At 38.4% G+C, this 144,179-nt stretch overlaps 2 protein-coding genes, 2 non-coding genes and 2 pseudogenes across 4 annotated transcripts; 4 read left to right on the top strand and 2 right to left on the bottom strand.

Moving 5' to 3' along the window:
• Positions 1–29,256: 29,256 nt before the first annotated feature.
• LOC129551834 (U6 spliceosomal RNA) lies at positions 29,257–29,363 on the bottom strand. Its single transcript, XR_008685148.2, has one exon. It is a non-coding gene; the product is annotated as a U6 spliceosomal RNA (small nuclear RNA).
• A 15,940-nt stretch (positions 29,364–45,303) lies between these two features.
• Positions 45,304–141,894, bottom strand: CDC73 (cell division cycle 73). Its single transcript, XM_055419929.2, has 17 exons — positions 141,701–141,894; positions 139,089–139,194; positions 135,457–135,526; positions 133,452–133,514; positions 133,320–133,372; positions 130,073–130,161; positions 125,894–126,110; positions 121,787–121,885; positions 119,875–119,953; positions 118,241–118,305; positions 70,918–70,975; positions 64,966–65,001; positions 64,579–64,666; positions 56,591–56,752; positions 53,922–54,022; positions 48,838–48,979; positions 45,304–47,947 (listed from the first exon to the last, which is right to left on the bottom strand). The coding sequence occupies exons 1-17, from the start codon at positions 141,829–141,831 to the stop codon at positions 47,911–47,913; spliced, it is 1,596 nt and encodes a 531-aa protein (XP_055275904.1). The 5' UTR covers positions 141,832–141,894; the 3' UTR covers positions 45,304–47,910.
• On the top strand, positions 58,919–60,465 carry LOC148775199 (calponin-2 pseudogene; annotated as a pseudogene).
• Positions 62,838–64,010, top strand: LOC129551710 (nucleosome assembly protein 1-like 1 pseudogene; annotated as a pseudogene).
• Positions 70,360–70,432, top strand: TRNAK-CUU (transfer RNA lysine (anticodon CUU)). The gene has a single exon. It is a non-coding gene; the product is annotated as a tRNA-Lys (tRNA).
• B3GALT2 (beta-1,3-galactosyltransferase 2) lies at positions 83,932–91,516 on the top strand. Its single transcript, XM_055419930.2, has 2 exons — positions 83,932–84,516; positions 88,934–91,516. Exon 2 carries the CDS (start codon positions 89,058–89,060, stop codon positions 90,324–90,326), a length of 1,269 nt encoding a protein of 422 aa, XP_055275905.1. The 5' UTR covers positions 83,932–84,516; positions 88,934–89,057; the 3' UTR covers positions 90,327–91,516.
• Positions 141,895–144,179: the final 2,285 nt, after the last annotated feature.

Below are 144,179 nucleotides of genomic sequence, written 5' to 3'. Positions count from 1 at the left end.
AAGCTTCTGTATATAGCCCAGGGAACTCAGTTCAGTGCTCTGTGGTGTCCTAGATGTGTGGCATGCGGGGTGGGGTGGGTGTGGATCACAAGAGGGAATCCAGGAGGGAGTAGATATGTATATTCTTATACCTGAGTCACTAGTTCTGCAGCAGAAACTAACACAAAATTGTAAAGCAATTATACTCCAATCAAAAAAAAAAGAAAAATGTGGCTGACCATTGCCAGGTCTCCTGGTTCATGGTGGGGAGTTTGTGCTTTGTTCTGTGGAAAAGAAAAGATGTCATAGGAATTAAAAAGAAGAGTGATGAGATTTGGTTTATATATTTAAAATTCCATCACTTCGCTGTGACGAATGACTTAGCTGGGCGAGAATGGAAGCAAACAGACTCGTTAGAAAGTCGCTGTAACCATCCTCAGTGAGGATCTCCCTCATAACTGCCCCTGCCCTGATAGTGAGAGTTCGTATCATCTTCTGCTCATATAATTCTGAAATATACATGTTAAATACAAAAAGGGAAAATTTTTGAAACGCATTTTTTGGTTTCTACCAATAAATCGCCAAATTCTATCATCTCAGGGTACAGGTGGACTCACTGAGAATGGTTGCGGGGCCAGAGCTGAGAGCTGGAGAAAGGCTGTTGTTCTCACACTGCTGAAGTGGCCAAGGGCAGTCCAGTGGAGGAAAAAGAAGTGACTTTCTGGTGTCTGCTCAGCCCGTCTGACTAATACTCTTGAGAATGGCTGCAAAAATCCCAGTCCCCTTTTCTCTAATCTGAACATTCTGTGCCTCTGATCTCTTTCTTCCCTCCTACCGGGACATGGATTCTGCGCAGTGACATGAGGGTTGATGGGAAAAGTTCCTTCCTTCATTCAGTCCAAAGTAAAAAGGATTCCACATCACAGTGACAAGACTGGTCTCAATCAGGTGCAGGAAAGGAGGAGTGTTTGCTGTTCAAATATTTTATACTAATATTGTGTTGATTACACAGTGGCTAATGTTCAACTTAAGATTTATAAATCAGGGGTAGATGCTTAACATCTGCCTAGGAATTCTATGAAAAGCTTGGATCTCAGAACTTAAAACACTAACTATAAAAAATAAACATTTAGTAAAAGGCAGTATGTAAGTTATGTAACTGCATACTTATTTTTCTTTATTCTTGGATTAACCTCTAACATGAAATGAATCCTTTTGGTTAACTTTAGCTGTATTCAGAGTATATACAGTTATAGTTACCCTTCTATCTATTTGAAAACAAGGAAAATCACACTTGAGACACATTAACATTCTCAGTAGCTCAGCTGTGTCTGACTCTTTGCAGCCTCATGGACTGTAGCCCAAAAGATTCTTCTGTCCATTGAATATCCCAGGCAAGAATACTGCAGTAGGTTGCCATGCCCTTTTCCAGGGGATCTTCCAGACTCAGGGATCGAACCCATGTCTCTTGCATCTCCTTCATTCTTTACCACTAGCACCACCAGGGAAGCCCAAGACACGTTAAGATACATTTTAAATCTGTATTTTGGTTTACATTTGATTAATAGTAGATAAGGTTCAGTCAAATATTTGTAATTATTAATGTAATAAAACTAATAAATATAATTAAGATATTTTCATTTAATTATACCAATGTCTAACTAAATATGAAGCAAATCTCTTTTTCTTTTTTTTGTATATTAAATCTTTTTTTTTGGTAATTAATTTATTTCTTATTGGAGGCAAATTATTTTACAATATTATATTGGTTGGTTTTGCCATACATTGACATCAAGTAGAATGTTCCTGAAGGGATAGTATCATGTCTACTCAATATTTGTGAAATATCACCTAACATTTAAATTTGTAGTCGAAAGAACCTTTGCATTTTTTATCTAATCCTAAAAGCTATTATTATCATTCACCTGTGTAAGATAAAGTGAAGAAGAACTAAAGAGCCTCTTGATGAAAGTTAAAGAGGAGAGTGAAAAAGTTGGCTTAACGCTCAACATTCAGAAAACTAAGATCATGGCATCCAGTCCCATCACTTCATGGCAAATAGATGGGAAAACAGTGGCTGACTTTATTTTTGAGGGCTCCAAAATCACTGCAGATGGTGATTGCAGCCATGAAATTAAAAGATGCTTGCTCCTTGGAAGAAAAGTTATGACCAAGCTAGACAGCATATTAAAAAACAGAGACATTACTTGGCCAACAAAGGTCTGTCTCGTCAAGGCTATGGTTTTTCCAGTAGTCATGTATGGATATGAGAGTTGGACTGTAAAGAAAGCTGAGCACCAAAGAATTGATGCTTTTGAACTATGGTGCTGGAGAAGACTCTTGAGAGTCCCTTGGACCGCAAGGAGATCCAACCTGTCAAACCTAAAGGAAATCAGTCCTGAATATTCATTGGAAGGACTGATGCTGAAGCTAAAGCTCCAATACTTTGGCCACCTGATGTGAAGAACTGACTCATTGGAAAAGACCCTGATGTTGGGAAAGATTGAGGGCAAGAGGAGAAGGGTATGAGAGAGAATGAGATGGTTGGATGGCATCACCGATTCAATGGACATGAGTTTGGGTAAACTCCAGGAGTTGGTGATGGACAAGGAGGTTTGGCATGCTGCGGTCCATGGGTTTGCAAAGAGTCAGACACGACTGAGCTACTGAACTGAACTGTGTAAGATAAAAGCTCAGTGAGGTTATGCGAATTGCCTACATTTACCCATTTAGCAAGTACAGATCCTGGGCTTATATCAAAGATCTCCCAATTCCAACTTCAGGGCTCCAAATACTCAACACCCTGCTGAGCATCTGGAAAAAGCCAACATCTACCGTCCTTAGATAATATTTTGTAATTAAAGTAGGGAAGTACCATGCAGTCACCAACTGTATTTTCCATTTGTTAAAATCTTCTTAAATTATGTAATAAGGAATTTTAAACTATTCATATAACAAAGAAAGTGTTTGGGATTAGCGGATGTAAACTATTATATATAGGGTGGATGGACAAGGTCCTACTGTATAGCAGAGGGAACTATATTCAATACCCTGTGATAAACCATCATGGAAAAGACTATCAAAAAAAAAAAAAAAAGGATGTCTCTATGTGTATACCTGAGTTACTTTGCTGGACAGCAGAGGTTAGCACAATACTGTAGATCAACTACACATCAATAAAAAAATAAAATTAAAAAAAAAAGAAAGTGTATCCTTTAACCCCAATCTTTATTTCTTCCCACTTTGGCACTCAAGGCTATTCTGCCACCATAAGAAATCCTAAGAAACATGAAATGTAGACAACTCCCCTCCTTCTTCCCATCTCTCTGCTTTGCTTCTCCCGCTGAACTCCCACGCTGTCCTCACTCAGTCATTAAACCCTCAGCCCTTCTGGTTCTGCCAAACCCATAGCCCCAGCCTGGCGCCCAGTTCTCTTCTACCCCGGGCCCCACAGCCAGCAGCCTTTATGGTGTGTAGTTCACTCACTGCCATGCTAGTTGCTCCACCCCCAGTATTTCTCACTGTGCTGAGTCCCACAGTTCATGTTCTACTGGGCTGCTCTTAACCCGTTCTGAAGAAAATGCTATTTCATCATCTAATCTTTCACCCCACTTGTCTCCAATTCTCACTTACCACAAAGTCAGTTTATGGCAGAGCCTGCCATCAAGGGATTTTGCATGGAAGGGGGAAAAGACGGAGAGGATAAATGACCCAGAACTTGAAACCAACAAGGTTTAATCAGACTGCACTAAATAACACCGTTTGCACAAAACATCTTGGCTTTCAGGAAAAGAAACAATCTTGTAGTCACTGAGCTAATCTTGCAAGCAGATTACAGAATATACATTTTGTAGAATTACTTGCAAATTGCAGCTCTGACTACAAATTGAGCATCGCTGCATGAGAGGTTTTTCCAAAGCATAATGACAGATGATTGATTGCCAGCTGAGCACCTGTGTCCAACAACGGAGAGGGTTGGTCCACTCTAAGGAAAATCCACCCAGAAAATATCATGCTTATAAATATTCTTAATTAATGCGTAGTCAGACTACCTATAGCAAAAATTCATGAAAAGAGTATCTCAGGGAATAAGCCTGTTACTATAGAAATCTATGTAAGCAGAAAGATGCAGAAAAGGAGGAAATCAGATATTGCCACTCCTGAAAAACTTAAGATCCCAAATGTCAAGGTAAAGGCTGACTTGCGTAGGAAGAATTAGCAGTTGTTGAAATCCCCAGAGATGCAGTTCCTTTTTCCTCTGTTTTGAAGTTAGTATGATCATCAGAATGAGAAAATGTTCATACGCAAATTGTTCCAGAAAGGGAACTATTAGACAGGATAACCTGCTGGCAAGAAGTGTGTCCTGTAAGCCAACAGACATCCAAATTCGTTGCAGAGGTAAGACAAAGGGATATTTATGAATGCTTAGGCAAAACGAAGCAATTTTACTCAACTCATTCTGTTTAAGGGGATGTGGCTTGAAATAGCAAGATCTTTGCAAATGAATAATGTATGAAAGCTCTAGTACCCTTTGAATAACATAATTTAAATTGAAGTCATTCCTGAATAAAAGGAAGAGGAAGAACTCACTTCAAATTCTTCTAATTTCAGCATGAATTATCACATAGTTTTGACTTAAGGTAATCTAATAACTATTTTAGTTCTTTGTACAAACTTCAAATAAATCCCTGCTTATGCAGTCAAAGCACTGCAGAGAAGTTAAAGTTCAAAGGAGCTTAGCTTGAGCAAATGAGTCTAAGCCAGGTCTTGGTTTAAGTCCACTTATAAAATGAGTTTTATCATGCATTGGTGCATTTCTTTTCTAAAATACATTCTTATTCTAGATCAAAAGAGAAGACTTCAGTACCAACAAGAATTAAAGCTGACAAACCATGCAAAAAAACAACAACAACGGAATATCATGTTTATTTATTGTGTCAAAAAGAACCTCTTTTATGTCACTGACATTCTCATTTAGAAGCTTGTACTCTAATTAACAAAGTGGAGCTACATAATTACAACATCATCACTGATTTCAAATTTTGTCCAAAAGGCCTGTGTCTAAGAAATGAACAGAACAGAAGTAGACAACGTTAGACTTTCTACCCTCTAATAAAGAAAGAAAATCAAGCCAAAAATAATAGAGCAATCAATCAGCTAATGGTCTTCTTTCTAAATGCGTTGAAAGATCTCACACACCTCACATAAGTTTAAGTGTTTTTTTAATCAAGGTTAGCTCAACCCCTTGAACATTCTATTATTAATATTATACTTAAGATAATGCATAAAGTTGAGTTTGTTTACATGTACATTTACCTACCTAGATAATGTAAATACCTTGAGGGTATTTATTCATCTCTACTCCCAGTACATAGCAAATAGTACACTGAAGGTCATTTGTGAATGGACAAGCAACTCCTATATTTTTAGGAAGATGAGGAAGTGGTGGTGAAAGAAATGAGCCCTGGAATAGAATTCCCAAAAATGGTTGAGACAGTCAAGATGCATTTAAGTTGTGAACAACAAAAATCATTTCTAGACCATCTACGAGTTACCTGTTAGCAGGCTGTTGTGTTTTATTTATTTTTTATTATTTTTATTATTTTTTATTGTGTTCCACCCACACTAAGGTTGTTAGTGTTAGGTTTCTTCTTTTCCTAATTGTTTTTCAGCTGTACTGAAGTATGTGCGTGCATGTGAAGTCATGTCTGTCGTGTCCAACTCTTTGCAACCCCATGGACTGTAGCCCTTCAGGCTCCTCTGTCCATAAGAGTCTCCAGACAAGAATACCATGAATGGCAGAGTGAGTTGCCATTTCCTTCTCCAGGGGATCTTCCTCACCCAGGGATCAAACCCTGTTCTCTTCCATCTCCTGCATTGGCAGGTGGGTTCTTTACCACTAGCACCATCTGGAAAGCCAAGTATTGAGGTATAACTGACAAACAAAAGTTGTATATATTTAAGGTGTGCAACTTGATGTCTTGATATGTGTATATATCAGGGTTCCCTGATGGCTCAGCAGGTAAAGAAGCCACCTGCAACGCAAGAGACAAAGGTTCAATCCCTGGGTTGGGAAGATCCCCTGGAGGAGGAAGTGGCAACCCACTCTAGTATTCTTGCCTGAAAAATCCCATGGGCAAAGGGGCCTGGGGATCTATAGTCCATGGGGTCCCAAAGAGTCAGACAGGACTGATCAACTAAGCACACGCACACTCATGTATATCATGAAATGATCACCACACTCAAGCTATTTAACAGATCTATCACATCAGGTAGTTAGCACTTTTTTTGGTGGAAATTCTTAAGACCTACCCTCTCAGCAAATTTTAAGTACATAATGCAATATTGTTAACTATTGTCACCACGGTGTCCATCAGCTGTCCAGAATTTATTCATCCTGCATAATTAAAACTTTGTTCCCTTTGACCAGCATCTCCTTATTTCTCCCAACCCCCACCCTCTGGCAACCATTATATTCTGTGTTTCATGTGTATGAATACTTTAGATTCCACATAGAAATGAGATCATGCAGTATGTGTCTTTCTGTGTCTGGGTTATTTCTCTTAGCATAATGGCCTCCGGGTTCAGCCATTTTGACAGAAATGGCAGTTTTCTTTTTTAAGGCTGGATAATATGCCACTACATATACTACTTTTTCTTTATTCATCCATATCTGTTGACGGACGTTTAGGTTGTTTCCACACATTGTCTATTGTGAATAATGCTGCAATGAATGTGACAGTGCAGATATCTCTTTGAGATTCTGATTTAATTCCCTTTAGATATATACTCAGAAGGGGGATAAGATAAAATAGACAGAACACTGGAACAGAAAAGCAAGTGCAGAAATAACTTCACCCAGTTATGGACAACTGATCTTTGATAAGTGTGTCAAGAACAGCAATGGGGAAAGGATGGTCTCTTTAATAAGTGGTATTGGGAAAACGGGATAGTCAAATGCAGAAGGGTGAAATTAAACCCTCACCTCACACTATAAACCAGTCAACTCTATTTAGATTTAAATGTAAGAGCCCAAGCCATAAAAATCTAGGATATAGAGGGAAAACTTCTTGACTTTAGTCTTAGCAATAACTTTTTGGATATGATACCAAAAGTGTGGGCAACAAAAGCAAAAAAATAGACAAGTGGTGTTGCATCAAACGGAAACATTTCTGCTCTTCAAAGAGCACAATCAACAGAATGAAAAAGCAATCCATTGAATGGGAGAAAATATTTGTAAAACATATGTCTGATAAGGAGTTGATACCCAAAATATGTAAGGAACTCAACAGCAGCAGCAACTCAATAGCAAAATAACAATATTAATAATAATGATAATCTGATTTAGCAATGGGAAAAGGATTTGGGACTCCAAGAAGATCCAACCAGTCAATCCTAAAGGAAATAGACCCTAAATATTCATTGGAAGGACTGATGCTGAAGCTGAAGCTACAATACTTCAGCCACCTGATTCGAAGAACCGACTCATTGGAAAAGACTCTGCTTCTGGGAAAGATTGAGGGCAAGAGGAGAAGGGATGACAGAGAATTAGATGGTTGGATGGCATCACTGACTCAATGGACATGAGTTTGAGCAAACTCAGAGAGATAGTGAAGGACAGGGAAGCCTGATCTGCTGTAGTTCATGGGGTCACAAAGAGTTGGACATGACTTAGTGACTAAAAAACAACAACAAAAGAATTTGCATGGACATTTCTCATAATAAGACATACAAATGACCCACAGATACATGAAAAGATGTTCAATATCACTAATTATCTGAAAAATGCAAATCAAAGCCACAATGAGATAGATATCACCTCGCACCTGCTCAAGTAGCTTTTATCAAAAAGAGAAAAGATAACAAGCGTTGGCAAGAATAGGGAGAAAAGAGAATCCTTATACACTGTTGGTGAGGATGTGAATTGGTCAGGCTATTATGGAAAACAGTATGGAGGTTCCTCAAAAAATTAAAAATAGAACTACCATATGTTAGAGCTAGGTTTTTTAAGACTAGAGACCAATTTATCCCTCAGAACTTCTAAACTCACTTTCAGTCTCTCCACCACTACTGGGAACACAGCCAAGCTCTGCCCTAGTCCCATCCCAGCTGATTGGACCACTGCCCTGTACAAAGCTACGTGTCAATGCTAATTTGCAATGAACAATTCATAACTTGTAACCAAGTTATTTTAGCAGATGTTCCCCCTGGAGATTCCCCCAAAATAACTGCAAACAGTCCCTCCTATGACCTTCCATGAGATTATCTTCTCTGCATTATTCTTTTTTTTTTTTTAGTAGAAAGCCAACCCAAGAAAAAAGAAAGTAAATCATGGAAAAGGAGAAAGAAGCCTGTTTTCAAGCTAGGCTCCTTGTCCAGGCCTTTGCTACAAATCTCTGTGCAGACCTCTTGCAAACTTGGGCTCTCCCCTTTTTCAGCTATAGGTAAAGAACTATCAATACAAAGATGAAGCCCTTATAATGGAGGAAAGAGAAGATGGAGACAGGCTGTTCCACTAGAATTCAGACATAGAGCTCTTAAGTGAAACAATCTGGAAATTAAAACCTTGGCTGATTGTACATCCTAAGAATGTAATCTCACCAACCCACACTGCCTCTCTTAAGGGCTCAATTTAGTTGGCTTTCCACTTCCACACCTTCTAATTGTGGAATTTCCTTTCATTTTAATTCTCCTCGGGGCCAAACTATGATTAAACCAATACATATGGTTTCTAGGATTTTGAAACTGAGTTCTTCTGGCACGAAGCTACTCAGAGTAAACCAGTCAACCCTCTCCAGTTTTTCCTGCCCGAAATAGATAAGGACCGACCCGGAAGGCAATTAATTGACCCAGACTCCCCTGCATTTTCTCTTCTGCAGGAAGACAAGACAAAAACCCTTCTCTGGCAACCACAGGCTTGGGTATCAATTTTCCAGGAGCTCAGCACATTCCAAGTCACTGTACTCAGCTTTGGAGAGTCACACGATGTTAACATATTATTTACATCTCAGAGATAACCTTACTTTCTAAAACTTAATTGAAACGTCCACTTTTTAAAAAGAAAAAGAAAAGGTACTGATGGCTGCTTAAATAGGATTTACAAAGAGTACTTTTTTCAAGTTGACATTCTCATGTCTCAGAGAAGCAGCAGCTGGCATGAAGGCACAATGATACAGAGACACTCACGTTCATACTGATAACAAAACCACTTGCACGAGCGCTCAACTTCTTTTCAGTCACTTGAGCACACAGACTTTTCTCTGCCGCTGCCTTCCTCCCAATAAGCCTAGAGCTCAGAACAGTGATCTGTCTTTTGCTTCTCACATGTCAACTGATCCTTTTAGCAAGTCTGAAACTATTCTACATCTGGGAAATGAGAGGTAAGGGTATTTTGTTGTTGTTTAGTTGCCAAGTCCTGTCCAACTCTTTACGACTCCCTGAACTGTAATCCGTCAGGTTCCTCTGTCCATGGGATTTCCCAGGTGAGAAGCCTAGAGTGAGTTGCCATCTCCTTCTCCAGGGGATCTTCTCAACTCAGGGACTGAACCTGTGTCTCTTGCATTGGCAGGCAGATTCTTTACCACTGAACCACCAGGGAAGCCCCTGAGAACATTTTAGCTATTTTTTTAATTTTCCAACTTAAAAATAGACTTTTTCTTCCAGTTTAACTGAGCTATAACTGGTATATAACATTGTTTTATTTTAAAGTATATAAAATAATAATTCTATATGTATTTTAAGCACATTATAACTATAGGAAGTTTAGTTAATACCATCAGCTCACATAGTTACATGTTTTTTTTCCTTGTGATGATAATTTTTTAAGATTCACTCTTTTGACAACTTTCAACTACACAACACAGTATTGTTCTCTATAGTCATTAGCTACCTTTTCAACTTTCATGAACACGTGTCTCTACACGTTCATCTGTATATCCATGCTTCCCATTGTATTTTATCAAGCACCTGTTTATGCCAGGCAGTGTTGTAGGGCCCTGGGGATATAATAAGCAATAAGAGAAACAAAGCTCATATTCTCAGCTCTCACAGATTTTTGTTACAGAAAAAATTCATATAATCATTTTATATTGTTTAGGTTTTATAAAGAAAATAAATTAGGGAATGTGACGGAACATGACTCCATGGGGCTGTTTTTGTGGGTCAGAGCCTATAGCTGAATGACCAGATGAACTAGCAATGATGAGACTGGAAGCTGAATTTTCTAGAGAGAGGGCATGCAAGGTTCAACAGGTCCTGGGTTCAGGAGTGTCTGTGACCTGGTTGATGAACAGGAGGAAGGTCATTGTGGCTGGAGATTAGTGAGAAAAGCAGGAGGAGATCAGGTGAAAGGGGAGGCAGAAATCAAAACATCGAAGCCCTTGAAGCCATGGAAAAGAGTTTGGGTTTTATTCTAATGGCAGAGGGAGGCATTCTGAAGTGGTTTATGATTTAAATATCACTTTTGCTTCTGTGTGGAAAATCGATGATGAAAGGCAAGAAAGGAAACAGAGAAGCCGCTGAGAAGTTGTTGCAGATTCCACAGGAAAGACCCTGAGGGGCTTGGCCAAGTGGGAAATGGAAAGATGAAGACTGGTAGGTGTATTTGAGAATTTCTTTTGGAAGTAGGGCTGCCTGAAGTTGCTGGTGAATAACATATAAAGAAGGAAGGAAAATAAGGAATCAGCAATCATTGACTTGAGATGACAAGACATGAATTTGACAAAGAATTAATTTAGTTTAGGGGCTTCCCAGGTGGCTCTGTGGTATAGAATCCACCCATCAATACAGAAAATGAAAGAGACACAGGTTCAATCCTTGGGTTGGGTTTAGTTTGAGAAATTGTTGTTGTCTGGTTGCTCAGTCGTTTCCAACTCTTTTGCGACCCAAGTGGACTGTAGCCTGCCAGGCTCCTCTGTCCATGGGATTTCCCAGGCAAGAATACTGGAATGGGTTTCCATTTCCTCTTCCAGGGGATTTCCCAACCCAGGAATGGAACTCGCATCTCTTTGGTCTCCTGCATTGCCTTGCAGGTTCTTGGGAATCCAACTTTGTGTGTGTGTGTGTGTGTGTGTGTGTGTGTTAGTCACTTAGTCATGTCCAACTCTTTGCAATCCCATTAACTGCAGCCCTACAGGCTCCTCTGTCCATGGACTTCTCCAGGCAAGAATACTGGAGTGAGTTGCAATTCCCTTCTCCAGGGGATCTTACTGACCCAGGGATCAAACCCAGGTCTCCTGCATTGCAGCAGATTCTTTACCATCTGAGCTACCAGGGAAGCCCCTAAGTATATATTAATGTGTCTCAATTTTTATTAAAGGAAGCACTATATTTTTTATTTGTCTGCCATTAATTTATTTGATTAATCTATTGAAAGGTATTTAGATTATTTCACTTTTTTCTTTAGAAGTGAGTTGTAATGGATGCATTTTCTTGTTAATATTATCTGACTAAACTTTACACAATGAATACTTATTGAGATAGTTAAATTGTATGCAGATCAGCAAAATTGAATGCCTATTATATGGCTAGAACTATATTAGGCAATGTGTGTAATCCTATTGAGAGTTCTTAAAGATTTAATGTTTAAAAGCATTAAAGCATACATTGAAAAAATAGGAACACACAGTCACATTCAGCTATTCCAGGGTCCTAGAGAATTAGGTATTCTGGATAAATGATATTTCTGGACATCTGAAAGGTAAAAGTTGAGCTAAAAAATTATTTGCTTTCTACTGAATTATGTTGAAATCCTGAAAATTGTATTATACACTTTCTAGATTTAGCTTGAAGAAAAATGATTCGAAATCATCCTCATAAATAAGAACATTTATATTCTGATGTATAAGACGTGGGACATTGACGTGAATCAGTGCAGGTTCCAAGTTTCCTCAGCTTATAGAGGTAGAATGGCCATGCATTTTAGTGGACACCTTGGTAGGACTCTTCTTTGAGGTACTTGGGCTTCCCAGGTGGCACTAGTGTTAAAGAACCCATCTGCCAATGCAGAAGACATAAGAGACTCAAGTTTGATCATGGGGTCAGGAAAATCCCCTGGAGGAGAGCATGGCAACCCACTCTCTTCCCTGGAGAATCCCCATGGACAGAGGAGCCTGGCAGGCTACAGTCCATGGGGTCACAGAGTCGAACACTACTGAGCTAAGCACACAGCATATCAATTTTACTGGACTTTTACTTCCTGGAGGGCAGGGACACATGGTTATTCATGTTTTCAGGTCCCCTCCACCCCTGCCCCCAGCAATGCCTGGGTCAGTATTGGGTACAGTTAATTAAATCGTAGACAAAGGATTTAGGAGAGTAAGAAATCTCAAACTCTCTTTGGATGAAGTGAGTTATGAGTAAATACAGAACTTTAAGCAACAATATTAAAAAGGCTAACAGACCGATATTACAAGACAGATAGCCTAATCTTCCTCTATGATTTATCTCTGTACATATGGAGAGTTTAGTAATGTGTGTGGGCCAGCAGGAACACTGACGATGAGTGAAATGGAAGAGGAGTCTCACCAGAAGTTTAAGGGTGAAGAAGTTTTACCTTTTGCTTCTCAGAAGGAAAAGAAATAGTTTAGGGTGCAGTGTCTCGTGTCCTCTCTCCCATCCGATGTATTGTCATGAAGACAATAAGAGGTTACCCCTTAGGAATCTAAAGTGCTGCTGCTAAGTCACTTCAGTCGTGTCCGACTCTGTGTGACCCCATAGACGGAAGCCCACCAGGCTCTCCCGACCCTGGGATTCTCCAGGCAAGGACACTGGAGTGGGTTGCCATTTCCTTCTCCATAGGAATCTAAAGTACTAATCAGTAAATTGAACAAATGTGTACACTGAGCGGTAATTATTCAAACAGCACTTTGCTAGTGAAATCCAGGATCCACTTTTCAGGGTTTACTAATTAGTTATAGTCTTATTTCCTCTGAAACGGAATTTTTCTTTGGGGTCAGGAAGATAAATCCCAAAAAGGATGAATGAAAATTTAAGTATAAGTCTCTTCTCAAAGATTTTCCATTCCATCACACTATCAATAATTCTTGCTTTTCCCATACAAAAAGTGAATGTGGAAAAAGGATAGTAAGCCCCTATTTGAGACAGAGAGAACCTTTAGGAAGATTTAGGTAGTCCTTGACAGAATTACTATATGCATTTTTAACTTTATTCATAATTTATGGTTGCTACCCCGGCTCATTTTCCAAGCAAGGTTTAAACTAAAGGGGAAATATTTTTTTTCCTATTTTTCTCATTGTATGTGAATCAAAACAATTGTATTATTAAATTAAAAAGTACAGAGTGTAGCTAGGTCTTTATTTTCTATGGGGACTGCTTATACATCCCAGGGAGTGTCATAAAGTGGGTTATAAGAAAGATGTACTGCAGAAGAAAAACCATATTGAAAAACATTTCCAAAGTTTTGACCATAGAGTTTGGAGAAAAACGATCTTAGAAAAATAATGATGCATACTGAAATCAATACTGCTTTTTTAATATGGCAACTTCTAAATGCAAGATTTTATTTTAGAATAAATCCTTCTCTGACAAATTTTCCTTCCTGATACATTTTGGTATGTGGTTAATTTTATACATTGCTTAAAATATAACATCTTTCTATTTTGGAAATTCATTGAATCAATTTCATAACAATTGAATCAAGGCCTTGAATAAAAGGATAATGAAGACAGGGTAAATTAAGAATAAGTACCTCAATCAATGGAAATGGGTTGTGTCAACATGTTCTTTTCCTGCCACAACACACTCACATGGGCATATCCGGATACTGACCCTCTAAAAGAGTTATGGAGAAATAAAGGAGCAAGTACTGTACACAGTTATACCACAGTAGCTTTGACCACGATCTCCCCATTTCCTCCTCCAGCCCCCTGCCACTGCAATCACCCTCTACTCTCTGCTTTTATGAGTTTGATTTTTTAGATTCTTCATGAGAATTTGTCTTCCTTGTCTGGCTTATTCTACTTAGCATAACATCCTCAGGGTTCATCCATGTTGTTGTATATGGCAGGATTTCCTTCTTTCTACAGGCTTTTTTCATTGTATATAAATATATCACATTATATATATTATACTGTATATATATGTATCGCATTGCATGTGTATATATATGTCACATTGTGTATATGTATCTATATACATCACATTTTCTTTATTCATTCCTCTGTTGATGAGCATAAAAATGCTTTCAGTATTCGGCTACTTTGAGTAATGCTGCCATAAACATGGGCGTACAGATATCTCTTTAAAAGGCATTATTACTTTTACTATTTGACTCTGCCATACAGCATGGGGTATCTTAATTCCCTGACCAGGGATCAAACCCATGCCCCCTACAACAGAAGGGTAGAGTCTTAATCACTAGACTGGACCACCAAGAAAGTCTCAAGAAGATGCTACTGTTATGCAGATCTTCTGCCAATTAAAAGTATTTATAGATTTTTAACTCATCACATGAAGAGCATCATGGCTAATATCAGCAGATTTTTATTAGTCTTCATTTGATTGATTTGGCCTGTCAGTCAATGTCAGTGGTATCCCTGTGGCTCATGTATCAGGTCTCTGGTGATCAGTGGTTTCCAGATGATGGGCAGTGGAATCTCAGGGTTCTGTGGATGTGCCTCAGATGTCACCAAAGGCGAGCAGGTAGAGGCTGAGTGGGCAGCCTGGTCTCCTGCCTACATTTGAATCAAAACAATTTCGTATTTATTTGCTTTATATATTGGGGTTCTACAAATGTCTCCCTTTGAAAAATCTTTTATTTTTCTTTTACAGAGAAGATATTTGAAAATCCATGATCTAGATGTACTGCTATGCTCTTTATCTCTCCTTTCTTAGTAAAAATTCATCTATGGGTAAAACTAAAATGAAAATGGAAGCAAATACAAAATCAACACCAAAAGCACTGTAATGATTCATAATTGCTCTAGTTATTAATGGCATATCACTAATGATGGCTCACTAAGAGACATGGAAGAGCAGAAATAAATTGCAGGTTATGTCATATTCTTTCTGCCTGTAGCTTCAACTACTTCTTCCAATTTTAGAAAGCAGATAGGAAAGCTAGTGAGTGAGAGTGGTGGGGCTTCCCAGATGGTGTTAGCAGTAAAGAATGTGCCTGCCAATGAAAGAGACATAAGAGATGCTGGTTTGATCCCTGAGTTGGGAAGATTCCCCTGGAGGAGGGCATGGTTACCCACTCCAGGATTCTTGCCTGCAGAATCCCACGGACAGAGGAGCCTAGCAGGCTATAATCCATGGGATTGCAAGAGTCAGACATGACTGAAGTGATTTAGCATGCATGCAAAGAGAGTGATATTGTTCAGGTGATATTCTTGAATCTATTCTAATTTGTAGGAGAAAGTAAATCATTTGTGTGCTTGACATTCTAATTACTACTATTAAAATTATTCCAATACCCCTCATTACTAATGACATCACACCGCTTGAGGATTTTCCAGGGTATGGAGCTGAGAGCTGGAAGGCACTGATATGATTTGATTTTTTTCAATGATTTTAAAAGATGAAATTTTTGGATTGCAAGGGATACAGTCTGTTGAAGACACCTAGATTTTTGAGGTGTAATAGAATGGCTCAGAGGGTAAAGAATCCACTTGCAATGCTGGAGACACAGAAGACACAGGTTCAATCTCTGGGTTGGGAAGATCCCTTGGTGAAGGAAACTGCAACCCGATATTCTTGCTTGGGAAATCCCACGGACCAAGGCGGGCTATAGTCCATGGGGCCTCAAAGAGTCAGACACAGCTAAGCACATAAGCATAGCAGAGCTCTCTCTTTTTTTTTTTTTTAATTCTAATCCCAATGGAAGAGAGTTTAAATAGCAAGAGAAAATATCCTTAGTGGATGTGTCTACTGATTCTGACTCACAGGCTTGGAGTGGGAATCCCATGAGATTCCCATGACTGCTGCCCAAGAGGAACTGCAGTGAAAGGGAGGTTTAGCTCAGAGAACAATTCTGGCCAGGAAGAGCGAGGGAGCAAGGCCTGTTAACAAACTTAGCGAGATGAAACCAAACAGCCTGATTGTAGCACCCTAATCCTCTAAGTAGGAACGTCCCTGGTGAGCCAGTGGATAAGAATCTTCCTGCCAATGCAGGGGACATGGTTTGGATCCCTGTTCTGGGAAAATTCCACATCCCACTGGCAACTAAGCCCATGAGCCATGACTACTGGGCCCGTGTGCTGCAAGCACTGAAGCCCATGCACCGTGGAGCTGTTGCTCTGCAACAAGAAGCCACCACAGTGAGAAGCCCGCACACCGCAGCTGAAGAGTGACCCTTGCTCACCACAACTAAGGAAAGCCTGCATGCATCAGTGAAGACCCGGAACAGCCAAAAACAATTAGTTAATTAAAATCGAAATGGCAACCCACTCCAGTGTTCTTGCCTGGAGAGTCCCAGGGACGGGGGAGCCTGGTAGGCTTCCATCTATGGGGTCGCACAGAGTTGGACACGACTGAAGTGACTTAGCAGCAGCAGCAGCAGCAGCCCATAAAAAAAAAAACCCTCCAAGTAGAGCTTTGTGGGAGATTTAGGTCTGCAGAAAAGCAGGGTGTAAGATGGAAATATAACCAAGAAGACAAGAGCCTGTACTACTGCTGGAACTCGGTACCCAAGGTTGTGCATCTTCACTTCGGGAATAATCCATGGAGTCACGAGTGACTTGACGAAACCTGTCACAGACTAACTATCCCAGGGAGCTGGGCCAGCCCTGAGTGTGGGCCAGGCCCCAGGTATAACACAGAGGAATGACAGCAAGTACAGGGCTCCTTCACTAACCGGACCCACCTACCTCCCTTTATCTTCATAGGATTGGGGTTGAGGGACCCCTAGAGTCACCAATTGAAAAATGAAAGTGAAGTCGCGCAGTTGTATCAGACTCTTTGTGACCTCATGGACTGTAGCCTACCAGGCTCCTCCATGCATGGAATTTTCCAGGCAAGAGTATTGGAATGGGTTGCCTTCTCCAGGGGATCTTCCCAACCCAGGGATTGAACCTGGGTCTCCCACATTTCAGGCAGACTCTTTACATCTGAGCCACCAGGGAAGCCCAGTTAAGAGGTGAAAATGTTCAAGAGAGAGAATCCTTTCTTCACACCCAGGATTTTTGAAAACTTTTGGTCACTACTTTTTAATGACACACGCAAAAATCCAGATAACCACTCTAGTAAAATTAGACACCATGCTCAAAATTCTCCAAGCCAGGCTTCAGCAGTATATAAACCGTGAACTCCCAGATGTTCAAGCAGGTTTTAGAAAAGGCAGAGGCACCAGAGATCAAATTGCCAACATCCGCTGGATCATGGAGAAAGCAAGAGAGTTTCAGAAAAACATCTATTTCTGCTTTATTGACTATGCCAAAGCCTTTGACTGTGTCGATCACAATAAACTGTGGAACATTCTGAAAGAGATGGGAATCCCAGACCACCTGACCTGCCTCTTGAGAAACCTGTATGCAGGTCAGGAAGCAACTGTTAGAACTGGACATGGAACAACAGACTGGTTCCAAATAGGAAAAGGTGTACGTCAAGGTTGTATATTGTCACCTTGCTTATTCAACTTATATGCAGAGTACATCATGAGGAACGCTGGGCTGGAAGAAGCACAAGCTGGAATCAAGATTGCCGGGAGAAATATCAATAACCTCAGATATGCAGATGACACTACCCTTATGGCAGAAAGTGAAGAGGAACTCAAAAGCCTCTTGATGAAAGTGAAAGAGGAGAGTGAAAAGGTTGGCTTGAAGCTCCACATTCGGAAAACAAAGATCATGGCATCTGGTCCCATCACTTCATGGGAAATAGATGGAAAAACAGTGGAAACAGTGTCAGACTTCGTTTTTTTGGGCTCCAAAATCACTGCAGATGCTGATTGCAGCCATGAAATTAAAAGACGCTTGCTCCTTGGAAGGAAAGTTATGACCAACCTTGATAGTATATTAAAAAGCAGAGACATTACTTTGCCAACCAAGGCCCGTCTAGTCAAGGCAATGGTTTTTCCCGTGGTCATGTATGGATGTGAGAGTTGGACTGTGAAGAAGGCTGATCGCCGAAGAATCGATGCTTTTGAACTGTGGTGTTGGAGAAGACTCTTAAGAGTCCCTTATACTGCAAGGAGATCCAACCAGTCCATTCTAGAGGAGATCAATCCTGGATGTTCATTGGAGGGACTGATGCTAAAGCTGAAACTGCAATACTTTGGCCACCTCATGCGACGAGTTGACTCACTGGAAAAGACTCTGATGCTGGGAAAGGTTGGGGGCGGGAGGAGAAGGGGACGACGGAGAATGAGATGGCTGGATGGCATCACCGACTCGATGGACATGAGTTTGAGTGAACTCCGGGAGTTGGTGATGGACAGGGAGGCCTGGCGTGCTGTGATTCATGGGGTCGCGGAGAGTCGGACACGACTGAGCGACTGAACTGAACTGAACACTCTGATCTGTATCTTCATACATCAATACTTGTTCTAGAGGAATGATTAAGTCTTAAGAAACTGCCTGTCATAATGTTACTAACCGGGGCCATGAGATGCTTGCAGGAATTTTACTTCAAAGTCTGAGGAGAATTGCTTTTACACAGTTCACCAAGTGCAAGGAGTGACTTGAAGGGCAGAAAATAGCTGACAACAGAACTTTGAAGCCTTCACACTCCACGCCAAAGGGGTGAGGGGAGAAGGGATCTACAACTTTTGGATCAAGGGAGAAAAAACCTCCAGCTAGATACAGCAGTGCTTCCTCCTTTAGGAAACCCACGTCTCTGCATCGGTCTCTGCAGCCACAGCGCCCGCCCTGGGGCTGAATTCCTGACGCGTCAGTTGCCTGGTGACCTTGTAGAAGTGATTTAACCTCGCCAAGTCTCACCTTTCTTATTTTCAAAATGGCATCATGGTGATACTTTTCTCATAAGATGGGATTAAATAAACATAGGCTTGCGAATGGGCTGGTGACTCTTCTCATCATTTTGAATAATGGCCAAAATGAAAAGCAGAATCAAACAAAGCTATTGAAATGGGAGAAGTCACAAAACATGAGTGTGACCTAACAGTGTTGCATGTAAGAGATCAGAGACAAGAGGCGGGCCTTCTCTTTTTCTTTTTTTCTCAAGACTTACCTATCTGTGGCTGTGCTTGCTCTCGGTTGATGCGGGCTTTCTCTGGCTGTGCTGCGCGGGGCTGCTCTCTGCTTATGATGCGCAGCCTTTTCATTGCAGGGGCTTCTCTTGTTCTCACGTGGGTGATGTGAGGTCGAGGTCTGGGTTTATTTGTTTATTGCATGTGAATATCCAGCTGTCCCAGCATCATTTGTTGAAAAGACTCTCTTCTCTCCCACTGAATGCCCTGATACCTCTGTCGGAAATCAATTGACCATCAACATGAGGGTTTATTTGTTTCCTATTCTGTTTCATTGATCTTTATCACACTGTCTTGATGACTGTGGCTTTATAGTAAGTATTGAAATCAGGTAGTACAAGTCATCCAATATTCTTCTTTTTCAAAATGTTTTGACTATTGTAGGTCCTTTGCGTTTCCAAGTGCATTTTAGAGGCAGTGTGGCTGCTTTGTCTTTGACCTCCATTCAGCCGAGGCACTGAGATCACAGTCTGTGCTCAGTCCCTCCGTCGTGTCGGACTCTTTTACAACCTCATGGACGGTGGCCTGCCAGGCTCCCCTGTCCATGAAATTCTCCAGGCAAGAATACTGGAGTGGGTTCCCATTTCCTCCTCCAGGGGATCTTCCTGACCCAGGAACTGAACCTGTGTCCCCTGCATCTCCTGCGTTGGCAGGCAATTTCTTTACCATGGCACCACCTGGGAAGCTCCAACTCACTTCAGCAGATACTACATTTAAGTGAAATATTTCTGCAATAAAATTCACCCACAGGATCTTGGAAAGCTATTTGTTTTCTCTTCTTAATTCTAAATTCTATACTAGCCACTTTAACTTCTCTAGAGAATCATTTCTCTTCTTTCTCTGAAATGTTCTTTTCTGGTTTTGTCCTTTAAAGTAAAGTCTTTCTTCAAAGTCATATAAGCAGTCACATCTGTTACAGTGTATCTTCAAGTGCTTCATTGAGAGGAGCCGGAAAACACTACTACTATTCCTTTACCTAAGAAGGATTAATCATTTCTGTAATCTGAAAACTACTATAAATGTTGAGTGCAGTAATATACATATATTACTTTTGCAAAAGAAAGTGATGGTAAAAATTATCCTCTGTATAAACATAGATGGTGTTCAGAGTAAAATGGTTCCTTTTATAAAGAAAAAAATATATATGCACAATACAATCAATTATGAATGGCAGGAGAAAAAGTGATGCTATGACTGGATAACAAATCACTAGCCAGCTAATCTCTAAGGCAAGTGGAAAAATAATGCCTTTTTGAGTTTTCTTATTAGAAGACTCAGTAATCTACAAGTGGTTAGATTTTGTTTTTCTTATAGTGCTGGTATTTAAAAAAATCAACACGTTAACTTATTAGTATTACGGTTTTCAACGAAGTTTATAACTTTTAAAAATTTGAATCATATTTTAGCATTAGTAGAGCACCCTAAAAGTAGTAAGCATTCAATTAACATTTACAGCTAATGATTAAGCATTTATCCTATTTTTAATATTACATTATATATGTGTATATGTTATATTGTATTGATATGCATTTTGTTCCAGAAGAAGTAAATGAAAACCCTCATACATCCTACCAGAATGCATCTATGAATTGATAGGAGGACAAGAACAACATCAGGGTTAAAAAAAAATTCTGGGAATTTAAAAATAATTTCCTTTAGCAGAAATAAAACAACCTACTCTCCAGGAATACTGTGTTTTTCTTCTCAAAGAAGCAAATTCACAATATGTATAAACCAGCCCAGTTGAGTACAAAGTAGGCAGTCACTTTATTGTTAGTCGTTCAGTTGCGAAGTCATGTCCGACTCTGCAAGTCACCTCTGACTGCAGCCTGCCAGGCTTCCCTGTCCTTCCCCATGTCCCGGAGTTAGCTCAAACTCATGCCCACTGAGTCAGTGATGTTATCTAACCCTCTCATCCTCTGCTGTACTTTATACTTAACTATAATTTTTTGGACACTTTTTTACTTAGTGGGTCTCAGTGCTGATTGAAGAGGAATGACAGAAACTATAGGCTTTGAAAATGTTGAGTAATTTTCATCTAATTGCACTATAAATACGTAAATAATGCTAATAGCCATCAAGTAACAGGGGTTTCCTGAGTACGTGTAGATATCTATACATCAGTTTGTATGTAATATGCTTAGTTGCTCAGTTATGGCCAACTCTCTACAACATAATGGACTATAGCCTGCCAGGCTCCTCTGTCCATGGAATTTTCCAGGTAAGAATACTGGAGTGGGTTGCCATTTCCTTCACCAGGGGATCTTCCCCACCCAGGGGTCGAACTCATGTCTCTTCAATTGGCATGCAGATTCTTTATCACTCTGCCACCTGGGAAGCCCAATATATATATTAAGTAGTTAAGTGATTCAGAACACAGTTTGACTCATTGTGAGGACTCAATATTAGTTTGTTATTATTTTATGGACATATTGGTATTTTATTTATATATTATTTGTGTATACTTATTAAATAAGTAGAGAAATTCCAGCTCTATTAGTTACACATGGAAGTAGTTGGTTATCAGTCTGAACTTTTAACTCTGTGATACTGCACATTTCAGCAATGTGTGTGTGAATGACAACCATCCATCAAACACTGAAAAATCACCCATTCTTTCAGCTCTGAATGTTAATTTTGACATTATCTTGCCAGGGAAAGGAAGAAATGTGACATAAATGATTGAGGTAAAAGAAAAAAAAATGTTATGTGGCAGCCTGGATGGAAGCAGAGTTTGGGGGGAAATGGATACATGTACATGTATAGCAGAGTCTCTGCTGTTCACCTGAAACTATCACAACATTGTTTGCTAATCAGCTACACCCCAATGCAAAATGAAAAGCTTATAAAAAACAACTATACTTTAATAAAATTTTTAAAAAGAAATTAATAAAAATAATACTGGGGAAAAAAAGGACAATTCTATGACAGTGATATCTATTTCATGTTACCAGATGTTAACTTGCTCAGTTTTCGGTCGTGTTCAACTCTTTGCGACCCCATGGATCGTAGCCAATAAGGCTCCTCCATCCGTGGGATTTTTCTGGTAAGAATACTGGAGTGAGTTGCCATTTTATCATCCAGGGGATCCTCCCTACCCAGGGATTGAATCTGCATCTCCTGCATCTCCTGTATTGCAGGCAGATTCTTCACTGCTCAGCCACCAGGGAAGCCCAGCTGCTAACTTTCTCCTTTAACATGAGTTTGGACTGTTTGATGATTACATCTGTTGGACTCACTGTTGGGACTATCTAGCAAGGGACCATGATTTAATATGTGTTAATTACAGGGATAGAAAATATTAGCTGGCCTATTCATTTTCATAACCAAGGTGTGGGTGAACGTGGTAGACAGCTTCTGAGGTGACCCCAGTGAGCCCTACCTCCCAGGAGTCACACGCCTGTGCAAGCCCCGCCCCTCGAGTCCAAGTCACTTCTGTTTGTGTTGCTAGCACTCTCTTCCTAGCACTCTCTCCTGCTGACTGCCACGCGGCGAGATGCTCTGTGGTGAGGTCCTTGTGTCAAGGAACTGAGGCCCGGGTCCAGCAGCCTGCTGAGATCTGAGTCCCGCCAACAAACACAGAAGTGTAGCTGGAAGTGAATCCTTTCCAGGGGACCATGAGCTGACTGAAGCCTCAAAAGATGCTCAGAGCTGGGTACTCAGTTCAGCAGTGCCCGGGGTCCTGATTCAGAGAAACCATGAGATAATAAATGCTGTAAATCAACATTTCAGAGTAATCTGTTACACAGAAATAGGTCACTAGAACAATGGATAAATTGAAGAGCCAAATATTTGCTTGATAAATTTCGGTTGCTGGGACATACAATTAGTTTAATTTGACTCTTGTTATCTGAGAGATTATGTAGGATGTCTCTGAGTTGCAAAATTAGACAATATTTTGGACACATTTTTTTCTATTAATAATAATTCTCCCTCCCCCAACCCCATGCCCAGCCTGAGCTTCAGGATCTCCTTATTTTGCACACAGCGGTAAAACTATGATATTAGAATTTTTTATATTTTCATTTATTTATTTTATTTCTGTTTGTGCAGGGTCTTCGTGGTTGCGCACAGGCTTTCTCTGGTTGCAGAAAGCAGGGGCTGCTCTCTGCAGCTGAAGTACACCAGCTTCTTGCTGTGGTGGCTTCTCTTGTTTCAGAGCAAAGGCTCTGGGGCACACAGGCTCGGCAGTTGTGGCTTATGGGCTCAGTTTGCTCCATAGCATGTGGGATATCCCAGGACCATGTCCCCTGCATTGGCAGGTAGACTCCCATCAACTGAACCACCAGGAAAGTCCAGAATTTTTCTTTATATGTATTACTCACTAGCCAAAAGACAAAAAATAAAATAATATGACAAAAATGATTTGCATGTCACAGCTCTGGGCTACATCATGTCATGGAACATGAAGTTAGTATTTATTTATAACACTTTCACTGCCCGTGGAAGAAAGGTGCTTCCCATGGGGCGTTCTCCTTTGAGATGATTTGCCTGGATTACGCCAGTCACAGTGCATTACATCACACGAGAGAATGCTGTTGCCACTGTCAAATGCAACGTGCCAGATGGAGACTGCCAAAGAAAACTGTCTTTGAGCTTGCATGCTATAGATGTCTCACTGCTTCCCCTCATCGTAAGTAATTTGTAATTCAAAACGCATATCATGGACAGGTAGAATTCTGGAGAATGTGATTAAAGATGTAGTGTTGGTTACACGTGTGTGATTAAGACTTTGCCATATTTTCCTTCTACGACTTTGAGCTCGTGTAGCCAAGTGAGAAACTATGTAAGCAAAGTAAGGCTGAAGTTTACTGAATTAACTCACTTTGCCAGAGAAAGGAAATGAAATTTAGTGGGATTTCTGGCCTCACTTTATTCCCAGTCTATCAACGGTCTTGTGCAAGTTGGATGGTTCTGGTTTGAAGTTATCCTGTTAAAGTGCTGTGGTTTTCATCTTCTGATGAATATAGCAGGTTCTAAATAATTTAGATGTTAGCTTAAGGGCAGGTTTTGTATGGTACAGCCTCTCTTCTTCTGTTTCTGCACTTAGGGCACACTAATTAAGCATTTCAACCAGCTGTCGGAGGTAAGAGCAGATTATTGGGTTTGGCTTATTGGCTGCTCTGATAAAGAGGGTGATCCATATTGGTTTGGGTCCTATTAACAAAGGAATCAAAAGGAAATTGGTTTTAAATTTCAGCTCCTGCTGGATCAATGCAATGGATCAAGATATAATAGTGAAAAGATACTAATTTATGAGGGCCAGAATTGGCCCTAATAATATCTGGTTTGTATTTCTATAGTTTAATGTTATAAATACTTTTAACCTTATTGCTATGGACAATTGGATAAATACAGCCTACTAAACCACGAGTCAAATTTATTTAGTTTCTGGTCTGTTTAGAGAACAATTGATCCTGATTATCTGTTTTTTGCTCAGATTCCTTATAATCAGTCAGGTGTAGCAAGTTTTTCTCCATCCAGACATATGTAATCCTGACAAAGTCTGCTTTCTTCACTAACACTGCTCCTGGTTGTTGCTTTCAGGTGCCTTCAAGAAATCATTCTTTCCCACATCACATAAAAGATGAAACACATGTTCTAAGTAATTAATGGTGGTGGAAGAAAATGGTCAATTATTTTGTATTGTATTTAAATCAGACTTATTACTCTATTATAAAATCACCTAGATAAAAATATTTATTTAAGAATAAAAATTACAACTCTAACATGCTTTCTTGTTTGGTAAATGCACTTGAAAAATAAAGCCCTAAGAAAAAAGTGTGAACCGAATACTGCTTTGTCTTTCAATTTACCAAAGAGAAAGATAAAATATGTGAGTCAGAAAGACTGTCCTGAGATAACTGCATAGTCTGTTACAGATAGGCTTCCTCAGTGGCTCAGAGGTAAAGAATCTGCCTTCGCTGCAGGAGACTCAGGTTCAATACCTGGATCAGGAAGATACCCTGGAGAAGGAAATGGCAACCCGCTCCAGTAAACCCATGGACAGCAGGGCCTGGCGGGCTACAGTCCATGGGGACACAAGAGTCAAACACGACTTAGCAACTAAACAGTGAACGTTATAGATAAAACTGGCTAGACAAGGAAAAAAATGTTAATAACTTCTGTGTGAAATTGGCTGTAATCTCATGGATCAATATCCCTTTATGTAAATTTGTAGGAAAATACATTCATTATTACAAAGCAAGGCTTATTTATTCTAGAATAAAGTAGAAAATTAATTCATTTAAGAAATCTATAATTTCACCACCCTAAGCTTAACCTCTAATCCTTTGATTACTTATTATATACTTTCCACAATTTTTTAGCCTGGATAGTATCAAGAGTTATGCAATTTTACCCTGATTTTAACTTGTTTTCTAATTCAACAGTGTTCTGCTCACACATTTCTTTTCACAATGTGGCATCAATATTATTCTTGATGGCTGCATTAGTATTTCACTCTATGGGTATACCATACTTTGTGTAAACGTTAGGCATTGCTGGCCATTATCATCTGTTGTTAAGCAGTCCTAAAATAAACTTTCCTATTTGTAACATTTTTTGAGTCCTTGTCAAATTCTTCCTTTAGGATACATTCCTAAAATTAAAATTTCAGGATTAATGGTATACATTTTAAGTGTTTGGATACCCTCAATTTATTTTATTAAGTGAGAATTTCTTTCATTTCTTAAAGGATATTTTCAGGATCCTTCTTGTTATTTGATCATTTTATACTTTGCAATATAAACAACTCTATTTCTCATGCCAATGTGTGTCTTGGCTGACCACTGGAGGTCATCTAGGAAGTTAAATATCCCACCTGTGACTCAAATTTTTCAGTCAGAGATTGACCTTTATGTAAATCAAAGAGAAAAATAGTCTTGAGTTAATGTTTGCTAATTCGAATAACATTAAATATTAAAGTCAAATCTCTTTCCTTCTGCCACACCACCACCTGCTTTTAAAAAATGACTTTGTGTTTATGAAAGACTCAGCAGCATTGGATTGTGTTTTCTTTGTGGTTGAGAGGTAAGTTATGCGCTTATGCTGAGCACATGTTTCTCTTTCACAATCTTCCCTGTTCCTTTCATGTATTTTGCTCTATTCTTTCATTCGAATTAGCTTATGTCAAATAGTGAATCTAAGAAATCTTGGAATCAAAATGCCTGGTGGAGGTTTGCTCCTGCTTTATTAAGGTGGCAGATGTGTTTGCTACTGTATTCTTCCTACCCCTCTGCCATGACATAGATTAGGTATGGATGTGCCAGGGCTTGGTTAGCAGTTAATGTTTTGTTGATATACTTTCATCTTGATGGGTATATCATCATAATTTTCATTCTTGAAGGCTTGGTAATTATACTTTTTAAACCATTTAGCATACATAATATTAAAAATTTTTAATTCATTCTAATAATCTATGATTACTTTGAAGGTATACTAGATGAACAACTCCACTTAAATATATGTATTACATATAGAGGTATTAGTTTATATTCTGAACATTTAGGTAGGTACTTATGTATCAAGAAAGTTGTCATACTGATCAAGTGAATGCCTTAATTTTCCTTCTTTTTCAGACTTAACTTTTGATTTATTTATATACTATCTATCTCAGAGTATGTAACGTATCCTGATATAATATAAATTACATAAAGATTTCACTGTGGTTACATTTACATTATAACTTACACATACAGTTTTTTAAAGTTTAGGGCTGTCACAATTTGTGGTAAGCTAGGTGCTTCATCCTCTTTCACTTAGTCTGCTGAAGCTATTTTGACAATCTTTTACAATATGGACTCATTAAAACACATGCAATAAAATGTGATAAAAGCATTCAGCTTCTCACATTCTAATTCATACTTCACTCTCTTCCAACACAACTTATAAAAACAAATCGTACTGCATCACGTGACAATAATCCCTTGAAGGTCTTTTCTCATAGAAAAGTAGCCTCAGCGGGGGTGAAAATGACACTGAATTTCAGGATACCCAAAGACCTGCCAGGCTAAATATGTGCCCATTGAAAACCACTTGTGCAGCGACATGGATGGACCTGGTGATTATCATGCTGAGTGAAGTGGGTAAGATACAGAAAAACAGAAGTCATGTGATGTTGCTTGAATGTGGAATCTTAAAAAAAAAAAGATACGGATGATCTCATTTGCAAAACAGAGGCAGAGTCAGGGATGTAGAGAACAGACTTGTGGTTGGCAGGGGATGAGGAGGAGAGGGATGGGTTGAGAGAATGGGACTGACATATACACACTGCTATATAAAATAGATAACTAATAAAGACCCTGGTGGCTCAGAGGTTAAAGCGTCTGCCTCCAATGCGGGAGACCCGGGTTCGATCCCTGGGTCGGGAAGATCCCCTGGAGAAGGAAACGGTAACCCACTCCAGTATTCTTGCCTGGAGAATCCCATGGATGGAGAAGCCTGGTAGGCTACAGTCCACGGGGTCGCAAAGAGTCGGACACGACTGAGCGACGGAACGGAACGGAATAAAGACCTACTGTGGGCTTCCTAGGTGGCGCTAGTGGTAAAGAACCCTCCTGACAATGGAGGAGATATGGGTTGAATCCCTGGGTCAGGAAGATCCCCTGGAGAAGGGCGTGGCAACCCACTCCAGTGTTCTAATCTGGAGAATCCCACGGACAGAGGAGCCTGGTGGGCTACAGTCCAGAGGGTAGCAAAGAGTCGGACACGATTGAAGAAACTTCACACACACGCATTCAAGGACCTACTGTACAGCACAGGGAAATCTACTTGATACCCTGCAGTGGCCTATATGGGAAAGGAATCTTAAAGAAAATGAGTGGATATGGGTATGTTGTAGCTGATTCACTTTGCTGTACACTTGAGGCTAACACAGCATTGTAAATTAACTATATTCCCATAAAAATTAAAAACCAACAAAAACACTGTTTATATGATCTTGTTTTCTCTCTATGCTCTGGTGCTGACAGTGGCATGTTCTCCAGAGTTCTCAAAATTTTTATTCTTAGGGTATCTCTGCTGCTGCTGCTGCTGCTAAGTCACTTCAGTCGTGTCCAACTCTGTGCGACCCCATAGACGGCAGCCCACCAGGCTCCCCCGTCCCTAGGATTCTCCAGGCAAGAACACTGGAGTGGGTTGCCATTTCCTTCTCCATAGGGTATCTCTAGACTCTTAAAAATTATTGTAAATGGAAGTGTAATCATTTTTTTAGACATATTCTTGGACTACAAGAAAATTATTGAGGCTCTGAAAAAACTTTTCTCTATGAGTATATATATCTAGAGATACTTAGTGTATTCAAACTTAAAACTGAAAAAAAATTTAAATATATGGATGATTTGTTTAAAAATAGCAAACCCCATTGCATGGTAACATAAATAACGTTTCAGTGAAAAATAATCTTGAGAATTCCCTGGTGGCCCAGCAGTTAAGGCTCATGCTCTTATTACTGAGGTCCTGCTTTCAGTTCCTGGTCAGGGAGCTAAAATCCCACAAGCTGCGTGGCACAGCCCCCCCAAAAAATTCTTATTTTCTAAAACTTAAAAATTAACTTTAGCAAGAAGAGTAGCATTGTTTTTGTTTTTCTGCAAGTGTCTTTAATGTCTGGCTTAATAGAAGACAGGTGTATTCTTATATCTGCTTCTGCGTTCAGTCTGTTGTGACATCACAGGTCAGGCAGCCTCTGGTGAACTTCACTGTGGGCTCATAGTGGAGTGAGAGTTAGAAGACAAATAATGTTTTCTCATTATTATCAACATAGTTTTGATCTCACGGACTCCATGAAAAGATCTTGAGCACCCCCAGGGGTTCCCAGATCGTGCTTGGTGAACCGCTGGGCTAGATTATAAAAATAAGGATATCTTTATACATACATCTTTCTTGTGGAAGAAGGGCGTTTATGGGGACCGTTCCTGCATGGCAGTCCAGGGGAGTCCAGGCTAGGGCTTGAAGAGCTGCTCCACCATTCAGTCGCTCTGTTTCCATGGGAGAGTCAGACATCCCAATCTTAGTTCCCTCATGTGAAAAATGAACACAGCGATGTTTACTTCATGGGGTTGCTTTTAAGGACTGGCACTCTAAGTGACCTAAGATCTCTCTCTTTTTTTTTTTTTTTTATGGAACGCTTCACGAATTTGCGTGTCATCCTTGCGCAGGGGCCAAGCTAATCTTCTCTGTATCGTTCCAATTTTAGTATATGTGCTGCCGAAGCGAGCACAAGATCTCTCTCTTTTGTGCTGCTCCTGAGAAACTGCTGGGCTCATTGATCAAGACCCCTTTCTGATTCTGCAATGTGGAGAACCTGGCTCTGTATTGGGGTCCACTCAGAGAACAATTGAATGACTGGACGTGTGACCCTGGGGCATCTGTGTACCGTCTTGTGGCCCGCAGGAGGACACGCAGGTGTCATGAACCAAGGGCAGGGCCAGCGGATGCACAGGCGAGATGAGAACCGGAGCCCACCTCCAGTCTGCCTCCCTAGCCTGCTCCTACGCAGCTTCTCTAGGTAGCATGCTGATGTGATGCTTCACATCATGGAACTTGAACCTAGAGTTTGGTTCTTGTCATTTTCTGAACGCATTTTACATTATGGAAAAGTTGTTAAAATTTACCTCAGTCCCACCTTTGTGTACTCGTGGATACTGCTGTAAGAACTTTCGCTATAATTGCCATTCTTTGCATCTGGTTTGATTTTGTCAGAATTTTATGTTACTGATGGTGTAGCTGTCTTCTCAAGTTGTTCTTTCTATACAGGGTCTCAGCCTGATTGTGTAAGGAATAATTTTCAGCATGGTGATTATCCAACCAAGATGTGCTTTTTAAATTTTTTAAAATTATTTTATTTTTTCTTCCATTTTTATTAAGATATAATTGAAACTGAGCACTGTATCAGTTTAAGATGCAAAGATTTAATGTGTATATATATCAGGGAATGATGACCATCTTTAAAATTTTTAAATAAACAGAACTGTATGACTCTTACTTTAAAGACAATTTTTTTCATTTTTGATTTAATTGACTTTTTTTATTTAAATGAATTTTTATCTGTACTGGACTACCCTATGGTATCAGTGACATTATTCTTCAAAGCAACTGAAATTAGGGTAATAGGTTTAATTTGGTTGCCTCCAAAATATATTTGGTACAAAAATTGTATTTTTACATATATGTAGCAGTTACACCAGAGAAGGCAATGGCAACCCACTCCAGTACTCTTGCCTGGAAAATACCATGGACAGAGGAGCCTGGTAGGCTGCAGTCCATGGGGTCACACAGAGTCGGACACGACTGAAGCGACTTCACTTTCTCTGGAGAAGGAAATGGCAAGCCACTCCAGTATTCTTGCCTGGAGAATCCCAGGGACAGAGGGGCCTAGTGGGCTGCCGTCTATGGGGTCACACAGAGTCGGACACGACTGAAGCGACTTAGCAGCAGCAGCAGCAGGAGCAGTTACACAGCTACACCAGAACTCAATGTTAAGAGATGGTCAGATTAATCTTTTCTGAGGAGTTTTATTTTATCAGGGAAGACACTTCTGTGTAAATCGGGACTGCTAACAGTCATTGTTTTGCCTGGATAAACTACATGGCACAAGTTAGGTGATAGGTACAGTTCAGTTCAGTCAATGAATCATGTCCAACTCTTTGTGACCCCATGGACTGCAGCATGCCAGGCTTCCCTGTCCATCTCCAATGCCCAGAGCCTACTCAAACTCACATCCATCGTGTTGGTGATGCCATCCAACCATCTCATTCTTTGTTGTCCCCTTCTCCTCCAGCCTTCAATCTTTCCCAGCATCAGGGTCTTTTCCAATGAGTCAGGTGCCCAAACTATTGAAGCTTCAGCTCCAGTGAATATTCAGGACTGATATCCTTTAGGATGGACTGGATGGATCTCCTTGCAGTCCAAGGGACTCTCAAAAGTCTTCTCCAATACTACAGTTCAAAAGTATCAACTCTTCGGTGCTCAGCTTTCTTTATAGTCCAACACTCACATCCATACATGACTACTAGAAAAACCATAGCTTTGACTAGACAGATCTTTGTGGGTAAAGTAACATCTCTGCTTTTTAATATGCTGTCTACGTTAGTCATAGCTTTTCTTCCAAGGAGCAAGTGTCTTTTAATTTCATGACTGCAGTCACCATCTGCTGTGATTTTGGATTTCCCCAAAATAAAGTCTCTCACTGTTTCCATTGTTTCCCCATCTATTTGCTTTGAAGTGATGGGGCTGGATGCCATGATCTTAGTTTTCTGAATGTTGAGCTTTAAGCTAACTTTTTCACTCTCCTCTTTCACTTTCATCAAGAGGCTCTTTAGCTCTTCTTCAATTTCTGCCATAAGGGTGGTGTCATCTGAGTGAGGTTATTGATATTTCTCCAAGTAATCTTGATTCCAGCTTGTGCTTCATCCAGTCTGGCATTTCACATGATGTATCCTGCATATAAGTTAAGTAAGCAGGGTGACAATATACAGCCTTGACGTACTCCCTTCCCTATTTGGAACCAGTCTGTTGTTCCATGTCCAGCTCTAACTGTTGCTTCCTGACCTGCATACAGATTTCTCAGGAGGCAGGTCATATGGTCTGGTATTCCCATCTCTTTCAGAATTTTCCACAGTTTGTTGTGACCCACACAGTCAAAGACTTTGGCGTAGTCAATAAAGCAAATGTTTTTCCGGAACTCTCGCTTTTTCAATGATCCAGCGGATGTTGGCAATTTGATCTCTGGTTCCTCTGCCTTTTCTGAATCCATCTTGAACATCAGGAACTTCATGTACTGTTGAAGCCTGGCTTGGAGAATTTTGAGCATTCCTTTGCTAGTATGTGAAATGAGTGCAATCGTGCAGTAGTTTGAGCATTGTTTGGCATTGCCTTTCTTTGGGATTAGAATTAAAAGTGACCTTTTCCAGTCCTGTGGCCATTGGTGAGCTTTCCAGATTTGCTGGCACTTTCACACTATCATCTTTTAGGATTTGAAATAGCTCAACTGGAATTCCATCACCTCCACTAGCTTTATTCATAGTGATCCTTCCTAAGGCCACTTGACTTCACATTCCAGGATGTCTGGCTCTAGGCGAGTGATCACACCATCATAGTTATCTGGGTCATGAAGATCTTTTTTTGTATAGTTTCTCTGTGTATTCTTGCCACCTCTTCTTAATATTTTCTGCTAGGTCCATACCATTTCTGACTTTTATTGTGATTATCTTTGCATGAAATGTTCCCTTGGTATCTCTAATTTTCTTGAAGAGATCTCTAGTCTTTCCCATTCTATTGTTTTTCTCTGTTTCCTTGCATTGATCGCTAAGGAAGGCTTTCTTACCTCTCCTTGCTATTCTTTGGAACTCTGCATTCAAATGGGTGTATCTTTCCTTTTCTCCTTTGCTTTTTGCTTCTCTTCTTTTCTCAGCTATTTGTAAGGCCTCATCAGGCAACCATTTAACTTTTCTTTTTCTTGGGGATGGTCTTGATCACTGCCTCCTGTACAATTTGTGTTAATAAGGGTCAGCATTGACATCTGGACCATAAAAGAAGGCCACCTCTTGAGGAAAGAAATGATCTCGTTTCTAAGCTTGTTATAAGAGCTTCATTTTAACTCCATTTATTTAATTATGATATTGAAGGGAAATTGCATCCTTTCAGGGACAGTTTTTAAAATATTTCATAGTTAAAGCTGGCACAGATGCTGTGAAATACTATGGTATCAGTGGTTTGAAGAAAGATCTGAACAAAGTGTGAGAAATTAGAGATTGATCATGGTCCTGTGCTCTCTGGTTCCCCTTGAGTAGAGAATTTCTGGCTCTCTCTGCCACCCCATCTCCTCTAAGCATTTTGCTTTTAATCTCTTTTTAACCCTGAACTCTAAGTCTTGCCTCTCCAGGGTTTCTCATTGATCAAAGGCATCAACATCTTTCTTGCTTTTCCACTAATTCTCTCTAAAACAGACAGACCCCTACCAGGCTGAGTCTATAAGTTTTCCAGATCATTTTGTTGCACGTTTTCATTTCTCAGGTCTGCACCATTTCCTTCCCTTCTCCCAGTTCATCTCCATCTATATTTGCTATAAGGAAGCATCTTCTTTATGTGTTAAAAATAAAACTCCACTTTATAATATAGTTTTTTTTCTTAAAAGAAATACAGTTTGAAGTATAATTATTTGTTGTTATAAATAGGAATCCTTCTGGTGGCCCCCCAATTAGGTGACATAAAATCTTATACATCAGCCTCTGTAACTTAGTAGAATAATTATATATCATTTATATACTTCTGGGGATTAATAAATCAAATGAGATTTTAAACAATTTCAAATATAAGTGATTTTGAATAAGGCAGATCTAAACATTTGGCTTAGAGAAACACTGAAAAATCTCCTTCTGGTTTGGTTTACATTATTGGTGACTGATTTTCATTTTAATGAATTATTTCAACCCCAGACTAGACAATAAGAGAACACAGACTATGGGAGACAGAAGACCATGCAGATTAACAGTATTTTTGATGTCCTGAAAGGATTGCTCACTTTATATCTTGGAAAATTATTAAGGATTTTACAGATCTGTTTTCCCAGGAATAGCAAAAAGAATTGCTTTTAAAAAGGCCGTGCTGAAGGCAAGAATTCTAAGAGTTCTCCATTGAAATCCCATGGGGGAGAAAGGACTCTAAACATATCTCCTAAAAAGTTTAATGCAGGTTCAAAAATCATCTTAGATTAACACAGTCTCCCATGTGTGGGAGTCAATGTCTTTTGTTGTTGTCCAAGTTACAGATGACTCTTTGTGACCCCACGGACTGCAGCACTCCAGGGTCCTGTTCTCTATTATCTCCCAAAGTTTGCTCAAACTCATGTCCATTGAATCAGTCATGCTATCTAACCATCTCATCCTCTGTCATTTTCTTTGCCTCCTGCCTTCCATCTTTCCCAGCACCACACCAGGGTCTTTCCCAATGAGTCAACTCTTCGCATCAGGTGGCCAAAATATTAGAGCTTCAGCTTCAGCATCAGTTCTTCCAATGACTATTCAAGGTTAGCTTCCTTTAGGATTGACTGGTTTGATTTCCTTGCAGTCAAAGGGACTCTCAAGAATTCTCTCCAGCACCACAGTTCAAAAGCACCAGTTCTTTGGTGCTCAGTCTTCTTTATGGTCCAACTCTCAAATCAGTATATGATTAGTGGAGAAACCATAGCTTTAGCTTTAACTCTATGGACCTTTTGTCAGCAAAGTGATGGCTCTGCTTTTTAATATGCTGTCTAAGTTTGTCCATGTCTTTAGTGATTACAATGTGAAACAACTTTTTCTGTCAAATGAGTACATTTGAAAGGGTGAGGTGGTACACTGCATTTTTCTTTGGGGTGGCTCCTTTTGTCCCGATAGGGCTAAAATAGGAAGGAAATGAGCACTGGCATGTAAAGACTGAATGGTTAAGGAAGCAAATGTGATCAGTACATTTCTTCCTAAAATACTTTCAGATTCATAACTCTTTTGAAGCACAAGAATATTCCAAAGCGTTCTTTCTTCATCTCCAATCCAGACTGGATTGAGAACATCCAAGAAGGAAATATTGATTCTTTTTCTGGGGCAAAAAAGACACCTGTTGTTGATTCATCAGTTAATCTATTCTTTCAGTCAACAGCTATATAGTGAATACTTACTATCCACTATCTACGAGGAGTTCTTCTAGTGCTAGAAGGTATTGTAGTGAATAATAGACAATACTTCTGCCTACTTTGGGCTAGTTGAGATGAGTGGCTGCTTGAGGGGAGAAAGAAAATTGGGTTATTGCCCGTTTCCAATTTTTATAAATTTTGTTGCTATAAATATTATTTTATGTAGCTTTTGGTGAACATTATACATATATACATATACATCTCTTTGGGGAATATAATTAGGGGAAAATATTTAGGATTGTGGAGAAGATATATATTTGGCTCCAGTCAAAGGTAAGATGTCCAGAAAGTTCCTCTTCAGTGAGGTCACATTAGTAGCTTGAAATTGGCTCTCAGGGGAGCATTTACATCGTAGGCAATACTAGAATCCAGCACCCCTCTCTCCCAGTCCTGTCCAGTGCCCTCCTGAGAGTCAGGTGTTCAACACTTACTGGCATTCCACTAGCTTTAGTAGTTATTTTCTTATCATTTTCCAAATTTATATTTACCAGCTTACCAGTTTATATTCCTGTCAACAACATAAAAGAATTCGTGTTGTTCTATATTCTCACCACCATTTATTATCTTGATTTTTAATTTTAGCCATCCTGGTGGGTATGTCATAGAATGCCACTTTGAGTTTAATGGCACTTGGGAAAGTTCTAGGTTATTTAAATAAGCCTGTTATGTGGATTTGTGAACATAGACAGAACTTTAGCAGGCAGATGTTTCTCAATGAAAACTGGAACAGTTGAGCAAAGCACGAATAAAATTCATGCTACAGGAGAAATGCTTCTCTTCTACAGAAGACTAGAAATGCCCCCTATGTTAGATAATTTTCATCCAAATTTTAAAGAGATTTGAAACTTCATTTTAAACTTTCTCACTACTTCTTTTAGTTAGAAATGTCTGGATTTTGATATCAAATGAAATTTACCAATGCCCCTTTAAAAAAAAGACACTGTGTGATGTCAATATAAAAGATGAATTTCTTCTTGACTCCCACTTGTGTGGTCCAGTGGGATGACAGATGGTCTGAACAATGAGGTATTGGCTCTACCAGATCAACTTCTTCATGGGTGTTTTGGGGTGGGAGGAGGCGGGTGCTTTTCTGTCTGTGACACAACTGCGAGCAGCCTTCTCACTGGTGATTTGTGGTGATTGCTCCAGCCTCTTTAGCTTTATCTAAGTTACATGTTCTTCCACATGAAGCGACTGACTAATGGTGGCAGAGTTTAAAATAACTCAGTGCATTTGGATTTGAAAAGTTAGAAACTCTTTTAAACTAAAGCAGCGTTTGCTACTATATTTGAAAATGATCTATCTATCCAGTCGGACAAGTACAACATATGCTTTTTGGTACATCTATTATTTCTTTCTTAACTTGGTAACGGGAAGTAAATGAGGGGATATAGGAATATATAAATACACACATTTTCAAAGAAGGGACACATTCTACAAAACGCTGCAGATATTATATCCGAGAAAGAATTTGAATGCCATGAGGATATGAAAAGTGGAAGTGGCATGGATGGACATGAGTCCCAAGATACTGGTGATATAATAAAAAAGATGCTGAGGAAGAACGTATGGAAAACTCTACATGGTGACTCTCGATCTTGCCACTTTGGGGGGGCCACCTTTAATTTATCCTTTGTCCTAAAATGTTTTGTTTATCACATTATGTTGTATAAACAAAACTGTAGGACAACTGTGTTAACAAAACAAACCAACCACAAAATCCTGTATTGACTTGGCTGCGCCATCTTTGCAAACACTTGTGCATTTAGGAAAGTAAACAATTATTTACACGAAATTCTTAGGGATTTTAAAGCCGATGGGATGTGTCGATGATTTGAATCCAGAAAGAGATTTGAGAGTCAAAGTGTAAATGAGTGTGAAGGTGTAGCTCGGAAATTCTGAGGTCAGGAGGCAGTGAGGGTGACAGGCAAGTGTTCTCGAAGCTTCTACAAGTAATTCCACACCTCGACTCATGTCCGATTTTTTCCTATCTTTGTCTCTTCACATTCTGTCTTTCACTTGTCTCTTGGGCCCCATTCTTGCTTCTCAACCATAACTCTCTCTCTCTGGACCGTTCACAATCCTTTCAGAACACAGAGATGCTCTGATGTTTCCTGTCTTTGGGACAGAAATCTCAAACCTTCTAAGTTTCCCCCACCAATATCCCCTTCTCAGCTGAACGTGAGAGAGACAGAGATGTGAGTATCTGGTTCCCTGCTGGCTTTCTCTCCTACTCATCCTAGCAGGAGTCTTGATGCTAGCTCTTCTGTACTATTCCCTGAACTTAGCTACAGTGAGCGACACTGGTCACATCGAGGTTGCCATGTCACCAGACATCTTCCGCCCTCGTTTTCCTCTCTTCCCCAGTTCATTCTTCCTTCTCTCCTCTGTTTGCCAGGCTCCAGTCACAGTTGTCTTCTCTTAGATCTTGGAGCAAGTCTAGCTCTCTTCCTCCTCAGAGTGTATGCACCGCTTCCATCTTGGCAGGAGAGGGCTTCTCTCCACTCTTTGCATGATAATTTCTAGGTCTGAGCTTCAATGTCATCTTTTCAGAGTTGCCTCCCCTAATAATTTTAAACTCATCCCCTCAGTGCTTCTCTCTCTTAGCTACTTGTTTCTAGTTTGCATTTACGATATACTTCACATATTTGTGTATTTATGGTCAGGTGTTTGCTTCTCATTTTCTCCATCTTCCTCATTAGAATATAAACTCCATAAAGGCAGGATTTTATATTCTGGGGACCAGGAACCATACCTATGCATTGTTCACAGTAGTATCTTTGTTCCCTAGAACTGTGCTAGTATTATCTATGAATGAGTAAAAATGGAACCAAATTCTTTACAGTTTATATTATTACTATGTTTTCATTCCAAAAAGTATGTTGTTTTGAATTCAAATAATTAAATGAAAGAGAATAGTCTCAAGTATTTTGTGTGTGTGTTCTGTCGCTAAGTTGTGTCTGACTCTTTGCAACCCCATGAACTGTAGCACGCCAGGTTTCCCTATCCTTCCCTATCTTCTGGAGTTTGCTCATGCCCATTGAGTCAGTTCATTTTTTAAGAGTTTCATTTTTCATATATGTCATATTTGTCATATATGTCATATTTATTTATGCTGTAAACTTTTCAAAGAATTTTCATCCAAAAAATTTAGGTAACATTTTAAAACCTTTGGATTTAATCTTAACACCCCACTTAACTGAATCTGAGTGCATTCAATTTAAGTGTGTGCCTTTGTGCACTGTGAAAGCTGCTAATGTTCTCATCCTCAAATCCACTCCTCTCCACTGGGTGACTTTGAGTTCTGCCTTCCTTCCGAGTTCTGTCATATGATTTGGGGCACTCCCCTTAGTCTTGTTAGCTTCCACTTCCAAGTGTAATTGCAGCCAGAAGTGCAGGGTAATTTGAATGCTTTTGACAGGAATAGCTTTGGATAATCTTTTATTAATGTAATTACCTTGGCTTAATTAAGGGTCAAACCTGAGGAGCTTCTCCAACCATTGCTATTCTATACCCTGCTTTAAATGCTTTTAGTCTTACCCAGGGAACTTCCATTCCAGGACAGATGAATCCCAGCAGGACGTTCTGACCTGGTTCTGTCCCCAGAACACACAAACAGATAAATTCAACTTCAGTCCATGGTCCTGGTGTTTTTGACTTGTTAATCTTTTCCAAGGCTGCATTGCAGAGACATTACTTCTGTCCTGTTTTTATTCTTTCTTAACTCCCAATTCTCTTTTTCAACACTAAAATCAAAGGATTATCTTCAAAAAGCTATTGATAACATGTATGTCTGAGAAGAGTGGCAGACCTAATAGGGACACAAGGGTTTTCCATTATTCCTTTTTTTCAGAAGACAAATTCTTACAAAATAGTTTTTAAGGAAAAAAATAGGTATTATTACTTCATACTGCTGTACAGCAAACTGCATCATCCACACATATACATATATCCCCTTTTTGGATTTCATTCCCAATTAGGTCACCACAGAGTCCCCTGAGCAATACAGTAGGTCTTCATTAGTTATCTATTTTAAACATAGTAGTGTATACATGTCAATCCCAATTTCCCAGTTCATCCCCCTTTCCCCCTTGGCGTCCACATCTGTGTCTCTATATGTTTTGCAGATGGGCTCACCTGTACCATTTTTCTAGATTCCACATATATGCATTAATATATTTTTTTCTTTTTGATTTCCCTCTGTATGACAGTCTCTAGGTCATCCACATCTCTACAAAGGACACAATTTGTTCTTTTTTATGGCCGAGTAATATTCCATTGTACATCTTCTTCATCTACTCATGTTGGTGAACATACAGATTGCTTCCATGTCCTGGCTATTGCAAAAAGTGCTGTAATGAACACTAGGGAGCACACAGAATTATAGTTTTCTCTGGGAATGGGGTTCCTGGGTCATATGGTAACTCTATTTTCAATTTTTTAAGGAACCTCCATACTGTTCTCCACAGTGGCTTTATCAGTTTACACTCCTACCAACAGTGTAAGAGGGTTCCCTTTTTTCCACATCCTCTCCAGCATGTTTGTAGATTTTTTGATGATGGCCTTTCTCAAATTACCAATGACATTTTTCACAGAATTAGAACAAAAAAATTTTTGTTTGTAATGAAAACACAGAAGACCCCCTCCAAGCAACCTTGAAAATGTTCAATTTCATTCTTTCACAGGTAGCTGTCCAGTTTTCCCAGTACTCCTTGTTGAAGGGTCTGTTTTCTCCGTTATGTGTTCCTAGGCGTCTGGGTCTATTTATGGGTCTTCTATACTATTCCATTGATCTCTTTGTTTTGGGGACAGTAGCATACTGTAGCATGGTCTAAAGTCAGAGAGCCCAATTCCTCCTGCTCTATTTTTCCTTCTCAAGATTGCTCTGGCTATTTGGGAGTTTTTTGTGCTTCCATACTAATTTTAACCTTTCTTGATCTGTTTAAAAAAAAATGCCATTGGTATGTTGATAAGGATCACATTGCGTAATACATGCACATGAATCAAAAAACTAAATTTATATTTCAAGAATCTTGTCCTAATTTTTATTACTCCTGATTGCTTTTCTTTATCCATGGGAAATCAAATTCCATTTTGTTCTTTTAGTTGCTTTTTAGAAAATATTACCTTTTATCAAACACCCCTAAGTGCAAGTTCACAGCCAGACAACCTCACTTGCCTCCAGTTTGACTACTAGCTTCTGTCATCTCTGCAGGAGCCAGCTCTGCCTGGGGCTCTAGGTCACTTCCTGAGCCGTGTACAAACAGGCTCTCACGTCCAGTCCATCTCCTCCCTCCTATGCCGCTGACCTCACATGAAGACTTCCCTAGTGGCACTGAGGTTATCAGCTGGCACACTTGGTGACCATGTTTGCTTAAAGTGAAGTGAACCTTTGACCAGTGAGATGTGGAAGCTGGTGACTGTCTTCTTCCCGCTGTTATTGTTGTTTAGTTGCTAAGTTGTGTCTGACTCTTCTGCAACCCCATCAACTGTAGCCCACCAGGGTCCTCTGTCCATGGGTTTCTCCAGGCAAGAATATTGGAGTGGGTTGCCATTTCCTCCTCCAGGGGTTCTTCCCGACCCAGGGATTGAAACCAAGTCTCCTGCATTGGCAGGAGGATTCTTTACCACTGCACCTCCAGGGAAACCTTCTTCCCTGGATTCCCACCAGAAAGGGCTGTCTCCAGCCATGGTCATTTATATGGCCTCTCACTGGATGTTCTTGTGAGAGTGAACCACTGGCTGTGCTTGACAGTGAGAGAGGATGATCTTACACCTTGGCAACCACCTTTCATTAGTGCCCTCATTTCCGTTTATCCTTCTCTGTCCCTTATAATAAAGGAGCAGCTTGTCTGCCTTTGCCTCAGGGTCTGCATTCTGAGGAACCCAGGTCAAAACTGTATTTCGAAACAACTTGTTCAAAGTCGTATCTCTTGATTTTTCAATTTAAGGCATTGTCAATTGACTTTCTTCATGAAAGATGAGGACTTAGTGGTTTTACTTTTATTCACCACCCAATACTTCTTTTCTCTCCCTATTCCCTCTACCCCTGAAGAAGGAAATGGCAACCCACCCCAGTATCCGTGCCTGGAAAATCACATGGATAGAGGAGCCTGGCGGGCCATAGTCCTTGGGGTCAGAGTTGTACACAACTGAGCAACTAAACCTATCCCTCAGTGGCTCAGGGGCAAAAAAAAATTGCTGGTAATAGAGCCAAACACTAAATCTATAAATATCCTGTTTACATACATAATTTTCATAACCACTTTATAATGCTGCTATTACCATCACCATGTAGCAAAGATGTGTTGAGAGGTTGAGTGGCTTGGCAAAGGTTACACAGTCGGGTGATTTCTAATTGGTTGTCTTTCATATTCATGTGAGATTCTCCCACAGTGAATAGAGGGAAGTTTACATAATCTAAATGTCCTTGGTGAGAGCTGAAACACATTTATAATCACACTCTACCAAATGCCTAAGTCTTTTAGAAAGTTGCTTTTGGCTAAATGGTGACGGGATCATAAACCTTAGTCTTATGAAAGCACTCAGGGGCTACACATTTTTAAAAAAATTTCATTTCTTGTGGAAAAAAGAAAATGTTCTTAGTTGTACTCTGTTGCTGAATTTTAACCCGGGAGTAAGAGATGCCTTTCTCTGTGAAACAGAGCAGGACACTTTCATTTGTTTTTCCCTGAGGGGTTGGCTTTTGGGGCTAATTTTTGTGGTAAGCTGACTCAGGGTCAGGGAATGTCAGGAGTGCAAAAGCCAACAGAACCTTGGACAGGAAGAAGAAAGGATGGGATCAGGTGGGGACCATAAATAGAATACCTGTCCAGGAAGGGTCAGACCCTGGTGACACGAAGTTAACCGATCAGTTAGAGCTGGATTCAGGTTCTATACACCAGATTGGGTCAAATTTGGTTAATGAAGCTAAAGTCCTAATTGGAGATAAAAAGTTTAAGCTGGGGAAGCTGCAAAAGTCACCTTTTATAAAAGTGAACACATGCTGGGATTCCCTGGTGGCTTGGGGGTAAATAACCCGCCTGCCAGTGCAAGAGACATGGTAGATGCAGGTTCGATTCCTGGGTCAGGAAGATCCCCTGGAGAAGGAAATGGCTCTCCACTCCAGTATCCTTTCCTGGAGAATTCCATGGACAGAGGAGCCTGGGGGGCTACAGTCCATGGGGTTGCAGAGAGTCAGACTCCGCTGAGGGACTGAACAGCACCACCTGCAGCTAAATGCTGGTGGGGGGGGGGGGGTGAAACCATCACACCACAGTTCTGCCTAGTCACTATACGATCGAAACCCCAAAAAGGATGCGTGGCTGCCCAAATCCTACTGTATTTCTCCATGGGGTGGAGTTCCCCTATAATTTTTCTCCTCAAATTCCTACATCAACTTGCTTTAAACTACATTAATGCTCCTCCATTTATTTCATCATCAGTAACTCTTTTACACTTCCTTTTTGTGCTCAGTGGTGCATTATGGAATAAAAATGCATAACTAAGAATGCAAACTCTTTAAAATCAAAACCACCATAAACATTAGTAATGCTCAGCTGGTCTAAAATAACTAATGAGCCACGAACAAGTTCCTCTGATCTCCCCCAACCATTACACATACACTGACTTGATAAACCTTCACATTACTCCATAAAAAGAAACATGCTCATGCTATTTATCAAGTTTAAAAAAGAAAAAAATCAATGCTATTACCATACTTACATCTTTAACACTGTTAACTGCCTGATGGCAGTTCTGTGAATATACATTACCATATTTTTCACAGTGAATGTTGTATGACCCAATGTACTTCCACTTGGATTTTTTTGGCAAATGAAGCCCAATAAAATATCCAAATGTGAGAAATAGAATCTCTCAGATGTCTTCTGTTTCTTATGGTCTCAGCCCTATTCATATCAGTTTCATGATATAAATCAACATTCTCTAGATGAGGGTGAATTATAAACTATAAGTAATTCTGTGCCAAAGGATCTACAAATAATTATGAGTCAGACTCAATGGCATAGCCTTCTCCAGGGCTAATTTTACTGTTTTTCTGTGGTCATTTAAGAAAACTGACAGGGAAAGTCTTCTAACCAACCATAAATGCTGATCATTATACAATTAAATATAGAAGCAAAGTGTTTTAGAAAATGAGAGAAAAAAAAGCTTATTTTGCAAAGTGCTGTTACTTATATACGAGCACCTCTGAGCCCTAAACAAATTCAACATTTACAACTCATGCTACATCTATTTTAGTTAGGTGAAAGCTCACCCAAGAGCAAAAGTTCAAAGGAACAGGGAGCAGAATAAAATACATATTTAGTGGGCACTTATGAATTGGATGGAAATTAAGTTTGAATATGGCCCATTAAACTCTTCATTAAAGACATTCTGCTGCAGAAGATTCACACATTATTACTGGCCCCACCGATACGATGCTGCTGCTAATGATTTGATTATGTGGGAGTAGTTTTTTTTTTACTTTAAAAGTTGGGATTCTCAAACTGTAAAGATAATGTAATTTATCAAGATACACTCTTAATTCTATTACAACAAGGATATAGGAAACGTGACCATAACCAAGCTGTAAGTTCAGCCAGGCACATAGTTTATTATCTTTATGAAGAACTATGAGTCGCTGTATTATTTAACTTATTAACAAAAAAGGTGACTATAAATGTACTTAGTTTTCAAAGTGGAAACTTATATTGCATTTATTTCCCAAGCAGAGGAATACTATGCCTGGAAAAAAATCTCATGAATCATTTTATGTAAAGACTTTCGGCATCTATATCCTACCCCAAGTTTTTGTCTTCTTGATTGAACGTGATTTTTCTGTCTTCTTGGTTGGGGGAGAGGGAAAGAGAGAGAGAGAGTGTGTGTGCATGAGTGCGTGCATGCATATTGGGGGGGGGGGTAGTAGTAATAAAGTACTACAAAAACGTTTTATTCACAATTAAACCTGAGACTTAAAATCCACTGAAATTAAATCAGAATGAGTAGAACACTATCAGGTTTCCACTTAAACTCTATTCAACCACTGTGCTTGAGAAATAAAAAAACTGATGGATAAATAATCACTTATAGTGCCTATACCATGTACATCAACTGCATTACATATGAAGCACTATAATCAAACATGGAGGTTAAGTAGCTTTTAGTAAATTTAAAGTGGATAGAAATGGAATTCAACGGCAATATTCTGAGAGGTAGGTCATTTACTAAAATTTGACATAGTGTCACCCCACTTTTTGAACTTCGGCAATAAAACTAGTTCTATTTCATTAACTTTACTCACTTAAATGGCACACAATTATAACTCCCAAGATATTCTTATAAACACTACCTAAAATAATACATAAAAAAACAAGATCAATAACCTGGAAGTGTTATATCACCTATTATCCATTTACTAAATATAATTCTTTATACATGTATTATACATTTAATTTTTTTTCTTACTTATTATTCCAACATATTCATGTAGAAACCGTGCTGGGGTCTTGAGTCGGCAATGAGTTAGCCACATAGCATGTGGCATTTCAAAATTTCGAATCCAATTCTTAAGTCAAATTCAGTCATTTCTCCCCTTTTTATTTCTAAAGTTAACATACCAAGGTTAGAGTAGTCTGTTCCACATCAAATCCAACTGAATAATAAAAGCTCAGTCATATAATATTAAGGTTAATGTGATTATTTTTCATGGTTCTTTTCATTTTGACCAGCTTTTGTAAAGAATGCATTTGTAATATTATAAAATATACCACTGGTCTTAAAAAATTTTGTAAACTAATTTATATACTAGTAAGACTCATAGAACAGTTACCTGGAAGAGTGGCAATTTATTCCTGGCCACATATGTATACCCTATCATCACTGTTTCTATTATTAATACCAATAAAATAGAATTGCTATGTAATAAGAAATATGGCAACTAAATACCCCCTCCCCACCTTCCAAAAAAAGAACACTGTCATCACTTTAACTTTATTAGGAGTCACAATATTTTTATTTAGGAAAAATATTTCCTTCAATGTTCATTAGATAATGAATCTTACTTAAATGAATAATTTACTTTTACTTTTCTCTGTAGATCAATTAGAAAGTATGCCTCTTTCCTTTCATAAGCAAACTCTTATTTGTCTAATTCTGCATGGCAGATAAGAAATTAATACTTTACTTCCTTCTACCTTAAAAATTATGAAATTTTCCTCATTATGAATCAGTTATTTCTTTTGGACTGTTGTCATGCTGCTGTTGAAAGAAAGTTAGTAAAGGATATGGATACATGGGAAACAAATCATAAACTATAAGACTAGTTTATAAGGAAATATATTAAACATTATTTAAATATTAGACAAAATATTCCTACATTAAATAAATAAGACTTGAATTTGTCATGTGGAACCATAAGCCAATACCACCAATAATGGGGATGGTCTAGTGCAAAAGGTGGCCACAAAAGAAAAAAACAAAAACAAAAAAAAAGGAGACGACACAATATTTAATTGTTTTCATATTTAACCAGTGATTTTCAATCCTTTTTGAACATAAAATTACCTGAAGGACTTTTTAAAAATACTGATGAACGGGTCTCATCCCAGACAAATAAAATCAGAAACAGGATTCAGGTAACGGAATTTTTTTAAAGGCCCCCAAGTGATTCTAGTATACAGTCAGAGTTGAGAGCTGCTGATGGAAACCCACAAGCTTCTGATTGTTGCCCAACTCAGAAAGGTATCCTATGAATGAAGAAAAGGAGCTTTATTTTACTGGTGGGACAAGACACGGGTGTTTCCAGTTACTGTGGATAAATCAAGCTTACTAATGTGTATTTCATTTCCATCAAAATATGTGCATAGGACTCTTCATTCACTGTAATTCCGTATTTTTAAGCTCCAAGATCAAGTAGAGTCAATGCTTTGTAATAAATCCATTATACTGAAACGCCATCACTCATTCATGCACAGAACATTTACTGAATGCCTACTATGTGCAAGGCACTGTGACAGGCACTGCTACAGGACCTGGAGTCATGAGAGAGAAAGAGCGATTGGCCAGAAGCTTTTTTTTTTTCCTTAGAATTAATGGCTATAAAATGAATTCCATGGACCTAGATAAGGGAATGAATTTTTAAAAAAGGAAAAGAAATTAAGTAAGTATTAAGGGTCTGATTTTAAGATACATGAAATAGCATATTTGTACTTTCCCTAATGTTATTTCCAGAGCCTTTGAATACATGTAAGGCAAATTCAAGATAGAAAAATAAACCCTATTGAAAGTAGATGTTCTGAGTTATAACCACACTCTGTAAAAGTAAATTTCATACATAAGTATAAATACTAAAAATCTTTATAGAAAGGTAGTTCATGTCCACTTGTAGTAGTCTTAACAAGTAATCTTACATTAAAATATTAGATTCTAGTCCTTGACTATATCATCATGGAGAAAGCTCAACAATACATAATTTATTCTGAAAACAGATTTATATACTGAGAAATTCTAATGTGAACAAATTTGAGTTTTCTTTTCAAGAAAAAAGGATGCAGAGAAGGTAAGAAGGGGAGGGGTGGGGCACAATCTGTTTAAATCTTATACATATCCTAAATCCTAATAATTTAAAACGCTGACTGCTTTTTTCCTGAAGAACCTAGTAAATTCCATATGAATAAATACTTTTCCTATTCATTACTGACATGGACTTTTGTGGTTATTTAAAAAATAAATAAGAAGTGCTTCTCATTTTTATGACAGCATTAAATTTCAAAATGAGGCTAGGTAATGTCAGCTTAACCCAGAATGGAGCTCAATGTGGGGGGAGGGGGAGGATGGGAATGGTATAAGATGAATGATCAGCAACAATTCTAGTGGTAAAAACTCTTTAGGGGAGTAAAGGGTCCAGGTTGCTTTTTAAGGAATAAAAGATGGATCAAGACTCAAGAAAAATGCTCATTCATTGTACCTTGGAGGCAACACTCTGTCTAAAGTACAGAAGTAGTAAAATATTTTACTAAGTTAAAATATAGGTTTTATATTTCATACGATATTGAATATGCACATAAAAATACCAGTGTTTTCATCTTGTTTCTGTTCAGACACTTATTTAAGCAAATATGTTCTTTGGTGTCTGGGAGAGTTATCAATATTAAAGATAATGGAAGATAAGAACATGCCTAGAAATAGAAGACTCAAAACCCTATACCATATAAAGGAAGAATTAAAGGTGGACTTATGAGAAAAGATAAAGTTACAATGCAGAAGGACTTATACATTTCTTTCCCCCGAATCATATTCTGGCTCGCAAAATAAAAAGTATTATAGCCTATTAGGTTTTTAATCTGTGTTTTCAGATTTTTTCAAGTGGAAAGATATCACAGATAGAAATATATCATTCTAAGTTTTAAAATTTCCAAAGTCAGTGAGAAGAATGTACATTCATTAAATGTATTCATTATAAGTAAAGAAGTCTTGAAAAACTGAACAGTTCAACCAAAGCTGAAGAACTGTTCTTGATTTTTCATTATTCCTTTTTAAATAAAGAGAAAGTATAGTACACATACAGGCTGACATTTTGATTCATCCAAAATAGTCACATCCCTTTGCTTGGTTTTCAAAGTTTCAGAGACTAAAATTTAATACCATTCGTAACATAGTATTTTCAATAAAAGGAATTAAAGAGCAATGAAAAATCAGAAGCAAGATGGCTTAGAGAGCCTTATAACCTCTACATATACACACATTTGTAACCTGTATTTATTTTCTAGAGAAACAAATTTTAAGTGATGCTAATGTAACCAATGGAGAAAAAACTTCTATCAAAATATACAATTTCCATTACAGACTAGAAGACTAATATTAAAAAAATAGTTGTAAGCCAAAAAGTTTGCTTATATGGATGACAGGCATCATCCCTTTGAAGCATAAATCATCAAATAAGGTTTTATAAAAGATCGATCCGTGACCTTCTTCATTTTTAAGTTCTTGATAAATTCATAAAGCTTCAGTCCCAGTCTTTAGAGCATGGTGTATCACGGTGTATCCGCGGTGTTATCGTCTTAATTCAGATTTCCAGAAAAGCAAGAAAACAAGTAACTCAGAATCTCAAGTGGGATTTGTGCTTTACCATGTACCTGAAAAATATTATAATAGGCCATAATGATTATAGGAATTTTAGAATTTTTAGAATACTACATGTAAAAATAAGTTGGGATTTTTAAAGCTTAAAATCAACAGTGGAACAGGATGTTTTGCTTTGTAAAAAGTAGATACTGTAACCTTTGGGAATATAAAGATTTCTGAAGTAACCCAGAAAAACCATTCATCTTATTAATTTCTACAATGTAAGAGCTTCTGGCTAGGATAATAAATGATTCTCTTTAATATATTATCAGTTACAACCACTGGGTTATCTCAATCATCTCTGACTCTGAGGAAACATAATATTAGGTGAGAGACCAAGAAAGTTACAGGCTTTAGAAAGTACCTCAAACGAGAACAGGTTCAATGGTACTGTGATCATACACTGTCCTTACTTTCCAATTATAAAACTGATATTATTGTAAAGGGCTTTAGAAAAAACCAATTTATACTAGTAATTAAGATAAATTCAAAAACTGAATTCCTTTCACGAGCTATCAGCTACCCATACCTCGAGTCAGAAACCTTTCGAAAGGTGCTGTCAAAAAATGAAGGGTCTGCTTAAAGCCAGTTCCTTGGATACACAGAAAACAAGGTTCAGAAAAGTCATAGGGTTCATTAAAGCGAACAAATCTGAGTTTTTGAACTCAGGTTTAGTGTTCTCTCTACTAAGCTTTAAGCCCTTTCTTCCTTTGTTTCCAAAGTCAATACAACAAAGATACTTTGCTAATTACCTATTTTAGATCAACATCAAATTAGGCAATGTTTCAAAAGGGAGCTGGGGGATATGGTTCACAACTTTAAGGAACCTAAAATACAACTGAGAAGACAGGAAAACTACTGCAATAAAGCAGAAGTAAGTGCATTTTAGGATCATGATTACCTATCCAATGTTTCCCAGAATCGTAAGAAAACTGGTCTGTCCAGATGACGTTTGTGATAGCTGAGTTCTAATACTGTTACGTCCCATTTCTGAACGTTTGGGTCCAGACGAACTTCATCATATTTGAGATGGAAGGCTTTAACTAGAAGTAGGAGAAATAATGTTCTTTATTCAAACTGCAATCAACATTATAAAAATATTTTATAAAGGAATAAAATACCAACCACAGACATTAACCAAAAACACTTAAAAAAAAAAAGTTCAATCTTTCTACTACCAAAAAAGCTGCATTACAACCTAAGTGATCTCTGAAATAGAGGCTAAGCACTGTCGTATCTCCCAAAACATTTAATTCAACAAAAATTTACTGAGGCTTATACACGCCAGCCACTGGGGACTGCAATGAAGAATGAGGTAAAATAAAATGTGTACGATCCAGTGAAGGATAATAAGAAAACGCCTACTCACATACAGCATGATAAAGGTAGTAGAATATCACAGAAACACCAGAGAGTAGTTTACCGAGATTATGGGATTCAGAAAAGGCTTGGATAGGTAGGGTGGGGTAAAAATTAGGCAAACACAGAACAAAAGTGACCCAGTTAACAAAAGAGCACGTTCAAGGAGAAACTGGTTTAGTTTAGAAACTAAAGAAATTTAACAAAGTTGCATCATGCAAAGTAACATAGGCAATGAATGAAGGATAAGACCACAAAGGTTCAGAGCAATGTTGGTCCTAAAGGTCACATTAAGGAGTTTGCATGGTTGCCTAAGAGATATGACGACTCACTCTGCAAAGTGTTTAGCAGAGACCAATGATACGGTATAAAACCTAGAGGAGAGAGAGACAGATCTGCTCTACTGGGGAGAAGATACACATATGACAGGAAAGAGTCAGAGGTAATTAGCAAGCGGGACATGTTAAGAAATGATGGGACATGGTAAGAAGTGATGAAAAAGGAAGAAGAACTGGAAGGTCTCTAGAGAAGGTGACCTGGAAATAGATATTTACTTCATATAAAAAGAGTCTAGCAAAGATCCTGAAAAACAGGATTTCAGGCAGAAGCAAGCTCAGAATGCCCTACCCAAGAACAACTCTCTGTAGGCAATGTCCTACGTGTAGATCCTACTCTGCCATGGGGGGAAAAAAAAAATCCTGAAATTTATTTCAAATGTGATAATAAACCACTGGGTAGTTTGAAGCAAGAAGGTGAAATCATCTGATTTTCACTTTCAAAAGATATCTCTGGGGAGATTAGAGACTCTAGGACAAGACTTCCCTGCCAAGGTTGACAGGTGACCACAAAACACTGACTCTGAATCTTCCTCCTTGATCACCTATCTGGCTGGACCATCCTCGGCAGTTTATCACTGTATTTGCAATCCGTTTATCATCAGTGGAGTGTTAATTTTACTTGTGCACATGGAGGACGTTTTGCTTTTCTTTCCCATTTTTTACTTTTTCTTCCAACATTCAAGATATAAACATTACTATCACCATTATGATCTAGTATTAGGAGTTTCTAAAGAGAAAATAATTGACTGTTAATTGCTTTTAATAGCTCTTTATAGACTGCTGGTTCCATATCACTTGCAGGCTTACTGGCTTTTGATATTAACAATTAATCAAGGTCTAATTCTTGATTAAAATACAAAATAAACCATTTGTGACCCTCTAATGGCCCAAAAAACACATAAACATTATTGCTAACGTATTTGCTTTTATACATAAAGGTCTTCTCACCGAATATTATTTATATTTAATTCAAATTAATCAATTTAAACCAGTTCATTAAAGGGGCTGTATGTTATGGATTCAGAAAAGCCATTTTCAATACTTATTATATATGGAAAAAATATTTGTTTCTTTAAATTTTTAAATCAAAGGAAGTCACTATTCAGTACTCTCTACTCTGCTCATTACATGTTTCTCTTTTCTGATCTTATTTGTTTTAAATCGTTCTTAAAAATACAGGAGTTATAATTTTTTAAATGACTTATTTAAAGTCACAAGGGCCAATAATCCCCTTTACTAATTTCAGTAGATTTAGTTTACATAGCATTTATTTTTCAACAGAATACAATTTTTTAATTAAAACTGAATATCAGAGTTCAAAAAGTTTGTCACAAGATGAGGAAACAGTTTCTTCCATCACACAAAGCATCTTATTAGCATGAAGCAATGGTGGCAAGCAAACTTAAACCAAGACATCACCATAAAATATCTTTCTTACTCAGACAAAGACATAGTTTTTAAGCCTCATCAAAAATAGAAGAAATGCTTCTTTTATAATTAGACAGTTATCTGGGAGTACTAAAGCAAAACTTTACAAAATTTGTTGCTGTTCATTTTCTGCAAACTTCATGACTGTTGCCAATACATTTTTTGCAGAAACAAAGAAAACAAACAGAAAAGGTGCTCTTATATAGCATTTTGGTAGACAGATGATGGCATGGAAAATGACAAAGGGGCAGCATAATAGAGAAGATGGTTAAATCAGAAAAATTTCTGAATGATAACTAAAAAATTTGAAGAAATTATCATTTAAAAATCTTGGTCAACAAATACATGCAACCACTTGAAGCCTAAAAAACAGTATTTTAAAAAATCAGTATCAAGCTCAAATTTCTCATAATTTTGAAAAGATTTTATTTGGCAATTTTAGAGAGTTTAAGATCTTCTCTAAACCTCTGTATTTTATTATGCAGCACAAAGAAAATACATTTTTTTTTACCAAGTACCCTCAGTTTACCCCTATGCTATACAGATATTTTCATTTTCATGTAGACTGGGGGAAAGGTGAGAAGCTAGAAGAGTTAAAGAGTTAATTTACAGCAAGGAGACCAGCTAAAAGCTAAGAGATAACATATTTCTAAATTTCTGGCTTATGCAAATTACTAAAAACACTGAGGAAAAGAACAGTGTGGGGATGATGGAGAACATAAGACAACAGATTCCTCTCGGAAGAGGCAGAGTCCGATGCACCAACGGGACTTCACAGGGAGCCACCTGGTCATCGGTGAGACAGGGAGGCCCAGAACATCAGCCAGAGACATAACTTAGAACTAAGGACAGAGATGGTGATGGGAAGCCACCAGATCTCCTCGAGTGAGTGTCTATAATTAAAGCAGGAGAGAAGCAGGAACACAAAAATGTCACTGATGTCACTGAAAGCCAGAGGAAAAATAGCTAGAGTCTGAGTAAATATAACAAGCCCTCAGAAAAGAACATTTTTTCAGAAGAGGAAATGGATCAAGAGTAATCTGATAAGGAGACCAAAAGTAGCCAATATCTGGATCCCTCTAAGAGCAGTTCAATGGGTGAGCATGAGAGTACCACCACAGCTGCCTGAGATCAAACAGAAAGCGAGACAACCGTTTCAAAGGCTTGGCTGTGGAGGGAAAGGAGAGGAAGCTAGAAGAAAAGGTGACGGAAGAGGAAAGGATTTTTTTCCATGTGTTTTAGATGGAAGGGCAAGAGTACTTTCATTTTAAATGCTGGTTAAGTAAAGACGGAAGGTTTAAGAGAAAAAGTAATTCATGGAAGAAAATCATAATTGCTAACTGAAAAAAAAAACAACTCTAGTCCTTATCTAAATTTCTAAAGACTAATGATCTGAACAAAACCACATTTAAAAGTTATATTCTTAATGAAATTTGGAGAATATTTTTATCTTCAAGACATTCTAATCATTTTTTATTACAGTACTATTCAACAAGGCAAACAAGTAAGTAAAACACAACAGAGTTAGTGTTCAGTGACATTTTGCTTTCATTAAAATTCCCACTCTCTCTGTATCTTTGACTTCTATTTATTAAATCTGTGCATTATTCAGGTTTTGGATATAACACAAAAAACTATCATATTAGCATTCATTTTTAAAACTGAATGAAGGTAGAAGAATAATGATTAAAAGCTTTCAAGCTTGGGCAGTTTTCAGCCTAAAAGAATGGTGGCACCACTGACAAAAACTAAACTGCTTTATTTAAAACAACAAACAGCTGGATTTCACAGTAGCACAATCTACATTCAAAATAACTAAAGTTTCTAACAAACATACTTGTTTCATGAGGATGCTTTTTAAAACACGATTTTATTACTGATACTAACTTCACTGCGTACTCAAATTAAATAATAATTTGAATATCCCTACGAATAAAAGGGCTTCCCTGGTGGCTCAAATGGTAAAGAATCTGCCTACAATGCAGAAGAGCCAGGTTCAATTCCTATGTCAGGAAGATCCCCTGGAGAAGAAATTGGCAACCTACTCCAGTACTCTTGCCTGAAGAATTCCATAGACAGAGAAGCCTGACAGGCTACAGTTCATGAAATTGCTATTCAGTCAGACTTTAATTCTTCTACTTTTGGTGTATCAATAATGCCAAAATATGACCAATAAAAGATATGATACATGAAATCTACACATTTAACAGGTGTCTACAAAATGCTTCCCAACACCATGCTCTTTTCTGTGTTAACAACACGAGAGTAAATGAGTCAGGCCACACTGCTCGCATCCTGGAACTGGCATTACAGCCACGGGGGACTTACAATACAGATATAAAAATGAGGTCAAGTCAAGCAACAAACGTTACCATGAGACCACCAGGAAGAAGTAATGGCTATTTCCAGGATGGTCACAGGAGGGGGCTCCCTAAAGGAGAGAGTAATTGGCTGAGACCTGAACAAACAGAAAAGGGCCAATTATGCTGCAACCATTTCAGACAATGGGAACAGCAGCCAACAGTCAAGTGGCATTGTTAGTTCAGCAAAAGTCAGCCTATTTAAAGACTGGCCATCAATTCTACATGTATGTACATGCAACAAGATTAATGATTTCTAATTAATGTTGAAACACAGGCAATAATTCACTTTTAGATATAAATATACAGAAAATATTAATATTCCAAAAAAGACTTTTAAAATATTTCACAGGTGTTTAAAAGTAAAAATATATGGTACTTAATAAGAATCCTTTGATATACACATCACATGTGCAGAGCCATAGATGGTTCTTTCTCTTAAATAATAAAGCAAAAACATTTCTCCATTAGATAAGCACTAAAAATAAAGAGAATCTTACTTTTAGCAAATATGTCAACTGGTGATCCATCAGGCAAAAGCCACGGCCAACCTTTGAACTGCCATGCAGGACCCTGCACGAAAACTGCTACGACCCGGTCCCTGTTAGCGGAGAAGAGGAAAGGGAAGAGCGGAAACTGAGTAGCTCAGGTATTCTCAGTTACTACAATCCTTAGGGAAAGAGTCTCACCATCATTCCTGCAGTGGAGTCTCCTGTCCACACTTCTGTGAGGGGAAACACAGTGCTGCCTGTCCATCATTTCTCTTAATGTTACACCAGTAGAGTACATTAACAACTGCTACACTTCCCATGCATTGTTTTTAACACCTAAGTCATTTAAACATAATTACGTGCACAGTCCTTACATGAGATCCTTTCAGCCTTTTATCTCTGCCCGATCTATTAATTAGTGGGCCTATTTTTCTAATGTAATAGGGAACAATAGTGTATCTGTTAATTGAAAAAGTTGGTTTTAATTCAAACACATCTTAAATGTGTAACTTTAATTAAAAATATTATAAATTACAATAGTTCACTATTTTGAATTCACTGTTCACTAAAGCTCCAACACCTTATTCTGAGTTCTTCTGATTATCTGGAAAATAATCTGAGTACAGAAACCACCTAAACTTTTAAACTTTTTCAATTGTTTTACAACTATTTCACTCACTCTGAATTCTCTACTTTGTGTGTGTGTGCTAAAGCAACTTGTTTTTCCCAGACATTTAACTTCCTTTTCCTAAAAAAGCACAAATCTCTTTCTGGGCCCTTACATTTCATTAGCTTACAAAATATTAATTAACTTGAGAAATTACAATAAAAACTACCATAAACAGTTTAAGCCTACAACTGAAGAAGTGGGAACAAAATCATAACATTAACAATAATAACCAACATTGCTACAATTTACTACAAGCATTCACTATGTGCCAGTGCTGGTCTACACAGCCTACTCATGTCTATATATTTAAACTTCAAAATATTCCTGTGCGGTAATCTATTAGCCCTATTTTACAGAACAGCAGAGTATGCTGGAGACCAGGAGGCAGGAAGTGGGGAGGGAGGAGAAGTGTGGAGAAGAGCGGGGTGTGAAGAGAGAGAGAAGGGAACCAATGACTGACCTTGTGCACCGGTCATGCTACTGTCCTATATGGGGACGGATACATCATGACAACAGTCAACTCACTGTTATACTGGAAAACAGTTTTGACCTCATGACTCCCTTAAAGGGCCCTGGGAAGGCCCAGAGGACCACAGACCATACTGTGATAATCACTGCATTATATGGAGACTCTACGCATCCAAGAGAATATTAAGCCAAGGTTACCTTCAAGTTAAAGACCTACAACAACGAAGATACTGTGAAAAACCACAGCTTAAAATTCTTAACAGCTCAAAATCTCTTAAGGTTAAAATTAAATCTTAAATTAAAAATTTCATAGGATATATGCTCCACACTGCCTAAACCATCTTTGGGAATGGAGCACACTATTAAATGGCCTCTCAATTTTATAACGTAATTTGCAGCACACACTAGTTGAAGGACAAAGGTGCCTGCCAAACAAAAGGGAATTTGTCAGACAGAGGTCACCCAGATCCTTCTGTGTCTCACAGGGTCAGCAGGGAAGCAGGATAATAAAAATACTACCCCCAGTGAATTCCCAAAAGGACAATTAACAGAGAAGAGAAGAAGAAAGGTAAGGAAAATACTTTCCCTAGGTTATGACACTGATGGCCAAAGCCCAAGCTAATATACAAAAGCAGTACAATGCACAGTGATGGCACTTGCACACACTGTATGACTGCTTCCTGCAAATATGTGCAAACACACAAATGACATAACTTTCTACTTATTACAAGCTTTAAACATACAAATTTTAAACATTACAAGTTTTAAACATGAAATTCTCATCTTACACTTCATCTATAACTCAAAGTATCTCTGTTAGGTACTAGAACAGAATTCTAATACGGGAGCCCTTGATTCTTCACTAAAATTTTTAACATACTAGTATTCTCACTGGCTTGATTTTCTAATATCTGAAGACTAATGAGTACGTCAAAGGTAAATTTCAGCTAATGAGTCAATTTGTTACACTCTCTGTATCAGAGAAATGCACACTCAGACTGTGTATTTTTATTCTGGCTTAGATTAATGAAATAATTTAAGGTAATTCATGTATCTGAGTATATAGGCACTTTATATTACAAATAGCTTAATATTTTATTAAAGGATGTTTTAATTCAATAAAAGAGCTGAACTGGGATGATGATGTTATTATTTTCATTAAATTATTCCCTCACAATAAAAGTAACAATGCTTTCACTTACCATTTCTTTACCAAGGAAAATTTGAATTCTCCAAATCAAAAATCTAAAATATAGGCCCTCTAAAACAACATCAGTCTACTTGAAAGTTTGTTCCAAAAGCTGATCCAGAATAAGTGGACAAGTGGAAAAACTTTTTACTGTTTTCCACAAGTTTATGCTTCTTACAGACGTCCAAATTATATTTACTTAAAAATAGAATGTTAACATTACTGATGACTAAATTAGACACTAACACAGGTTTCAAGGACAGAATTCAATATCTCGAATTCAGAATAAAATGTGGTATTTGTTAATTACACAAAAAATGAAGGACTATGTAAAAGCATCAATTAACTTACCAGTCCTGAGGCATTAGTTTAAGGGGCTGGTCGACTACTCTGTAAGGAACTGTGACACTAATGGCAGTGCCCCCCGGCTGCATCTGGTCTTTTCTTCTCTGAATTAGAGTTTCATTTTCTCGTTGGCAGCCTTGTTTCTTCTTTTCATCTGATGGAACAAATCTTTTAAAAAATAGGAGACAAAATGATTCCACAACAATCTTAAATGAGAAAAGAAACTGTACTTTGAAATTACTTTTAAAATTATAGTTTCAAACCAAAAACATTATTTTAAAAATAAACTCACTCTGCATGTACAGAATATGGGTCTTTCCTTTGCACGCTAAACTGAAGTAAAGCTCACTTACGTGAGAAGTCGGTGTGTGTTAATCTCACACTCAGACGCAATTTGTGTGTGTGAGTGTGACACTTAGCATTCCCAACGGTTCCATACACAACCACACTAATCCTTGATATCTCAAATGCTAATAAGAGAGAAATTTTACTGTAAGTCAAAGATCACCTGAAATGGAGCTAATGTGATTAGATATAGATAGGTGATTGAATCCATCAAGGAGTGTCACCAAATACCCCTTTCCACACGATAACCACCACGGCCACCAAGATACAGAACATATGCAACAGACCAGAGAAATTTCCTCCTGCACCCTTCAGTAATCCCTACACTTCTTCCCCGACAGGCAACCACACAACTCTGCTTTCCATCATCACAGGTGACTTCTAAGAATTCTATATATGGAATCACACAAGAACGTACTCTTCCAGGCCCGGCTTCTTTCATTCAATTTAACGTTTCTGACATTTATCCATGCTGAGGGGCATACTGGTAGTTCATTCTTTTTTACTGTTGAGCAAAATTCTATTGTATAAATCTGACACAATCTGTTTATACACTCTCTGGTGGTACATTTGGGTGGTTCCAAAATTGGGGTTATTACAAATAAAGCTACTATAAACACTCTGGTATAAGCCTTTTTATAGACATATGTTTTCATTTCATTCTCTTACATAAATACCTATGAGTGGAACTGTTGGATAGCAGGGTATGCTTAACTTTAAAAGAAACTGTCAGAAAGTTTTTCAATGTGGAATAAATTATAAAGAACTTTCTAAAGGCATTTCTGAGCTAGCTAGCAAGAAGTAAAGAATTCTTAGGCCAGAGAACTGAGTAAAGAATGGAACTTAAAAAGGTCAGGATAACACTGCAGACTTCAACCCATGGAAGGCAGCGGCAAACTAAACTTAAGTTTTGTCTCTTACTTGATTTCACTAGACTCTTGGAAGAGGAAACAAATCCCATATTCCGCAAAAGGTAGAGAATCTAACAGAATTCCTTCTTTCATAAAGTTAGGACTCTGGGGGTTCAGTATAATGTAAACCAGAAATAAACCTACTGCCCACCCATTTTCCTAACCTCATCTCAGCCCTAACCAACACCCTGAAACTGCAAGAAAAATCAAATCTCAGAATTGTAAATTGGACCTCACTTGGATTTAAAGCAAAAATGAACAACCCTGACCTTAGTGGTTGGTTCAGAAATACACCTGTTACACTGTACAAGCGAGGCAAATAGGATTTAATCCCAGGATTTTTGCTGGAATTATTGGGAAATGAGCACTGTCTCTTTGTGGTGACTGGTAACTTGGAGTTTCTGATAAGTCATCTTTGCCCCTGAAGAAGGAGAACCTGCCTAAGAGATAGAGACACCAACTCCTGCTTATTTCATTCAGCACTGAATTCAACTGTGTCAGAAGCCAGGACTTTTCAGTTATGTTGAGCCAATTATTTTAAAAATAAAGCTACTTTGAGTTGGTTTTTAATACTTAACACAAAAAGTCATGTAACAAAACCAACCAGAACTACACAATTGACTGGATGGATATCTGCAATCTGGAGAAATATTCTGATATCCACTAACTCTATTATTATTTGATTTATTTAGTCCACTTAACATTCTATGACTGTGAAGGAGTATGGGTAATACGATTAAAGTCACCACTGTTTAAAAAAGTAACAAATCTCTAAAATAATTCCCTTAGTATAATATAAAATGCAAATGAGATGATATAATTAGACAAGTTCCAGATTTTAAGTCTATATATTATTTTGAAAAATGAACAATTTTATCAATATTTCCCAGATTAAAAATACAGTTTTCCTTTCTTCTAAATAAAAGAAGTTGAAATTTGTGAGGGGAAAAAAATTAGCAATAATAACTGGTGTTAAAAAAAACCTCAAACTGAGAATTTAACGTGAAGCTATCGATGTTGGATTGGCTATGCCGCCAGGTGCTTATCAAACACAGAAGCAAATCTTCGCCCGCCAGCCATGAGTTCCATGCAGTTCAACAAGAGGCCCTCACACAGGCTCTCGGCCGAGGTCAAGAACCGGCTCCAGTCCAAAAACGACCCTGGAGGAGGTGGAGCTCTGAAGCTGGATTGAGGACTGACCAGCCTCTCCATCGACCCAGACTTCCAGAAGGGTCTGAAGGACAGGATCATCCTGTGCACACGCATGAATAAACCGCAGCTGGGCTCAATCCCTAAGGCCAACCGCTCCATGCAGAAGTGGCACCAGCTAGAAAACCTCTCCAGCTTCACCAAGGCCACAGTCAGCTACGGCATGAACCCCGTCAACCTGTTTGAGGTTAATGACCTGTTTAAAAGTGGCAACTTGATGCAGGTGCAGGTGTCTCTTTCTTGCCCTGGCCAGGAAGGCCAACAAGACAAAGGGGATGCAAAGCGCCGTGGACACTGGCATCAAATACTCGGAGAAGTAGGGGTGAGACTCTGATGATGCCACCATGAAGGTGGGCCAGTGCATTACTGGGTTCCTGATGGGCACCAACAAATGTGCCAGCCAGTCAGGCATGACCGCGTCTGGCACCAGATGGCATCTGTATGACCCCAAAAACCATACCCTGCCCCCCATGGACCACTTGACCATCAGCCTCCAGATGGGCACAAACAAGTGTGACAGCCAGGTGGGCATGACGGCTCCAGGGACCTGGCAGCACATTTACAACACAAAGCTGGGGACAGACAAATGTGACAATTCCTCCATGTCCCTGCATATGGGCTACATGCAGGGTGCCAACCAGAGTGGTCAGGTCTTTGGCCTGGGCCAGCAGATATATGACCCCAAGTACTGCCCTCAAGGCCCAGTGGCCGATGGGGCTCCAGCAACTGCCGGAGAAGGCCAGGCCCAGGGGAGCCCTCAGAGTGCCCCATCTACTACAGGAGGAGGTGGGCTCCTGAGACACCCATGTGGGTTGTCTTCCCACATCATTGCCCTATCTGGGTTTTCCTGGTTTTTTGTCTTGTTTTTCTACATAGCCAGATGCATGTGGGGTGGGGGGTCCCCATCAGGGCAGCTCCAGGCATCAGGTTTCCCAGCAGACTTTGGGCCAAGCTGTTAGGTTAGGGGGAAAAAGAAACCCAGGCAGGGAGGGGTACTGGCCCTGAGTAGTTTCCGGTTACATCTACACCACTTCTCTTTTTTCTGTCAATCAGTCTGTGGTTTCTGTACCCACAGAAATTTCAGGCAGTTTTAGTGAAATGAAAATACTTTGTTCAGGGGAGCATGTATGTGTTGGGGGGGGTCGTGAGGGGAGCAGTTGGATGCTGAGAGAAGGTCAGGCCACAGTCCCCAAATATTTTAGGTCTCATGGATTTCCCGAGGACCCTCAGACCACCAATCTTGGTCCCTCCCAGGGGCCTAGTGGGGACACTGAGGCCCAGGCAGGACAGTGGAGTTCTCAGTGCTTGAGAAAAAGCTGGCCCCCGCTTCCCCCACCAAGTACTGCACAGGGAACACCACCCAGAGGCCCCCACAGGGATCAGCCCCTGCCCAGGAGCCCTGGGACCAAGAAATAATGTGAAAATACCAACTGTGGACCAAAGGAAATAAAACCTCTTTTTTGGGGGGGGGTGGGGGGAAGCAAATCTTCATTCTGGAACTCAAACAATTTCTACAAGAAAAAAGTCCCAAGGAGAATGAACAGAAATTACAAAATGAAAACAAAGAAAACCACTAAAAGAACAGTTAAAAGAAAAACCCCTAAAACACAAGGAAACGAGGTATCATGAATGAAACAACAGATAAAAGAAAGCAATTAGTAAGGACTTCCAATGATGCAGCTATCAAAGACCAAACTTGTGAAACAAGCCTGCAGTATGTAGAGGGAAAAAGAAATAAAAAAAGGCAGGGGGGAGGGAAAGAGCACCAAAGATTTGAAAAAGAGCTAAACAGAACCTCTAAAATAGAAACAATAAGACATTTGAATTTTGAAATGAATAGACAACACCACACTAGGAGATAGCCAAAGGAACAGACAACTAGGAAGTTAAATCTTTAGAAATGATCAAGAATGCAGGTAACAGAGAAACAGAAGGAAAGCAGAACTGTATAACAGACACAGATGATGAAATGAGAAAGTCTACAGTATGTCTCATTTATGTCCCAGAAAGAAGAGAGAAAAAAAAGGGGAAGAAGGGGAAACAAAGAGATAATGTCTAAAGCGATAATAGCCAAGACTTTGTGAACTGATGAAAAACACAAATCCACAGATTCAATTCTGATGAATCCCAAGGAGGGATATGTAAGAAATCTACACCTAGGTATAGCAGATAAACAAATTTACAATGACCTTTAACAAGATAAAGCAGATATCCTTCCAAGTACCGATTATCACAGCTGACCTCTGATCATCAAAAAAGTAAGCTATTATAGAAGATGGTTCAATAACATCTTCAATGTAATAAATCAATTCCTATACGGTTTTCCAAACTAGTTGAACCATTCTGCACTGCTGAGGCAGCTGGGTACATGAAGCATTCATGGTCCAGTGTGAGCTTCGGACTGCTCTCCTGCCTGCTCTTCCCCAGGCCTTCAGTAGTCCCCCACACGCATGTGCTGAACAGTGTTTGACTGATGCAAGGGGAACTCTGGGTCTATCTCTGGAGCACTCTCTCTGTGTAATCTCTCCTCGCTGGAACTCTGCCCTATGAGAGGACAGTCATGGCCAGAATCACAAGCACCACCCAACCCGTTTATTTTAAATAAGTTCACAGGCCCAGTGAAACTTCTCTCAAGATCATGTTTATAAATGTCAAAGCACTTCTTAATACTTCCATAATAGAACCTTGATTTTGTTACTTAGAATGTTAAAGGTGAGGGCAGGATTTATTTTGCCTCATTTTATTTACTTATTGAAGGGGTAGAAAACTGAAGAATCCTCAGTTTACATGAAACCAAACAGAATCTATGCCAACATGAGCTATAGGATACAGCCAGTACTATAATTGTGTGGAGGAGGTTTCAATTATGCATTAATTACATACAAAGCCTCAAGCTGACTCAAAGCTGTAGGGGAGATGTCAGTTGCAATGAGGTGTAAAACAACGAAGGGAGTGTTTTAAACTCAGATGAAAAATTAGGCATGATCTGTCCAAAGAAGGTAATCTATTAAAACTGTTTGTTTTCTTGGTAGGAAGGCTAAGGAGAAAGATGCTAAAATTTAGTTTGTGACTTCTATGCACTACTTACTACTTTTATTATAATATTTTAATTATTATCAAACCTATTTCAAGAGGTAGGCAAAAACAATTATATTTCCTATTTGCCCAGTGGTAGATTACTTGAGGAACTGTAGATTATTTAGTAATCCACAGCACTGTCTCAATATTAAACTCCACGAAAAAAAAGTCTAACAAAATATAAGGATAAAAGCTAAAAATTCCTTCTTTCCATATTGTTATTGGAAAAAAGGTCACTGAAAATTTCACTTATAAGTATTAAAGAAAAAATATTATACAGATACACTTGCATGTACAGTTACATAGGATTTTATACAGCTATTTAAGTCATCAGCACTTAAAATTCAATTCTGCATCTATTAAAACCTAGAGTCAGTAAATACTACAACTTATTTTGCTACTCATTTTTAATCAGTTGTAAATTATCTAGAAGCAACACGATTTTCTTTTTGAAGGTTGTTTTTGTTTCTTTAAGAACTGTCATCTTTATTTTACTGAGAAAGTTAAGCATCTGGAAATTTTAACACAGGATATAGGTTTCCTCTTTGTTTCTTCAACCAACTTTTACTAATTAATGTCTGCGTTAACAAACTATGGTCCCCTTTTCTAGCGCCATCTGCTCGCGGAGCCGTCTCTTGCTCCTCCCGCCGCCCTGAGTCACTGCCTGCGCAGCTCAGGCCACCTGGCTCCCCATGCTAGCCACCGATATTTGGCATCTGTACAACATGGCAGACGTCGACAACAAAGAATATGTCTGAACTTGATCACGATTTGGATGATGTTGAAGAAGTAGAAGAAGAAACTGGTGAAGAAACAAAAATCAAAGCGCGTCAGCTGACTGTTCAGATGATGCAAAATCCTCAGATTCTTGCAGCCCTTCAAGAAAGACTTGACGGTCTGGTACAAACACCAACAGGATACATTGAAAGCTTGCCTAGGGTAGTTAAAAGACGAGTGAATGCTCTCAAAAACCTTCAAGTTAAATGTGTACAGATAGAAGCCAAATTCTATGAGGAAGTTCATGATCTTGAAAGAAAGTATGCTGTTCTTCATCAGCCTCTGTTTGATAAGCAATTTGAGGTCATTAATGCCATTTATGAACCTACAGAAGAAGAACGTGAATGGAAACCAGACGAGGAAGATGAAACTTCGGAGGAGCTAAAAGAAAAGGCCAAGATTGAAGATGAGAAAAAGGACGAAGAAAAAGAAGATCCCTAGGGAATTGCTGAGTTTTGGTTGCCCGTTTTTAAGAATGTTGACTTGCTCAGTGATATGTCAGGAACATGAAGAACCTATTCTGAAGCACTTGAAAGACATTAAAGAGAAGTTCTCAGATGCTGGTCAACCTACGAGCTTGTCTTAAAATTTCACTTTGAACCCAATGTTCACGAATGAAGGGTTGACAAAGACATATAGGATGAGGTCAGAACCAAATGATTCTGATCCCTTTTCTTTTGATGGACCAGAAATTATGGGTTGTACAGGGTGCCAGATGGATTGGAAAAAAGGGAAGAAGGTCACTCTGAAAATGATTAAGAAGCAGCAGAAACACAAGGGACATGGTGGGACAGTTCGTACTGTGACCAAAACAGTTTCTAATGACTCTTTCTTTTTTTGCCCCTCCTGAAGCTCCCGAGAGTGGAGATCTGGATGATGATTCTGAAACTATCCTCGCTGCAGACTTTGAAATTGTTCACTTTTTACGTGAGCATATAATCCCAAGATCAGTGTTATACTTTACTGGAGAAGCTATTGAAGATGATGACGATGATTATGATGAAGGTGAAGAAGCGGATAAGGAAGGGGAAGAAGGAGATGAGGAAAACAATCCAGACTGTAACCCAGAGAAGGATCAAAAGCCAGCAGAGTGCAAGCAGCAGTGAAGCAGGACGTATGTGGCCTTGAGGGTAACCTGCACTGATCTACCTTCTGCTTCCCTGGAAAGGACGGATTTACATCATCTGACAAGCCTATTTCAAGTGTTTGCTCATTTTTGTTTCTGCAGCCTAAAATAAAAATGTCATATAATTAAAAAAAAAACACAAATATGGTCCCTCCTCCTCCCTCTAGCGTATATACATCTATTAATCTAAAGTACGTTTTACTTTTCTGGTTCTTTACTGGAACTTGGAAATGGGGAGAAGACAACCTGAATTTGTTTTAGAACCCCTTCAAGCTATCTCGCCAAAGCAAAACAATTCATGTTAAAAATTAAATGAGAACCTTTTTCATTAAGACTTTAGTCAGAGTTTCTATAGTTTTCCCTAAAGGATTCAGATATAAAAGAATATATTCTGTTTTTGAAAACTATATTTGAGACTATCTGCAAAGCCAACAGCACTGAAATTTGAACGTTTGTCTTCTCAAAATAAGAACTACTGAATCAGTAGCTAGTAATTCTCAACAAAAGCTCCATGTCCTACAAAAAGAACAGTTTAGCAAATTACTTACTTCAGGTCCTGAAGAAGGTCCTTTGCATTAAGCATGGTTATTAAAGAGGTGGTAGCTGCAGGAATTATGATAATGGGTGTTCGAGATCCTATAAAGACAGAATTTTCAAGGTATCAAATAGGTTATTAAAAGGAACTATTGTTACTTTTCTAATTAAAAAGTAAAAGCCTGCAAATTTATATTTTTCACTCTTTTGAGCTAAAAGATATTTTAAGCAGCAGTGATATTCAGACTAGTTAATGATCAGGACAGCTTGAGCACTAACCACTCAGAATGGACACCAAACACAAACATCTGCTACAACTGCATGAGAAGGCCATCAGCCCTGGTTTTGTAAGCAAGAGCTTACTCTTTAAAGCAAGTTTAGAGTCACATGCACAACTTTACCTTTCTTCTGATTTGGGGGAGGTCTGGCTTGAGAAACTGTAAGAAAGAAAAAAAAAAATCCAAATATTTGAGTGTTATAAAAATCACATTCTTATTTTCAAACTTACAAAGCAAATCAGGCCAGAAATATTTGTATTTACATATGACTTATTAAAAATTTTTTTAATGTACTGCAAGTTTCTTAAATAACAGGAAGCTATTTCTCTGCTTTAGAAAATCACTGTAGTGCCTCAGCAGTTCAACAATCAGTAGTTATAAACAAAGTGGATATACAGCATTGCTAGGCACTGAGAATCTACATTCATAGACGTTAGGGTCCAAAAAAGGAGGCAAATAAATGATTTCTGAATTAACTGATTACTCTGTGATAAATATAAAAACACAGAGTACTACAGGAGGATATAACACTGGGAAAAGGGCTGGGAGAGGGAAATGTAATTAATCTCTGTGGAGAAAAAACAAAGATGTTACGCCAGTAACTAAGACCTAAAATATTTATCTCTCTTTTCAAAATTTTTGGTTTTTATTTTATTACCAATGAGTCATGTGAAGGTCTTTTTTCTGAAACTGCCCATATTATCAATAATTTTGTATATTATAAAAACATGAATATTCATATCTCTTCATTATTTATTTTTTCAATGGACTTCATAATAAATAAAAACATTTGTTGGCATTATAATGGTAACATCAGTCTAGTTCAACACAGAGTCGGACACGACTGAAGTGACTTAGCAGCAGCAGCAGTCTAGTTCAAGATGAATGCACTTTAGGATAGAAAGTGCTACATGTTCAATTTTCAGTATTTATTCATACAATAAATTTTTACTGACTGCCTTCTATGTGCCATGTGCTGTGCTAGAATTAATTTTTTAAATCACAAAAAATAAAAAGTCAACAATTTAAAATTCTAATTCAACAACAGTTCTTAGACATACCACTTTTAAAGGAAAGTACACACATCTTTGGAATATGCTCTATTTCAAAAGCAGTAAAATGCTACACTTTAACTAGTACTTTGCTCTCCTTTGAATAGCTATTTGATTATGATAAAACATTATGGAGTCCATAAGTATGATCTTGTAGCCACAGAAAGCAAAGAAAGATAAATACAAACACAAGTTCACATGCGTATTTATCAAAGTGTTCTCATCTTTCTTTTTGCTGAGAAACATACTAAAACTTTCTTATTTTTAGAGACAGGACTCATGGATACATCGAAGACATTATCATCTGCAATATAATACAATCTCAATAAACACGCGGAATTTGACAAAGGGATGAAGGAAAGGTGGGATGGGCAGACAGATGTACAAACTGGAGACAGGAGCGGCTAGGAGAAGAGTAAGGAGAACAAAGAAATCTTTGACTGAAATATCAGATGTACTAAGGAAGCCCATAATGGACTCAGGAATATAAGGAAAGATTCATTAAAATCAAAGCTGAGAAGACAAAGTTAGAAAAAGACTAAATATAAAAGCTCACATGTTAAAAATAAACTTTAGATGTTTAGTAAAAAAAAATAACTACAATTAAGGACCAAGGCTGGGATACAATGATGAACATGCTAAGGATGAGCCTGATCTAAAGGAAGGAGGAGGGAAGAGTGGAATAACACTGAGTCCATGAGGAGCATGAAGGAAAGCCTGGAGTCGGAGCTAGATTCTGTCTCCATTCTGCCACTTTCCAGACAATGACCCCCGCAGCACACTGACATGAATGCCACTCAGTGTCAGCTGTCCTCAGCCATAAAACAGAGACAATAATTTCTACACCTTGATTCTGTTGTAAGACTCCTAAGAACAAGAAAGCAAGTTAAGTTCCTCTCCAGATCCTGGGCATATTTACTATTTACTGAACCTCACGGCCATGGCTGATGCTAAAAGTACTGCAGCAGAACTGCCAGGACCACTGCCTTCAGCAAACGCCATAACTGACCACTGACAAGCTGAGAATAGGCAATTACTGTTGCTGTACTTGCTTCCAAATAGAATTATAGTCTCTCCTTAAGTATTTATTCAGAGCCTATGTACAGGGCAGACTGCTAGGTTTTTATTTTTATAATGATAAATAAAACAAAAATAATCCCTGCCCTCAAAGACCGTTCAAGTAAAGGAGGAGAACCAGACCATAACAAAACAGGCAAATAAACACATAAAAACAAATTTGAATACACAATATTAAGGAACAAAATGAATGTACATTGATATTAAAGTGTCCTTTAGACAGAACACTTAGAAAAAGCCTCTCAAAGGAAATGGCATTTCAGCTGAGATTTGAAGGATAAAAAGGAGCAAACTTGCAAAGAACAAGTGAAAGAACAGTCTAGATAAGAGGTAGGAATGTGGGCCAATGCCAAAGGCAGGAAGAAACTGTCGTGCTTATGGAACTGCAAATGTGCAGACAGGCAAAAGGAAGGGTGCAGGACAGGAGGTTAAAAATATATGCAGGAGCCGCTTCATGAAGGGCTTTCTAGGTGACTTTAAGCTTGTATTTAAATTTTGTTAGAAAACCCGGTAACTTTTAAGCCAGAAAGTGACATAATTTGATTTTCACATTACACTTTCTATAAGGGAAAAATAGTAATTTTAGTTAAGAGGTCAAAGGGGGACAACCAAAAAAAAAAAGGGAGGGGGACAACTGTGTAAGCAGCAAGCTCAGGATGATAACCAATATTCTACAGTGGTGCCGCCCAAATTAAGTGTGGTTAATTAAGGCAAGGGTTTTTGGTAAACTTTCCAAGGTCGACTGAACAACATGCAATAAAAATGAACAGCTAGAACACTGGCCATGCACCTGGATGCTGTTAACAGTATTGTACTCTCAACTCCTATCTGTATCTTGTTAGGGACCAGAAATAAACAAGTCAGGGACTAATACTTCAAGATGCACTAGTCTAGAGAAATGATGGTAGCTTAGACTTGAGTTGTGGCAGAGAAGATAAGGAGAAAATAGATAAATACGGAATACAGAAAAGGTAAATTTGACAAAACTCACTGGCATATTAGATGAGAATAATAAGCAAATAAGAATAAAGAATAACTCAAGTTTTGGACTTCAGAAACAGAGTTGATAATGGTGTCATTTACTTGTGAAGAAGTAGAAGAATGTGAAGACCTCGTGGGGAAAATATCAAAGAAAAAAGGTTTTAAGCCAGTTTTAAGATACCTATGGCACATCCAAATGTTAAAACAGTTAATATAAGTCACCAGAGGTAAGAACTGGAGACACAAATTTGAAAACCATCAGCACATTGATTTAAAACTATGGAATGAGGCAATCCACCTACATTCTGAAGTAGATGACTGAAGAGCATAAGAAATGTGTTTAAAATATACAAAGGGCTAACTCTCTCAATCTCACGTGCAGATCTTAAGATAGCGGATAAACTAGTTACAGGGTTATGGGCAGTCACCTACCCACATGAGAGTACCTGTAAGACAGAAGTAATGAATGAGAGCCGGGGAAGTGACTGTGTACACATTGGAAAGAGGAAGCAAGAGCAGGGACGTGTGCAGGAGATTTAATCTGGCTAAAAAAGGAAATGACATTAAATTCCACTATGGAGCTTATCAAACACTGTGCTTCTTAATTCACTGGAAAACATGTGTCTCTTGTTAGTTACATTCCCTAAATGAATGCTTAGAAATTAGGAATGATTGTAAACACTTTAAAATATTACATTTACCCAGGGACTTGCCTGGTAAAACTAGTGCAAAATATTTGATGAAAAAATAAAGAAGAAAGAAACAGTGAACAAAAATGGAACACCATCCCTGAGTCCCTTCACTGAAGGCAAAAAGGATAGATGGTTCAGTCCCAATTTCCTAATAATTCAAACTCTACCTAACAACAGTATATAGATCTATGCTGTCTCATGTGTAATATGTTACACTGCCAGAAATATTGTGTTTTTCTTCCATTTTAAAAAGATAATCCAGATGAACCTACCCCATATTACAAAATATCCCTTCAAAACTGGGTAGCACCCAAAAAGCAAATAATTTTAACAATCTGCAAAACAGAAATACCTGAATCAAGACAAAGATAACAAACTGCTAACACCCACTCAAGTCAGTCTTATTGACTAGTATTAAAACTTATAATCTTTGCTTCTGGAAAGGGACTGTGGATCTATGGGGGTCAATTAGTGAGTGAAACAAGCCCTCACATTGATGGGCATCAGAATATCTGTTATACTATGAAATATTCTCAAAGAATTATTTCAGTCATTTTAACCACCAGTGCACCTTGGCAGAACTGAAAAAGAATGACAAATTAGGAGGTGAAAGGACCCACAGCTCCCTGCTTCACACGTGACCTTCTCTAAGATTACAAATGAGCTGGGAGGACCCAGCCCCCTTCCCTGTCCCTCTATTACATGGCACACGTACATAAGCGGGTTTACACAGGTGTTAGTGCCAGCCCTACCCCTTTCCTTCGTTTGCAAGTGATTTTGAAAAAATGTGAAATGGAGACAATTATTCATACACAGCACAGAACAGAGCTAGAATCCTCAGGTGGTTGTTCCTTTTTATACCATTTCTGAATTTCTCATGTGATCTTCCTTAGACTAACCATCCTTCCCGTCCAAGGGAAAACAAAGAATTCTACATCAATCATTCCACTGCCTCTACAATATTCCAGGCTGCATTCCTGGGGTCCATGTCAGCCTGTCCATTCCTATTTCCCTTTTTCTTCCTTCCTGTAAGGAGCTCCTTTAATTCCTTCTTGTTTCTGGCACTGAGCACATGGAAGGCATTCAAATAATATTTAACTGGATTTAATTGTTCTTCCTTGTACTCGCAATTCAGCTTTTGGCATGGTCTTGTCTACTGAAAAACAGTCCCATAGTTCTGTCATCTGATATAAATTATATCCAGTGTGCTCCAAATTTAACAAAGATTTCAAACCAACCCAAAGTCATTAAAAGAAAGAAAGAAAATACTAGTCATGTCAAGATCCAGGTGGATGCAAGACACAGTCTAAGAGCCTACAACACCATCCCAATATAATCCCTCTTAACATCATGCTTTTAATGTACTTCCAAAAATCTGAACTTATAATTACTTAATTTTAGAATCAGCCTATGTGTGAACATACTATAAATAAAAAGATATCCAAATCTGCACTACTGACACTAACAAATTGAAAAGGAAGACCAACCAGTTAAATTCCTGACTGTGCCTTTTCAATTAACACCATTTTCTTAATAGCCACTTTTAACAGCACTGATACTAGACTATGCCAAACACTAAAATAAAATGAACAGTAAATCAAGCCCAAAACACTGAAAATGAACATAGTGTCTGTATCTACATGCATTTATAAAGATCAATCTTTTTAGGTACCAGGAAAAGGAAAGAAAATATTTTTAAAGTAACTTCAGGGAATTCCCTGGTGGTCCAGTGGTTAGGACTCTGTGCTCTTACTGCTGAGGGGCTGGGTTCAATCCCTAGTCAGGGAACTAACATCCCACAGGCTGTGAAGTGCAGCCAGAAAAATTTAAAGATTAAATTTAAAAAATAATTTCAATATGAGCCTTGTTTATTAATATATATTTTAAAAATTACAGAACCTGATATTCTCAATAATATAGATATCTGAAATCCTAAACATCAAAGCTGCTTATCAATCTATTAAAATTATGGTTCAATGTTTCCATAGGAAAAGACAAAACTCGCATCCACCATACTATCACGGAACTCAAACAAGAAACGGATGAGAGAATGGGTATGTAATAAAGAGCTTTTTAAAACATTTTTCTAAAATGTTAAAAATGCTTTCTTAAAAATTTTCTTTAAGTCTTCAACTATACCTATTTACTCAAGTAAATATTATGATACTAGTTTTGAAGTATTGCAAGTAAAATTTAATTCCTTCAAAGCATTACATAGTATCAAAAATTTCAGTAGTGATAATAGAAAAAAACTAAAATTTTTCTATTTTTACCTGGCCTCGGTACAGGTTGTGCTGCAGGAGTCTGCGTCTTCCGGGCTGATGCACCTTCCTTTAAAAGAATAAAAATGGATGTGTTAGAATTCCTTTGCACAATAAACACTTTTGTTTAATTACTGCAAAAAAAAAACTCCATGTCTGTCTCTACCTCAGTCATGGAACATGCTATGAGTTAAAACAAACAAGCACTTTACCTTTTATGTTACTGGTTGTGAGTTGGTAAGAGAAATCTTTAGTCAAAAATATACTTAAATTGTTACTATTCATTAGTTATTGTAAGTATGTAAGATTTTTCAAATATTCAATGATTTACTTAGTTGCTGACAATTTTAATATTCTCAGAAATGTCATTACCAGTTTTACAATCAAGTCAATCTTTTTCCCCTTAAAGAATCTCAAAATGAATAAGTGATACATAATCTCACATTAGAAAGATGTAAACAGTGTTACTTTGAGTGCATCTTTAAAAAACACAAATATTTCAAATTAAACATCTTTAAAATATTCAGGGAAAATAATCCATTTACAAACATGAGATTTGTTACATTTAAGAGTGGTTGAAAATTTCTTAAAAGCTGAATAACAAATCTCAAGTAATTACAAAGCATGTAATATATATTAGGAAATATGCTAAGGATTGAAGTACATCAATTATATACTCAAGAACAGACACCTCTGAAGTGCTTAACAGACTTCAAAAGTTGTCTATCTTTGCTGCAATAGTTTCAATCATATTCACACTAAGTTTTCATTAAAACACTTTTCTTTATAGAAAGCTACAAGTGTAAATTTCAAAACAGCTAGTAACGCATGAAGATTTTATTCTAGCTGTACTTAAGTGAAGAAAATTTGATAAGTATCAGGAAAATTACACAAATCCATAATAAGAAAAATCACTACTACAACCTCAGAAACATTTCTAAAGAAGTCCTGCTAAACAATGTTCACTTTAATCATATTACATTTTCCTCAGAATCTGAGATTTTACCGTGGTAAAATGCACAGATAATGCATTTCACTTGGAATACAATAGGATTCCTGGCATTCAGTTTAAAGGCTTTTTAAAAAAAAGATGTAAAAAGAGGACTCCCTGGCAGTCCTGTGGTTAAGACTCTGCTTCCAATGTAAGGAGCACAGGTTCCATCCCTGCATGGGCAACTAAGATTCCAAATGCCTCACGCATACCTTCCGCCCCCAAAAAGCTAAATTAAAAAGAAAAAAAGCAGCAGAGGAAATAGTAAAAACTCTTTGGGGGAAAAAAGCTCTTGAGGACAGCAGAACATCCTTTTCCAATATTTTCACTATAATGCATTCAGTTTATACACTGGTGTGGTTGAGAATGAGTCACTTTGAATGCTGGTTCCATGAATGTGTTAACTTTGTAACTTACCAATGATATGGTCGTTATACTACAAGCAAATTATATCCAAGTAAAATTTTAAATATAAAGAAAGTGAGTCACTATTAATGTGGAGACCATTTTCAACATTTAACTGATCTTCACAACCAAGATAATCACGATGGTGTGATCACTCACCTAGAGCCAGACATCTTGGAATGTGAAGTCAAGTGGGCCTTAGAAAGCATCACTATGAACAAAGCTAGTGGAGGTGATGGAATTCCAGTTGAGCTATTTCGAATCCTGAAAGACGATGCTATGAAAGTGCTGCACTCAATATGCCAACAAATTTGGAAAACTCAGCAGTGGCCACAGGACTGGAAAAGGTCAGTCTTCATTCCAATCCCAAAGAAAAGCAAAGCCAAAGAATGCTCAAACAACCACACAATTGCACTCATCTCACACGCTAGTAAAGTCATGCTCAAAATTCTCAAAGCCAGGCTTCAGCAATATGTGAACCGTGAACTCCCAGATGTACAAGCTGGTTTTAGAAGAGGCAGAGGCACCAGAGATCAAATTGCCAACATCCGCTGGATCATGGAGAAAGCAAGAGAGTTCCAGAAAAACATCTATTTCTGCTTTATTCACTATGCCAAAGCCTTTGGCTGTGTGGATCACAATAAACTGTGGAACATTCTGAAAGAGACGGGAATACCAGAGCACCTGACCTGCCTCTTGAGAAACCTGTATGCAGGTCAGGAAGCAACAGTTATAACTGCACATGGAACAACAGACTGGTTCCAAATAGGAAAAGGAGTACGTCAAGGTTTTATATTGTCACCCTGCTTATTCAACTTATATGCAGAGTACATCATGAGGAACGCTGTGTGGAAGAAGCACAAGCTGGAATCAAGGTTGCCGGGAGAAATATCAATAGCCTCAGATATGCAGATGACACCATCTTTATGGCAGAAAGTAAAGAGGAACTAAAAAGCCTCTTGATGAAAGTGAAAGAGGAGACTGAAAAAGTTGGCTTGAAGCTCAACATTCAGAAAACTAAACTAAGATCATGGCATCCGGTCCCATCACTTCATGGGAAATAGATGGGGAAACAGTGGAAACAGTGTCAGACTATTTTTGGGGGCTCTAAAATCACCGTGGATGCTGACTGCAGCCATGAAATTAAAAGACGCTTACTCCTTGGAAGAAAAGTTATGACCAACCTAGACAGTATATTAAAAAGCAGAGACATTACTTTGCCAACCAAGGTCCGCCAGTCAAGGCTAAGGTTTTTCCAGTGGTCATGAATGGATGTGAGAGTTGGACTGTGAAAAAAGCTGAGCGTCGAAGAATTGATGCTTTTGAACTGTGGTGCTGGAGAAGACTCTTGAGAGTCCCTTGGACTGCAAGGAGATCCAACCAGTCCATTCTAAAGGAGATCAGTCCTGGGTGTTCATTGGAAGGACTGATGCTAAAGCTGAAACTCCAATACTTTGGCCACCTCATGCGAAGAGTTGACTCACTGGAAAAGACTCTGATGCTGGGAGGGATTGGGGGCAGGAAGAGAAGGGGACACCAGAGAACGAGATGGCTGGATGGCATCACCGACTCGATGGACATGAGTTTGAGTGAACTCCAGGAGTTGGGGATGGACAGGGAGGCCTGGCGTGCTGTGATCCATGGGGTCGCAAAGAGTCGGACACGACTGAGAGACTGAACTGAATGCACTGAAATTGTCTGATCTATATTTTTATCTAAGTTCATGTTAGGGGACACAACAGATTTTACTCATCTTTGTAAATCTAGTACCTAGAACACAACAGATGCTCAACAAATGTTGGTCATACTGAACTCGGTCCTAGACTTCTAAATACCAGAAGCGAAAGGATAATCACTAAATAGAAATTAACCAAAGAGATTTCAGCTTTCTCTCCCATGTTCCTTTATAAAGAGGAATCAACTAGATATTATATAATAACAAGATTAAGTTTTAACCGTATTCCTTTTGAATTCTTACATGTAAATACTGGGTCTTCCCTGGTGCTCAGATGGTAAAGAATCTGCCTGCAGTGTGGGAGACCTGGGTTCAAACCCTGGGTTGGGAAGATCCCCTGGAGGAGGGCATGACAACCCACTCCAGTATTCTTGCTTGGAGAACCCCCATATACAGAGGAGCCTGGCAGGCTACAGTCCATGGGGTCACAAAGAGTTTGGACACAACTGAGCGACAAAGCACAGCACACACATGTAAACTGGGTCAGTTTAAGTACACAGAGAAGGAAGAAAAATGAAAAAATGAGACAGGAAGAACAATGAGCACGCACATATGCAGACCTCTTTCTCTCTACATTTGACTAGAAGGCTGGCTAGTCCTGGGCTCAGTCTATAGAGTCCTCTGTGTTTTATAAATGGGAGTCAGCTAGTCATAAGCCTATAAGGAGTGAAGTCTAAAATTACAGATAATCATGTCTCGTGACTCACGGAGAAAACCCATCTGCAGAATGATATAAAGAAGTTACCAGCATGCAAGAAGTGACATGGAATACAATATCCCTCGTAACTCCTTCTAGTTCCAGTGGCCTATAAGACCTCTTCTCCCGCTAATCCTTGGAATCTTCTTGATTCCAAGAGCCACTAAAATCCCTCGTCTCGTTCTATGCAACCCACACACTTTTTTGTCTTACTTACTAGAGCAGAATATGTTAACTGCAACCAGGAGAGTTTTATCTAATTTTGTCCTCTCAAATTCACTGAAAATTTTGAGATGTCAGTCGCTATAGTACAAGTTTACTTAACTTTAGATAAGTAAACACAAATAAGTTCAAACGCACACACATATATAGCCATGCCACTTCAGAAGGCTGTGTGTGAGCTCCTTAAAATGAAAACAGGGAAGACTACTGTTAATCATATGGTTAGTTCACGGCCATTTCTAGGACTCCCTAACCAACACAAGAGCAGCTAAAAGCTCATATTACTCTGATCTGCATTATTTTGTATAAGTCACTACATAAAGGACCTCAGAAACCATATAACCTAATTCCAGCACCCTTTAAAGATGAAGAAAGAGAGGTAAAATAGCTTTTCAAAGGCTACACAGAGGTCTATCTGGCATATGTTAAGAAACTGAAACAGAAGGAAAACAAAGAATAAAAAGAAACAAAATGAAATAATAATTGGCAGTAATACGGAGCAGACTGACAACTCTGTATTTTTAAAGATATTTGGACTGGGGGAAAAAAGCTACTCAGCTGGGAGAAGAAAAGTATCAGCACAAAACAACTGAAAGAGCTCATGAGTTGTGCCAACTGGAGAGGAAAATCTGCTTTCTTTTAAAAAGTCAGAATCATTATAATTTCACCAAGACTTGAGGCATTCTGAGAAAGAAGTAACTGGCAAAAAGGGATGGGGGAAACAGTGACAGAATCGTTATCTGCAAAACATAACACAACCAAACAAGGTAATTGTTTACAATCCCTCCTTGCTTTCTTTTAGCAAGTGAAGAGAATCTAGAATCTTCTGGTATTGGGAGAAAGAACACTGGTATCTGTCACTTAAACAAGTAGAAAATAACACCATAATATAACATATTGTAAGAAAAAACTTTGTGACAAGTATCAGAATGAAAAATATACTGTATTTAATTCTGAATGCTGTTTATATAAAAATTAATAAGATACTGAAATTTCCTAATGAAGAAAAAATATGGACTATATATATAAATATACACACACACACACAGATTCTAGGAGTTGATAATCTACCTCTTTGACCACTGTATTTATGAGACAAAAAGTAACATTTTTTAAAAGTAAATCAATATTAATTGTACACTTGCATGTTTTGTCTTCTTAAAAAGTAACTTATTCCCATGAAATCTGTATTTGATATTCAGAATTCACAAATATTAGTATCTTTTTTAAGCAGCTGAGTTTTTTAAGTTCCAGAATGAGGCTTTAAGAAAATCATTTTGGAAAAACTATGTACAAAAAGGAAACAGAAACTCTGAGCAAATCACAAAAAGGCTGAAAAGCACTAAAGGTTTCAGGAGCAAAAAACTTGACACAAATTTTAAGTACAACTTATTTTTTGTTTTTTAGACTAGTCATAACCTGGAGTATACGTATACAACATTTGCTAACACGGAAAACAGTTGACACATTTCTAAAACCCAGGACAGTGTATCTATACAGGCACACCTCAGATATACTGCCGGTTTGGCTCCATACGACTACAATAAAGCTAGTATCTCAATCAAGTGCACCACACAAATTTTTTTGGTTTCCCAGTGCATATAAAAGTTACCTTCACATTATACTGTAGTCTACACAACTAATCAACTATCTCTGCAAAACTGCAGGATACAAAATCAATACACAAACATCCACAGCATCTCTATACACTACCAATCAGTAATTTTAAAAAGAAATTAAGAAAACAATTCCATTTGGAATAGCATTTAAAAATCAAATACTCAAGAATAAATTTAATCAAGAAGTTAAAAAAAATGTACACTGAAAACTTTAGATTGATGCTGAAAGAAATTAAAGCCATAAACAAATGGAAAGACATCTATGTTCATGGACTGCATTAAGATTTCAAAATCACCCAATGCAATATATAGAAGAAATGCAATCCCTTTCAAAATCCCAAAGGTATTTTTGCAGAAAGAAAAACTTATCCTAGAACTGATATGGAATTTCAAGCAGCTCCAAAGAGCCAAACTAATTCTGAAAAAGAACAAAGTTAGAGGACTGAAACTTCCAGATTTTAAAACTTGTAGAAACAGTAATCAAAATACTGTAGCAGGGAATGAAGGCAAATCCACAGACCAACAGAATAAGATAGCCCAGAAATAAACTGTCATGTACATGACAAACTGATTTTTGACACAGGAGCTAAGACCATGCAATGGGCAAGGACAGTCTTCAATAAACGGTGCTAGGAAAACTGGATATGCACATGCAAAAGAATGAAGCTGGACCACTATCTTACATCATCTACAAAAATTATTAACAACTCAAAATGGATCAGAAACCTAAATTAAGGAGATAAAACTTAAAAAATTTTTTTTAACCTACAGATAAAAAAATCAGAGTAAAAGCCTCATGACATTAGATTTGACATCAGTTTCACAGATATGTGAAAGTGAAAGTAGTACTTAAGAGTACAGGAAAACAAAAGAAAAGCAGATAAACTGGACTTGATCAAAATTAAAAGCTTTTATGCATCAAAGTACACTAACAACAGAGAAGTCAATCCAAAGGATGGGAGAAAAGATCTGATAAGGAATTAATATCCCTGGCATTTGGCTAAAACATTATTCTGGACGTGTCTATGAGGATGCGTCTGGGTGAGACGAACGTTGAATCTGTAGACTGAGTAAGGCAGATTGCCCTCCCACTGCAGACAGGCCTCGTCCACTCCACTGAAGAACGGAAGCCAACACAGAGGCAGAACAGAGGAGAATTCCCCTTGCCTGGCTGTGCTGAGGGGGAACACTGGTGTTCTCCTGCCGTGGACGCAGACTGGAGCGCTTACACCATTAGTCCTCCAGTTCTCAGTCCTTTGGGCTCAGACAAGAGCTGCACTAGCCCATCAGCCTCCCTGGGTCACCAGCTTGCCAACAGCAAATCCTGGAACTTCTCAGTCTTCCTAACCACATGTGCCAATTCCTCACAATCTACCTATCTACCCTCTTGATTCTTTCTCTGGAGAACCCAGACAAATACAGCAATAAAAATTTTCAAAAGAGACTGAGACATAACGCAAAACTCTTTAAAGAGGCATTCTATCACACTGGGAAATCGTCAGGTTTTTAAAAATTATTTATCTGGAGATTAAAAAAATTACATGCACATGAATGTAGCTCCTTAATGTACAGATAAATAACTTAGATAAAACGCTGATCAGAGCACTGCAGCTGGAAACAAACCAAAGCATGCGCACAGGCCTCCCTCAGCATCGCAGTCCATCATGAAGGACTCTCTCACTGAGCTTTAAGAAAAGCTTTATCCTTCTCACGTAAAGTCAGGAGAACTGTTTTTATAGTGGAAGAGGAACACAGGTAATGTAGAAGGTCCACAGGGTCATTTGTGAATTTCATGGATCCATGGACTAAAAACAAATACACTAATGTAACTGAGACAGAGTAAATCAGTGCAAAAAAAACTTGACTTACAAGTCTCGAGCTCTAGGCTCTAGCTTTATGTGGCTCTGCTACATTAAGAGCAAACCTTTGAGAAAAATCTCAACCTCTCAGGGTCTTAGTTACCTTGCCTGTAAAATGAGGAAACTAGATTTTTAGATGACCTCAAAGGTCCAAGTCTACTCTGAAATTCCATTATTCTAATGTAAGTAATACTTTTTCACTAGGAACAATGCCATCACGGTACAACCTGAAGGGGCCAATTAAATGATTACGTTTGAGGACAATGCAACGTGGGTTTCTTCAAACCTACAGCTTATAATTTTGCTCTATAGCTTATAAATTTGCTCTTCTGTTTCACGTGAATAAACAATACTCTGTTGCCCAGCTCTCTTTATCAAAGGTTACATGTTTGGAATTATATTAATTTGATTGTTTTGGGAATCAAAGGAATTACAGCTACTGGCCAGTAAGATGCCTGAAACAATTTAAAGGTGTGAATCTAGTAGGCTTCACAACTCTATCAAACTCAATATATCCCCTTTAAGAATATTTTACACTGACCCCTCTAACCATTTAAAATGAAATGCACAGGTAACTAACTAACCTATATATATAGGCAAAACTTTTAATGGAAACCAATGTCCTAGCAATAGACTTTGTACTCCAATTATGTTTTAGGTTCGTTTAATAATAAAAATGGTCTAACACAGTGGCCCCAACCTTTTGGCACCAGAAACTGGTTTCACAGGAGACAATTTTTCCACAGACCCAAGAAGGAGGGGTGTTCAGGATGATTCAAGCGCATTACCTTTGTTGAGGACTTTCTGTTATTATTACATCAGTTCCACCCCTGACCATCAGGCATTAGATCCCAGACACTGGGGATCTCACATACACACACACATGGACATTCGGAAGTCCTGCAGAACACAGGACTAGTCTTTGTTGTTTTCAAAAACTGTCCCAACACGCTACATTCCTTGGCCACATTCACTAAACGCCCTTCATTTATTCTGTCAGCCCAGAACACCTTCCCTCGTAAACTTCTAGAACATGTCCTAGGAAAGCAGTATCAAGCTCAATAACACCCTCACTGATAACCCCAGCTCTAACCTCTAAGATTATTCTGTGTGTGCCAAAAAAAACAACTGAAAGATTCTAGCTGATTTGTGCAGAAAAGAAAGAGCTGTGCTACTGAGAAACCAAAGAATATACAAGCCAAAAGGCATACTTTGCTTAATTGCACAGTATATACTGCACTTTTTTTTAAAAAAAACAGATTGAAGGTTTATGGCAACCCTATGTTGTCAGATCATGGTTAGCATTTTTTAATTAAAATATGTACACTGTTTTGTAAACACAACGCTATTATTGCACAAAATATACTGGGAACATAACTTTTCTATGCACTGGGAAACAAAAAATTCCTGTGACTCACTTCAATACTCACTCACTATAGTAGCCTGGAATTGAACCCCAAATATCTGCGAGGAATGCCTTTATTATTGCAGTACTTTCCAAATTATGCTGATTTTAGATGCTTACTTTTCTCTTAGGATCATTAATAGTTTGTGTGAATTAAAATAGACAAATGTCAAAGAGACATTTAAATTTAGCTCTGCTTTTAAGTCAAAAGAAATTCTTAAACATTATGAGTAACTGCAGCATAAGCTTATGAAAACTGAAGGCAAAATAGTAAGGCAGGCAAACACTGACACTTGTGGTCATTCTGAGATTGCTAATTTACAATCAGCTAATTCCTGCTCTGTGAGTTCAAAGAAAAGTAAAACTGCTTTGTAAAACATCAATAAAGGCCAAAGGAAAATACCAAATTCTTAATAAACACAACCATTTTTTTTCAAAAAGGAAAACTATTAATATTAAATAGTAAAAAATATGCCATCTGTCCAAACCTTATGTAATGAAAAAGATGTCATTTGATTTTAAGTCAAAGCAGCCTCTAGATAAACTCCAAGTAAACACTGCCATGCAAAACTGCTGATTATCTCAATAAAACTGAAGGTGTTACCTAACTAATTGGTTCAAATGGAATTTTTCAGTGTATTACATTGGAAATTACATCTGCTCCAAAACATTAAGATTTTTCTCCAGCAGTGAAAAAAGATAGCTAGTTTTTCAGGTGAAATAAATGGCTTGCATTCAGGGGCCTACTAGACAGACCAAAGTATAAACACGAATGGAGACCAATGAAGGGAAAACTGATTCATGTCTCCCAAGGCTGTTTGCTCATCACCCACCCTGGTTGAAGTGCTATCTCCACATTCCTTTCTCCAGCATTCTTTTTACCAAGGACATTTAGTTGAATTTATATAGATATATAGTATAATTCCATGAAATCACTTACCTTTCCTAATACATACTGGACAAATCTATACCTGACTGATCATGTAACAATCACTCAAAAACAATTAACAACATGAATTTTAAAATTATTATTATTTCTGTACCCATTTAAGACTTAAAGAGTTACGAGGCACAGCAAATTCTGTCTTTAAATTCTGGGTCCTTAAGGGATATTCTAGACATGCACGGGGAAACCCTAATATGAACCTGGATAATTCTGGCCGTGATGCATAGAGTAATATTCACCTATTTTCCCACCAGAGATGTGCTATAAAATTAAAAAGCAGACCTATGCAAGTAAAAATTACAAGACATTTATAACTATAAAACTTAACAAAATAGCTGCCAGTCTGCTGAGTCTGATAAAGAAATCTGTCACATTTAGAGAGAAACTTTAACCATAGAATTCAGATTTTAAAAGAATTAGACTGAAGGAAGAGCTTCTACAAGCTTGCCTGTCATAAGATTTTTACAGCTTCTCTTGGCTGGAAACATGCAGGTTGCTAGAAAAAGTCACTGAAGGAACTTTTATCTCATGACTGCTGTTTTCCTGTAAAGTTCCTAAGCTACTTAACTTAAACATAAGAAACAGAATGCAGCTGTACCTGAAAGTTTAAAGTAAATTCTGATTTGGCACACAGGTATCCTTTCATGAGCTTTCAGGAGTCTCCTTTGCCGTATGAACACTTGCTCCTTTGCAAGCACAGTTTAGACAATAGTCTACTGGGAATTCAGGGGCTCTACCTAACACTGCAGGGACCACTAACCAGCAGCTTATCTATGGAGTTCTCTTAATAGTCAAAATCGATAAGAAATTCAGTAGGGCAATCAAAAAAACAGTCAAAAATAACTGCTTTATCCTTCCTGGAGGAAGGGCATGGGATGCATCTAAACCATCTTTGTATCATTTATTAAAGTGTGCCTAATTTCAAATGCTGGCACACAGTAGTTGATCAGATATGTATCTATTGATCAAGTAAATAAAACAAAACTACAAACATCCATTTAAAATCCTATGAATGATCTCTGGGTATGCTGTGCTGGTGTGCTCAGTCACGTCTGACTCCTTGAGACCCCATGGACTGTAATCCATCAGGCTCCTCTGTCCATGGGATTTCCCAGGCAAGAATACTGGAGTGAGTTGCCATTTCCTTCTCCAGGGGATCTTTCCCACCCAGAGATTGAATCCACATCTCCTGAATTAGCAGGCAGATTATTTACCACTGGGCCATCAGGGAAGCCCCATGCTGTACTAGTAACAGGAAAAAATTCCCACAGTTCTCCAGCAGGGCCATGCAGCATAATGATTGAGAACAACTTATTTTTGCTTTAATTCCCAGCTGGACTCTTTCTTATCACTGCTGCTGCTAAGTCACTTCAGTCGTGTCCGACTCTGTGTGACCCCACAGACGGAAGCCCACCAGGCTCCCCCGTCCCTGGGATTCTCCAGGCAAGAACACTGGAGTGGGTTGCCATTTCCTTCTCCAATGTGTGAAAGTGAAAAGTTCTTATCACTAATCATCTGATATTAGGGATAATTATTTTATAACTCTAAACACTGGTTCTTCATCTTTAAAATGGGTATTACGATAATAAAACCTTATCGGAAAAAAAGTCATTTATATAACAGCTCAAGCAGGCTTGGCACGCAACATGAATTGAGTCACTGCTGCTACTAGCACAATCAAAGCCTACGTCAGGAATTACTGATAAACAGTGATCTAGTAAGAGCTACTTATACTTCTATAAAATAAGTCATTTTAAGCAGGCAATTAACCATCACTCTGCCACCTAAGTTTACTTAAAAACAGAGCAGTGAACATGTAATATGTGTGGACTTAGGGACTAAATGCCAAGAAACCTGGGTTTTAGTTCTATCCTTCACACTTTACCAGGAAAAACCAAAGCTCCAGGCCTTAGGTTTCCCATCTATAAAACTCTTAATGTTCTGACTAACATTTCCAGGAAAATCACATACACGCCTTAAAAAAAAAAAAGTTTTAGGATTCCTAAAACTACAAAACACAATTCATCACTTATACTAAAAAATATAACAAAAATAAAAAATTAAAAATATTAGAGAAAACATAAATCTATATTTGAAACAACAAACATTAGTAGGGAAAATAGGTGGGACCAAAAATATGACCACAAATATACAGCTTAAGTTTCAAAATGGTAAATTTCTATGAGTAAATGTCCCTAAAATCTGAGGAAAAACCAACAACTTATTTTAATAAAGGACAATGCCCCAGTACTTGCAGAAAAAAAACAGCAAGGTGCCCAACAGACTCATCATACAAAGAAATATTTCAGAGTGAGTATCTAGTGCTTATGGAAAACTTTGCTTGATGGCAAGTTACTAAACCATCCTGAAATATTAGGACAAATAAATATGATTACTATGATCTCACTACCCACCAAGAAGATCCTGTTTTTTATCTATTACATTATTTTGCTGAATTCCACCATACAAGTAATTTTAAAGAAAAAGAAAAAATAAATGATGATATTAAAAAGTAAAAATAAAGTTTTGCTGCCTTCAAGAACAGTAGAAACTGCACATAAAAAAAGAAGTGGCTGTATCAAATCATGTGTCAGTAAAACAATTCATGGCAGCTGATCTATATAAACAAAATAATGGGGGGATGTCTAAGTTACTCATTAAAAATGGTCTATGAGTTGTAACTAGATATTAGTAAAACTAAAGTTAGAACAATCTGAGGAATAAAAAACTTCAAGGGAAGGAGTGCAATGAAAGGGTTAAATTACACCAAGTTACATACTAACGCTATATGGCTTACACCCGGTAAAATCATGCAGGTAACATGAAAACCAACATCTAACACTGAAAACATTTAGAAAATCTGTGCTTGAACGTAAAGTTTAAAAAAAAAATGGGGGGGGGGGAGGGAATAAACTGAAAAAAAAACAAAAAACATTCATTTCATAATCCTTCCATTGTTGTATTATTCACTTATCACTACACTTACATTGACTATATATAATTTAACACAAAGAAGCAAAATCTCTAAGCTTCTCCCTACCTTGGGTTTTTAATCAAAATGAATGCAAAAAATCACGTGGGATTCAGCCAAGCAGTGACGTTAAATTCTGCTCTGTCAGAGAGAGCATCTGTCAAGCCCACATTTAAACTGCTGCCTGCCTGTGCAGCAGCTGAGGAACCGTGGATTTCATATTACAGACTAAAATCCCAGTGAAACTGCTCAAAATCCTTCCTGCAGCTGCCAGGCAACGACGAGAGAGAGTTAAATCCTGCTCTTTTCCAATACAATCGAAGCACTCCATTCTAGCTCTGGCTGCTTTACATTGCAGCTCAGGGTTCTTACTAGAAATATGGATACTGAGAAGAGAATAGAGCACTGCATTGTCCGGCCAGGAAGACAGCAGATGTAAAAAGCTTCAATGCATCAACTGTCGGGAAGAGTCAACAGTGCTCCAAACAGAACGAATCACCACAGCTCTTTTGTTTAAAGAAAGAGAAAGAAAATGAAAGAAAGGAAAAACCTCAGAAGATTAGGACCCATATGAACAAGGAAGGGAACTCGAAGACAAGCAGACAGATGGACACTTTGGACACTGTGAAAAGCAATCGCAGGAGGCAGACTGTTGGGGGAGGTGTGCGTGTTCACTAGCATCTTTTTGCTGGAGCGATGGCGTGCCAAAAGTATCTTCAGTGGGCATAATCCTCACCACATAAATGGCCTGACCAAGGAAGGTATGTCGATATCTTGTGTGTAATACTCATTTAAATGTCTGTTACCTTTTTATAGCCCAGGAGGCACTAATCTCTAATAAACAAGTTCATACATTTCACTGTCCTTGAAACTATGAGAGGGTTTCTAAATATATGATTTTAAAATTTGTCACTGTTTAGAAGACAAGCTGTCACTGCTTTATTCAAGTAAATATGTACCTCGCAGTAATTATGGATTACAGAAAAGGCAAATAGTAACAAGCTGTGCTTAAAGGCTTCTCTGAAAAATGAAACTTAAAAAAAAAAAAAAATCTGAAACCCGCTAAAGAAAGCACAGCAATCCTCTATCAAATTAGGTCAAGTTGAATCCTTATCCAGTAAATTAAAGGGCTCTCCTTAAAATGGCTATCAAAGGAGTCAATGCAGTAAAATTACACTAAATAGTATTAAAAAAAGATCCTAATATTAAGAGCTTTTTCAGTCCTTTTAAAGCAAAATCTTAATATACAGCAGGTTTTAGTAACAAAATCTTCCCTCCTATGTCCATCTCCCTAAATAAAAAAAACAAACACAACCTCTGAAGACTATCAACAAATTTTAAGTACCACTGAACTGTAAGATACTAAAAGGAAAGCATTTGTACAGGATCACAGAAGGCAGTGTGTGTTTATGCACAGCACACTACCACAGGAGATTTACATGTCCACGAATACAACTTCAAACAAAGAAATATAAATACTTGCTAATACTACCCCTATTGCTAAAAGCAAGACTTTAGGAAACAGACTGATTCTAAATGATCAAAATATAAGATTGGTTTTGTGATCATTTTTAAAGTGAAACTCAAAAACATAATATGAAAATACTCTGATATAAAAATATCCATGTAACAGCAATACAAGGCCAAAAAATTCAACTTAAATGTAGCCACTGTGCCAGGCTATATAAATATGTAATAGTTAACTACTGGCACAGTATGTGTGTGCAGCGCAAAAATGAATCTAATAAACTATTTTAGTAACCATCGCAGAATAGCAGCTCATGGCTCAGGAACTCATGTATTTCTAAAATTTTTTACAGGTCCTCAAAGATTCTGATTTTTGGTCAACTTTATAGCACAACTCATTATTTAATAATCACAAAAGGCAAACATTTTAAAGACATATGTAAGCATTCTATTCTAAAATTAAGATTAAACAAGTCTATCTGGCCTATTATTATTACAGTTCAACTCTCACTCACAGCATTTAGTCCATTAAAGAATGAAATCAGACGGTATTAAACAAAAAAAACTCAAGTCTCCTTTAGAGCCTTTATCTCTCAATGTTAAAGTCACCAATTAAATATTTTTATTAAGCTAGCTACCTCAAAATAGGAGTGCAAAGTTTTTTATTCAAGCACCCCTAAACTCTCGAACTGTTCCAAAGGACTAAAAACATCAACACTTTTAAAAGCCAGATAATAAAAACAGTGTATGCATGTGTGTGAGAGAGAGAGAAAGAGAACAACATTTTACAGCAACATCCTCTCCATGAGTGTCAACCCATAAGATGTAAATACACATGAGTAACTTGACAATATTATCATAAAAACCCATAAAAGATAAATCAAAGCTACTGCTACTCTGAAAATGTAAAAGTGCAAAGACTATTTAGAATATGAAAATATTTCAACTTTCTAGTTTTATTACCACTTCTTAAGAATTAATGTAATACAGGCAGTAACTGGAAAAGAATTTTATCATTTAATAGAAGGAGGAATCTTTACTTTAATTGTACTTTCTTTTTAACAAAACAATTATGATAAATACCTGAAAAACTTTTAATAAAGAATTTTTAAAGGCTAGACATATGCACTACATTTACCAATGGGAGAGTTGTCAAATGGGCATATATAGACTTCAAGTTTGAGCAGCTTAATATTTACAAACATACAAATATCATGAATTTAAAATAAGATGCATCTCCATCACGTATTGCTACAAAATCACAGAGGACCATAAACTATGGGCACTATGCCAGATTACAATATATAATAATTAGCTCTTTTCTGTAACACTGAAATACTTTAGAAACATCACTTCAGGCATATCTTCATAAAAATACAATTTACTAATATATTTACCTGCATTCATTTCTCAGTCCTTTATTCATTCAAATATCTGACCTTCTATTTATTGCTTCTTAAACCATCAAATTTACTCTCTTGAAAGATCTAAATGATTAGACTTCAACCAGATTTCAAGCATTCTCTATCAACAGCTGATACATTTAATTTAGTTTTGGAATGTTTAAAATAGATTATTAAATAAATCTTAAAAGCAAGTTTTGTTTCTTTTAAATTTACACACATAACCTTCATAGCTACTGGCCTCTTTATGGGGTGGAGGAAAAATTATTACTATTTATCTAATATTGCATTTGAAAATAAAAGTTTAGTTTTCTCATCTCAACAGAATGGCCAACTATAAGAAAAAAAGTGAGTTTTTATACTAGAACACTCAGCTCTATTATTTTCAGCTGAGTTTACAACAGAACTGTTTTACTGGTACAGTGAAATCTTGGTCTTCATCAGAGTAATGTGAAATTAAAATTCAAGTGAATAAATTCTAATAAATAACTAACTAGATTCTGTGTTTTTTAAAACCTGAAAAATTAAAAAGAAAAAACACTGCTCCTACCTCACAAGATGATTAAATAATTTCTTATATCTGAGAAAAATGATAACTTCTCAAAGTACATTTCATATACTAGAAATAATCAAAAGGTGGTGCCTATACTATTATACTTTTAGAAGTCCATTCAAATTCCCACCTACTTGCTCCTCCTAGTGGCTGTTACTAGAACAGTAGTACTTTCGTTCATACATGTGTCTAATACTTTCAACCAATATTTTCTAAATACTTCATACTATATAAGTGAATGTTATTCTAGTTATTCGATTTTATGAAGACTTCCATGTAAATGCCATTATTTCCCCCAAATAATTAAATTTCATATCGAATATCTTAAGTATCTTTGGTATTAACCATAAACTTCCCAGTATCACAAGCTAAATAACACATTCAAACACATATATTTATAAAACTTCTAATAAACAAATGCTCTTACAATGAATTTTTAATTCACCAGTTTTCTTTTCCTTAAATAATTTTCACAATAAAAAGTTGAAAAAGTTAAAATTAAACATGAGTCCCCTTTTCAAAAAGTTTTTATTTTTCTTTTAACAGAATTCAAGCTATAGCTCCTCACCTATCCTCTACCCCCACACCTTGATCCAGAAAAACTAGGAACTGAAAAAACATGAACAAATTTGTGCTATGCACTGAAAAACTTCTTCAAAGACCAGTTCTTAATACGTGGCATCATGAACCTCCCATATTGACAGCTCATAATTTTTGTCTTCTAAATGTAGTGCTCTAAGTGTCATGCAAGTCCTACAAATGTAATAAATTCTCCACATGCAAATTTAGAACACACCACAACTCAAAAATCTTTTAAAATGCATTCTGTGAAATTTAAAATTTTAAACAACTGAGGATATAATAGTACCTAATGCCTATATTTTGAAAATTTCGGAAGACTGTTCAAAGCAGTTCTTTGCTAATTCTAATACTGAGAGTCAACTGAAGTACGTGATAGTACTCTGTGAAGGCCACAGATAATTAGAGATAATTAGTTGCTATATTTTAAAAATCAATCTTAAGTCTAAGAAAAGACAATGATCTGAATGCCTCACATTTGAAGTGGAAGGTTAAAACGAGAAACGTGTATTTGAAATGCTCATCATTTATTACTGTCTTAAAATCTTGCACTGAAGTTACTGAACCCTGAAAATTAACTTTGACAGGTGCATCTTCTCACTGACTTTCTCCACACAGTAGGGGCCAATGGAAACATGCCAAGCAGTGTACTGTGACTAACAGAACTCTGCCATAATCAACCTTGCACCGTCTGTCCCACAACTGATACATGACCATTTTACAAAAAAGGCCGCTGACTGTGCACCATACCACCAATGGTATGTCAAATCAATTTTAATTAATGCCAATACATTTTCCATCTGCTCTCAGGCCTTTTTACATGGCCTCTCCCAGGAATCCAGCAGTGTTTCTCTCTCCTCCATGCACACAACTTTCAGTCTTTAACTTTAGTCAAAAGAACAAATGACCAGAGCTACTGAGATGATGAAATAAGTGGAAGAAAAATTCATCACCTCTCTTAAAAGTGCTCACTGCGCTCCAAAGGTATATTTTTAAAGAAATTAATCCTGTTCTCAGGACATTAGGTTGCCACGGGAAGACAAATTATAAACTTTGTTCCTGGGTGATCATATTTTCACAGCTTAAAAATTCCCATCTGCCCTAATTTTATTAGTCTCTTAAAAGCAGTTCTGTGGTATTTAGCATTTTGTAAACTTTTATGATTCATCTTTATAGAATGACTCCGAGGAAGACGACGTGACCGAATTAGAAAATGACTACCAAAGAACAGTATTGATTCAGGAGAAGGACCCGCTCCCCAGCCACCAGTATCTCTCATCCATTACTGGATATTTACAACATGCTTCAGTGGAGAAGGAGACACTGCTGCTTTGCAAAGATGAGCTGGAATGCCAAGAGGTCTCTGTTTCGGACCCATCTTATTGGTGTACTTTCTCTCGTGTTTCTTTTTGCTATGTTTTTGTTTTTTAATCATCATGACTGGCTGCCGGGCAGAGCTGGATTCAAAGAAAACCCTGTGACATACACTTTCCGTGGATTTCGTTCTACAAAAAGTGAGACGAACCACAGCTCTCTTCGGAACATTTGGAAAGAAACTGTCCCTCAGACCCTGAGGCCTCAAACAGCAACTGACCCAAACAACACGGATCTGTCACTGCAAGGAGTTACAGGGCTGGAGAACACGCTCGGTGCCAACGGAAGCATTTACAATGAGAAAGGTACTGGACACCCAAATGCTTACCATTTCAAATACATTATCAATGAACCTGAAAAGTGCCAGGAGAAAAGCCCCTTTTTAATACTACTAATCGCTGCGGAACCTGGACAAATAGAAGCTAGACGAGCTATTCGGCAAACTTGGGGCAATGAGAGTCTAGCACCTGGTATTCAAATCACACGGATTTTTCTTTTAGGTGTAAGTATTAAGTCAAGTGGCTACCTACAACGTGCAATATTGGAAGAAAGCAGACAGTACCACGATATTATCCAACAGGAATACTTAGATACATACTATAATCTGACCATTAAAACACTCATGGGCATGAACTGGGTTGCAACATACTGTCCGCGTATTCCTTATGTAATGAAAACTGACAGTGACATGTTTGTCAATACCGAGTATTTAATACATAAGTTATTGAAGCCAGACCTGCCTCCTAGACATAACTATTTTACTGGTTACCTAATGAGGGGATATGCACCCAATCGAAACAAAGACAGCAAGTGGTACATGCCACCAGACCTCTACCCTAGTGAACGCTATCCTGTCTTCTGCTCTGGGACTGGTTATGTTTTTTCTGGAGATCTGGCAGAGAAGATATTTAAAGTTTCTTTAAGTATCCGTCGTTTGCACTTGGAAGATGTATATGTGGGGATCTGTCTTGCCAAGTTGAGAATTGATCCTGTGCCCCCTCCCAATGAGTTTGTGTTCAATCACTGGCGAGTTTCTTACTCAAGCTGTAAATACAGCCACCTAATTACCTCTCATCAGTTCCAGCCTAGTGAACTGATAAAATACTGGAACCACTTACAACAAAATAAGCACAACGCTTGTGCCAACGCAGCAAAAGAAAAGGCAGGCAGGTATCGCCACCGTAAACTACATTAGAAAAGACAACTTTTTTTTCCCCAAAAACATGCAACCTGTAAAATATTGCTAAAAGCATGTGTAGTTAAAATTATGATTACATCCATAGGAACAAGTTTTAGTTAAACTCATCACATAAAGGGATCCAAAAATATTTTTAATTTTTGAAGAATACATTATATAACAAAAAAGTATCCCAAAACAACCTATTAAAAAATCGACTTAAAAAATACACATGGGGGATTCTGTGTATTAACACGCAATAACAGGCATGCATACATCAATGGTTCGAATCTTACGTTAGGGGCCAAGAGGATGTATCTGCATGTTTTCCACGTAAATTTTAAGAAATGGAGATGGTCAAGACTCTTCATTTTAGATTTAGTTTTCCATTTCAATATATGTAAATAAAACATTACTGTCAATTTTAAGGAAACTTTATAATTGTGTAAAGGACACATTTTCTGACCTATTCTAGGTCAGAAAACAACATTCCATGCAATAAGATTTAATTGACGTATTCCATAAACATAGTTATAAAGTTCAGAGGTTTCAGCAATGAAGTTCTTTCTCATCTAAGTATTCACCTTTTAAAAACAACTGAGATGTTCAGTTTCTTTTATCAGTACTCACATTTATTGGGGGAAATTATTTTGACATGATGTGATAAAATGTGAAAAATCAATGTGTCTCAGGCTCAAGTTTTTATAAAAAAAAAAAAAATTAAATGTTCAAACAGAAAGTGTGTTTCCTCGTTGGTGTTCAGGGCCAAGCTAGTACTTCACCGATTTCCTCAATCAGCCAGTTACTGCACTCTCAAGGAGCATCACCACTTAACTTCAAGCATATCTGAAAAAAAGCTATCATTCTCCTCTAACTGAAGCAACCATGATTACTTACAGGCACAAACAGGATGCACTGTTGAAAACAGATAAAGGATAAAGAATGCAGCAGCAGTTTCATTCAATACATTTAAGATGCATGTCTGCCAAACCACAACATATGGGAAGCAAGTGTACACATACCGATACTTCATCATTTTATGGCACCTACTTCGTTCTCTGAGTGCCAAGTTTACAAACTGCCTGCAGTTTTTAATTTGGTGAGTGACAAATATACTGTTCCACCGATTAAAAACTTTCGGGGAGGGATGGGGGAAAAACTACAAATGTCTGATGAAACACTTGATTCTAGGATGAACAATGTATACAATGCACTTTTACCAAGTTTTTAATAAAAAGGGTAAACAAAAAACCTTCACTGAGTGTTATGGTCCAAATATTTCACAGAAATTTTGTTGGTTCCATCACAAATTTTTAAATCAAGAAATACTAACCCATTAATTTTAAAACAGTGCTTTTATTTCATACCAGTATATAAATCTATCAATCTTGACTCAGTAAGGATGTTACTTATGCTAATTTTAACATCAATCATTTTTATCCTTGATTCCACTCTGAAGAGTTATCCACTGAAACATCTATTAAAGTTCAGAATCACAGAGAATGTTTCAGTACTTATAATTTAATGTGTTGAATTCTACTGATACTCAGCTTATCTCCCACTTTTAATTCAGTCATCTAAATGTTCTGTTCAGAATAGAATAATTCTGAATACTGAGCTATATTACCCCACCTCGTGGTAAGGTCTGTTTTTCACTTACTTTATTCTGCATGGTCATAAAAAGACTAAAATTACTAAGTACCAAAATTACTAGACAAAGGTCACACATAGGAGGATAATACCAAATTAGTGTGATGAAAAGTAAAAGGAACCCTTCCCTCAGTATATAGAATTCTATTAATTCTTTTTTTAAAATGTACATGCACATGTGTGCATGTACAGGTATACACACTCAGAAACAGAATCCAAAACTATTCATACAAATTATTACTACAGTGCAGTATCTTTAAATGATAGTTATTTTCCTTCCAGAAAAATTCAAGTTTAAAAAGATAATTAATGAAAAACAGAATTCTTAACAGACAATTAAATTCCTATCTCAGGTGTCAATTTAAAATCACTTCTATATCCCTGATAACACCATCTTGAAACCTTATGGGAATCTGATGACACTCCAAGTTCTCAAAGAGCACTGAATCAAATAACAAAGTGCTTTAGTACTGCTGAAAATCCTTATTTTAAAATAAATATTCTATTATTAATTTATTTTTGACCTTCCATTCTGAATATACAAGCTGATTTCTTCAGCAAGATGATTTTCATGTTCATATATGATTTTTAAAATACAATATGTATTCAAACACCTCACCAAATATAAATTATGCCAAGTACCATGTAATTTTTATTATACACGAAAATGTAATTTTAATGACTGCACTTACATCTGGTCAAAGAAAAAATTATAGGAACAACTATGTTATCTTTATGCTCAAGGTGTCAAGAGATATTATGCAAGATAAAAATAACAAAAGTTTCACTATCCACACTAGTTTAATTTGATTAAAATTATAGGTAATGAAATTCTAATTCAAGTAAATAATTTAAAGTTCTCACCTCTGAATATACAGTATAATCACATAAAATCAATTGGAATCTTATTAAAATCTATTCCCAAATCCCTATAAAAATAGTGTCAGCAAAGCAGCAGGAACTATTTACTGACTGAGCATACACTGCGTGCCTGGTAGTGTGTTAAAGGACTGTACACACACGATTATACATAATCCTTCAAAGTAACACTAAAGGACAGGAAAAGACTGCAAGAGGTTAAATATCTGAGATCACACACACAGTAAAGCAGCAGGGTTCCAGCTCAGATTCTTCACCATTATGCTCTTCTGCTACATTCTGCATGTATGATTCCTGCCAGGGTCTAAGAGCTAAGCAAAATGGCCTGTGCTCTCCTCTAGTCTGCACTCCTCTGTCACCTTCTGTGAGGCTCTCAGGCTGCACAACCATTTTCCCACACTGGCAGGACACCTTATGTCAAGTAAAGCGCAAATACAGAGTGGGAAGTAAAGCGCAAATACAGAGACGGGGAAGGAGAGGAAAGCTGGTGCCTCAGTCATTTTTTCTTCTTTTCAGTTATTGATGTCTGGGGGTCAGAAACTTAGAAAAGCTATGAATGACTGCTTATCTCTTATTCCTTTGGGCACTGAGACACATATATAAACAGGCAGGTGGCACTTAGAAATTATACAAAAGGTGATCCTTTTCAAATGCAATTTGATTACTGTCAGTAGACAAAAGCAGCACCGAATTTTCTCACTCTACTGGTTAGTCACCTACTGTTTTGTGATAAGGTAGTAACACTCATTTTATCCAGCTGATTCAGGTTATTTTCAGTTTTTAGTGGTTTGACAACATTTGACTATTAACACAGATTTAAGGAGCCAAAAAAGTCTCTACCTTACATACATACTAACATACCTCACGAAGTATCAGTGTATCACTTAACACAACGCTCAAAAAATGGATACTGGATTAATCCACCAAATACTAACAAGGGACGTTATGAGCTTTGGCAAGAAACCTGTCGCTGCCCACTCCATCAGTGCACACACACACCCTCCCCCAAGTGCAAGCTAACTATAAGCCTTATTACTTTCAAGATCTGATTTGCCAGAGAAGGAAGAAAACCATTTCTGTATTTGCAGGAAGTGTTTCTCCACCCTCTACTAGCAAATATCCACACTAAAGGATGACCAGAGAGAAAGCAAGTGCTTCCCTCCGGTTACTAATCTAATTCAACTTCCAACTGAACCCTCCAGACTCTCAACCTGAATTTCACCTGAGACAGTGTCTTGAACACTGAAAAAGGAAAACAAATCAGTTCAGTGCAGTCACTCAGTCATGTCCGAATCTTGGTGACCCCATGAACCGCAGCGCATCAAGCCTCCCTGTCCATCACCAACTCCTGGAGTCCACCCAAAACCATATCCATTGTGTCGGTGATGACATCCAACCATCTCATCCTCTGTCGTCCCCTTATCCTCCTGCCTTCAATCTTTCCCAGTGAGTCAGCTCTTTGCATCAGATGGCCAAAGTATTAGAGTTTCAGCTTCAGTATCAGTCACTCCAATGAACATGCAGGACTGATCTCCTTTAGGATGGACTGGTTGGATATCCCTGCAGTCCAAGGGACTCTCAAGAGTCTTCTCCAACACCACAGTTCAAAAGAATCAATTCTTCCACGCTTAGCTTTCTTTATAGTCCACTCTCACATTCATGCAGGACTACTGGAAAAACCATAGCCTTGACTAGACGGAACTTTGTTGGCAAAGTAATGTCTCTGCTTTTTAATATGCTGTCTAGGTTAGTCATAACTTTTCTTTCAAGGAGCAGGTGTCTTTTAATTTCATGGCTGCAACCACTATCCGCAGTGATTTTGGAACCCAGAAAAATAAAGTCAGCCACTATTTCCACTGTTTCCCATCTATTTCCCATGAAGTGATGGGACCAGATGCCAAGATCTTCGTTTTCTGAATGTCGAGTTTCAAGCCAACTTTTTCACTCTCCTCTTTCACTTTCATCAAGAGGTTTTTTAGTCCCTCTTCATTTTCTGCCATGAGGGTGGTGTCATCTGCATATCTGAGGTTACTGATATTTCTCCCGACAATCTTGATTCCAGCTTGTGCTTCCTCCAGTCCAGCATTTCTCGTGATATACTCCGCATATAAGTTAAATAAGCAAGGTGACAATATACAGCCTTGGCGTAATCCTTTTCCTATTTGGAACCAGCCTGTTGTTCCATGTCCAGTTCTAACTGTTGCTTCCTGACCTGCATGCAGGTTTCTCAAGAGGCAGGTCAGGTGGTCTGGGATTCCCATCTCTTTCAGAATGTTCCACAGTTTATTGTGATCCACACAGTCAAAGGATTTAGCATAGTCAATGAAGCAGAAATAGATGCTTTTCTGGAACTCTCTTGCTTTCTTCATGATCCAGCGGATGTTGGCAATTTGATCTCTGGCTCCTCTGCCGTTTCTAAAACCTGCTTGAACATGTGGAAGTTCACGGTTCACATATTGCTGAAGCCTAGCTTGGAGAATTTTGAGCATGACTTTACTAGCGTGTGAGATGAGCGCAATTGTGCGGTAGTTTGAGCATTTTTTCGCATTGCCTTTCTTTGGGATTGGAATGAAGACTGACCTTTTCCAGTCCTGTGGCCACTGCTGAGTTTTCCAAATTTGCTGGCATACTGAGTGCAGCACTTTCACAACATCATCTTTTAGGATTTGAAACAGCCCAACTGGAATTCCATCACCTCCACTAGCTTTATTCGTAGTGATGCTTCCTAAGGCCCACCTGACTTCACATTCCAGGATGTCCAGCTCTAGGTAAGTTTGAGTGATCACACCTTCATGATTATCTGGGTCGTGAAGATCTAAAAAAGATAATAGTTCTTCTCTGTATTCTACGGAGGAGCCTGGTGGGCTACAGTCCACGGCGTCGCAAAGAGTCGGACACAACTGAGCGACTTCACTCTCTGTATTCTTGCCACCTCTTCTTAGTATCTTCTGCTTCCGTTAAGTCCATACCATTTCTGTCCTTTATTGAGCCCTCTTTGCATAAAATGTTCCCTTGGTTTCTCTAATTTTCTTGAAGAGATCTCTAGTCTTTCCCATTCTATTGTTTTCCTCTATTTCTCTGCACTGATCACTGAGGAAGGCTTTCTAAATATCTCTCCTTACTATTCTTTGGAACTCTGCATTCAAATGGGTATATGCTTCCTTTTCTCCTTTGTTTTTCACAAACAATTAGCCAATCTGATCACATGGACCACAGCCTCATCTAATTCAATGAAACTAAGACATGCCGAGTGGGGCCACCCAAGACAGACGGGTCGTGGTAGAGAGGTCTCACAGAATGTGGTCCACTGGAGAAGGGAATGGCAAACCACTTCAGTATTCTTGCCTTGAGAACCCCATGAACAGTATGAAAAGGCAAAATGATAGGACACTGAAAGATGAACTCCCTAGGTCAGTAGGTGCCCAATATGATACTGGAGATCAGTGGAAAGACAACTCCAGAAAGAATGAAAGGATGGAGCCAAAGAAAAACGACACATAGTTGTGGATGGAACTGGTGATAGAAGCAAGGTTCGATGCTGTAAAGAGAAGCATTGCATAGAAACCTGGAATGTTAGGTCCATGAATCAAGGCAAATTGGAAGTGGTCAAACAGGAGATGGCAAGAGTGAACATAGACATTCTAGGAATCAGTGAACTCAAATGGACTGGAATGGGTGAATTTAACTCAGATGACCATTACATCTACTACTGTGGGCAGCAAGCCCTTAGAAGAAATGGAGTAGCCATCATGGTCAACAAAAGAGTCCGAAATGCAGTACTTGGATACACTCTTAAAAACAACAGAATGATTTCTTTTCGTTTCCAAGGCAAACCATTCAATATTACATTAATCCAAGTCTATGCCCCAACCAGTAATGCTGAAGAAGCTGAAGTTAAACGGTTCTACGAAGACCTACAAGACCTTTTAGAACTAACACCCAAAAAAGATGATGTCCTTTTCATTATAGGGGACTGGAATGCAAAAATAGGAATTCAAGAAACACCTGGAGTAACGGGCAAATTTGGCCTTGGAGTACGGAATGAAGCAGGGCAAAGGCTAACAAAGTTCTGCCAAAAGAATGCGCTGGTCATAGCAAACACCCTCCTCCAACAACACAAGAGAAGACTCTACACATGGACATCACCAGATGGTCAACACCGAAATCAGACTGATTATATCCTTTGCAGTCAAAGATGGAGAAGCTCTATACAGTCAGCAAAGACAAGACTGGGAGCAGACTGTGGCTTAGATCATGATCTCCTTATTGCCAAATTCAGACTTAAATTAAAGAAAGTGGGGAAAACCACTAGACCATTCAGGTATGACCTAAACCAAATCCCTTATGATTATACAGTGGAAGTGAGAAATAGATTTAAGGGACTAGATCTGATAGATAGAGTGCCTGATGAACGATGGACATTGTATAGGAGACACTGTACAGGACATTGTACAGGAGACAGGGAGCAAGACCACCCCCAAGAAAAAGAAATGCAAAATAGCAAAATGGCTGTCTGAGGAGGCCTTACAAATAGCTGTGAAAAGAAGAGAAGCAAAAAACAAAAAAAAAAAAACAAAGGAGAAAACAAACCAACAGCATCAAAAAAAAAAAAAAGTTAAATAACAGAAAGCTGTAAAATTATATGCCAAATCTTAAATTCATATCTGTGTTAAGTCTTAATTCAATGTTTAAAAGACATTAATTGACACAATATAATAAAATTAATAAGGGTTGTCTGCATCACTGTCATACCTAGTTCAGTTCAGTCGCTCAGTCGTGTCCGACTCATTGCGACCCCATGAATAACAGCACACCAGGCCTCCCTGTCCATCACCAACTCCCGGAGTTCACTCAAACTCATGTCCACAGAGTCGGTGATGCCATCCAGTCATCTCATTCTCCGTCGTCCCCTTCTCCTCCCGCCCCCAACCTTTCCCAGCATCAGAGTCTTTTCCAGTGAGTCAACTCGTCGCATGAGGTGGCCAAAGTATTGGAGTTTCAGCTTTAGCATCAGTCCCTCCAATGAACACCCAGGACTGATCTCCCTTAGAATGGACAGGTTGGATCTCCTTGCAGTATAAGGGACTCTCAAGAGTCTTCTCCAACACCACAGTTCAAAAGCATCGATTCTTCGGCGATCAGCTTGCTTCACAGTCCAACTCTCACATCCATACATGACCACGGGAAAAACCATTGCCTTGACTAGATGGACCTTGGTTGGCAAAGTAATGTCTCTGCTTTTTAATATACTATCAAGGTTGGTCATAACTTTCCTTCCAAGGAGCAAGCGTCTTTTAATTTCATGGCTGCAATCAGCATCCACAGTGATTTTGGAGCCCCCCAAAATAATGTCTGACACTGTTTCCACTGTTTTTCCATCTATTTCCCATGAAGTGATGGGACCAGATGCCATGATCTTTGTTTTCTGAATGTGGAGCTTCAAGCCAACCTTTGCACTCTCCTCTTTCACTTTCATCAAGAGGCTTTTGAGTTCCTCTTCACTTTCTGCCATAAGGCTGGTGTCATCTGCATATCTGAGGTTATTGATATTTCTCCCAGCAATCTTGATTACAGCTTGTGCTTCTTCCAGCCCAGCGTTCCTCATGATGTACTCTGCATATAAGTTAAATAAGCAAGGTGACAATATACAACCTTGACGTACTCCTTTTCCTATTTGGAACCAGTCTGTTGTTCCATGTTCAGTTCTAACTGTTGCTTCCTGACCTGCATACAGGTTTCTCAAGAGGCAGGTCAGGTGGTCTGGGATTCCCATCTCTTTCAGAATGTTCCACAGTTTATTGTGATCGACACAGTCAAAGGCTTTGGCATAGTCAATGAAGCAGAAATAGATGTTTTTCTGAAACTCTCTTGCTTTCTCCATGATCCAGAAGGCTACTAAAAACATATATTTGAGTATAACGAGAACCAGAATCAATGTTAGTCTCTACCGGCAACGAAAACTTTTCTAACATACCTGCAGATGTCCTTTGGGAAGCTACTCCATCCTGCATTAAGAAAGTTCCAGGAAAACTTTCAATCCAGACACCCTGCCTGGCACTGGCTAAGATAACCAGAGACCTTCTCTCATAGCAATGTGAATTCTGAAGGAAAGACACACACTACATGCATACTGAGGTGCAGCCACATACACAAAACGGCTAGGGCTGATTCATTTGGGCTCATCACCTGCAGAGATTACCCACTAATTCTTGCTCTCTACATCCCCAGAGCTGCTATGGTTCCTGTCCTTCTACCACTTGGTTCTCTCATTTTATTAACTCACTCATAGTATTCTGATACTTTTTGTTTCTCTGGCTTCAGTTAGCCAAAGTCGATTTTTTCTCATAACCAAAGAATCCGACGTGAGAGAAAACCCACGGCTAGCAAACACTGCAGTCATCAAGTTGTTCCTTGGTACTGTGATGACCCAGAATGCTCCATACGACCATACTCTCTGTGCGCTTCACCATCTGAATAAGTCAGGAGCGTAAAGGGGTCCAAGAACAACTTCTCTGCTAAAGAAAATAGGCTGAAAATTTTAGAGTCCTTCACAGTCCACATTCACGGCCAAGCCTCACAAGAACAACAAAGCAGTTTTTGAGCACGTGACATAATACTCCCAAGAGCAGGGTGCTGTCAATATCTTATTGCTGAAGAGCGATGAGGGAAACACGGTTGGGAGCTGTGTTTCTAGTCATACCAGCGTGGGGGAGAGCCCACTGTCTCCCACATAACCACCAGCAGGGAAGTGACCACCAGCATGGCTGCCTAAGCCCCAGCGCTGAAAATTGCTGTGAGCTTAGAAATGAATGCAGGGAGAAGCCTGCAATGCACGTTCGCACTTAAACTGTTTAAAACTATTCCTTTATCAGAGATCTTCTCATCTCCTGGTAAGGTTTAAAAGAAAAAAGTTACAATGTTCTTCCCAGCAGATTTAGAAAAGAAAAAGCTAATAACTGGGCAAAAAAAGACAACCAAAGCTAATTCTTACAAAAATAAAATGAAATTTCTTAACCAAAGTTCATAAGTATAACTCCAAATTAAAGTATTTGTACGTCTTGAGCATCTTTAAGTACAAAAATTTAACAGTATGTTTAAACCCAGTTATCTTCTCTCATCTCCAAATTTAAGAACTTTTAAAATAAAAGATCCCATCGCAATGAATGGCTATATCCAGTCAGTGGCCATATAAAAATATCAAGTCAACCTCGCCTCCAGAGTCATCAATCTATCCCCAAGACCTGGATTCCTGGTGAAATCCACCTACTTCTCTTCACCTCACACTTCCAGCAGTTCAAGTGAGCAATACCTTAACAACTGGTTTCTTCACAGTCACCTAAACTGCTTCCTATACTGCAGTCAAAACAATACTTTGAAAACCACAAAGCTATTCAAATCATCCCATTGCTTTAATGGGGATACTGTTTATTGCCACAATGAAAAAGTGAAAGTGAAAGTCACTTAGTCGTGTCTGACTCTTTCCGAGCCCATGGACTACACAGTCCATGGAATCCTCTAGGCCAGAATACTGGAGTGGGTAGCCGTTCCCTTCTCCAGGGGATCTTCCCAAACCAGGGATCAAACCCAGGGTTCCTGCATTGCGGGCAGATTCTTTACCAACTGAGCCACCACGTAAGCCCACTGCTGCAACAAACAAACCAAAAAATCCTAGATTATAAACACTGAACTGCAACCTGACTCCATAAAACATTCTCACCTTTCTGGTTTGTAGCATTCTCATCTTACTTGAAAGGAAACTTATTTTTAAGATGTCAAAATCAATTTTTCTCTACAGTGATGAGTCAACCACTGGTTTGGATACGGGCTCATCCACATTGCAAGTAAAGCAACATAAAGGTAAATATACGTTGACAAAAAGAATGCACAAGTATTCTGAAAATAATTACTATAATCAGTTCTACAAATGTGAAGGTCCCTCATATCACAGTGCATTTCTAAGCAGCAACCATGAAGCTGAAGAAGATCAAGAAGTGTTAACTTTCCTCAACAGAAACTCAATGCAGATGAAACATCACTTCCCAAACAGACCAGTTCACCATGCCAAATTCCAGAACTCTAACATTACCTCAATAGAAATTTCTTGAGTCAAGCCCTCCTTAGTGTTGAAGAAACTTCCAAAGGTCCACTCGATAAATATTTACTGAGAGCCTAGGCATTAACACATGGGCTGTAGATACAATAATAAAATCATTAAGTTGTTGAAGTAATACTCCTTTGATAGAGAAAGTCATGAATCAGATCTTCATAGAAGTGGAAAAGACAACTATGTTATCTGTCACAAAGGACAGAAACAGTGCTTTGCAAGCATAACAGGAGAAGGACCTAATCTGTGTTGCCTAGAGTCAGAACAGCCTTCTCTGAGGAAATGTTTATGTTAACACCTAAGAGAGAACTAATCAGGCAAAGGGGGAACAATTCTAATAAGAGGAATCAGCAGGTACAGGGGCCCTCAGGTTGGAGTAAACCACGGCACAAAAATAAAGAGGAAGATCAGTACGAGCTGTTGACAAAAAGGTAAAAACAGATAAAATGACATGAAGACTTGTAGCACAGAGTAAGGATTACTTACGGCTTTTATCCCTAAAAGCAATGGAAAGCCACTGGAGATACAGGAGTATTTGGAAAACAGAAAAAACTGAGGCCAGCACATGCCTAACAGTTCCTCTCTTAGTGTGAGGCACTCTAAACATCTCATCTTGAAGAGATGTTTGAGTGATACGGGAAGCCCAATTCAGAGACCACTGCACAATCCAGGGAAGAAACAAAAATAGCTGGACCAGGAAGGATGATGGTGGTGTGGAAGTAAGAACTGAAGAGATGTTAGCAAGCAAAGTCCACAGGCCTTCAAGACATGTGGATACTGGAGGTGAGGAAAAGGGAATGAGTGGCAAGGCCTAAGACGCTGGCCAGGGCACTGAGGAAGTAAGGAGAGAGAAGACGCTGTGTGAGAACCTGATTCATCAAGGATAACATGGTGAAAAGCCACTGGAAACTGTGCAGAGGACCGTCAAGTGGCCTGACGGCCTATACACCACCAAGTACCAACAATAATGATAATACATTTTAACTACTAGTCTACAGGCATATCAAAGGACAGAAAGTAACTAAAAATATATGGCTAATAAGAGCTTAAGATTCACTCATTCAATAAATACTTTTCAAGCAACACCCATGTGACCACTACCCTGTCTTCAGCACTGGGGATGTGATGGAGGGCAAGAAAGATGTGTTTGCTAACTTCAGACCCTCATATGCAAAGAAAATCATCCATGTACACAAATACGTAAAATTACTAGCAGAAAAAAACTGGGAGTTTCCTGGTAAAGTGACCATTAAACTGAGATCTGAATTCTGAGGAGGCAGTCTTATGAAGAGCAACAGGAAAAATGAGCCAGGCAAACAGAACTAAAAAGATAAAGGCCAGGAAGGTTGAGATAAGTCTGTAGAAAAAACAGAAAAGAGCCAGTGAGGCAGAACTACAGCCAGGCTCTTTCTTAATATGTTTACTCTAGAGTAGGGAGATGTGGATAGAATTCAGAGTCCCTAATTTGGATGGGGAAAAAATCCACAATTTAATTTTCACCAATATCTAACAGAAATTGACATTGCCTTCTTTCATGAATGTAGGCAACAAACCAGTACTATTAACAATGGTTGTGGCTTCGTCACCAACAGAATTGAATATTTTCATATCACAACTGTTACAGATATATTCAAACACTGTATACAGCAGTACTTTAAAATTCAAGCATTTATTAGGTTCTGTCCCTAGATCTTGTTATATAATGTATTAGTAAAACAAGTACAAAGTACCATGTCCATAAATCTGTATTTTTTTAATTTTGATAATTTATTTTAATACAATTGGCTTTCTGTGTTATCTTATGTATTTTATGCATTAAAAACATGATACAGAGAGAGGATTCAAAGGATTCATCAGTCTACTAAATGGGTCCACAGCACCCAAAAAAAAAATCATGAATTTCCAAGCCAGAAAAAAGAAATGTAAGATTCCTATCAGTTCAGTTCAGTTCAGTTCAGTCGCTCAGTTTTGTCTGACTCTTAGCGACCCCATGAACCACAGCACGCCAGGCCTCCCTGTCCATCACCAACTCCCAGAGTTCACTCAAACTCATGTCCATCGAGTCGGTGATGCCATCCAGCCACCTCATTCTCTGTCGTCCCCGTCTCCTCCTACCCCCAATCGCTCCCAGCATCAGAGTCTTTTCCAGTGAGTCAACTCGTCGCATGAGGTGGCCAAAGTATTGCAGTTTCAGCTTTAGCATAAGACCTTCCAATGAACACACAGGATTGATCTCCTCTAGAATGGACTGGTTGGATCTCCTTGCAGTCCAAGGGACTCTCAAGAGTCTTCTCCAGCACCACAGTTCAAAAGCATCAATTCTTCAGCGATCAGCTTTCTTCACAGTCCAACTTTCACATCCATACATGACCACGGGAAAAACCATAGCCTTGACTAGACGGACCTTGGTTGAAAAGTAATGTCTCTGCTTTTTAATATGCTATCTAGGCTGGTCATAACTTTCCTTCCAAGGAGTAAGCGTCTTTTAATTTCCTGGCTGCAGTCAGCATCTGCAGTGATTTTGGAGCCCAAAAAAATAAAGTCTGGCACTGTTTCGACTGTTTCCCCATCTATTTCCCAAGACGTGATGGGACCAGATGCCATGATCTTCGTTTTCTGAATGTTGAGCTTCAAGCCAACCTTTGCACTCTCCTCTTTCACCTTCATCAATAGGCCTTTGAGTTCCTCTTCACTTTCTACCATAAGGGTGGTGTCATCTGCATATCGAGGTTATTGATATTTCTCCCAGCAATCTTGATTCCAGCTTGTGCTTCTTCCACACAGCGTTCCTCATGATGTACTCTGCATATAAGTTAAATAAGCAAGGTGACAATATACAACCTTGATGTACTCCTTTTCCTATTTGGAACCAGTCTGTTGTTCCATGTCCAGTTCTAACTGTTGCTTCCTGACCTGCATACAGGTTTCTCAAGAGGCAGGTCAGGTGGTCTGGGATTCCCATCTCTTTCAGAATGTTCCACAGTTTATTGTGATCCACACAGTCAAAGGCCTTGCCATAGTCAATGAAGCAGAAATAGATGTTTTTCTGGAACTCTCTTGCTTTCTCCATGATCCAGCGGATGTTGGCAATTTGATCTCTGGTGCCTCTGCCGTTTCTAAAACCTGCTTGAACATGTGGAAGTTCACGGTTCACATACTGCTGAAGCCTAGCTTGGAGAATTTTGAGCATGACTTTACTAGCGTGTGAGATGAGTGCAATTGTGCGGTAGTTTGAGCATTCTTTCGCATTGCCTTTCTTTGGGATTGGAATGAAGACTGACCTTTTCCAGTCCTGTGGCCACTTCTGAGTTTTCCAAATTTGCTGGCATACTGAGTGCAGCACTTTCACAGCATCATCTTTCAGGATTTGAAATAGCTCAATTGGAATTCCATCACCTCCACTAGCTTTGTTTGTCGTGATACTCTCTAAGGCCCACTTGACTTCACATTCCAAGATATCTGGCTCCAGATGAGTGATCACACCATCGTGATTATCTTCGTCGTGAAGATCTTTTTTGTACAGTTCTTCTGTGTATTCTTGACACCTCTTCTTAATATCTTCTGCTTATGTTAGGTCCATACCATTTCTGTCCTTTATCGAGCCCATCTTTGCATGAAATGTTCCCTTGATATCTCTAATTTTCTTGAAAAGATCTCTTGTTTTCCCTATTCTGTTGTTTTCCTCTATTTCTTTGCACTGATCGCTGAGGAAGGCTTTCTTATCTCTCCTTGCTATTCTTTGGAACTCTGCATTCAGATGCTTATATCTTTCCTTTCCTCCTTTACTTTTCACTTGTCTTCTTTTCACAGCTATTTGTAAGGCCTCCTCAGACAGCCATTTTGCTTTTTTGCATTTCTTTTCCATGGGGATGGTCTTGGTCCCTGTCTCCTGTACAATGTCACGAACCTCCATTCAGAATTCATCAGGCACTCTATCTATCAGATCTAGTCCCTTAAATCTATTTCTTACTTCCACTGTATAATCATAAGGGATTTGATTTAGGTCAAATCTGAATGGTCTAGAGGTTTTCCCTACTTTCTTCAATTTAAGTCTGAATTTGGCAATAAGGAGTTCATGATCTGAGCCACAGTCAGCAGATTCCTATCAACTAAATGCAAATCCTGTAACTACTGGTGGTTCTTTGGATCCTACTTCCAATAAACAAACTACAAAAAGATTTTTCAGAAAAATCAAGTAAGCTGGAAAATGAACTGGATATTAGATGATACCAACCATTACTATTTATTTTGTTATATGTAATAATGCGAGGTTAAAAAAAGACCATTTTTCTAAGTGCAAAGTACATAGGAACAAAACGTCAGTGTCTGGGATTTGCATCACAATAGTGCAGGAGAAGGCGGAGAGGTGAACAGTTGAAGTAAAAGTGATTAAAAAATAATCACAGAATCTGTGTGATGGACAAATTAAAAAATCATATGCTACTTTTTATAATTATATTTACATCTGAAAATTAAGAAAAAAGGAGGTTGGGGGGAGTCAGTGGGGAGGGATTCAGTCACTACTAATGGTCTCCCCTGGCCTTTGCACTTCGTCTGACTTTACTGAAGAAACACAAATACTATCTCTGATTTCCAAGAAGTTTCTCTGATTTCCAAGAAGTTTCTTTGAGGTAGACAGAAACTGAATGCCCGCTGTCCTTGGCAATTACCTTCCTCACTGGAAATTAATAAATCAGCATTTAGCATCTAAAATGTTACTGTTTCACAAGCTTGACAATGAAACATTAATATTACCCAGTTTCTCAGCCTTGCTCTGGGCCACGGCAAACTGCTAAGGAAAGGCCACCTTATAAGGCAACCTGGGATCCACACGACTGATCTCTGCCAGGGAGAATAACCTTCTGCACTGCTGCTCATCCCCAGCAGTTATTTATGCTTTGATCTGTTACTACAAAGACAGTGGTGAAAATTCTTCAGGTACTCAGAACCAGACTGTATGACCAGGGACTGGTCTTCAGTAATCTACAAAGAGGGTTCCGATGTAAATTATAAGTGTAACGCTACCATGTGCCATGGGGAAGCACATTTCTGTAAAACTACTATCCTATAACTTTTGTGCTGATGCTGAGTGCTTCTAAAAAAACTTATATGAACTTTTCAAACTACTGAGGACTCAGGAAGTTTAGAAATAAGTCAAATGTGTGCCATAAAGTCGCTCAATCATGTCCAACTATTTGCGACCCTATGGAATGTGGCCCATCAGGCTACACCGTACATGGAATTCTCTAGGCAAGAATACTGGAGTGGTTAGCCATTCCCTTCTCCAAAGGATCTTCCCAACCCAGGGATCGAACCTGGGTCTCGCACACTGCAGGCAGACTCTTCACCATCTGAACCACCAGGGAAGTCCCCAAAACGCATGCCATAGATCTCCCCAAAACTGGTATCTATCAATTTATTACAAGGTATTAAATCAATTATATTACATTTAATCCAGATAAAGAAAAAATGTTCCCTAAATCAATGTATTTAAATAATTAAGCTTTTAACATTTAGTTTTCCTGTTAAAGTAACTTGGGGAGGGGGGCGGATATGATAACATACACTAAAGTTATTGATCAATTATAATGCATCCACAAATTTACCATCAGAATGAATGGTTATTAAAATGTAGCTCTCTATGTTAAAAGCCAACAATTCCTAGGCATACGACAAAGCATTCTGTATTGCCTTTTAGGATAAATTATAATAGTCTAATCATATCAGAAGCTGAATTTGGGGCTGCGGGGATTTATAAAGAAAACTAAAATCTTTCTGCATAATTGAAGTTAAAATTCTTCTGAAAAGTCAAAGAGTTGCATAATTTTAATTCTCAAGCTTGGTATATTAAAATTAATATGGAACTGAATTCCAGGATATTAATGGCAACACACATAAAAAAGAGAAATGACAAAAAGACACTGCAAGAAGACCAAACCATCTAAAATATCAAAATTAGGGGAGGTAAATGATAAGTGTGATAGTGTCCAGAATTCACTGTTGATAAATGATGATAATACACTGAAATCAACTCTTTTCGGGCTTAACTAGTAATTTGTAAAAAATGTTACAATGACTTGATTTCAAAATAATTTTGTGTTTGGTCTTATATATTTCTGCACAAACCTAAATGTTAAGGAACAAATGCTTTTTCAATGACAACATAAAATATGACTTCAACAGTGAGACAACTACTTGAATTCTACAGTATGACTTCCGTCTCTAATTAAAACAAAACTAAAAATGTTAAAATATCTAATTCCTTAGCATTTCATATGTGTATGTCTTCAACTTATTCACAGTAAAGCACCATTTTGAAATTTCAAATAAAAAGCAAACAGTAAGATTTGTCCAGACTAAGAGTTTTTTAAGAACAGCTATTTAAAATAAACATGGGAACAGTCACTCACAGAGGAACATGAGAAGCAGGAAAGACAAGAAGAACAACACTAAAAGAAACATCCATCAAGAAAATGAACTGGAAAAGAAACCAAAATTTAGAATTAAAGACCACATGAGGTTGTCAGAGTGTGGGACAGAGGGGACAGTGAGGGACGAATTAACAATCCAATGAGTTTTAAGAGAAAAATACTAAGACACCAGGAAAATAAAACCTGAATGTAGGATTTATATAAAAGATTGGAAATTCACGGAAGATTTAAATCAATTTATGAAGACCTAGAAATTGATACAGCAAACAAAAACTCAGCCAACAATAGCCTAACAGAAAAGTAGCCATCAAGAGAAAATCTAAATGCCCGATTACTAGTTATTAGTAATTACTAGTTATTAATGTACCGTGTATTTTTCATATGAATGAACTGATTCAAATCATGTCATGAAATTATATATTAAATATAATCTTTTTCCCTCAAATTAATAAAGAAAAATATATAAAATAAAACCATGTCTGAGTTAAAGAACAGCAGCAGTCAGTCTAAAACTACACTGAGAAGTTAGAATTTAAAAGTGGTGAAATATGTTCAATATTGATACTAATTCTGTTAAAACAATATATTGAAGTTGCTGTGATGAAGGTAAATAGAAACTGGAATAGAAGACTATACTGCAGTATGTTCAAGAGAGAATACTGAACTTAAGAAAAAATAAAGTTTCCTTTTGTGCATATCTGAGTCATAAGTAACTGTAGCATTACATATAGAACTATAATAAAAACAATTTAAATAATCAAACTGAATTTTCACATTATAAATTCTTCTATTAACAAATAACATATTTCCAAACCGGTTCTGTTTTCTTCTGTTCTCACAATAAACAATATTAAAACACCCTGAAACAGAGTGATCTTAACACTATTATTAAAAATTATACAACGCCAGAGGGATGGTATGGGGACGGAGGTAGAAGGGGGGTTCAAGATGGGGAACACATGTACACCTGGGGCAGATTCATGTCAATGTATGGCAAAACCAATACAATAATGTAAAGTAATTGATGCTTTTGAACTGTGGTGTTGGAGAAGACTCTTGAGAGTCCCTTGTACCGCAAGGAGATCCAACCAGTCCATTCTAAGGGAGATCGACCCGGGGTGTTCATTGGAGGGACTGATGCTGAAGCTGAAACTGCAATACTTTGGCCACCTCATGCGACGAGTTGACTCACTGGAAAAGACTCTGATGCTGGGAAAGGTTGGGGGCGGGAGGAGAAGGGGACGACCGAGAATGAGATGGCTGGATGGCATCACCGACTCTGTGGACATGAGTTTGAGTGAACTCCGGGAGTTGGTGATGGACAGGGAGGCCTGGCGTGCTTGATTCATGGGGTCGCGGAGAGTCGGACACGACTGAGCAACTGAACTGAACTGAATTAGCCTCCAATTAAAACAGATAAATTTTAAAAAAATTATACAACGATTATCTAAATTAATTGTAGCATACATGTCAAGAATAACTTCGTCTATACTTCTTTCAAAATAGGTCTCAGGAACTGTGTGACCACAGCGTTAACTAAATGGTCATTGGTACAATAAGTTTAAAAGGCATGTTATAGACACTGTTAAAATTTTAAGATACTGTGGATAAACTGATAACTACTCTTTAATGAAATGAAAAGCTACATTAATGGCATTTAACCATCTAGGCTTACACCAAAAGTACTATCCACTGTGTAATGGATTTTCAATAATCTTAACAAGATACACAAAAGAAACATGAAAGCAACAGTACAGAAGGGCAATATCATGAAAATACCTTTTACTTTATAAGCATTAAAATTCCCTGACACTTATTAACATGATCTGTACTATTATTTGTTTTTTCTAAGTATATAGCATCAAAATGCTGATTCTGTTAACAAAATATTAAGGTAAAATAAGATTTTAATACCTTCAAGAAGGTATCAGTGTTAGGAAATGAATACCCACCCAAAGAATTGTTCACTCTACATACCGCCCAACTAATTTAAAAAAGGGGGTTGGGGTGCTGCATTCTTCAGTGTAGAAAGTTTATAAAATACCAAATGTAAATATTCCTGCAATAACTACAATTAACTCAGTGCTACACAGCACTGAAAGAACAATGCTAAACCAGGCCCATCTGTGCACACTTAAAACCCTGAAGACCTCAAAGGAGGTTATCATAATCCCATTTTTCAGATGAAAAAAATCAATATCTAATCTGTTGCAACAAAGAGGCAAAGAAATCAAAATAGAAGGTGCTCTCCTCAGCCTCCCTTGTATCAAAGGTACACCCCAAATCTACAACAAGCGCATTATAAGAAGAATTTTTAAAAACCAGTATGGAAAAATCACTTGGGGAAAACTAAGAGATCTACAAGTGAAGCTAAGAGTACAAAGAAAACATTCTATTTAGTGGTGAAAGCTTAGAATAGTCTATGAAAATACAGATATAATAGAAAAATAAACTATGCACAAAATATTAATATGTTAAAAAGTTAAGTATTTACTTCATGTAACAGGTAAGGTAAAGATATACAATTGACTTTCAAAAGCTTAAGACATATAACAAATGACTGACAGAAAACACAACGTTCTGTTTTGTTTAGGGGTACACCTTTATGTTGCTCAGGCTGACAAAGGATGGAGTGCCGCTCCCATTCCCCAAAATATCACAAGAGTCAACAAGTTATGAAAATTACTTCAAGTGTAATATTCTCAAGCTAAAACATGCCAATATAAATATAGAATGCAGAAAATTATAAAAGTAATATTCTTACTTACAATTCTGTGACCATATATTAAAATCTCAACACTTTATATACTTTTTGGATCAAAATAAATAGTTTAAATCTAAGTAAATTAAGCCTCTTTCTATATATGAGCCCAAGCAGGTAAATGGTAAAGCCTAACTAGCTAAGCTGTCACACACTCAACATGTTAACATCTTTGTAGTCATTTTATCTCAAAGAACAAAGAGCTTATAAAAACACACGACTACAGTAAAAAATATTCTAGTTACTGGAGAAGAAAAAGGTTCTCATAATATTTAAATAAACTAGTCTTCATAGCTTTGAATGAAAATTGTATCATTAAACATGTAATATTAAGTTCATCACTGAAAGTAGAGTTGCCTACATTTACACATACAACAAACTGAGCTTATACATAAAATTATAAATTCATAATAAAAGTAGCCATCATTTATCTATTGAGTCCTTTCTGTGCTAGGCACTTTACTCACTCATCAATAATACTATGATGTAAATTCTACTATCCTTATTATAAAAACAAAACCTCTGGCAAAAGATTACATAACCTTCTCAACTTAATTAGTGGTGGAATGAATGGAAGAGTTGAGATTCAAAGCCAGGACTGACTTCAAAGCTTTAAATTTGTGTTTCCAACTGACTGACTTCTCTTTAGCAAGCCAGCACTGCCTTTATTTAGAGCAGGGATTTCAAACTCAAAGGCCACTAGAACTTAAGTGGTGTACAGAAGTGAAGAAGGTGACATAAAAGACCAGAGGTAGTGAGGCTTGGAGCAACCCTGAGACCACGGAGCAGGTAGAGAAAGTGAACTGCTCAGGCGGACATGGGGCTGCCACGCTGGACTGTTGGCCCAGAGGCTTCTCAAGGGGCTGGAAATGCAAACTGTTTATGTGACAGACTCCGATCTTTTAAGTGTGGGTGAGTAAAATAAAATTCATGTGGGGCCACAGTGAAGGACCCCAGAAATGCACCAAAAGGCCCTGGCAAGCACAGACACGCACCTAGCTCTGGAAAGATCCTTTCCCAGAGGCACCCTTCAAACCCACACAGTAACCCATCTTCTTTCCAAGCTTTCAAAGTGACACATCCTTCCCCCCTGAGCACTGCTCCTTCCTGCCTTCTGGTCCCTCGCTGTAAAAATGTGCTCTTCTGCAATCTTTATGTCAGCTCCTACTCAAACTCTGGACCTTACTTCAAGAGCTACCCCCTCAGTGAAGTGTTCTGACTCCCACAGAAATCCTCCAATTTTAGGTTTTATGGAACAATGGGTTTGCACAAACCTGGCACAGTCATAACTGCACGAGAGCCATGTGCCTCTACAACAGCCTGTTTAAAAATAGTCCACGTGCATATCTGGTTGTGCTCACCGGTGATGTGCCAGCACCTAGCCTAGCACACAACAAGCACGCAGCAAATATCTGCTGAAGGGAGAGTTCAGTTCAGTTCAGTTCAGTCACACAGTCGTGTCCAACTCTTTGCGACCCCATGAATCACAGCACGCCAGGCCTCCCTGTCCATCACCAACTCCTGGAGTTCACTCAAACTCATGTCCATCGAGTCAGTGATACCATCCAGCCATCTCATTCTCTGTCGTCCCTGTCTCCTCCCACCCCCAATACCCTCCAGCATCAGATTCTTTTCCAGTGAGTCAACTCGTCGCATGAGGTGGCCAAAGTATTGGAGTTTCAGCTTTAGCATCAGTCCTTCCAATGAACACCCAAGATTGATCTCCTTTAGAATGGACTGGTTGGATCTCCTTGCAGTCCAAGGGACTCTCAAGAATCTTCTCCAGCACCACAGTTCAAAAGCATCAATTCTTCAGCAATCAGCTTTCTTCACAGTCCAACTCTCACATCCATACATGACCACGGGAAAAACCATAGCCTTGACTAGACGGACCTTGGTTGAAAAGTAATGTCTCAGCTTTTTAACATGCTATCTAGGTTGGTCATAACTTTCCTTCCAAGGAGTAAGCATCTTTTAATTTCCTGGCTGCAATCAGCATCTGCAGTGATTCTGGAGCCCAAAAAAATAAAGTCTGACACTGTTTCCACTGTTTCCCCATCTATTTCCCATGAAGTGATGGGACCAGATGCCATGATCTTTGTTTTCTGAATGTGGAGCTTCAAGCCAACCTTTGCACTCTCCTCTTTCACTTTCATCAAGAGGCTTTTGAGTTCCTCTTCCCTTTCTGCCATAAGGGTGGTATCATATGCGTATCTGAGGTTATTGATATTTCTCCCGGAAATCTTGATTCCAGTTTGTGCTTCTTCCAGCCCAGCATTCCTCATGATGTACTCTGCATATAAGTTAAATAAGCAAGGTGACAATATACAGCCTTGACGTACTCCTTTTCCTATTTGGAACCAGTCTGTTGTTCCATGTCCAGTTCTAACTGTTGCTTCCTGACCTGCATACAGGTTTCTCAAGAGGCAGGTCAGGTGGTCTGGGATTCCCATCTCTTTCAGAATGTTCCACAGTTTATTGTGATCCACACAGTCAAAGGCTTTGGCATAATCAATGAAGCAGAAATAGATGTTTCTCTGGAACTCTCTTGCTTTCTCCATGATCCAGCGGATGTTGACTATTTGATCTCTGGTGCCTCTGCCTTTTCTAAAACCTGCTTGAACATCTGGAAGTTCATGGTTCACATATTGCTGAAGCCTGTCTTGGGAGAATTTTGAGCATGACTTTACTAGCATGTGAGATGAGTGCAACTGTGCGGTAGTTTGAGCATTCTTTGGCATTGCCTTTCTTTGGGATTGGAATGAAGACTGACCTTTTCCACTCCTGTGGCCACTGCTGAGTTTTCCATATTTGCTGGCATATTGAGTGCAGCACTTTCACAGCATCATCTTTCAGGATTTGAAATAGCTCAATTGGAATTCCATCACCTCCACTAGCTTTTTTCGTAGTGATGCTTTCTAAGGCCCACTTGACTTCACACTTCAAGATATCTGGCTCCATATGAGGGATCACACCATCGTGATTATCTTCGTCGTGAAGATCTTTTTTGTACAGTTCTTCTGTGTATTCTTGACACCTCTTCTTAATATCTTCTGCTTCTGTTAGGTCCATACCATTTCTGTCCTTTATCGAGCCCATCTTTGCATGAAATGTTCCCTTGATATCTCTAATTTTCTTGAAAAGATCTCTTGTTTTCCCTATTCTGTTGTTTTCCTCTATTTCTTTGCACTGATCGCTGAGGAAGGCTTTCTTATCTCTCCTTGCTATTCTTTGGAACTCTGCATTCAGATGCTTATATCTTTCCTTTTCTTCTTTGCTTTTCGCTTGTCTTCTTTTCACAGCTATTTGTAAGGCCTCCTCAGACAGCCATTTTGCTTTTTTGCATTTCTTTTCCATGGGGATGGTCTTGGTCCCTGTCTCCTGTACAATGTCATGAACCTCCGTCCAGAGTTCATCAGGCACTCTATCAGATCTAGTCCCTTAAATCTATTTCTTACTTCCACTGTATAATCATAAGGGATTTGATTTAGGTCATATCTGAATTTGGCAATAAGGAGTTCATGATCTGAGCCACAGTCGGCTCCCAGTCTTGTCTTTGCTGACTGTATAGAGCTTCTCCATCTTTGACTGCAAAGGATATAATCAGTCTGATTTCGGTGTTGACCATCTGGTGATGTCCATGTGTAGAGTCTTCTCTTGTGTTGTTGGAGGAGGGTGTTTGCTATGACCAGCGCATTCTTTTGGCAGAACTTTGTTAGCCTTTGCCCTGCTTCATTCCGTACTCCAAGGCCAAATTTGCCCGTTACTCCAGGTGTTTCTTGAATTCCTATTTTTGCATTCCAGTCCCCTATAATGAAAAGGACATCATCTTTTTTGGGTGTTAGTTCTAAAAGGTCTTGTAGGTCTTCGTAGAACCGTTTAACTTCAGCTTCTTCAGCATTACTGGTTGGGGCATAGACTTGGATTAATGTAATATTGAATGGTTTGCCTTGGAAACGAAAAGAAATCATTCTGTTGTTTTTAAGAGTGTATCCAAGTACTGCATTTCGGACTCTTTTGTTGACCATGATGGCTACTCCATTTCTTCTAAGGGCTTGCTGCCCACAGTAGTAGATGTAATGGTCATCTGAGTTAAATTCACCCATTCCAGTCCATTTGAGTTCACTGATTCCTAGAATGTCTATGTTCACTCTTGCCATCTCCTGTTTGACCACTTCCAATTTGCCTTGATTCATGGACCTAACATTCCAGGTTCCTATGCAATATTGCTCTTTACAGCATCGGACCTTGCTTCTATCACCAGTAGAGGGAGGCAAGTCCCAGTAACAAGTCTTGATCAGCTATCTCCAACTCCCGCTGGCCCGGGCTCTGTACCCACCTCCACAGCAGCCCCAGTACTAGCGCTCCCATGACAATTTGAGCCCAGATGAGCAAGCTAACTGACAATGTAACTTTGTGAAAACTGAGATTATGGATCCTTCTGAAAAGTGAAAACTGATGTGCTATTATTAGACCTCTCGCACAGATACTGGAAATCCAACCAAGTTATTATCAGGAAAATGGTTTCCAAAAAATAGAGATCATAAGAACCATAATGAGTGTTGGAGTGGCTTCAAATAACAACCTGAAATGTAAGCTTTTGATCTGTATGATTTCAGAATGTAAAAGTTTTCCTCAAAAATAAAAACAGCAAAAGAAGTCAATGATATTCAGTAAGAACAGGGGCTAGAATATGTGGCCCTTTCACATAAACAAGCTAGATTGGGAGGTTAAAATAAAGTGGTTCATGATGAAGGATTTTCACTTCTTATTCACTCTCCAGTGGAACCATAGGTTTGCTACCACCCAACAAATAAAGGTCTTCATTACCAGCTCTTGTTTGCTATACAATGAAAAGCATTTTCTAGTGGCGTTTTTTCAGTCTAAAAAGGCCCCTTTCATTAAAGAAATACATGAAAATATACTCTGATGTCCTCCATAGTGAACGGTTCCTACTCCCAAACCACGACTCCTAAGATCACGTCAATGAAACTGATTCCATACAACTCTGGTTCTCTGCAGCGTTCTCAACAAGAGGGAGAAAGGGGCCAACCTGGGGGGTAAACAAGCCCAGGAAAGAGTCCACACTCTGTCTTTAAGTTATTTATAATTTAAAAATGACGACATTCCTGTACCACAAAATATGTTTAATCCAGTATTTCTTAAACATTACAGAACCCAAGTGACACATGTGGAGGGAAGTCTCCCAACCAGGAAAGCCCCCAGCTACTCTTCAACATAAAGAAAAGTATTTTTTTATGTGCCCTGCATTTCTTGGCACGATTCAAAAGCTAACCAGAGGCCCAAGTACACAAACCTGTGACTTTAAAGATGCCTGGGCTTCTGTTTCTGTAATAAACTTCGATAAATCATCATTTTCATGAAACATTACAAAATACACTGCCTGGGCCTTTATTTCTATAGATTTCAATAAGTTATGATTCTTACAAAATATTATCAAAACACATATCCTTGGAAATTCCCCAGTGGTCCAGTGATTAGGGCTCCGTGCTTCCACTTCTGGAGGCATGAGTTCAATCCCGAGTCAGGGAATTAAGATCCTTCAAGCATCACAGGGTAGCCAAAAAAAGATGTAGAAGAAAAAAATATATATATTCCTTCTGTATAATACGTGTAGAGAAAAACTCATTTGTACAAAAATTTTCTAGTCTGCTTAAGTTGACTTACTAGTTTAGTCTAAAAGAGAACTCTAGTGTCTTGAACTTAAAAGATTTGCAGATCAATCCTAAATGTAAACTGAAACTAAGCTTAATAACTATGTATATCAACGAGGCATTTCAAAACCCTGAAGAACAAGGGTAGCAAAAATAAGCTGCACATAAATTAGTAAGGAAGTCATATCTGTACAACAAAGCCTTTAACATACCCTTAATAGCTTTGTATGTTTGCATGGATCTCACAAGAGAAACTTTCTTATTTGGAGAATAAGGTAAAAAGCTGGTGAAACTCACAAGCTCACAAACAGGTAATAATTTAAAAACAAAATAAGGAGAAAAAAAATTACATTGAAAGGATGAGTTAGAGGTTCAACTAAAAAGAAACAATCATCAGAGTAATTTCAAAGCTTTTAGATTCAAAGTTCTCAGTGTATTATTCTCTAACAATGCTAAAATGAATCAGGTCATAAGCAGGACAGAGATTCAAACTGGGCATTAAAACATTAAAAGTACTATCAATTTAACCATGTTTAGTCTTTCTGCTGTATTCCTACAAAATGTGTTTCTGTGATTAGTCCTGTAAAATCACACACCATAGAACTGTTTAAATTTGCCTCTTACAAGTATATTTAGGAACAAAGACTCTGATAAGGAAGCACAGCCTCATCATTCTCACCCTGTTTAATTAAGAAGCTGTCCTTGGATTTTAGAAAAACGGTTCTGTAAAAAGCATCTATTAAAAACTATCACAGATTTTACTACTCGCATAGAAGTTCAATTATGAAATCTATTTCACAGCATTTCAGATGAGACAAAAGTAAAACCAACAGTGACAACAATAACCACAAAAACCTTACTTTGATGGCTACATAACAGCATCAGTTCTATAATTCACTTTGGGAATGGCCAATAGGCAAGTTCTGCCCCCAAATAAATGTCAATGAATAAATCTTTAAGAATTTAAATCTTACAGCTGTGAGTTACCTTTGGATGTCAGGAAGAACTAAGCAGATCTCATAAAATGGTTTACCTAGTGTTTTATCACCTTCCCCTCACCCACTCTACTCTGGTGACCTGGCCCGCACACTGCAGCGTATGGGCCTCAGTCCTGACCCCTGCATGTCTTTCACACAACGTTCTTCACCAAGTCTCTCCTCAGCTGTCACCTTCTCAGACAGGCCTCTCTGACTCCTCTGTCTAAAGAGTCCTATCTGGTTTATTCACAGCAACAACCCTAGCAACCAGAACAATGTCTGACACAAGCACTCAAAAAGCACTTGTTGAATGAATAAGGAATCCTCATACAGTTTCAATAATATAAAATCAAATCTGATGACAATTTAAAAATAAGTATTAGCAAAACAGAGATAAAGACAAATACCATGTGATTTCACTCATATGCAGAAACCAAAAAAAAACAAATGGAAACACTCAAGAAAAACTCACTGATACAAAGATTACTGCATCAACCATAAGTAGTTACCAGAAATACAGGTAGTTGGGAGGTGAGAGACAGGGGTGAGGGGGTTAGCTGTATGGTAATTAGACTTGTGGTGATCGCTCAGTAGCGCACACAGATGTTAAATTACAACGCTGTACAATTGAAACTTATTTTTTCTAAAAAAAAAAAAAAAATCAGGGCTTGGTCAGACCATCTAGAAATAATAATCTTTAGGAGGTTAAAAAATAAAAAAGACAAGTTTGCTAAACGTGAGCCAAAGGCTTACAATTACAGACATTAAGTATTTGCCTGTGCTGCTACTGCTGCTAAGTCACTTCAGTCGTGTCCGACTCTGTGCGACCCCATAGATGGCAGCCAACCAGGCTCCCCCGTCCCTGAGATTCTCCAGGCAAGAACACTGGAGTGGGTTGCCATTTTCTTCTCCAATGTGTGAAAGTGAAAAGTGAAAGTGACATCGCTCAGTCGTGTCCGACTAGTAGCGACCCCATGGACTGCAACCCACCAGGCTCCCCTGTCCATGCGATTTTCTAGGCAAGAGTACTGGAGTGGCTTGCCATTGCCTTCTCCAATTCGGCTGTGTCAAGTATGCAATTTGTGGCATGACACTAACTACCACAATCTGTCTTTCCAGAGCGTAAAACATTGCATTTTAAGGACATGAGATATTATGGCAAAGAACTCTCCCAAATGGAACCTTGCATCTCATCACTAACTTTAAAATCTCCAACCAGGTAGCATCCAATCTACTTGCAAGTTAATCAAAACAACTTTCATTTAAACATACTCAGCTTAAAAAAAAAAAAGACACCCATGAATCAAATAATACCCCTCACCTCCGTCAGCACAACTGGTCATTAAAGATAAATGTCTGAAATAGAAACTACTAGAGAACACAGATTTCCTTCAACATCTGCTACTCACATAAAATGACTGGAACAAAAGAACCTCTGCAGTCAGAGTGACTTACCGTCACAGACTTGAGAGTCATCCCATGGTAGGTACCCATAGTGTCAATTTTGAAACCTTCCGTTTCTATAAAGAAAATGAGGTTACCATTAGATTTTATATATTTATGATAAATAGCAAATCTAAAGTAATAATCTACATTGTATCTGATAGCTCAACAGAATAACAAAGCCTTGAATCTACTAGACATACAGTTAAATTACATACTCATGAAGATGAAAACTTTCAAAGGAATACCAGGCTCAAAGATGCAAACAATACACACCAATGGGCCCAAAGTACAGAAGCTGGTTAGGACTGACTCTACAACTGTGTTCAAGTCAGATAGCTGGTTGGAAATACAAAAACCTAAACTGAATATTTTATAATCCCCAAGTTATTTAGTTCTAATATGAACTCTTTAACATAAAAAGCTGTGCTCCAAATTAACAATCACCAATACATGTTATGTAATTCGTAGAAAAGCAACACTGTAAATATCAGCAGGCACTCCAGGACAGAGTCTCAGTATACCTTTCTGTAACAGGTCAGAGAGGTAAATATTTTCCACACTGCAAACCATACAGTCTCTGTCACAACTCCTGAATTCTGCAGTTGGAGTGCAAAGGCAGGATGAACAACATAAGTAATCAAATGAATATAGCCTGATTCTACCCCAGGAGGTTCAGATTTGGTCTATGGGCTGTAAACTGCCAACCCCTACTTGACAAAAGTCATTCCAAGAGAAAAACTGGATAAAAGGACTAACTACCGTCTTTCTACGCCATGTGTTCAGCACATACCTTTATCCAGCCAATGAAACAAGCACACAAAATTCACTGCATCAAGGCAACAAGATCTTTAATAAACTTATGGGGATTTCAGATTATGCAGGAAAGAAATCATAAATGCTACCCTCTTACAGTTGCTTCTATCTCATTTTTTCATGAATGAGATAAATGAAGAGCCCCCAAAAAGTTACACTGACATTAGTCCCACCCTCACTAAGCACCTCGTTGATGTGGAAATGGCTCACTGCTGAATGAGCCATGGAGCCATCACAAAGCCAGTCCTCACGTGGCTACTACAATCTATGCGCCCAAGTCCTCAACACACACCTTTGTAACTGGGGAAATATGATTTGATATGGAGAGTTTCCACCCTAAAATAAACTTCTGAGAAATAGAATTAAGGCTAACAATAGCAATTATTTATAGGTAGCTTATTATATACACCAATCACTATTCCGGGGACTTTATTAACTAGTTTAATCCCCACAATAACCCAAAAAGATAAGAACTACTACTAATACTACTATTAGTATCATAATGACACACAGAAAGAAACTGAGACAGACTACTGTTAAAGTAACATAAAAACTTTTCTATAAAATGCCAGACAGTATTTTCAGGCTTTGTAGGCCACACGATCTCTGTCACAATTCAACACTGCTGTCACAGTGCTAGGGGAGACATGGGTAATACAAAAGTGAATGAGCGTGGTTGTTTTCCAACAAAACTTAATTCAGAAAAACATGTGGTGGCACAGACTTGGCCTGCAGACGTTAGCCAACTCCTGCTCCCGCACATGAGGTCGTGCTGCCTCTCAGGTTCAGCACAACCACAGCACAGGGAAGAGAAAGATCAAATAACTCGCCTTCTTTTCCTTTGAATCTTTCCTGGTCATATCTGTTGTAAGCAGCTGGGATAGGCTGTTTGGTACGCAACGTGGGATCCTGCAGAAAAAAACATCGTTAAGTTATTTGTTAATATTATCTAAACTGTTACTCAATACTTATAATAAAACCACAATAAAGCTATTGTTTTCTAAGCTTTCCTCTTAATACTTTGGCCAATAAGACCAAAACAAGGAGTAGACAAAACTGGGGAATCGTCTGAAGCTGATTTTCAAGACACTGTTTACTGCTAGAAAACCATCTCAACTAGGGAGGAGGTAAAGAACACCAAGTAAATGTGCACCAAGGCAAAATACAAAATTCTCAGAAACTGCAGAAATAAAATGGGTGCACTTAATAACTTCATTATAATTACTTAAATTTCTTTAAAAATAAACTCACTCCAATCATGAATTATTTTTCTTTAACCCAAAAAGTAAACTTTTAATTCAAACCTTATCCTCCACTGACATGTTGGAGTCTTTTAACTGAATTATTCCCCAAGTTATTAATCCTTATATTAAATAAATAAAATAATTACAATAAACCCATTTATCAATGTACAGTGCAAAGCTGCAGTTAACAAAGCTGCTTTTTTAAAACACTCAGAAAAACTTGCCAATCTAACGTATAATTAATTCACAAATACTTTCTATAAAAGTCTGTGATAAACTAAAAAAGTATATTTAAAGAATATTCCCAAAATTGCTTGGGAAATTCACGGTATTTGTAAAGACTGAAATATTCTTCATTTTGGTACAATAGGATGCTACCCTAATTATTATTCCAAATAAAAGATATTCATTCAAGACTGTCACTAGGTATATACTTCCACAGTCAAATGCCAAACATTAAAATTTTCAAGTAGTTTAATGATTATGAGAATACAAAGAATATTCAGTCACAAAGATAACAGCTGAACTATTTTAGGAGTTGATATAAGTTTCCTACCAATTGCTATTCAACAAGTCCACCAATTCATAATTATAAACACTCTGTTTTGCCATAACAGCACCTATCACTGCCTTTTTTATCTGTATGTCCCACTAGACTGTAAGTACAAAGGAAGAGTTTCACTCTTCTACATCTTGTATCTCTGTCAGCACACTGCCTGACAAACAAGAGGCATTTAAAAATGTGCACCTGTGGCTGACTCATGTCACTGTATGGCAAAAATCACAACACTGTAAAGCAATTACCCTCCAATTAAAAAAAAAACCTGGCCAGCAAGTCACCTGAAGTGTTTATCTAAATACTAGCAAAAATTCACTGCCTCGAAAAGGTTAAACACCAAGAATTTCATGAACAAATAAACCTACTTACTCTTGCAAAGACTGTATTAGTACTCTACCAAATTTTGACATACTTTTAGAATTATAAAATGAAAAAGGTTTTATTTGCATGTTATTTTTCCTTTGCTGAATCTTATGAAACTGGCTTCATAGATTTCATTTATATGTGGAATCTAAAAAAAGAAAACAAATCAACAAACCAAACAAAACAGAAACAGACTCAGAGAAAGATGTAGAACAAATGTGCGGTCATTACAGGGGTTAGGAGGAGTTGGAACAAAACAAATAAAAGGGATTAAGAGGTACAAACTTCCAATTATAAAATAAAGTCACAAGGATGCAATATACAGCATGGGGAATACAGTCAATAATATTGCAATAACTCTGTATGGTAACAGATGGTTACTAGACTTCTGGTTCTGATCAATTTGCAATGTATATAAATGTCAAATCACTGTGCTGTATACCTGAAAAAACATAATTTTGTATGTCTCAATTCTACAATAAATAAGCAAATAAATACTTAAACATGTTTTCAATATTACAACACTGAATAATCACTTTTAATAAAGCTACTATAGAAGCAACAAAATGTTCTTACAACAGGTGCTGCATTTGGGGCCGGTCGCTGTTCGGGTGCACGCCCTTCTTCTCTGGCCTTTACTGACTGAAGAATTGCAAAAATATTCTTGGAAAAATTCTGAAACAGAAATGGATTTCGATTATTGAGTCCACTTAAAATTAAATACTCAAAGACAATAAGTTTACTTAAAAAACAATTCCAGATTCACTTTTCTCTATTAATTCTTCCCTTATTACATCATAATGAGGCATGATTACTACACATGAAAGTAAAAATCAACTACTACTAGGAAACTCATCCAAAGACCAGTTATCATAAACCCAATGTTATTCACTTATTTTCATTTTACTAACTGGCTATAAATTCATTCATATTTTCCATTTATTTAAAAAATGTAAACAGGAAACAGGTAACATTTAAAAACAATAAAAGTATAGCAGATTTGTTGTCAAGGGGGCTTCTCAGTTGCAGAAAAAATTAATTCTTCTGAAAGAAATCAACTATTAAAGTTTCTTCTTGATAAACTCCAGTGTTAATTTCAGACTGCTACCCTTTATAGGAGATGTTGAAAGTTCCGAGATACTGTTAGGAGTCAACATGCACTTTTCAAAGCTGTGTAAGTTGGAAAGATTTTTAAAAACATAACAACTTTTACGTGAACAACCTTAGCAACACTGAATAAAGCTGACAAATCTGACCACTCCTTCATGAAATATTCTTTCACCTGAGACTCTCCCTCAATTCCCTTGGGGCTCTTCTAACTGCCTGTTAATCACTTATCATTTTAACCAACATTCTGTCTCCTGCTGAAGAATATAACCTTTGTGAAGGCCAGGACCAAGGCACCCCCAGTCAGTGCCCCCATGTGCCAGCGAGGATGTCACATAAACGTTACACAAATAAACACGGATACGAGAGGAGAGACAGCCTGAAACACAACTTAACCATTGCCACAGTAACAGTACTTACTAGTTCCTGTAATTCTTTAGGACAGCAAACATACATCTCACAACCACTTACTCTTAAAAATTGTGACACACCCCAAAGAGAGTTTGTTTATGTAGGTTATAATATTTATCAAATTAGAGATTTGAACTAATTTTAAAGTATTAATTCCTTCAAAAATGAGGGGAAAAGGTATTCCAAGTAAAAATAACTTGTTTTTATGAAAAACTATTTTCCTAAATGCACAAAATGTTAATGACAAGCAAGTGTGACACAATGTTAAATTTAGGAAACTGCTATGGTCTCAGCAGCAAAAAGGAACCTCCCAAATTCTAACTTTCTTTTAACTGACCAAAAAATACTGTCAATTCCATTTCCTGAAGCAACAGCCTTTCCTCCCTCATTTTCCAAAAACTGCCAAATGCACATGTACTTTTCACGGAGACAATCATCATATTTTGGTATGCAGAAGTGCTTTGTATGTTCTGATTTCAACACAGAAAATACTGGTAAGAATATACTTAAAGGTTCAGTTCTGTTCAGTTCAGTCGCTCAGTCGTGTCCGACTCTTTGCGACCCCATGAATCACAGCACACCAGGCCTCCCTGTCCATCACCAGCTCCCGGAGTTCACTCAGACTCATGTCCATCAAGTCGGTGATGCCATCCATCCATCTCATTCTCTGTCGTCCCCGTCTCCTCCCACCCCCAATCCCTCATAGCATCAGAGTCTTTTCCAGTGAGTCAACTCATCGCATGAGGTGGCCAAAGTATTGGGAGTTTCAGCTTTAGCATCAGTCTCTCCAATGAACACCCAGGATTGATCTCCTCTAGAATGGACTGGGTGGATCTCCTTGCAGTACAAGGGACTCTCAAGAGTCTTAAGATTTAACAAAATTAGTGAATTTTTGAATTTCATCAAGGACATCATTAGTGGTGAAGAACAAAAAGGCCACTAGCAAAGATTGGTGCCAGTGCTTTAATTCACACCAAGATACCAGCAGTTAACTAACTGCCACTTTTGCACCAGCAGTGAAAAGGTCAACACAGTGACAAATGCAAATAAAGTCTTAATCCTATTAAGAAAATAGCTGAAAACATGAAAAGCAAGTTTCACTATTTTAAAAATAAAGCATTTCATGAGAGATTCAAACTCTAGAAAAAAATTAATTAAAATGTTACCAGCTATTTTTATGTGGAAGAATTACAAGTGATTATTATACCTTCCTTTTAGTGACCTCTTTTATCAATTTTTCAACAATGACTACATATTAGTGTATGTAAATTTTAAAGTATATCTTAAACAGTATCATACAATTAGACTGCTTTTTTGTGAGGTGCTTGCAATGGAATTTTGAAAAGATAGCTTTTGCTAAAGAAACTCAGCAAATAAACCCTGATATGTGGTAATAGTGAAGATCTGTTTAAAATCATAGGGCCATTCATGGCAATAAGCACCTAAAAGTTTTTTGGTTTTTTTTTTTAAAGAATTTGTTATATGAAAACAGTATACAGAAGGACTACCAGTCAAAATCGTCATTTTGATTTTTAAAAATGTTAATACTCACAGAAGCAAACCTAGCGACAAAACAGTTCTAATGCTAACTTATTTTTAAATTACACATTGGTGCCAACGCTAACTTCTACAACACTTAGTTTTGAATGGTGGTACAATCCTGCCACCTAGAGCTCAAAGAAAGTTATTGATTTCAAAAATTACAATGAACACTGGCAGAACAACCTAAGTAATACTCAACTATTAGCCACCCCAGGCATTAAAAATGAGTATCAATAGGTCTATCTATGACGGCTTCCCTCATAGCTCAGTTGGTAAAGAATCTGCCTGCAATGCAGGAGACCCTGCGTTTGATTCCTGGGTAGGGAAGATCCACTGGAGAAGGGAAATGCTACTCACTCCAGTCTTCTGGCCTGGAGAATTCCATGGACTATACAGTCCATGGGGTCGCGAAGAGTTGGACACAACTGAGCAACTTTCACTTTCTTTCATCCACAGATCACTTAAATACAAACTTAAGGTTTACTCATGTTTTCAGATTTCTTTATAATTCTAAGCTCTGGAGAAAGATTCTTAATCTTGACATCAACTGCTCTACAAAACAAGTCAAAGTACAAGAGAAAAAAATTCTTCCCTTCATATATTCTTTCTAGTACCTATTCTACTAAAATGGCACAGTGAACTTAGAGCCAGAATCCAAAAAAATGTGCAAACAAAATGAGTCTGCCTAGACCAATGATGAAGTTCACTTTCATCAATAATCTCACAATTTCTAAAAAATCTTCTCACCAAATCATCACTGAGAACTGTGTCTCAGTGAAGAATTAACATTTAAGAGAAAATTCAGATGTGTGGGAGGAAAAGAGAGGTGAAAATAGGTAAGTGAAACAGAATTGATTCAACCTTTTTGGAGATCTATTAAGACACTGAATATCCAGTATCTTTCAACTTCTTATCTTTGAAAATTTAAAGTACATGTCTCCTTTAACCAGCAACTGGCTTCTAGGCATTAATCCCTCTGCTATGTAGTCATAAAGGCATGAAGGTTAGGTACAAGGATGTTTTTTAATGTAGTTGTTTATAATCATGAATAGGAAACGAGAGAAGAAGACAGGAGAGAGGAGGCAGGAAAAAAGGGGAAAGGAAATGAAGAAAACCCACCATCCTGCAGCCAAAAACAAAACTCCATTAATGATGAACTAGCAAACACTGCCACAACCACCCAACAGAAGAGAATGTATCAAATATACCCAATAAATGTTTGTTGGGTCATTTTCATTAAGTTTTCTACTTTGTGAGGAAAAAAATTAATATTGGTATTAATGACCAGAGGGCTTACCATCAATATTCCCTTTTCATTAGGTTTAAGGAAAAAAACCTCACCAATAAGAAAACTGTAAGTCTCTTTGGATTTACAAATAAGGTGGAAAGAAAGGGAATCGCACTTAGACTCAGACTTTTTCATCAGCTTCTCTGGTGACCAACCACCAATCATACACTAGCATGGAATGGTAAACAGGTCAGTTAGAAAGCTAAATGATTACTGCTCTCTTAGATACAAAAAAAACTTCCTCCTCACAGGAAATCTTAACCAACTTTAAAATCAACTGTAGTTGAAATACACACAGACACTAACAAACAAGAAGTGGAATGTATTTTAATTACCTTTCCTGTGCTCTGTAAAATAGTTGTTCGTGTCCGCCACACTCTTTCTCTGCTGACTATATCTCGGGTCACATCTACTTCGGCATCCACAAAACTCCTCTGTTTTAAGGCAGTTATATCATCATCTAAGTCAGTCTTTATGGTAGATCTTTTCTTAGCCATAATTTTGGCTTTGATTGCGGCAATTTTTTCCACTGACATAGCTTCGGACAAAGACCTGAAAGCAACGTCTTTTTTAATATTCACAGCAAGGATCTCTTTAGCACACTATAAAATATTTTGTTACATTTATAACTTCCTGGTAATAATACTTTAAGTGGCAATAATCAAGATTTCCTCCATATATATAAAACTGACACACTTGGTAACTTATAACCATGTTGCTGCTGCTGCTGCTGCTAAGTTATTTCAGTCGTGTCCGACTCTGTGTGACCCCATAGACGCAACCCACCAGGCTCCCCCGTCCCTGGGATTCTCCAGGCAAGAACACTGGAGTGGGTTGCCATTTCCTTCTCCAATGTGTGAAAGTGAAAAGTGAAAGTGAAGTCGCTCAGTCATGTCTGACTCGTAGCGACCCCATGGACTGCAGCCTACCAGGCTCCTCTGTCCATGGGATTTTCTAGGCAAGAGTACTGGAGTGGCTTGCCATTGCCTTCTCCTATAACCATGTTAGAGTCCACATAAAAATACTATACTATAAGCAAATTAGTGACTTTTAGGAGGAACAATGCACAATATTTTTCACATTTTTAAAAACCTCTTCCCCTACCCAAATAATTCATTAATATAGCCTTTCAGATTGATCACCATCAACCAATCAGAGAATTCTGTACAAGTCGATCACATACCCTGGGACACCGCTCCCTCACTATGTCTTTAAAAATACTTTGCTGAAACCCATCAGAGTTTTGAATTTCTGAGCACAAGCCACCTGTCCTTCTTGTGTGGCCCTGTAATAAACCTTTCTCTGCTCTCACTCCACAAAAAAGCCTTTTATATGAGACTATAATTTGCTAACCCTCCCCATCCTGCATGCAAATTACACACACACACACACCCATAAGCATGTACACACAACACCTTGAAAGGCAGGGAAAAACTTTCATTCTGTAAAGAATTCAAAGTTTAGGTTTTCCTTGAAATTTATTTCAAGGTTTCAAATCTATGTTATAATGTACAACATATCAATTTTATAGCTGACAGAGACATTTATGTGCCACATAAACATATACCCCTTTTAAAGTCTAGAAGATAAAACAATACTTTTGAAGTTCTCATTTTCTTTTACTTCATTTTCAAAAAGCACTGAAATAGCAAACAGAAGCTATGCTTTCAGAAGTAATAAAAAAAACAGACTTAACAATGAAAGTATAGATTTCATTAAAATGATAAGCTTAGTGTCATTTCTCACAACGTAAAGACAAGAAAAAGAGTTTGGATACCTTAACAGCAGTTGATAAAATTATTACTCTAATCACAAGATGACAATCTTGAAATACGTTTAAACAACATGTGGGGAAAAGACAGGAATTCCTGCAGGTTTAAACACGGTAGTATTATGTAGTATGCTATTTTATTTCCATTAGGTATGAAAGTACTTTATAGCAGATGTTCAATATGTATCAGCATTTGACTCATTTTATATAACACTATGCAACTTTCCCTTAAAATCGAAAGCATACCAGCATACCCTGAGCCAAATTCAAACACTTTTCTAAACTATAATCAAAACGTGCACTGGACTAGCTCTGGAGTTTTACTTCCAGCCAAGATAAAGTAACAGGGAATGGTTAACCCTCCTACCTTGAAACAATCAGTCAAAATATATAAAACAATAGTTTACTCAATATCTGCTATCAAGTAATGAAAGACAGTGATCTTTCACACATGAAAACTAAGTAAGCCCGCCCTATGAAGGTTGTAATTTACAGCATTGAAAGTTCCCAACACCGCACAGGGAGGAGAACTCAGGCAAAACTTACCGTATATCCTGATTTGGGAAAACAGAGCTGGGATTCCAGCAAGATCAAAGAGTACACGAACTCACAGGCCAGAGTGCCTGAGAGAGCCGCACAGGACCCCTAGAGTACTCTGGCAGATTACTGATTAAGCGAGGAACAGAACCACCTAGAGGGAACAGAGTCCAGCACCCACACAGGAGGAAGAGCAGAACCTAGTCCCACCAGCCAGACTGAAAACCTCGTATTTATGGGGCGTTAGATGGAGTAACAGCCAAAATGGTCCTGTCTCAACAACAGTGGGCAGTAACTACCCTAACTACGCACTGTTCAAACAACAATTCTTAAACCCCCAACTAAACACTGTTCAAACAACAATTCTTTAAATTAAAAAATCAAGACTCAAAAGGAACAAACTGTTTCAAAGGATTACCTCTGCCCCAAAACAAAAGAAAATTTAGAAAAACACAAAAACATCCAGCACTCAACAACATAAGATGCACAATGTCTCGTATCCAAACAGTAAAGGCATATAAAGGAGCAGGAAAATGTGAGCCAGAATAAGGAGAAATCTAAACTGAAAACAACTGCGGGAATGGCAAAGGCACCAAAATAATACAATTATTCCATACATTCAACAAAGAGAGACATAGACAGTATATTTTAACTTGTAAAGGTTAAAAAATACAAAGTTTGAGACTACCAATATAATATGAATATAATTACATAAGAAAAAATGAGAGAACTACATACAGAACTATAGAAACTATCCAAAACGAACAGAAAAAAGAATCAATCCAAAAAAAGAAAAGAACATAAGTGAGCTGTTGAACAATTACGAGTACAAGTAATTAGGTCAGAAAGAGGGGACAAAAGGAAAAAAAAAATTTGAGGAAGCAGTATCAAAGTTTCTCTAAGTTCACTGAAAATTATGAACCCAAAAATCCCCTCAAAAACTCAAACACAAGAAACATGAAGAACACTCTCCCAAGTTATGTGATAATTAAATAGTTCCAAACCTACAATACAGAAAACTGTTTAAATAGTCAAAGGAAAAAAGCCACATTTAAAGACACAAAAGAGAATTCCCTGGTGGTTCAGTGGTCAGGACTCCATGCTTTCACTGCCAAGGACCCCAGGTTCAATCTCTGATCAGGGAACAAAGATCCCACAAGGTGCCGCCAAAAAAAGAAAAAGGGGTAACAGCAGATTTTTAACAAGAAACAATGCAATCAAGGAGACAGTGATATATCACACTTTAAAAAGAGGTAGTCTGGAATTCCATATCCAGTGAAAATTTTTTAAAAGTGGGGGGGAATTTTTTCTGAAATAAAAAAGTTGAAAGGAACACCAGCAGTCGTAAACAGAAAGAAATGTTAAGAATGTTAAATTAAAAAAAAAAAACGAAAAACAGTAAGTCAGTCAGGCCAAAGAGAAAAAAAATGGGTACACAAGTCTACAACAGGAAAGAAGAGGCCTGCAAACAGTACACAGCATTTTCCCTAGATGTTTAGACAAGAGTGAGAACAATGCACTGTGGAGTTTGGAACACGTGTATGAGTAAAATGTAAGACAACAGCAGCACAGATGCCAAGAGAGAACAGGAAGACCCTCGTGCTGAGGTTCCTGCACTGCACACAAGGTGGCAGACACTGCAGGCAGACTGTGATGCCACACACCACGCACAATGAACCCCAACAACCACTCGAATAGAACAGCAGCTCACACTACTCAGCCAAAAAAAGGATATAACAGATTCATTCAATCCAAAATTAAGTTAATTTCCATTTTAGGGAACAAAATTTTGAAAGAACAAAGAGACAAATAGACAACAGCAGCAAATTACTGACCCAGAATTAAGCATGCTAATAATCACATTAAATGTAAATATTTAACATATGATACTTTATAGGAAAAGTCTGCTGATCACTACTATAAACCAATAAGAGATTTCATGATAAATGAGTGGCTTGGATTATGGAATGATTTTTAAAAAGATCAATATGGTAACAGAATCAAGAAACTTCCAGAAAGCATAAGCAGCACAATGGCTTCTAATCCTCCATCATAAAAAATGCTCAAGCATCTTCTTTCGAACTGAGGGCAAGGAGACACACCCTGAAGAATGTAATATATGCAGAGAGCATGTTAATATCCCTGTTTCCACATACACTTAAATATACTGCCTAAATTGCCTATTTTCTACCAAAGAAATTCTTACCTGATCTGTTCAGTCTGTACAATCCCTTCTTTGTGACCCTCCAAACGAGCAGCCAATCTCTCTTTATCAAGGCGTACACACTCTTCATCCTGAAAATATCAGTCAGTAAAAATTTTTTAATTTTATTTAACTTCTAGAACAACAAAAAAACCATAAACACTGCACGTAACTTTTACCAAAGTTCCCACCATAAAGTCCCAGGCATCACTGGCCTTGGGTCAGTTTTAAAACATTTTTAGTTACATGAAGAACTGACTCATTGGAGAAGACCCTGATACGCGGAAAGACTGAATGCAGGAGAAGGGGACAACAGAGGACGAGATGGCTGGATGGCATCACCAACTCGATGGACATGAGTTCTGAGTAAAATCCGGGAGTCGGTGATGGACACGGAGGCCTGGCATGCTGCAGTCTAGCAGGTCGCAAAGAGTCAGACACGACTTAAGTGACTGAATTGAACTGAACATAAAAACAACAATAACAAATGTATGCTGGAGCACCTAAAATTAGAACTGAAAGCTTACAAATAAACTTTAGTAAGTTTTTCCTATGTTTAAGGCTTCTTTTATAATATATCATAGCTACTCTTACTCAGAAAGATAATACACAACAAAAAATTCCTTCTCCTCAGAAAAGTTTATAACTAAATTTTATCAGTCCTAAATGTTCACTGGAAGGACTGATGCTGCAGTTGAAACTCCAATACTTTGGCCACCTGATGCAAAGAACTGACTCATTGGAAAAGACCCTGATGCTGGGAAAGACTGAAGGTGGGAGGAGAAGGGGACGACAGAGGATGAGATGGTTGGATGGTCACTGACTCAATGGACATGAGTTTGAGCAAGCTCTGGGAGATGGTGACGGACAGGGAGGCCTGGCATGCTGCAGTCCATGGGGTCGCAAAGAGTCAGACATGACTGAGCGACTGAACTGAACTGATGAGGAGCCTTCACCACAGTCAAAACTTTCATCTTGGATCCAGATGGTTTTCTTATGTTGCCCCAGGTCCTGAATCTTTCAGCACAGAACAACACCAGAAGTGAAAGCTGAATGTTTTTCAAAGGATCTTCTTCAGAACACCAGACGCTTCCTACAAAGTGCCCATGAGCCACTTCATACCTGACTTCAACCTTTGCAACTCAGCTTCTACCTTATTAAGATATTAGAATCTCAGGTAAAAGTCTGAAAAGTGTCCGGTTACTTAAAAAACAAAACTTACTAACTCTGATCTAGTTCAATGCCTACGTTCAACAAATGAGAAAACTGAGAACCAGAGTCAGTGTTCATGGCTAACGAATATGAAATTGTATAAAATCGATCAGTAGATTCTACAGATCCAGAGAAACTTCATGCTCTGTGTTCTAACCATGTTAAACTCAAAACAGCCATCTTGCCGGGGTGAATGCAAAGATTACTATCTCAACAAATGTGTTAAATTACATCTAAAATAAAGGTTTAACACATATTACTTAAGTTCCTTAAGAGACTGATTTTAAAGACAACTGCAGCCTAGGTTTCAACCAGATCCCAAAGTTTCTCTCTGCTGGCATAGTGCCTAGGAGACCCTCAACAGATATTTACTGAACTGAAAACTCTCGGTGTATAACATGGCTATTTATGCAATTCATTTAACTCTACAAATACTCTGGAAAGAATTTTATTATACTATTTCTTGTTGGTTTTTAAAGTTATCAGAATCCTAGCAAATTTGCAATTCTGAGATATTCAACTCTTTCAAATAATTAAACTATGAATTTCAGTTTTTCCCCAATAAATCATATCTTTAAATTCACTTATTTTGTACACAATGTGTTGCAACCTCCTTTCACACACAAAGAGTTGTGGAAGATTTCAGTTTTGCTGCCACAAAATCTGTACCCAGCAGAGGGGAACAGCCAGGAGCCAGACTGCCTGGGCTCTAATCCCAGTTATGTGCGCCCCAGCAAGTCACTGCTCTCTGACCCTGTGAGCTCACAGATGACATGTGTGGTACTGCCAACTTCAGGAGGTGATGATGAGGATTACAGGAGTTAATAATGTACATAAAGTACATAGAGTATCACCTAGCGCAGAATAATACCAATGAGCTAATTATCTCTATCATTATCTGAAAAAACAAGTCTCAGAGTACACTGAAGCAAAATTACATAATCTTGGCATCAAATTTTGTCAGTGATTCTACTGTATATATTTACCAACCAACCTTGCCCCTAAGAGTTACTTTCCTTATCCTTCTCTAACTGTGGATGCTTTGCTGTTCATGAAGCAGGCAAAAGGTACAACTATTTGATTGTTACACAAGCGTCAAACGAAAAGACTTACAGCTTCTAGAAATGTTAACCCTACCAGTGACTACAAGTGTTAGTCCTATACTGGTCATTTGTTTACAGCCGATTTAGTCATTTCTCAGATTTTAAGCAACCCTCTAATGCATGACCTTCCATTTTCAGAGTGTTTATATGTAACCGATCTAAGGCTTGTTACAAACTTAAATAAACAGTACTGTAATTATACAATTTAAATTCCTAACATTTTAAAACTTTGTAAAGCTTTAAGACAACTGAGCTAGTCAATAAATTATCTTTTCAACACTAACTGCATTTCTTACAGGGTTCTATTCAACACGAATTGTCCTTGTTTACCAACAGTAATATTCCACTTGCTAGCTATAAAATACTACCAAATCATCTAACCTGATAAGTCAACACTGGAAAAAGTAACTGTTCACAGCTCTTCAGAGGGGAGCAAACTCCCACACCACCTTATTCCAGGGGAAAGTGAACCACAACACAAAGGCCAAATCTGGCCCATCATCCATTTTATGAAGTTTTTTTGGAGTACAGCCTCGATTCGTCATTCATGCACTGCTCTGCCTACAGTGCAGAGGGGAGGAGCTGGATGAAGACAAGGCCCCAAAAGCCTGAAGGAGGGCCTGTCCGGCCCTTTATAGAAAAAGGTTCTGACTACTCATCTAGTCCAACACTTCCATCAATAAGGATATAAGGGCAAAGAAAATAATTTGTCCATCATGCAGCCTGTATGTGAGAGATCTTATAGAATATAAGAGCTCAAACTATAAACTGTAAATATAACCACTTTTCAAGAAAAAAAAAAAAGCTCTTAGAACTACGACGAGCAAAGAATTCTTACTGCTACACATGACGAGCAAAGAATTCTTACTGCTACACAATTTCAATCTCCATTAAAAAATAAAAAAAGAATCATTTTAAAAATAAAGTTCCATTACCTCAATTCGTGGTTTTTTTGCTTCTGCCAAAACTTCATCAGCAGCTCGTTTGACTGTAAGGAAAAAAGAAATAAATGTACAGTTTGGGGATAGGTGCTTGAAAGTTCAGTATAAACATGAAACAAGACATACCTTGAGTAGATCTCTGCAGACCTATTTCTAGAGGGGCACTTCTGTCTATACTGGCCGACGTTGCTGAAGATTTAAAAAGATATGTGAGAAGATAAATATTTGAATATGTAGATTAGAAATTAATGCAAGGGAAATACTCAATATAGGATTATGTCTCTTAGAAAACTAAGTTTTAAAGCAAGTTTGTAAAAGTATTATAAAAGATTGATCTGTAATAGAAAATATGTAAGAGGACAAACTATTTTTGACCACTTAACTTACAATCTGACCGAAATCAACTACAAAGAAAATACTCCCACATATTACAACGTAGGTTTGTAGAAGTGTATGAAAAAATAAATAAAAATATAAATATATGAATTAATTCACCAGGGATCAACATTAGAGCACAGCTCTGAATCGGGTGGTGAGCAGTGAGCTATGTGACAATGTAAAACAAAATGTAACACAGAGGGAATAACAAGTGCATAGGATCTGAAGTCAGAAAAGCTACAAGAACCAGGAAGACTGAGAGCCGATGAGGTTAAAGAGATGAGCAGAAGCATGACTGTGCAGGTCAGGGAAGGAGGATGAGCTGTACTCCAGGTGTGACAGGAAGGCACAGGATGGCCTTGAGCAGGTGAGTGACATGATCAAGTTCAGATGCTCTTCAAAAACAGGTCCCTCTAAGTGGTGAGCAGAGACTACATGGCAGGAAACGAACAGCAAGGACCTTCACGAGGGCTGTGCAATGGTCTAAGGAAGAAGGTGGATCAGGGTGGTCATACAATGCTAAGAACCTGTCATACTTTCAAAGATAAAGTAAGGACTTGCTGGTGGAAAAGATGTGAGCTGTGAGAGAATAGGAATCAATGATTTCTCCAGGGTCTGCAGCCTAAGCCACTTCATGAACGGGGCACCATTTGCTGAGATGGGAACACTGGGAGATCAGACCTGCTCTTTCATTGTCTGTGGCGATAAGGGAAAAAGGGAGTTGGCACTCTATTTAGGATATGTTACATTTCAGACGCCTGTTCAATACCCAAGAGAAGATGCTGACAGTGAATTTATAAATGTGAAGCTCAGTAATACGTCAATGTTGGAGATAAGGAATCAAGAAAAAAAAAGTGAGGTGGACAATGAGTAAGAGAATCTCAAGAGTCTGTTGCCCCAAATGCCAAGTCAAGAAAAGCTTTCCAAAGGGGAGCAAGCAGTCAACAGTATCAAATGCTACTGACGTTAAGTTAGCTGTGAAAAGCAGAGACCAAAGGATCTGCCAATCATGCATCAGCACTGACCTTATAAGAGTGATGTGACTGCGACAGTGAGGAAGAAAGTTAGACTACAGTAGACTCAAGAGAGAATCAGAGGTAAAAAGGAAGCAGTGATACCACGCAACTCTTGCAAAGAATTTTGTAATAAAAAGAAGAAAAATGGAGCAGTAGAGAATAGGAAGCGTGTGTGTGCTAAGTCTGTTCACTTGTGTCCCACTTTTTGAGACCCCATGGACTGTATCGCCAGGCTCCTCTGTCAATGGGATTCTCCAGGCAAGAATACTGGAGTGGGTTTCCATTTTCTCCTCAGGGGACCTTTACTACCCAGAGAGAATCTGCATCTTATGTCTCCTGAATTGGCAGACAGGTTCTTTACCACTAGCGCCACCTGGGAAGCCCAGAAAATAGAAAGGAGGGAGTTTAAAAATGTTTTTAATGAGAGATATTACTGCGTACATCCTAAAGGGAATGATTCAGAAGAGAACTGATGATGCAAGAGAGAAGCAACAATTTACAAAGGAAAAGTCTCTGAGAGTGCAAAAGGCGATGGACTCCATATGGAGGGAAGGGCTAGCTGGTCCTAGGAGTAAAGTGCACACACGGTAACAGGAAAGCGAAAGCAGCACGTGGACAGAGTTGCAGGCAGGGGAGTTTATAATGAGAATTCACAATCTCTCCCCACTGATTCTTCTTTCACAGGGAGTGGAAACGAACTCCTGTTTAAGAGTGAGAGCAACTTAAAAATTACTCACATGCTTCACCATTGAGATATCCAAGTAGATCTTTTCGGTCAGGTCTTCTAACCACTGGAATATTTTCGGTCTACAGCCAGAATTTTTAAATAGATATCAGATCAGTAAAATTATAAGAATAGTAAAGTTAAACATTTAACATCTGAATTTTATTCCAACTTATCTTGGCAACATATATTAGAATCATATTTCTAGAAAATAACCAGGCTGAACAAATCTAATAAAATCTTGAAAATTTTTAAGCATATTAATTTATTCTCAGTTCCAGTAACATATACAAAATTCCAGTAACATATACAAAAGATAACCATCAGAAATCAAACAATAATCCTAACCCTCTTCGAAATACCAATTATATTCTTATTTTTTCCCTTGGATTATTCTAAGTATTTATTAATTCTACTCATGATGTTTTGGATTTATTTCCATAGACTGCTCATTTTATTTAAGGTTTCCAAAGTGCTTTTGTTTCTCACACCCTAACCACACCTCTTTAGAATACAGTACTTGAACTCTTTCAAATAAACTAAATTAGCCACTAAAACTAAATTTTCGTAATTAACAATAAGTACATGTCCCAAGAATATACACTGGGGAAAAGACAGGCTTTTCAATAAACAGTGCTTGGAAAACTGGACTGTTACAGGAACAAGAATCAAATTGGGCCACTTTCTTATAACATATACAAAAATAAACTCAAAATGGATTAAATACAAAAATAAAACTCCGGGAAAAAACACAGGCAGTGTGTTCTTTGACATGAATCTTAGCAGTATTTTTCTGGATCTGCCAAGGGCAACAAAATAAAAAAATAAACAAATGGACTACATCAAACTAAAAAGCTTTTGCACCATGAAGGAAACCATTAACAAAATGAAAAGGCAACCTACTGAATGGGAGAAGATATCTGCAAACAATATATTCAATAGGGATTAGCCTCCAAAATAGAATAACTCACACAACTCAACATCAAAAAACAATCAATCCAATTACGAAGTAAGTCATGGGAACGTAATGTATAGCATGAGGAATATAGTCAATAATACTGTAATGATGTTGTATGGTGACAGACGGTTACTAGTTAGACACTGTGGTGATCAAGTCACAATGTCTATAAATGTAGTCACTATGTTGTACACCTGAAACTACTATTGTATGCTGACTATATTTCAATAAAGAAAAAAAAGAAAATGACTAAAAAACAGGCATCTGTTGTTTAGGCATGAGAAAAAATTTAGGAGACTATACAGTAAAATGTTAATGACAGCTGTTTACTTTCTACATTACATATCTCTTTTCTTACTGTTGAGTGTGTATAAATTTTGTAAGCAGGAGAAAAACAGTACAAAATTAAATCTGGAAAATGTGTCTGTTGTGCTAATGAGTAGTTTTCCTTTATTCTCTTATATTAGCAATTTGTAAAGAGGTGAGCAAAACAAATAAAACTGTATACTTTAGGCACCAAGTCGTCCTTGGATAATAAATTCAATAAACTCTGTCATTACCACACAACGTTAATGTGTTTTCCCCACAGTTTTCATAATGTAAACAAACAACAGCAGAGTACAGGGAAAAGCTGGCTACAGGATTATAGTTATAAACTCTGTTACTTTATATAGGCGACAATGAATAAGCACCCTTACTATTTTGGCTAATTACCTTATACTGAATACTGACCATATTTTACTGCACCAAATATTCTGCACATACACCTTGATGACACGAGATAAACAATACTTAATCACCTGAAATTAATTTCTTTTTTAAAAGTTAGGTTAAATTTTAATTTCTGCTTATGAGTATAAACAAGTAAGAGCGAACAGGTTTTTTGGGGCTTGTTTCTAAAAACTAGTCTACATGGACTACCATTAACAGTTAAAAGATTTGAATTAATTTTCTTTAAATTACTGTATCTAAGTTTGATAATACACTTGATCATTTAGTCACTGATGAATTATGTATTACGTTATCATTAACAGAAAATAGGGGCTATGAGTCAGAAAAAGTTGTTTCAGAAGGTCTGCCCAAAAGAAAGAGCAACAAAGGAGTTAAAAATTTTGTAGAACCCTCGACTTCCCAAATTCTACCCTTTCAATCTAGCAAATATTCAAGAGAAATGATAGTTAAACCTTACGTGACCAAATGTCCTAAGGACCACAGTAACAATTATGGCATCAGTTATGTGCTATAGTCATTCCCCAGAGACATAATGTAAACGTAAACAAAGAGTCTGGACTATCTTTATTAACTCAAAATGAATGGACCTATTCAACAAAACATTGTAATCAGTGCCTGATTTCATTTTTAAAGATCTGAGTTAACACAGCTTTATAGAGCAAGATGCTGCTATTTTATACCACAATTTCCCAAGTCACAAATAGTTTCACCCCACATATTGCATTTTTCAATACACACTAAACATATATTTCTCGTTCAGAGAAGCAGTATTCAAGCACTCTGAGGCAGAAAGCAGGCACCTTTCAAGCATCTGAAAACAAATTCATCAATAATCAAAAAGTTTGTTGATTAAAAATTAATTTTAAAAAGCTGTCTACTGGGACTTCCCAGCAGTCCAGTGGTAGGGACTCTACACTTCCACTACAGGGGGTATGGGTCTGATCCCTGGTCAGGGAACTAGAATCCCTGAAAAAAGGTTTAACAAAAAAAGAGAAGGGAAAAAAGCTGTCTACTAAACTTGACTCTTTTTGATGAAAAAAAATTCTTTTTTCTTTGAGATTAAACTAGAGCTCCAAAATCACTGCAGATGGTGACTACAGTTACGAAATTAAAAGACGCTTGCTCCTTGGAAGAAAAGCTATGACCAACCTAGACAGCATATTAAAAAGCAGAGACATTACTTTGCCAACAAAGGTCCGTCTATTCAAGGCTATGGTTTTTCTGGTGGTCATGTATGGATATGAGAGTTGGACTATAAAGAAGGCTGAGTGCCAAAGAATCGATGCTTTTGCACTGTGGTGCTGGAGTAGACTCTTGACAGTCGCCTGGACTGCAAGGAGATCCAACCAGTCCATCCTAAAGGAGATCAGTCCTTAATATTCACTGGAAGGACTGATGCTGAAGCTGAAACTCCAATACTTTGGCCACCTGATGTGAAAAACCGACTCGCTAGGAAAGACCCTGATGCTGGGCAAGATTGAAGGTGGGAGGAGATGGGGATGACAGAGGATGAGATGGTTGGATGGCATCACCAATTCGATGGACACGAGTTTGAGTAGGCTCCAGGAGCTGGTGCTGGACAGGGAAGCCTGGCGTGCTGCAGACCATGGGATCACAGAGTGGGACACGACTGAGCAACTGAACTGAACTGAAACTAGAGTTCTGAATATCAGGGTCTTCCCACAGGCCTACACAATTTTTAAAACATCCCTAAAAAACAGCTCTGAAACTCCTACTGCTATAAACATTACCCACAACTCACAAGTTTAAGGGGAAAAAAAATCACAAACTTTAAAAAAATCCACATAAATTAAATTGATTTAATTTTAACCCTCCAGGAGACTTTCTTACAGAAAAACCTTTCATTGTTTTGATCTGAAACTCATGAGGGAAGTTATCGCCAAATAGGATCAACTATCAAATTCAAAACAAGTCTCTAATTGAATTCTACTTACAGCTGCACGTCGGACATAGACAGGATGAGATAGGTGCACATTATTAAGTAGAAATAAGATCGAGTCCAGTGTGTAGTACTCTCTAGGTTGGCCTTCCTTCCCAGTCCTGAAATGATTAAGACAAGATTTTTACTCACAATTCCAATATAACTCCTTGGGCTTAATCATATAGTACTATCTACACACACTGTGCTATCCAATGAAAGATATTCTTAAGAGTATGAAACCTAATAAGTGAAAATGTCATTTGGGCAAAAGGAACACAAATGGAAACAATGGCAAAAAGCAAGAGGTAAGGAAAGTACTATTCAAACTTTATTACTACAGACTTTTTAGAATTTGGTCCAAATTAGCTTCTGTACTTTGTTAATAGAGAGAAACCTAATTAGTTAGGAAGGATCCATAAGAGAAATAAACTGATTAAAAGAAGCACACTAGTCACTTAGGCTAAACTTGCAAGAAACGTACCATGTCTTCTAAGTAAAATTCTGCTGAGAAAACACCCTTACCAACATGCTTTAACACTGCAATTAACTTCAGAAATATGATTCTTACGACTTCTCTCAAATTAAACCAGTGATATAAAACCAATTCTACCTGTGATAAAATAGTCGCCCAGGAGTGCAAGCTCTTTCATGCAAATACATACTACTACTTGCTCAACAAATGTTAGTGTCCAATCCCACTGTCCTATTACATTCTCCCCATCTAGAAATATCAACGTATTGTTTAAATTCATCTGAAATGGCCCAATCTAATCAATCCCAAACTCATTTTCCTAGCCTCTATTTCCACTTTTTCTCTAAATCAATATACTTCAAACCAAATATCACTTATTAATCACTGTACTATGAAGTAGATAATACATGCGTAATAAGTTGTATCTCTTCATGATATATTAAAAAAAAAACAGAATGCACATTCGGTAAGGGTAAATATTAATGTCATGCATATGTGTGCATTTCCATATACACAGAGAATAACACTCAATGAAAATACATGTACTGGTGTTGCTGCAAAAGTTTGAAATCTACTGTTCTAAGCAGTCTTTTCTTACTACTGGCTTCACTGAGCTATCAAAACATTTCCTTTCCAGCTCTCGGGTCTTTAAGCATGCAATTCCCTCAGCTGGAAAGACCTAGCCCACTACTTCCTCCTCAGAATTCCTATCCATTCCTTAACATTTGTTCATTCATTTATTCAAGAAAAACCTAGCATGTCCATAGGCCAAACACACTTCTCTGAAAACTTTCCCAGTTAGAAGTGATTGCTCTCTTTAGGAACTGGAATTCGATTCTTATCAAGTTATGTGGCATCTCTTCCACTCTGACTGAGGTAACGTTCTTTGAGGCACCGACCCAGGTTCTCAAAGTATTTTCCAGTGCTTGTATTGAACAGCCTTCCACTGTGAATACTCAACCGTTTTTAAAGAAAAACCAATCAGTTAAAAATCCAATCAGCGCTGAGCTCCTACACAATGTGTGGGGCAGAGGACTCCTAACCTCTTACAGCTTGTTACTCCCCAAATCAAATAGACTTTTCTTCACGTAAACTGTTAACTTCTTTTTAAAATGTAAATCTTCCTGTGCAACTTCCTTTTGAAAGGAAAACAAACACAGAAAACTCAGAATGATTTTACCCATCTGCACAAAGCTATTTAAACCATAAGCCCAAGATGCCAAAAATAAATAAAAACCAAGGAACTAAACTTTCCCTGGCTTTTCATCAACTCTTCCTAAAGCCCACTGCTCCCATTCAATCAAGCAAAGTATGCAAGTTTTTGTCTAGGGCTCTAGCTACCCAAATGAAACGCCAGTGAGAGAGGGTTCACTCAAAAAGCCCCTCACGATGACCAGACCTTTTTTCTTTTGAAATACACATGCACGTATCTATTCTTTTTCAGATACTTTTCCCATGTAGGTTACTCACAGACCTCCCTTCGGGTGTCTTCCTTTAAGGACTTAAACTCGGGCAACCCCCACCGGGATAAACATTCCCAGACACTCTCTTCACACACATTTCCCCCAATCGCACACTCTATCCGTTCCCCACTTAGAATGGCAAAGTTGACTTCATTTCAGCAGGAACTTTCTCCCTGAGGGAGACCCCTGCCTTCCCCTCCAACAGATTCCGACGACTCGTCCCAGGTCGCCGAAATCTTTTTCCCGTCCTAACCTGACGGAGTGGGTTCCCTTCCCTGTCTGCCTGAGGGAACCGCGAAAGGAGACGGAACCGACCAGGAGCTGCAAAGGGCCAGCAGAGACCATCGCAGAACAGCCCCCGACAGAGATTTAAAAACAACAACAACAACAACTAAAGGACAAAAAGAGCCGCCTGAGGACCCGGCGGGGCGCTCCTTTACATGCACCTATGCACCCGGCCGGCTCTCCACGCACAGCGGCAGAGACCTCCATACGGAGCCGCGGAGGAGGGACCCCTGCGGACGCCGCTCCTCCCGCGCCCTCCCCACGGACGAGCTGCAACTTCTGCTCCCGGGAAAACTTTTCCCCGGAGCACCCGTTTTCCTCCACCCGCAAGGGGAGCGGGGGGGAGGGGTCCGAGAGAGGGGACCCGGGGGCGCCCAGCCCCGCCCCCCGCCGCAGCAGACTCACCCCCAAACCACATAGTTGGTCTTCACGTTCTTGGGCCAGGAGAACTCGCCGAAGATCACTTCGTCCCCTTTCACCACAATCTCCTTCTTCTGGATGTTGTACTGTCGCAGGACGCTGAGCACGTCCGCCATCTTCGCCCCCCTCGCCGCCGCCGGCCCCGGGCCCCGCCGCCGCCGCCGCGCCCGCCGCCCCCTTCGTCTGCCGCCTCAACCCCCCGCCCCCCGCCCCTCTGCCTCGGCCGCCGCCGCCGCCGCCGCCGCCGCCGCCGCCGCCGCCGCCGCCGCGAGCCAACTGCAGCCGCACTGGCAGCCGTCCGCGCCTACGACAGCAGCGGGGGAAGGAGCCACCCAGGCCGCCGAGGACCCCGCGCTAGGAGGCAAGGCCCCGCCGCGGGCTGCCCGCGGAGAACGCCTGACCGCGCGCGCCGCCGCCGCCCGCCGCCAGGGGGCGCCGCGCCCGCCCGGGAAACGCCCCGCCCAGACTCCCACTTGGCGCGCGGGGCCGACTCCCGGCCCGCAACTCATAGGGCGCAGGGACGCAGCGCCCACGTACGGCGCACGTACGGGGGAGCTTTGCCCGGCGCACGCGCGGGAGCACGTACCTCATCCTCCTTCCCCGCTCCGACCCGCCCCCACGTCGCGCAGCGCGCACGCGGCCGGCGACAGGTGCGCGCGCACCTGCGCGGGGGTCTGGGACCTCAGTCCGCAGAGCGCGCATTGGGTGTTCCTCGACGGCCCCGCAGTGTTGGCCCCTGGCCAGTGCAGTGTGGTCTCTCCATTAACCACGCTGCAGCCTGGTGAGAGGTTTGCAGAGCCAAGGTTGCCATCCCGACGAGGTCGGACCTACCTAGCAAATGGCCTCTTGATAAACCCCTATAGAAGGGAAAGATGTTTGGGGAAAGGTGTTGCTTTGGGGGTTATTTTTTTATTTTGTGTTTTTAGTGCACTCGCCTAGTGAAAAAGACCAAAGATCAATGCCGGGGCACTGGTGTTTGTTAGTTGCCTTTTGACCTCAGTCAAGTTACCTTCTCACACAATCAATTGGTTAATGGAGAACATAGAAGGTAAAAGCATCACGCAAATCAAAAAAATCATAAATATTGGGTCTTCCCCCTCTCATTTCCTTAGACGGTGGCTTTTTCCATCTTGTCCCCTTCTCCTGGCCAGCCTCAAGGGGCTACAGTTTAATAGCTGTCTTCCGAGATGCTAATAGAGTTAGAGAACACAAGCTCAGTTTATTGATATAAATTCAATTTACTGTGACATGTCTACCTTAAACATATCCCATGGGCCACTTTAAAAAAATTTTCTCTTACTATAGCAGAAAAGGGAAAAAGTCAACTTTGTAATTGACATAACCAAATTCTTTTACCTGATTGGAAAGAAAACAATTTTCATTATGTGCACTGCAGAGACATCTGTAGAAGAATGTGGTTCACTTTTCTGTATTCACTCTGCAGCCATTTTGCAGCTGAATTTGAGAAATTTTGACTATTCTGTAAATTTTCCTGTTACAATAGTATTTTCCTAAACTTCACCCCAAACATATCAAAAAGAACCTTTTTATTTATCCCCAGTACTACTCTATTTATACTTGTATCAGAGTATCCAGTACTACTTGACTATCTCACCGCAGAGGAATTCAAGGAAGTCAGGGTTTTATGATACATTAGGAGAGTCCATCGGAGAAGGCGATGGCACCCCACTCCAGTACTCTTGTCTGGAAAATCCCATGGGCGGAGGAGCCTGCTAGGCTGCAGTCCATGGGGTCGCAAAGAGTCGGACACGACTGAGCGACTTCACTTTCATTTTTCACTTTCATGCATTGGAGAAGGAAATGGCAACCCACTCCAGTGTTCTTGCCTGGAGAATCCCAGGGACGGGGGAGCCTGGTGGGCTGCCATCTATGGGGTCGCACAGAGTCGGACACGACTGAAGCGACTTAGCAGCAGCAGCAGCAGCAGCAGGAGAGTCCATTGGAGTCTCCTCAGAAGATACTGAACTTTATTTCCCACACAAAAGATGACTTAGTCTATTAAGGCTGCTACAAGAGAATGAGGTATACTAGGTGTCCTATAGACAGATTTATTCCTGATAGTTCTGAAGGCTAGGAAGTCCAAGATGAAGGCACTGGTAGACTCAGTGTCTGGTGAGATCCTGCTTGCTGCTTCAAACACCTGAGTCTTCACATTGCATCCTCATCTGGTGGGAAGAAGAGTGGTCTCTGAGGTCTTTTTTGAGTAAGGTCCTAGTCACCCCCACAAAGGTCTCACTCTTAATACTATCACTCTGGAATTAGAATTTCAACTTATGAATTTGAGGAGGACACGAACATTCAATTTTATAGCAATAACCAAAAAGTTTCTCTTTGGGGGTAAATTATGTGGTTTTTTTTTTTAAGGGTAATGATGCTCACTTCTCAGGGTTCACAAAATAAACGCTAAGAGTTTGACAACTTTTTTTTTTTAATATTTTGATTG

The sequence above is a fragment of the Moschus berezovskii genome, chromosome 17 (assembly GCF_049115385.1).
Source record: "Moschus berezovskii isolate FMDL1 chromosome 17, NW_MosBer_1.0, whole genome shotgun sequence".
In the NCBI taxonomy this organism is placed as follows: Eukaryota; Metazoa; Chordata; class Mammalia; order Artiodactyla; family Moschidae; genus Moschus; species Moschus berezovskii.
Note: the sequence above shows the minus strand (reverse complement) of the source record. Positions and strands in the feature narration are given on the sequence as shown.

What these genes read in the sequence shown, in the direction of transcription:
- B3GALT2 (XM_055419930.2), top strand. Translation starts at nt 89,058, where the DNA reads ATGCTTCAGTGGAGAAGGAGACACTGCTGCTTTGCAAAGATGAGCTGG.
- CDC73 (XM_055419929.2), bottom strand. Translation starts at nt 141,831, where the DNA reads ATGGCGGACGTGCTCAGCGTCCTGCGACAGTACAACATCCAGAAGAAG. An exon ending in ACCAACTATGTGGTTTGGGG is followed by an intron (nt 139,195 to 141,700) that starts GTGAGTCTGCTG and finishes TAATCATTTCAG; the next exon opens with GACTGGGAAGGAAGGCCAAC. An exon ending in CCCCAAATGCAGCACCTGTT is followed by an intron (nt 119,954 to 121,786) that starts GTAAGAACATTT and finishes TTTTTTCTGCAG; the next exon opens with GATCCCACGTTGCGTACCAA.